The sequence below is a fragment of the Pangasianodon hypophthalmus genome, chromosome 22 (genome assembly GCF_027358585.1).
Source record: "Pangasianodon hypophthalmus isolate fPanHyp1 chromosome 22, fPanHyp1.pri, whole genome shotgun sequence".
NCBI lineage: Eukaryota > Metazoa > Chordata > Actinopteri > Siluriformes > Pangasiidae > Pangasianodon > Pangasianodon hypophthalmus.
This window is the reverse complement of record NC_069731.1, coordinates 11,113,167-11,257,345: the sequence shown is the minus strand read 5'-3', so window position 1 is coordinate 11,257,345 and position 144,179 is coordinate 11,113,167. Positions and strand designations below refer to the sequence as shown.

Genomic DNA, 144,179 nt, shown 5'->3' with positions numbered 1-144,179 from the left:
AACGCATAGTGGTTTAGATGCAAAATGGTTTCATATATAAAGTATGAAGTAGCAAGGATAACTGTTATTTATAAAGGTTATTTTGCCTTCATCTAGTTAGATTATACAATTTTATAAAACTACTGCAAGGTTACAGACTTTCTCACAAATAATACAATTTATATATTCAGTAAAAAAAAAAACAGATGAAATGGTTTAGGCTAATGAGAGCGAGAAGAAAGCATATTGATGACAGTAACTGCCACTGCTACAGAACTCATTGAATACACACTGAACACTGTAAGGACAGAGGGCAAGGTAATGAATAAATACATGTATATTTTCTACATAGTACAAGAATGACACCCATAAATGTCATTGCACTAAAATGACTGCCATACATTAAACATATGTAACATTACAAATGAGACATGATTACATTGCATTTGGTTGTTCATCTAAGAACATGCTCATCCTTATGGCTTGATATATTACTTGATTTTTTTAGCGATTCAAGCACTGAAGCACAGAAGGTGCTTATTGTTTTTATTAGAATTTTTAGGGAGCCTATCATTTTCTTTAGGATTTTTCTTATTTTTCTACTTGTTCTTTTTCTCTGCTAAAACATATCATGCAGACCAAAACGTAGGTCTTACAAACATAAAACTTGATCAGTACATCAAAATATGAAAGAAAATATGACAAAATGCACACAGGTCATTCTTCATTTGCGGTGGCAAGTGGTGTTCCTTTGCAATTTGCAACAGTGGAAATAAACTTTAAATACAAATAAATCATAAAATGTTTGCATATTTGGATTCTGTAGTGTGAAAACAATTTGTGCACCCTTACATTTTTGTTTTAAAATACATATTTAATTCAGTTTGAGAGATTTTATGTGTAACAAAATCTGTATCCTGGGATGTAATTGCAACCATATAACATTTTTAACACAAATAAAGTGGTTATATTGTGAATATTTAACATGTACAATTTAATTAAATAGTTTTTTTTTAATACGTATTTTGTTATATTTTAAGAAGAAGTTGTGTCCCCCAACGTCATGTCTGTGGTGTTACAACAATCGATGTCACCCCTTTAAGAAAAGGGGCAATTCTATTTGGACTACTTCCTGTTTGTAAAGGTCACTGCAGGTGATGCTTGATCTGAGGGGTGCGTGGTGAGTTCATTCTGTCTTAATAATTTTCATAAATTTTGCTAAATTTCTGACAATTTCATGCGTCACACTATTAGAGTCTGTGGTGTTATACTGATATGAGATATTTTAATCTAAATTTTGATAAATACAGTCTTATTTCCAAAATGTCCCCTGAAGTCATGAAATCTTGAAATCATCATGATGGCAGCCTCCCTTTTAGAAAAGTCTAGATTTGTGCTAATTTGTCTGTGTTGTTACTGTCTATGTTGCTACTGTCTTTCGTGGTAACACCACAGACTCTATAGTAACTCCACAGACAATATACAACGAGAAATGTTGTATTTTTAATAAAAGTATAAATTTTACCTTAGGACATTCATAATCATATAATTTTATCACTCTTGTCAGGTATGGCAAGATTAACTGCTGCTGAAAAACAGTGTCTTTATATTCAGCATAGAGATGCAGACCCAGTTCAAAGTGCAGAGTACCTGCAAAAGAAACAGCAGACCTATTTAAAAAACAATGAGTGCAAAAAAAGGCTGAGAATAGATCTCTCTGAGAGAGGAAAGAGAGCAGCAAGGAAGAAATAGCAAGCATGTAAGGTGGAATACAGGACAAGAAAGATCAAAACTGAGAGCCTTGACTTCACCAGAAACACCATCAAGTTCAGATAGTCCAAGGAGGATAAGTGTGTACTGTAGGATTGCCTATGTTATGCACTCCAAGAGGTATGTGTTAGTATAAAAAAAAGGATAATCTTGCAAGAACTGAGCAATCATCATCAGCTTGTTCACTTCATCCAGTGGTCATAGACAGTAAACACATTGGGCAGTGGTGTGTTCTTAATTATGATGAACAGCCATACCCTGGTATCATTCAGGAAGCAGAGTACCACAACATCAAAATCAAATGTATGCACAGGAACAGCATAAACAAGTTTTTTGGTTGAGCCCCAAAGATGAAATACAATGGTTATAGTGATGATCTGATCTAGTGATTCGTTTCACCCCAGAGCCACTACCTGTCAACAAAATATCTGTTCAGATCAAGCATGGCATTTGGGAATACCTTCAAAAACACTTTGAAATCTAAAACAAAGAAATGGTGATACTGCTAATAAAGAATGCACCTAGAGGCACATTGCAATAAATAGGCCCACATTGCAATAAATTCTCTCTTTATTGAAATAGATCATACTGATTACACCTTTTATATATATATATATATATATATATATATATATATATATATATATATATATATATATATATATAAGGTGTAATCAGTAATGAGTATGTATATATACACTGCGTTCCACATTATTATGCAAATTGTGTTTAAAGGTCATAAAGGTCATTTTTTTGTCTGTCAGTTTAAACACATGGATGGGAATGTGTGTCAGGGCTCTTCCAATCACTCCAATCAATCTCAGACACCTGTGCCAATTAGTTTGCAGGTGAGTCCAATTAAAGGGAAAACTACTTAAGAATGGATGTTCCACATTATTAAGCAGACCACCATTTTCCAGCAATATGGGGAAGAAGAAGGATCTCTCTGCTGCTGAAAAGCGAGAAATAGTTCAATGCCTAGGAGAAGGTATGACAACTTTAGATATTTCAAAACAACTTCCCCGTGATCAGCGTACAATAAAGAGATTTGTAGCCGATTCAGAACACACACGGGTTTGAGCAGATAAAGGCACAATGAGGAAGATTTCTGCCAGACAAATGCATCAGGTTAAGAGAGCAGCTGCTAAAATGCCACTGCAAAGCAGCAAACAGGTATTCGAAGCTGCTGGTGTCGCTGGAGTGCCAAGAACATCAAGGTGTAGGATCCTCAAGAGGGTTGCAGTTATGCATAAACCTGTCATTCAGCCACCCTTAACCAAAGCTCAGAAGCAGAAACGCCTGCAGTGGGCCTACACGTACATGAAGACGAATTTCCAAACAGTGTTGTTCACTGATGAGTGCCGTGCAACCCTGGATGGTCCAGATGGATGGAGTCGTGGATGGTTGGTGAACGGCCACCATGTCCAGACAAGGCTGCGACGTCAGCAAGGAGGTGGTGGCATCATGTTTTGGGCTGGAATCATGGGGAGAGAGCTGATCGGCCCCTTCAAGGTCCCTGAAGGTGTAAACATGACCTCTATGAAATATGTGGAGTTTCTGACTGACCACTTTCTTCCGTGGTACAAAAAAAAGAACCGTCCCTTTCGTAGCAAGATCATCTTTATGCATGACAGTGCACCATCCCATGCTGCAAGGAATACCTGTGCATCATTGACTGCTATGGGCATAAAACAAGAAAACCTCATGGTGTGGCCCCCATCCTCCCCTGATCTCAACCCTATTGAGAACCTTTGAAGCATCATGAAGCAAAAGATCTATGAGGGTGGGAGGCAATTCACATCAAAACAGCATCTCTGGGAGGCTATTCTGATATCCTGCAAAGAAATTCCAGCAGAAACCAGCCAAACACTGACAACTTCCATGGATGCAAGAATTGTGAAGCTCCTATCCAATAAGGGGTCCTATGTCAAAATGTAATTTGGCCTGTTAAGATATTTTTGATTGAAAGAGCTTTTGATTTCAGCAAATATAACCTGCAAATGCTTGCAATTTAACTAATGACCATCTTCAGTTGTTTACAACAATAAAATGTTTTGAAACTCTATTGTGTATAATAATGTGGAACAGTGCATTTTAAGATTTTGATTTTTTTTTAAAAAACCGTTATGATTTGGAGGTTCGTTCGAAAACAGTCGAGTTATACTCTAATGCTTGATGACTTGAAAATTATGAGAACTATCATTTTTATAGATTATTTAGGAAAAAGAGAGAAAAATTACATTTGCATAATATGGCCTGGCCACAGGTGTATAAAATCAAGCACTTAGGCATGCAGACTGTTTTTACAAACATTTTTTGTTTTTACAGACATATGTCAAAATAAAAAAGAAAACTATTCTACTTTGGTGGAAATAGGGGCCAAGATGAACAATTAAACACATTTCTTTGAAAAACTGAAACTGTAATAAAACAATTAAACTGAATTGTTGAAGTTATTTATTTTTCTTAATTATTCCCTAAAGTTGCAATTTTAGAAGAAACCAGAATTTTACTTCAAATGTATGTAACTTTTATTTAACCAGGATACAAAACTCATTGCGATGAAATCTCTTTTACAAGAAATATTGGTAACACCACAGACATAAGGGGTTGTCTGTCACCAGTATTTGATTAAAATTACTTAAAAATCATGTATAATAATGATATAATAATAAATGTCCCTAAGCTACCATTTTACAGGATATAGCATATTAAACAAATTTTAAATACAAAGCAATAAATTTTATTATTAAAAAAGACAAGTCTTATTTGTCACTCCAATTGAAGAATGACCTCTATATATATATATATATATATATATATATATATATATATATATATATATATATATATATATAGTCAGGTCTGGAAGTATTTGGACAATGACAGAGTTTTTGTGATTTTGCCTTTATACACCACCACAATGGATTTGAAATAAAACAATCAAGATGTGATCAAAGCATCTCCAGGGAGGAAACTCAAAATTGGTATACTTTGGATCATGAGCTGTTCCTTTCTTTCACCATACAATCTCTTCCCATCATTCTGGTACAAGTTAATCTTGGTTTCATCAGTCCAAAGAATCTTATTCCAGAACAAAATCTAAATCTGGCTTTCCTGTTCTTGAATGTTACCAGTGGTTTGCACCTTGTTGTAAACCCTCTGTATTTACATTCATGAAGGCATCTCTTGATTGTAGATTTTGACAATGATTCACCTAAATTCTTCAGAGTATTCTTGACTTGTTTTTTCAAAGAGGGGCAGTATACATCATCCATATCACATTATAATGTGATTGAAGAGATTCCAGTAGAGAGTGGGTCAGAGTGCAGTGACACTGACAGTGACAACAGTAATGGGGAATATGAGCCATCTGAGGAAGAGTGCAATTCTGAGAAAAAAAGTGAGGAATGGAGTGAGCAAAGTATAGACAGCATTGCCAAAGACAGCAGAATGTCAGAGTCTGACATATCCTCATGTCTGAGGATACAAAGGTAATGATTACCAAGCACAACAGAGACAAAGTAAGGAACTAAGCAAGCATCAGAGCATGGTCATCATTTTACATATCAAGTTTCAGTGCAATAGGCAGTAGTGTTGCCAAGATATTGCATAAAACACTCTGCGGCGCTTATGTCAACTTTGACTATGCATCATATAGATATTTGAGATATAAATTTTTTTTTTCCAGCATGCTCTGATGGTGATCTACACTATATTACCAAAAGTATTCGGTCACCCATCCAAATGATCAGAATCAGGTGTCCTAATCACTTGGCCTGGCCACAGGTGTATAAAATCAAGCACTTAGGCATGTAGACTGTTTTTACAAACATTTGTGAAAGAATGGGCCACTCTCAGGAGCTCAGTGAATTCCAGCGTGGAACTGTCATAGGATGCCACCTGTGCAACAAATCCAGTCGTGAAATTTCCTCGCTCCTAAATATTCTACAGTCAACTGTCAGCTTTATCATAACAAAATGGAAGAGTTTGGGAACAACAGCAACTCAGCCACGAAGTGGTAGGCCACGTAAACTGACGGAGAGGGGTCAGCGGATGCTGAAGCGCATAGTGCAAAGAGGTCGTCGACTTTCTTCACAGTCAATTGCTACAGAGCTCTAAACTTCATGTGACCTTCAGATTAGCCCAAGTACAGTACGCAGAGAGCTTCATGGAATGGGTTTCCATGGCCGAGCAGCTGCATCCAAGCCTTACATCACCAAGTGCAATGCAAAGCGTCGGATGCAGTGGTGTAAAGCACGCCGCCACTGGACTCTAGAGCAGTGGAGACGCGTTCTCTGGAGTGATGAATCACGCTTTTCCATCTGGCAGTCTGATGGACGAGTCTGGGTTTGGAGGTTGCCAGGAGAACGGTACATTTCGGACTGCATTGTGCCGAGTGTGAAATTTGGTGGAGGAGGAATTATGGTGTGGGGTTGTTTTTCAGGAGTTGGGCTTGGCCCCTTAGTTCCAGTGAAAGGAACTTTGAATGCTTCAGGATACCAAAACATTTTGGACAATTCCATGCTCCCAACCTTGTGGGAACAGTTTGGAGCGGGCCCCTTCCTCTTCCAACATGACTGTGCACCAGTGCACAAAGCAAGGTCCATAAAGACATGGATGACAGAGTCTGGTGTGGATGAACTTGAGTGGCCTGCACAGAGTCCTGACCTCAACCCGATAGAACACCTTTGGGATGAATTAGAGCGGAGACTGAGAGCCAGGCCTTCTCGACCAACATCAGTGTGTGACCTCACCAATGCGCTTTTGGAAGAATGGTCAAAAATTCCTATAAACACACTCCTCAACCTTGTGGACAGCCTTCCCAGAAGAGTTGAAGCTGGAATAGCTGCAAAAAGTGGACCGACATCATATTGAACCCTATGGGTTAGGAATGGGATGGCACTTAAGTTCATATGTGAGTCAAGGCAGGTGACCGAATACTTTTGGTAATATAGTGTATGTGAAATTTGGTGAAGATTGGATAAATGGTCTAGAAGGACTCTGAAAAAGTAGGTTTTTGACATGACTCAAAATGGCATACAGACAAAATGGCCTACTGTAGAAAAATGTATATATCACTGGTTTTTGTAGGACCTAAGGAAGTGAAAGAGGTGAGTTTCATGGCCATTGGATGAAATTCAGAAAGCTATAAGCATGTATGTTTACAATGACACATAAACTTTCATCACAATATATCAAAGAGTTGCACAGATGCAGCCTCAGATCCTTGTGTTTCTCTAAAAGACATTATATAAAACAAATAACACCCATGTATAATGTGACCACTTCCTGGTGACCGATTTTCTTTTTTTTTTTCTTCAAATTTTGCACAGACCTCTCAAGGCAAACATGTCAAAGTGTTTTGTTTTGATCAGTCTTTGGTAACCTTGTCTAAAAACTGTTGAAATGTGATTGGCAGATGGCGGTCATGTATTTAAGATACACAGTTGTCCTCATGGACAATGATGGACATACACACTGCATGCCAATTTTTAAGTCAGTTGGACTGACAGTTCAGTTTGGTCTATAAACACGAAATCCATAATTATTGCTGACATGGACTGAAGGTGATCTGAGTCGAATTTGGTGAAAATCGGACGAACAGTCAGAAAAGCATAAACATGCTGTTTTTATATCTCATGAGCACTAGGTGGCTCTGTTCTGAAACTGTGCAGGTACCCTCAAGTCATGATGGTTATGACATATACTACGTTTGGCCTGAATACGCTAAAGCATTATGGAGATATAGCCTCACTTCTATTTCGGCATGCTCATTATCGAATTCGTTCGCATGTTATTTGAGAACGGTTTCATCGTCAAAAAGCTTCTATTAACTTTTTGCCAGCATGATCTAACAATGATCTGAGTCCAATTTGGTGAAGATCTGATGAAACATCTAGGACGAGTTAAAAAAATAGGTTTTTCAGAAAATTCAAAATAGCAGAAAAGGAAGGAATCAGATGAAAAAAGAATTTTTTGTCTAGCCCTTATGGTTCAAAAGTTATTAGCATAAACATGAGTGCATCTTTGAGCTGTTGGTGGTGATATAGCGACCTCAAATTTGCTATGGTAACATTTCAGACTGCCCCCTATCTTTGTACTAAATTTCATAACTTTCCTATGTATGGTTCTATGGGGTGCCATAGATTTCAAGAGCGAAAGAAGAAGAAGCAAAATAATAATAATTAATTTTCGGGGGCCATGCACCCAGACTCAGTGAGCCACACATTCACAGACATGCTACAATTGTTGCCTAATCAATTACAGGAAAGCAGAGCTATAACTTTTGGCAAAGAGGTTCAAGAGTGATGTATAGTTTCACTCATGATGTGTATGTGGTGGAATTCTCTGTCTGTAGGAGGAAAGGTCTAGATGAACAAATGGGCAGCAGGGTGGCATTGCTGCAGCATTGTTTAGACAGGTGTCAAGATGATGTGGAGGATTTGGAGGAAATTTGGAGGATCCCTGTTTGGCGGCTTTGCCGTCATATTCCTTGGCCCATTACAGACAAAACATTTGGAATATTCAAAATCATTTTGATAACTTTTGTGAGGCTTACTCTGAAGATGATGTGTGCCAAATTTGGTAATGATTGGAGAACACAAAATGTCTTGGGTACATTCAGGGCATGGTCATCAAGTTTCATGATGATACATAGATGCAGGGTGTTGCTGAGATACACCCACACATCCTGTTTTTTGCATTTGCCAGGGCATTATACAACAGGTTTGAATATCAAAATTCCTTTGATAACTTTTGTTCAGACAGGACTCAATATGCAGTGAGCCAAATTTGGTGACAAAATTTGGAGGAGTAGCAAAAATGGCAGTTAGATGGAAGCATTATCAGCATGTTATTGTAACTTTTGACCAGTAAGTGGTGCTGTCACAAAATTTGTTGTATAGCCTCAGAGCATGGTCCTGAAGATGCCTACCAAGATTTGTGTCAGTGTGCAAGGTCGTTGCTGAGATACAGCCTCACTTCCTTTTTTGTGGCTTCGCTGTCAGATTTGTTGGCACATTACGGGAAAACTTTTTGGAATATCAACATTCTTTTGATAAATTGTGTCCAGGTTGGTCTGAATATGATGTATGCCAACTTTGGTGTTCATTGGGCATAATTTGTAGGAGAAGCAGCAAAAAAAAAAACAGTTTTTGACGAAATCCAAGATCAAGCTTCAAGCACAAGTGCTTGCTGAGCAGCAATGACAAGATGACCAAACAGAGGAAATGTGTCCATCGTTGGCAACATTTGCAACATCAGAGTGTTTTTGGCAGAAGCCATAGTGATCATAATGAGGGTGGTAAGCTACGGTCAGTGCGATGTTTGTAAATCTCTGGAGACAGCCAGGCCTTGCTGTGTATATATAACAGTTCAGCTTTTAAGTTGCTAGTCATTTCAGGGTGTCTCAAAGCATACTGTATGGAAGACCTGAGGGAGGGGTTATATTAGGCTGTTCACATTGTAATCCAGGTCACTAAAGGTTAAAATAATATCCTGTGAAAAGAGATGAGATAAGTCTAACAAGTAGCCATGCTGATGTCACTATAAATGTGATATTTAAAAAGCGATTAATAAAAATATAATTTATATTTTTGCGTTGGCTAAAATAAAGGTTTTATGTGAAACATGGTGAGTGAGGGAGGGAACTGGAGGTTAGTCCTGCCTCCAGGCTGCCGTTAGACAGCGTGAGAGAGAAGCGCCAGAAGTCAAACTAGAGCAATCACCTATTTTGGGCACCGATGCGAATAGAGCTCAAACTGACAAATTAAATGTAGAAACCTTTGACTGTAGACATTTCTGAGTGCAGGTGCCTTTATAAACCGTGGAATGGAGAAACGTGAGTGAAGAAACTTTGAACAGAATTTTGAACAGAGGAACAGAGTCTAAACATTCACTTTGTAAAAGCAATTTTCTTCATTGTGATATAAAAGATATCTTCCTTGGTGTGTGGCACTTTACCAAGTGTATATATATATATATATATATATATATATATATATATATAAGTCTATATATATATATATATATATATATACAGTGGATATAAAAAGTCTACACACCCTTGTTAAAATGCCAGGCTTCTGTGATGTAAAAAAAGGAGACCAAGATAAATCACTTCAGAACTTTTTCCACCTTTAATGTGACCTATAACCTGTACAACTCATTTGAAAAACAAACTGAAATCTTTTAGGTTGGGCGAGTACAAATAAAAAAACAAAATAATGTGGTTGCATAAGTGTGCACACCCTTAAACGAATACTTTGTTGAAGCACCTTTTGATTTTATTACAGCACTCAGTCTTTTTGGGTATGAGTCTATCAGCATGGCACATCTTGACTTGGCAATATTCGCCCACTCTTCATTGCAAAAACGCTCCAACTCTGTCAGATTGCGAGGGCATCACCTGTGCACGGCCCTCTTCAGATCACCCCACAGATTTTCAATCGGATTCAGGTCTGGGCTCTGGCTGGGCCATTCCAAAACTTTAATCTTCTTCTGGTGAAGCCATTCTTTTGTTGATTTGGATGTATGCTTTGGGTCGTTGTCTTGCTGAAAGATGAAATTCTTCTTCATCTTCAGCTTTCTAGCAGAAGCCTGAAGGTTTTGTGCCAATATTGACTGGTATTTGGAACTGCTCATAATTTCCTCCACCTTGACTAAGGCCCCAGTTCCAGCTGAAGAAAAACAGCCCCAAAACATGATGCTGCCAACACCATGCTTCACTGTGGGTATGGTGTTCTTCTGGTGATGTGCAGTGTTCTTTTTGCACCAAACATACTTTTTGGAATTATGGCCAAAAAGTTCAATCTTGGTTTCATCAGACCATAACACATTTTCCCACATGCTTTTGGGAGACTTCAAATGTGTTTTTGCAAAATTTAGCCAGGCTTGGATGTTTTTCTTTGTAAGAAAAGGCTTCCATCTTGCCACCCTACCCCATAGCCCAGTCATGTGAAGAATACGGGAGATTGTTGTCACAGGTACTACACAGCCAGTACTTGCCAGAAATTCCTTCAGCTCCTTTAATGTTGCTGTAGGCCTCTTGGCAGCCTCCCTGACCAGTTTTCTTCTTGTCTTTTCATCAATTTTGGAGGGACTTCCAGTTCTTGGTAATGTCGCTGTTGCGCCACATTTTCTTCACTTGATGATGATGGTCTTCACTGTGTTCCACGGTATATCTAATGCCTTGGAAATTCTTTTGTACCCTTCTCCTGACTGATATCTTTTAATAATCAGATCCTGTGATGCTGATGCTGTGGAAGCTTTCTGTGGACCATGGCTTTTGCTGTAAGATGCGACTAAGAAAATGTCAGGAAAAGCCTACTAGAACAGCTGAACTTTATTTGGGGTTAATCAGAGGCACTTTAAATGATGGCAGGTGTGTACTGACTCCTGTTTAACATGAGTTTGAATGTGATTGCTTAATTCTGAACACAGCCACATCCCCAGTTATAAGAGGGTGTGCACACTTATGCAACCACATTATTTTGTTTTTTTATTTTTACTCCCCCCTAAAAGATTTCAGTTTGTTTTTCAGATGAGTTGTACAGGTTATAGGTCACATTAAAGTTGGAAAAAGTTCTGAAATGATTTATCTTGGTCTCATTTACATCACCAGAAACCTGGCATTTTAACAGGGGTGTGTAGACTTTTTATATCCACTGTATATATATATATATATGTATATATATATATATATATATATATATATATATATATATATATATATATATATATATACACACTTAGAGAGTGAAATATATGTGTTGAAATATATGTATACTGACAGTATAACTGCTGTTCGTTAATAAACGATAAGGATTTGGTGCCATGTAAGAGAAAAGTGTGTTTTAATACTGTGTTTAACTCAAACAAAATGTGTTTAGTAACGGTATTATTGGACTAAATGTGCATACTAGCTAAAGTTTCTTCATTTTGTTGCAACTTATGCTGCCACATGTACCTAGTTTTGCTAATACCATAGGTGCATTGAGCGTATTGGCCGCACATGGGCTAGGTCACACGTGTTGCTCAGAAAATTTAGAAAACCCTAAAGTGATTAGACGAACAACGTGTTGAAGTTGAAAGTCAATTATTTTAATGGAAATTATTATATATACATATATTGGTAATACACCAGTGGAAATGTGATTTTTTTTTATGTCATATATGTTTATTCAAGAGTTATATGTTACATTGGTATTGTTGCATGTGTCAGTGAAATGTTTAATGAGTTGTAAGTTGAATGTTATGCAGTTGTGAGTTGATATTTGACTTTCCCTTCCTATCATTGCTTTCTCCTTTCATCTTCCTTCTTCCTCAATCGAGAGAGAGTTCCTTCGAGTATCTGGAGAACTGTCCTTGCCTTGCGGGTATCCTGGTACTGGTGCAATGCTTGGACTGGCAAGCCAATCAGCTGGATCCTTCCTGGTGAAATTGAAAGAAAGTGTCAAGTGTGTCAATCAATATCGGTAGGACAAACAATTTTCCTGATTGTTTATTGTGTTCTCCCTATTGGCCCAATTAAGCCATAAACTGGATCAAGACACTACTTTCTTGGTTTCCTTGGATTCTGTGAACTTTGACCACAATTCATCTGAGGAATGATGGGCTCTTAATAATTCTGTGGAACTGATCGAAACACTGATCTTAAATTTGGGACACTGTACATAAGATCTTGGACAACAGAAATATTAAACCAGTGTGAATGCCAAAGAAAAAAAAAAACAAATACTTACCTGGGAAACCAGAATCCTTTTTGACCTGAAACAAGAAAACACAGAACTTTTTAATTTATTTGACCCTTATCATCTTTTCACAAAGTTGCAATAATAATAATACACATTTTTTGTGTTTTCAACCTTACCTGGTTGTCAGAGTGATTCTTTCCCCTTCTTTTCCACTGTTGTTACCACTCTCACCAGAAGCGATTATAGTCTTCTGTGGTCTGGTCCTAAATCAAGTAGTTATAGCGCTCCACAGCCGTTACCCCACCGAGTTATGTAATTCAATTGACAGACATTATTTATCCAGTTAATCACAGGATTTGGTCATTCAATCAGGCCTTAAAACAGCAGAGATAAAACAAACACACACTGGAGACCAGTGGCAGACACACACGCTAGGGGATGCATGACTACAAATTTTTACTAGTTGACCAGTAATTTAAAAAAAGATGTCGACTACTTGACTTGTCCATATTCAAAGCAATATATCAGGGCATTGCTATTTTAACACTGATTTATTTGTACAGCAAAGAATGCTCTAAACTGCACTTCAGTTAACAGCTACACACAGACTTCAAATTATATTTCCAGCTTTAAATACTTTTTTAGGCTACACTGTTATCAATGAAAGTAAATAAACTGGTGCAATAAATATGCAAAATTTTAAATATTATATTAAATCTGTGCATTAGGTGTGTGCAATATAATGATTTTATTGCCCCCACACAATATTACACTGCCACCATATCTAGTGTCATTTACTTCCATTATATTATATTACCACTCATGCCAACCTTTATACATTTTGCGTAGAAGCTCTGCAGTTTAACATCAGCGTACACTTGTACAAGTACAAATCACTCAAAAATATGCAGCAGTCTTTTTCTCCCCAATAAACATTAATCTGGAGTGATCTGTGTGATATTTTCAACTCTTTGACATTAACTGACACTGCCTGGAAGCCCCGCCCCTTTCTCCCAATCCCACATGATTTTAACTCACAGGGTGCACTCGCTTTCTGTCATGGTACATGGAGACTATTTTGAGTTCATTAAATTGAAATAAAATTTTTCAACGTGTTTGACTTTGCTAACATTAAACACATATAAAGGTAACGTCAGTTAATTATTAGGGATGCCACCAAAATATTTTGGCATGAAAATGGTAAAAAAAAAAAAAAAAACGGCTCTTTCGTTTTTCAGCCAAAAAGAAAAAGGGAGATTTTGACCTAAAAAGATTATATACGCCTACAAAGAAGTGTAGAATCTAACAATTTACAAATATGGCGATGATCATTAGAAAGGGATTAAACTGTTTCGTTTTGTTTTTTTTTTTTTCTCTCCTAGCCAATACAACGTGTTGTGCCGGATTCTGACTCCCTGGCAGAACCAGATTCCACTTTCATTACAGAGGAAGCATAAAGATGCTGCATGTTTACTCAAGTTTCTGTTGTTTCTGTTATTCTCCTAGTAGTTTATAGTTCATTTGTAATTTGTAATTACTGTAATTTATAAAATTGTAATTTCCAGTGGTTTGGAGGAGTACTGTGTATACTGGAATACTGTGGTAATTCCAGGGCGTACATACATGATGTTGGTGGATTTGGGGTGTAATCAAACCTCAATTCACAAACACTTGGTTCAAGGTGAGGCACTGGATAGAGCACGCTGGGTGAAGATGAGGTGTATGCATGGGGATGAGAATGAATATATACTATTGCCTGTCATTCAACTCCGGGGACAAAAACATAGAATAGAGGCAGTAGATAGTCCTCGCCTCACCCATCCACTGATTTTGCAGACAAACTGGCCAGACTTTCCAACATTGTTAAGGGGAATTTGTGTGGATCAGTCCCGTAATAGAGTAGCACAATGTGGGACGTGAACAGAGTTGGCTTGGGGGAACAATTTTTCTGGCATCATTGGAATGTATGCTGTTGGTGGTATGGGTGTGTGGCATGTCACGAATGTCAGCTGATGAATCCACCAACCACCACAAAAGCACCACTGAACTCCTTCCATTAATCAAGGTCCCATGCTAAAGAATTGGGATAGACCTCATTGGGCCATTAGAATGGAGTGCATGAGGGCTTCACTTTGTATTAGTTATAGTAGAATATACATGGAAACCTTGCCTCTTTGCAAAATCTCAGCATGCATGTTGAGGTGGCAATCTTCAAAATAATCTCCAGATTTGGAATCCCAAAAGAGATTCTGATTGATCAAGGCACCACATTTATGTCACATGCACTTCAAGAACTGTATGAACTATTAGGAATTAAATTGATTCATACCAGCGTTTACAATCTGCAAACAAAAGACCTGGTCAAAAAATATGATCGAAAGATATGAGTTACACAATAATGATTAGAATTGGGATAAGTGGCTCGAGCCCTATTATTTGCAGTACTAGTGGTCCCGTAAGCCTCCACAGACTTCACTCCATTTGAATTGCTATATGGGCACAAGCCCTGCGGCATCTTAGAAGTCATCTTGAGAAAATGGGTGGAAGGACTTTCACAAAGTAAAAGTGAAATTCAGTATATCTTGACCTGAGAGCAAAACTCCACACATTAACCAACACACGAGAATTTGCTACAGGCACAATCAATCCCAGCTGTTTAAAAGGCGGGATCTTTCACCGGGAGATAAAGTGCAATTTTACTCGCAAAAGTGGCATGGGCCATTTGAGGTCAAATAATGAGTCAGGGATTTCGACTATGAAGTAAGGTAAATAGATTGAGGCAGGGCACTGCAAATATACCATCTCTGTCTCCTCAAACCATGGACAGAGGCTGTCCCTGTGGCTTTGGCAACAATGGTTCTCGAGAAGGAGGAGCTGGGACTGGAAGTGAATCTTAATCGTATAGCTCAATCCATTCTGGTCCCCTATGTAGACCAATTCTCTCCGTCCCAAATCACAGAGGTTGCCAAGCTGCAGGAGTAGATTTATGACATTTTTTCTGACAGTTTTCTGACAGTTTTGGCCACTAACTTTCTGCAATAATCTGACAAAACACCACACTGAGACGCCCACAGGGGTGGTGGTATGCAGACGATATTACTGTTTGCCAAAACACAAAAAACAGGTGTTGCAGGAGGAGCTCACGGCCATGCTCAAGATGGGTGTAATGAAGTCACCATAGTGATTGGTCCAGCCAGGTGGTCCAGGTGGTGCCAATGCAGTGTGGATAAGATAGGGGTGATGTGGTCATATCTTCTGGTTCTAGTAAGGACTCTTGCTGCTGCATTCTGGACTAACTGGAGCTTGTTTATGCATCTACTGGAACATCGAGACAGTAAGGCATTACAATAATCCAACCTAGAGGTAACAAAAGCATGAACTAATTTTTCTGCATCATGTAGTGACAATATATTTCTTATTTTAGCAACATTTCTGAGAGGAAAGAAAGCAACCCTAGTGATATTATCTACCTGAGCTTCAAAAGAAAGACTAGAGTCTGTAATCACACCAAGGTCTTTTACTGCTGCACACGATGAAACAGAAAGGCCATCCAGAGTTATTATGTAATCAGAAAGCTTACTTCTGTACAGGTACTTCTGTCTTGTCAGAATTACATAAGAGAAAGTTAATAAACATCCAGTTTCTAATGTCTTTTACACATTCCTCAACCTTATTAAGCTGGTGTCTGTCATCTCGCTTTGCTGAACCATACAACTGTGTGTCATCAGCATAACAGTGGAAGCTAAAAACCATGTTTACGGATAATTCTGCCCAGAAGTAGCATATATAAAGAAAAGAGCAGTGGGCCTAAAACAGAGCAGGACACCAAACTTTACTTTAGTATGAGAAGAGAAGTCACCATTTACATTTACAAACTGATAACGATCAGTCAAATAAGACCTGAGCCAGGAAAGGGCCGTTCCCTTAATGCCTACTACATTTTTCAGTCTATCAAGGAGAATAGCATGATCAATGGTATCAAAAGCTGCACTAAGGTCAAGCAGCACAAGCAAGGAGACACAACCCTGATCAGAGGCCAGTAGTAAGTCATTTACCACTTTAACCAGTGCTGTCTCTGTGCTATGATGAGAGCTAAATCCTGACTGATACATTTCATGAATGTTATTCCTATGTAAGTATGAGCACAGCTGCTGTGCTACACTAGGACCTTGGAGATAAAGGGGAGCCTCAGTTGAATTGTTATTAAAGATACTGTCAGTATGAAGGAAAAAAGTGAAAATGAACACTAAGGAGCATTCTAAGGAAATTAATGATAGGGTAATAGAATTTCATAACTTGGGGATAGGGCATAAAATTATATCTAAGAGGTTGGACATCCCAGTAAGCACTGTTGGATCAATAATGAGGAAGTGGAAGCTGCATCACACTGCCCAAGCACTACTTAGACGAGGCCACAGTGAGGCCAACAGTCACCCTGAAGCAGTTACAGAGTACAGTAACTGAGAGTGGAGTGAAGGCGCACCAGACAACCATTTCAAGAGCTCTCCATAATTGAGGACTGCATTGAGGAGGGTGGCTAGAAGGAAACCATTGCCCAAGAACAGCCACATGAAAGCACAATAGTGAGCCAGTGAAGATGTGTTTTTTTTAGGTGTCATGAGACCAAAATCAAGATACTGTATTTGGGGAAGTTCCAAAGTGCTATGTTTGGTGCAAACTTAATGCAGACCATAACTCAATTAACACCATCCCTACAGTGAAGTATGGTGGTGGCAGCATCATACTCTGTGGGCACACAGAACCTGGTCGTCTTGTGAAAACTGAATTACAGGAGAACCTGTTCAGTCTTCTTAACAAAAAAAAAAAAAAACTAAAGCTTGGAAGAAACTTCACCTTTCAGCAGAACAGTGGTCCCAAACACAAGGCCAAAGTAATGCAGGAGTGGTTATAAACAAAAAAGATGAATGTAATCTAGACAAACCTGATGACTTTTTTCGAATTGTTTTGCCGGGAGTTTCTAGCCTGCGTCAGCGTCTTAACTATACTGTTTCTTTTTTTTTTTCAATCAATAATTTTGCGCTATAGTTTTCATCTGTTGTATTTTTCACGTTCTCTTCTACCATATTTTCATTTTTCTTTCTCTCGAAGAGCGCTTTTGTATTTTGTCAAGACAGCGAGCGGAGGCCATCCACACCGGATCCACGCCATCTAAAATAACATCAACAAATCTTCGACTAAGGTGCGTTAAACAACATGTCTAACATTCAGCTTGTTCAGTGTGTTGAGTGCAGTGTGTAGCAATGTGTAGTCACTCTTCCTCCGTTGTTAGTAATAGCTTTATTTGTGATAAACGCATGTTAGTTAGCTCTCTGACAGAGCATTAGAGGTGCGCATCCAGTCTCTAGAGAGAGGGTTAGTGAGAGTGAGAGCAGCGTAGTTTCTGTAGGGGAAAGTCTGGATGCCTTAGGCGGAGTTAGTAATACCCCAACTCTGGCATTAGAGCCTTTACAGCGGGGCGAAAGGGTGACGACTTGGCGGCATAATCGCAAAGCCAAAGCTAACGCTAAGGCTTGCCCTCGGGAGTACCACTCCTCTCCGCTTCACGTTTCCAACAGGTTTGCTCTCCTCAGTGAAGCACACACTGAGAAACCTGAAAGAGCCCTCATTATAGGTAACTCTATCTTGCGGCACATGAACTTAGCTAGGCCTTTAGGGACACCAGCAGCTTTAGTTAGGTGTATACCGGGAGCCAGGGTGCCGGACATAGCAGGTAATCTTAGGGTCTTAGGCAAGCACAGGTTTTCAAAGATAGTTATTCATGTAGGAGCTAATGATATATGCCTTCGTCAGTCTGAGGTTACTAAGAGTGACATGGTAGAGGTGTGTAAATTAGTGAAGGCGATGTCCGATGCTGTAATATGCTCTGGCCCCATCCCAATACGGCGTAGCGATGTAGCTTACAGCAGGTTATGGTCGCTGAACTGCTGGATGTCCAGGTGGTGCTCCGAAAACAATGTGGGCTTTATAGATAATTGGACTATCTTTGAGGGCAAGGCTGACCTGTTAAGGCGGGACGGTGTCCATCACACTAGGGAAGGTGCTGCTCTCATTTCTTGCAGCATAGCACATAGCCTCAGAACAGGACTAGTTAATCGGTGACAATCCAGGGCCAAGGCCAGGGAGCAGACAGGCAGGCTAAACCGACCGTCTGCTAGGTGCACTGAGTCGTTACTTAGGTTCCACCGTATTGAGATTGTGTCTCTTCCCCGAGCTAAACAAAATTATAGACATACTCAGACTGTTTGTTTTAGTAACCTAATTAACATAAAATTAAATCAAACCGAATGCATAGCCAGCACCGTTGATCTGAAGCTAGGACTGTTGAATATTAGATCTCTTACGTCTAAAGCGCTTGTTGTTAATGAAAGCATTACTGATCAGGAGTTTGATGTGCTGTGTTTAACAGAAAAGTGGATTAAACCAAACGACTTTGTAGCATTAAATGAAGCTAGTCCTCCCGGGTACAGTTACATATATCAGCCCCGTCTAACTGGCAAAGGAGAAGGCGTCGCAGTCATCTATAATGATAATCTAGGCATCACACAAAAACCAAGTCATAAATTCAACGCATTTGAAGTTCTTTATACTAACATAACATACGTAGCCACTAAAAATAAGTCTACCCAGGTGATTCCAGTAATTATTATTTACAGACCCCCAGGGCCATATTCGGAATTCCTATGTGAATTTGCGGATTTCATCTCTAACCTGGTTGTTTCTTTAGAAAAAGCATTAATTGTTGGGACTTTAATATTCATTTTGATAATCCAGAAGACCCTCTGAGAACAGCAGATGTGTCCATTCTTGATTCAGTAGGGGTTAATCAGAATGTAATAGGACCAACTCATAGTGGTGCTCACACTCTTGATTTAATACTAACATTCGGATTAAATATAGAAAATATAGTCTCATTTCCACAGTCTGAAGCTATCTCAGATCATTACCTCATCTCATTTAAAATGTGTCTCAATCATAATATATGCACCTTGCCACGTCACCGTGTCAAACGTACTTGCACGTCAATAACTGCACAGAGTTTTACCATGATTGGATCACCATCTGATCCCAGAGAACTTGACCAGGCAACTGTATGCTTAGAATCAACGTTCTGCAACTCGCTAAATAAGGTAGCTCCACTCAAAAATAATTAGGGAGAAAAAGCTAGCACCCTGGTATAGCGATCACACACAAACTTTAAAACAGAAAACTTGAAAACTAGAACGTAAATGGCGTCAAACTAAATCGGTAGTATTTCAAATAGCATGGAAGGAGAGCCTTTTGAGCTATAAGAAAGCTCTTAGTGCTGCTAGATCAATGTATCTCTCCACCCTAATTGAAGATAACAAAAATAATCCTAGATTCTTATTTAATACTGTAGCAAAATTAACTAAGAATAAGACTACAACAGAAACATGCACACAATCATTATATAGCAATGATGACTTCATGAAATTTTTCAGTGGTAAAATTGAAAATATCTGGCAAAAAATTCAGACTATTAATATAAAACTGGACAGTTTTATAACTAACCCTGTAGATAATAATATAATAACATCAGATCAACAATTACAATGTTTTACTCCCCTTGAAGAGGCCGAACTAATTTCACTAATTTCATCATCAAAATCATCAGCCTGTATACTAGATCCTTTACCTACTTGTTTCTTCAAACAGATAATTCCTGAAACAATCAAACCTCTTTTAAAGATAATCAATTCTTCCCTTAGCATTGGCTATGTACCTAAATCTTTTAAACTAGCAGTTATCAAGCCCTTGATTAAAAAACCTGACCTTGACCCCTGTCAGCTGTCTAACTATAGACCAATATCAAACCTCCCCTTTATCTCCAAGATCCTAGAAAAGGTTGTAGCACAGCAGCTATGGTCATCCTCAGTCAGGGTTTAGGCCTCATCATAGCACAGAGACAGCACTGGTTAAAGTGGTAAATGACTTACTACTGGCCTCTGATCAGGGTTGCATCTCCTTGCTTGTGCTGCATGACTTTAGTGCAGCGTTTGATACCATTGATCATACTATTCTCCTTGATAGACTAGAAAATGTAGTAGGCATTAAGGGAACGGCCCTTTCCTGGCTCAGGTCTTATTTGACTGATCATTATCAGTTTGTAGATGTAAATGGTGACTTATCTTCACATACTAAGGTAAAGTTTGGTGGCCCGCAAGGCTCTGTTTTAGGCCCATGGCTCTTTTCTTTATACAAACCCGATTCCAAAAAAGTTGGGACACTGTACAAATTGTGAATAAAAAAGGAATGCAATAATTTACAAATCTCATAAACTTATATTTTATTCACAATAGAATATAGATAACATTTCTCTCTCTGACTCTCGCTGGAGGCGGTTGCATTTTTTCCTCTCTCTGCTGTGTCTGTGTGCCTCTCCCGTCTCGTCTCTATTTTTCCTTCTGCTGGTGAAGCTTCTCGAATCCTAAATTATGGAATTGATAAGCTGGTCCCTCAACGCAATTGATACGATCCTTTCACGAGGGAATGCTGGTTCGGGAGAGCCGACATGTCCGGACGGGACTTTTGCTGCTGGATACACGATGGACTCTTGGAACACATGGAACATCGTCTGTCTGGCACCTCTGCCCCTAGAAGACGTCGAAGATGTCTACATATTTGGATTTTTGATAGCAGGTGTCCTGATGATTGGCCTGGGGATGTTCCTGATCTATCGACAAATTGGAAAGCAGGCAGCCAATAAAGAATCCCCCAAGCTGTCAGCTGTCATCTCACACCATTATGGAGCCGTTGCTGACCAGGTGAGGGCATTACATCAGAAGGTGACATGGATTGAGGAACTGTACCATCTACAATCCATGGACATCCCCCGACGCTTGGATACCATCACGAATATGTTTTCGGAACTGTGTAAATCCAACGCGACCCAGTCCGCAATCATGGTCACACGCCAGGAGGAGATGACTAGGGGTCTCACGGCCCTGCAAGGGGACATAAAGTTGGGGGCCATGCAGAACCGGGTGCCCAACTAAATTGTACGATTTCCTGAGTTCTTAGATTTGCTTGATTATATTTGTGCATTTTCCTCCCCGGCTAATTTTTCTTTCTCCCAGAGGACCTTCATTGCAGAATATGCTTTGTTTTGACTCTGATCTGCACCGGACACTCCAAAGACACACAGCTGTGATAACAACAGCTCCCGAAAGCACACCATATCAAATTCGGCTAGTACACACTGTTTTCGTAAATACTCTGCCCTAGTCAAGGACTGCCTCAGTGTCACATTTTCTTCTTTTTTCTAATCTCTTGCCAATAGTGGAGCAATATCAGAAAGGAGTTTCTCAGAGAAAAATTGCAAGGAGTTTGAAGTTATCATCATCTACAGTGCATCTACAGTGAGAATCTGGAACAATCTCTGTGCGTAAGGGTCAAGGCTGGAAAACCATACTGGATACCCATGATCTTCGGGCCCTTAGACGGCACTGCATCACATACAGGAATGCTACTGTAATGGAAATCACAACATGGGCTCAGAAATACTTCCAGAAAACATTGTCGGGGAACACAATCCACCGTGCCATTCGCCGTTGCCGGCTAAAACTCTATAGGTCAAAAAAGAAGCCATATCTAAACATGATCCAGAAGCGCAGGCGTTTTCTCTGGGCCAAGGCTCATTTAAAATGGACTGTGGCAAAGTGGAAAACTGTTCTGTGGTCAGATGAATCAAAATTTGAAGTTCTTTTTGGAAAACTGGGACGCCATGTCATCCGGACTAAAGAGGACAAGGACAACCCAAGTTGTTATCAGAGCTCAGTTCAGAAGCCTGCATCTCTGATGGTATGGGGCTGCATGAGTGCATGTGGCATGGGCAGCTTACACATCTGGAAAGGCACCATCAATGCTGAAAGGTATATCCAAGTTCTAGAACAACATATGCTCCCATCCAGACATCGTCTCTTTCAGGGAAGACCTTGCATTTTCCAACATCATGGCTGCGTAGAAGAAGGATCCGGGTACTGAAATGGCCAGCCTGCAGTCCAGATCTTTCACCCATAGAAAACATTTGGCGCATCATAAAGAGGAAGATACGACAAAGAAGACCTGAGACAGTTGAGCAACTAGAAGCCTGTATTAGACAAGAATGGGACAACATTCCTATTCCTAAACGTGAGCAACTTGTCTCCACAGTCCCCAAACATTTGCAGACTGTTATAAAAAGAAGAGGGGATTCCACACAGTGGTAAACATGGCCTTGTCCCAACTTTTTTGAGATGTGTTGATGCCATGAAATTTAAAATCAACTTATTTTTCCCTTAAAATGATACATTTTCTCAGTTTAAACATTTGATATGTCATCTATGTTGTATTCTGAATAAAATATTGAAATTTGAAACTTCCACATCATTGCATTCTGTTTTAATTCACAATTTGTACATTGTCCCAACTTTTTTGGAATCGGGTTTGTATATGCTACCTCTGGGCAGAATTATTCGTAAACATGGTATTAGCTTACACTGTTATGCTGATGACACACAGTTGTATGTTTCAGCAAAGCCAGAGGACAGACACCAGCTTAATAAAGTTGAGGAATGTGTAAAAGACATTAGAAACTGGATGCTTATTAACTTTCTCTTACGTAATTCTGACAAGATAGAAGTACTTGTACTAGGACCACATGCAGTTAGAAGTAAGCTTTCTGATTACATAATAACTCTGGGTGGCCTTTCTCTTTCTTCATGTGTAGCAGTAAAAGACCTTGGTGTGATTATCGACTTTAGCCTCTCATTTGAAGCTCATGTAGATAATATCACTAGGATCGCTTTCTTTCCTCTCAGAAATATTGCTAAAATAAGAAATATATTGTCACTACATGATGCAGAAAAAATAGTTCATGCTTTTATTACCTCTAGGTTGGATTATAGTAATGCCTTACTGTCTGGATGTTCCAGTAGATGCATAAACAAGCTCCAGTTAGTCCAGAATGCAGCAGCAAGAGTCCTTACTAGAACAAGAAGATATAACCACATCACCCCTATCTTATCCACACTGCATTGGCTCCCAATCAAATTTCATATTGATTATGAAATACTACCATTGACCTATAAAACACTAAATGGTCTTGCGCCACAGTACCTGAGCGAACTTTTGGTTTTATGATCCACCACACCTACTTAGATCAAAAGGTGCAGGCTATTTGTTGGTACCTCAAATAGTGAGGGCTACAGCTGGGTGTAGAGCTTTCTCTTACAAAGCCCCACAGTTATGGAACAGCCTTCCACTTAGTGTTCGGGGATCAGACACAGTCTAAGTGTTTAGGTCTAAGCTGAAAACATATTTGTTTAGTCAAGCCTTTTGTGAACAGCTTTTTCAGGGGCAGGTCTGGAGGGTTCACAGGCATAGAGTGTTGTGGCGAATTGGGATGTTTGGATGCTGTCGCTCCCCCACTCTCACACTTTCACTCAGGTTTGTCGACAGTGGAGTGGCTGGCTGCCTTATGTCCCAGGGTGCCCTCATGTCTGTGTTAGCTTCTGGCTCTCCCTTTTAGTTATGCTGTCATAGCTAGTGTTGCCGGAGTCCCTGCTTGCACTCTGCACGCAAAGTACATTGTCCTTAACAATTAGAGGACAAAAGCTTACCTAACAATCTCTCCCTCTCTCTCCATCTCTCTCTCTCTCTCTCTCTCTCTCTGTCAAGCTACACATGCTACTTTTGAGATGCCAGTGATCCTGAACCTGCCTGACCCATCCTGTTGCCCTACTTCTCAATGGTTGAGTTCACTCGCTGCCACTGGGGGTGGCCCCATATGGACGGCCTGAAGAACTGTTTGGATTGCTGGGGATGGTGCCACCTGGGGGCTGTGGAGATGGCTTAGGGATCACATATTGGGAGCTGTACTATAACGGCTAGGGACTGAGATTGCCGTAGTGGCTTTGGGGCTGCAGTTGTCACGAGCACCTTCGTACTCAGGACTCCATCATTGGACAGTGGATAGATTTTAACCAACTGGACTTCTTTTATTAGTGGACTCTTTTATTAGTGGACTCATTTTATAGTTTGTTAAGAAAACAAAAAGTCAGAGTGTAGTTTGGCTTTTCTTTTTCCTGTTAGCATTTTAATTTTAATTATGGCCACAAAATGTTTTGACTTTATTTTTATGTTTGACAGTAATGTTGCATGCTTACATGGAAAATTTAAATGCAAATGGCATTATTTCATTTCATTTTTCATTTTCGCACCATCTTTGTGCACACAAATGGGAAAGGAAATGGCACATGGGGTTTGCATTTTAATTTTATTTTTGGCACAAAATACCTTACAAACATTTCATTTAACAATCTAACAATCACACTTTGTGTGCCCTGGGCAGAATCTGACTACCCGTTGCATGCATTTGCACTGCACAATGGGCCTCAATTATCAATCTTTTGGTAAAGTTGTGTGTAACTGTTGGCGAAAGCCAACATTTTCCATCATGTTTATCTTTTGGAAAAGCTGATTTTCTTCATACTCATGTGAATATGTTGGGTGATTTTATGGGTGATCAAATGTGTTGGGAAATGCATTCCCAACACAGCTCATTTACTTGTGGTCCACAAAATTCCATAAAAATTTAAGTGCACAGACAGCTGCCAGCACGAAATGAATGATCAGAGTAAAGGCTAAAAGGCATAAACTGAAGTTTGACTTGCTTCTATATGCCAATAAAAATATGTAATGATATATAATATTAAATCTTCTGTCAGCTGACAAATTTTTTATGGCTTATGGCTATGCACAAACAGACCAGCTCATCCTTTTTTTTTACACGGTGGCATTTCTTTTGTTATAAATAATACAATACAATAGTACAATAATATAAAATGACAGAGTTTCATGAAATTTACTCGATGGTACTCTTAGTCCCTGTCCGAGTGAACTAGCATTAGGATGTGTTTTTAATAGAGACTACAAAACATTTCTATAAGTTGTTCTAGATAAGGGCATCTGCTAAATGCTGTAAACGTAATAAAAATAAGCCATTTAAACTTGGCAGTATATTCCATATATAATAGTGTAGTAGTCGAATGAAATCATATGATTTGAAGTCAGTCAAGTCGATGTTTACATTAGTTAGTCTTTTTATGTGTAAAAACTCAGGAGCATGAGTAAGATATGAGCTTCACAGTGATAAATTCACAGTGATAAATTCAAATATTTACAATATATTTTTGTGAATCCATTTATTTCTGTAAAGCTGCTTTGTGACAATGTCCATTGTTAAAAGTACTATACAAATAAAATTGAATTGAACTTCTTCAGTGTTTATGGGATTTTCATGAATATCAAATTTCTTGTGTAAATGCATGATTTTTTTCAAATGGTCAATTGTGAGTAGTGAAAAATCAATATTGCAAATGATGTGTATCATCTATCATCAACTGTTACACTATGTAAGGATATAACAGTTCTTAAAACACACTCGTGTGGACATGCTGGCAGCTCAGCTGAAATCACTGAATAATTGAGAGTGCAGTGAGGATTCTTACAGCTCACTGATCAAATCCGAGCTTAATGATTGTTGGGGAATGTGATGTCTACAGCAGCATCTGGAAGATTTTTAAACTATATTCAACTCAGAAGCATCAAAAAATAATTCTGGAAATTTGATTTCATCTAGTCTGAAATATTTTCAAACTAACAACTAATGTACATTTAGCTGCTTTCTTTACCATCTGCTTTGCTGTTTTGTTGTTTTGTTCTGCTGCCTGACTAGTCGCCAGCACTCATAGCAGCGACTAGTGTATGCAACCCCTAACACATGCCAGTGTTCACTCAACTGTATTTTTAAAAGTAAGGCAAATTCTGCTTGCTATTAGGAGCCAGAGGAGCTTAAACATATCCCATACATTGAAAGAAAGAGATGGGCTTATGGTCTGTACCTGAAGACAGCAAAGATCTCACACAGCCAGGGGTTCATTCCAAAACGTGGTCACCAGCAAGGAGAGAGTCTCAAGTGGCCACCACTTTTGGAGAGACCACCACTTCTGCATCAGAAGTTCTCAAACTACCAGTAACCTCATCTACCCTTAACTGTTGTCTCAGTGTCAGTGTTGCTATGTGGGCTCTGGAACTGTAAAGAAAGCTGACTTCATCTCAGCTTTAGCCTCCCATTACTCTCTCAACTTTCTGGCACTAACTGAGAACTGGATCTCTCCACAGAACTCAGCTACACCGGCTGCTCTATCCTCTGCTTATGCTTTCTCTCACACTCCATGAGAAACTGACAGGGGTGGCAGTACAGGTTTGGTGTTTTCTTGGAGATGCTGCTTCACACCTCTTCCCTGTCTCATCTCAACATCTCGTCCTTCGAATTCCATGCAGTTACAGTTACCTCTCCGATCCTTCTCATCATTGTCATCTACCACTCTCCTGGTCCCCTATGAGATTTTCTTGAAGAAATGGATATGCTCCCCAGTCTTTTCCCTACTGACAGCACCCCCTCACTGTCCTCAGAGACTTCAAACTTCCCTCCGACAAGCTACAGTCTGATTGCCTTTTCCCTCTTCTGTAGTCCTTCTCCCTGACATTCAATAGCTTTCCTCCCACACACAAGGGAGGAAATGTCCTGGACCTGGTCTTCAGTCGCCCCTCTCCAGCTACAGACATCCCCACATCTCTGATCATCACTTGGTATCCTTCACCATCACCCTTCCTATCCTGCCTAAAATCAGCTATTAATACCTTTCTCCCGCTCCCCGAAACCTCCACTCTATCTCCTCTCCTCCATAGCTTCCTGTGCCCTATCATCCCTTCCAGACCCTTCCTTTTCCTCCCTACCATATGAGTTAGCTACAGACAATACCCTCTCCTCACTTTCCTTATCAGTGGACCTTCTCTGCCCTCTATCTTCTAAACTCAGGAAGATTTCTTGCCCTGTTCCTTGGCTATCAGAGGTGTTGCGCAGCGATCAGAGAGAGAAAGTGGAAGAAATCACAACACAACACAGATCTCGTCTCTTACTGCACTCTCCTGTCCAAATTCTCATCTGAAGTGACTTCTGCTAAGACTCTCTTCTACAAGGATTTTATATTCATTTTTTTTATTCTTCTTAATCCATTGGCTCCTCTTGCTCTGTCCTCCCTGTCTGCTGAAGACTTTGTCACCTTTTATGATGGGAAGATTGAAAAAATCTGCCAAACCTTCACGCCTACCCCAACTCCTACACTACAGGTTCAGGATTAGCCTTCTCTTTCACTGGTACATTTTTCTTATCTAGCAACAGAAGAGATCCTGCAAGCCATCTTGCCGATCCACATCTACTCCACATAGACTATCCACTGATGTCCCACAAGGCTCAGTACTAGGTCCTCTTCTTTTCTCCCTCTATACTCGATCTCTTGGTGAGGTCATATCCTCACATGGGTTTTCATACCACTGCTATGTTCAGGTTCCACTCCTGTCAGCTAAGAACAGGAATCTGAAGCTGTCATGGACACAGACTTTGGACAGTTTAAGACCGGAAAAAAAGAGGTGATTTTTTTCCTAATCTTCAACTGTCCAGTTTGGGTGAGTCTGTGCCCATGATAGCCTCAGATTCTTGTTCTTGGCTCACAGGAGTGGAGCCTGATGTGGTCTTCTGCTGTTGTAGCCCATCCATCACAATGATGTTTTGTGCATGCTGAGATGCTTTTCTGCCCACCATGGTTGTAAAGAGAGATTATATGAGTTACTATGTACTTTCTGATGACTCGAACCAATCTGGCCATTTTCCTCTGACCTCTCTTATCAACAAGGCATTTCCACCCACAGAACTGTCACTCACGCAATGTTTTTTGTTAACTCTAGAGACTGTTGTGTGTGAAAATCCCAGATCAGCAGTTTCTGAACTACTCAAACCAGCCCATTTGATACCAATATCCATGCAACAATCAAAGTCACAGAGATCACACTTATTCTTCGTTCTGATGTTTGATGTGAGAATATTACCAAAGCTCTTGACCTGTATCTGCATGACTTTTGCATTACACTGCAGCCACATGATTGGCTGATTAGACACCTCAGTGAATGAGCATGTGTACAGGTATTCCTAATAAAGTGGACAGTGAGTGTAATATCACTAATAATGGGCACTCTGATTCCTTGTTTTCTTACAGTTTAAAGGCAGTCTCTTTTTTTGATATTTTAGTATAATATTCTCAAGCTCATGTTAATTATTATTTGTTAATTCAAATAATAGATTATTGCTATTTTTGTTCAACTCTTTTGTTTGTGTGGGTTTCCTCTGTGTTCTCTGGTTTCCTCCCACCTTCCAAAAACATGCCAGTAGGTGGACTGGCTAAGATACTGTAACTTGTTCCAAGAGGTGCCAATCGTATTGTAGAATCTGGTGTTTCTGAGGAGGAAGACTCGAGAGGCAGGCGGAATTCTAGCAGTGCTTCAAGAGGAAATCCCCCAGGGGAATCTCTGGAGGAGCCCTCCCCACCCTCCGTATCCCCCGAGGCATTTCCACCCACAGAACTGTCACTCACGCATCCCCCGATGCAGAGCTGATGTCGATGGTCCTGGCACCTCCTCCCCAGCCAATGCTGCTCACATTCCACACACTGGCTTGCTACTGCAGGACCCATTCACAAACATTTCTTTTACTAATGCCTGAAATTCTGGCCAATTTGTCCCAAGTATTAGTGGATGGGTGAGGAGAGGACTAACCACTGCATCCACTTTATGCTTTTGCCCCCAGAATTTAATAATGACTGGCACCAGTGGATACTCCCCATGCACACACCTCACATTCACCAATTGTGCATTTCCCAATGCCCCACATTGAATCAGGCTTTGATGAATGGTGTATGTTACACGCAGTATGTTCCTGCTTGATCAGGTGATGCCTGCGGCACGTGAAGGATCCGGATCAGTCTTCCCGCTTCCATGAGGGAATGCTGATCCTGGAAATGCCCGGCTTCCCCGCCACGCTGGCAAACCTGCTGGGTGGAGGTTCCACCTGTGTGGAGAGAGAGGGGGCTGGGGGAGACATCAGAGAAGGAGGAAAAGAGGGGAGGAAAAGTGGCGACTAAACCAGGTTCGGGGGGGGGGGATCAGGGGGTTGCATTTTCTGGGCCTCCTGCACCTCGGTTCTGGGGAGCTTGGACTGGGGCAGAAGAGAGAGAGGGAGGGAAGAGAGAGGTGCCTGGACCAGGGACTGCCACCAAGTGATCCTCCACCATCTTAACGGCTTCTTCCAGGGACGCAGGCCAGTGGCACTGGACCCACTCCACTGGTCCTGTTGGGAGTCAAGTGATGAATTGCTCCAGTACCACCACCTCGATGATCTGTTTCACTTCCTGCTCCTCTGGCATCAACCACTAGCAACAGGAGTCTTTCAGCTGTTGTGCAGCTGTGTCTGTGACAGCATCTGCTGGACGGCAAGCTGGGCTTCCCCGGATAGCAAGAGGTTCGGAGTCAGAGGGACCATTCCTCCTTCGGCCATTTCCGCACAGCTGCTGCATGCTCGAAAAGCACCAAGAAGACCTCCGGATCATCAGTGGAGGCCATCTTGTGAGTGTCAGGGTGGAACAGTGGCAGGGGACACAGGAGATCTGGTGGTCTGCAGCAGCATCTGGAGTAGCAGTTTAAACAGCTAACATTACCTAGGTGAGGAGGCTGAAGTTGGCTTCTTATCTGAATTTTTCATTCCTTGAAAGGTCCATGTCTTATGATATGAATCAAATACAATGTCCTACACCATTATTTCCTCATTTTCAAAACATACCAAAAATCTGACAATTTCATATGAAAATAAGTGTAATATATTGTAGAAATTCTCAGTATGAAGAAATTTAACCATAGATCTTTTAAAAATAATATGCCTGTGAACATGGCATTCGAGAATATCATATAGAGACAAATTGCACTTTCAGCCTAATTCCTACACCATTATCTCATTATTATAATAATAATTTACTTTTATTTTTATATGAAATGGTCTCAAATGCCAAGTTCACAATCCAATATTTTAAAAATTCATGCAGAAATCAGATTTTTGAGATATTTTCCTAATGAAGAGATAATGGTATCGGAATTAGGCAGAAAGTGGAAATAAAAAATCAGAATAAGAAACTAGTGAATAAGAAGCCAGCTTCAGCCTTGTCACATAGTTATCTTTTTAAACTGCTACTTGAATGGAATAAAGACACTTATGATAAAGAAATATATGATAAAGTAATGTATGTGAGTGCATTTACAGACAATTCAGTAGCTACCCATATGTTCTCTCAGCTTTTTAATGCAACTACAATACAGTTTACCTACTGCTGAGCACTTGGATCCATTCGTTTCTCCATGTCAGAGGCTGGTCCACCTTTATGTGGGTATTACTTTCAGAGCCCATCCTACTAAAAAAATCAGTCAGTTGACCAACAGAGATTTAAGGTGAACGCCCACTGCCAGTAAAAAAAAAAAGTGCCAAAAGTCAGAAACGAATACAATTGCAGAAGGGAAAAAAAAGATTCCAGAAACAGGAGAGTGATTCCAGGAGAAAAAAAAACCTGCGTCAGCAAAATCCACAAACAGAAAAAAATGAAAACAAAATGAGAGTGTGAATCAGAATTAATCTTTTAAAAAGTATTATATATACATATATATATATATATATATATATATATATATATATATATATATATATATATATACACACACAGTCTTAGGCACATGCAGAGAAATGCTGTAGAGCAAAGATGCCTTCAAAATAATGAAATTAAATGTTTCACAAAAAAATACTATAACGAGCAGTAAACAGTAACAAATGAAACAAAGTGTGACAATCTTTCGCTTTAAAAAAAAATAGTAGTCTCGGGTACAATTTGTTCAGTTTTATAAGGAAATTAGCTGTAAGTTTTACTGAGCATCTTGCAGAACCAGCCACAGTTCTTCTGGAGACTTTGTTACACTTGCTTCTTATTTTTGCAGGAAAACCCAGCAGCCTTTGTTATGTTTTTTTTTTGTCTGAAAAGTGGTCTCATATGTAATACGCTGCTTTCTTTACTGACATACAAACATTTTTCTGTAACATTTAATTTTGTGCTGGAAAACTAATGTTTGGAAATCTAAAATGTTTTTGTACTGAATCAATAATGTAGAAGTCTTAAAATAAAAATCTATAACAAAGTTTGTACTAAAAAAATAGGGTGCCTAAGACTTTTGCACAGTAACATATTAATCACAATTTTATAATATATATAAAATTATCTCCGTACATTTACAGCAGTAGTACAGACAAAGACTCACCCACAGGCTATGATATGTTCCATGACTGGGATGTGGATCAGTGAATTGGCTCTGTGGTGCATGAAGTTGATGTGTCTATGCTGTTGGTAAGGCAGACAATGACCCGAGAACCAAATGTGGTGAAGCTGGGTCTATCAAAGGAAGGCAAAAAAAAAAAAAAACACCATGAAGGCATTTAACTGAGTATCATTTGAATGCAATATGCTATGGATCTTAACAAAATGATTTTGGGTCTGCAAGCAAGCCTGGGAGTCATGCAATGATTTCACACTGCAGAACAGGAAGTGGTGTTCTAATTAGATAGTCAAAATAAATGGAACCCCCAGGAGTCTAACTGTAGATACTGACAAACAGTGCCTGGTCATCAGGAATCAGGGTTTGGGAGTCAGCAATTCCATCAGCTTGAACTGATCTGGAAACAACAACTGCCTAAAAGTAACAGGGATTTTAGTTTCTAAGCAAATACATTTATTCAAAGAAATGCACAGTGACAATAAATAACTAAGACAATACATAACCTGCTATTTTGTGGACAATGATACAATTAAACCAAACAAGGACAAAACACACCAGCAAGTTAAATAAATGAGGATATGTGGCATTGGTGGATTTATTTTCTTCTTCCCCTGCATGAACGATATAAAGCCATGCCTTTCAATTCTACTGCAATAATTCCAGCCTAAGGTAATGCCACCAAGTTTATAACAGACAGATTTGTTCAGTGTGGATCGTCAATTCTGACTACAATGAATGACAATATTTGGTCATTAATCAAAAATTACTTCTTTAATTTAAAAAAAAGTAATAATTAAATTAAATAAGTACAATTTTTTTTTAATTTAGTTTTTAAAAATGCTGTGCTGGGGCAGATTTAAGCAAAGGTGAAATGTACATTCAGTCTCACAAAGTCAGCATTTCTTCATGAGCCTGAAGTCAGGGTAGAAAATGCTGAGTGGACCTGTTTAGATTAACGGTTTTATGCAAGTGCAAGACCCACTCTTATGAGTAATGAACCGTCTTCTTAAACTCATCAGTATTACAGCTCATGCTGTGTTCACCAATTCCCCTTGGGCTGAGAATCAATGAGACAATGAGTCTTTGTAACATATTCCAACTCTAAGTGAAATGAAAATGAGCGTGTGAGTAAGAGAGAGTGAGACATGCACACATTACTCAGATGTCTTTGACACTAAGGTGGAAGGTTTTTGCAGCTGCTACGTCTGTCATCTGGCAGCAAGAATTAAAACATACATTCGGCACTAAATGTGAATACATGGCATGTGCCAGCCAAAGTGCCAGCTAGGAAGGACAAATAAACTCCCAGCTACCTCTTTGTAAGTGTGTGTTTTATTCCTGACTCCAAATGTCACAGCTGCCTGAACCTTTGCAATGTGTCTGTCTGGGTAATCGTTTGGAACTCATCCTCCTACACGCCCTCAAATAATAGCACAGTCCACTTCAAAGAAAATACTGCAAAGTCCCCACAAGCCTGGAATGTGACTATTATGTGGCTAGAGCATGCAGCTGGTGAGGAGCACTTCTCCAAATCCCTACAAATCTTTCTGCCAGCCTTTTACATTCTCTGGGGAGGACATGAAGAATATACAAGCTGTAATCACTGTTTTGCTCTCAACCAAAACCCTGTTTGACTGGGCCAGTTTCTTCAATTTGTGTCTGCACCATAAAATAAAAAGCGTGTCTGACATTCTGGTCACGTCTTTATGCTATATGTTGTGTAAGGGAATACCTGAGGTCAGAGCTGTGTGTGTGTGTGTGTGTGTGTGTGTTTATTCTGCTTTGCCTCTCCTCCTCGTCTCCCATCTGGTCTCCATTAGAGCTGGGAGTATAAAACGCAGGAAGAAAACTGCCAAGCTGACAGTCTTCCATACTCATTCTTTCTCACAAACACACTCTCTTATAGCAATGAACACACTGTTGTGGGTTTTCCTGCTGTGTATGCAGGGCTACCTGCTAACATACGCTCTAGACTGTGCAGATGGGGGCATGGATTGTGACAGTGGCCAGGTCGAAAGGGTAAAGGTAAGGGCTTTTTTTTTGCATTTTGAGATTTCAATCTCATCTACACTCATCCAACTTTGGATGGTATAAAGTATTAGTAAAATGGTTTCATGTCATTCTGTATTCTATAATCTTTATTACTAGACTTCTGTAACTCCAAAATATGGTAAAAACTAGGTATACTCTCGTTCTTATACCTAAATCAATTGTAGGTAGCAGTAAGTAGAAAATAGAGTTTAAAAAAAAAAAAAAAAAAAGCCACCGAAAGCCACAGTGGGATTCTGTGACCAAAAAAAATGAAGGTTTAAAATTCTTAGACAGTTCATATAACCAGTGGGAAAACAGTAAAACCCTAATATTTTGGCTATAAAAAGTGGTATTTGTAAATATATACTTATAAAATTTTATCTAAAGAGAAATACCTTACAAATACAGTTGAACCATGCATACCATTTGGAATAGTCATATATGGTAAGCAGTTTTGCATGCAATAACAAATTAAATAAAAAATATTCTTAGGAATATCACAGCTTTGGCTGTAAGCTATGTAAAATATTCCCACATATTGAGGATACAGTATCATTAAAGAGACAGGAATTTCTTAGAATGCATATAAATTCATCAAAATGTTCTGTGTACTGTTTATTTCTATTAGGAGACATCAAAACCTATTATAGAGAATGTTTGAAATGCATTAGCAATATTGCTTTTTTGGTGTGTAAGCCAATAAAGTTCAACTAAATTGAACTGACCACAACTATTTCTTTCTGGCAAAAGTGCATCACAGTGGTCAAGGCGGAGCTTGTGGTCAGGACAGAGCAGACCATAAAAAGCTTGAGGTATCAGGAAAACATATAAAAATTAAAAGGAGTAGTGAAGACAAAGATAGAGTCGAGGTGGGGGGGGGTCTCTCATCTTGCCGTCCTGCAGTGTCTGAGGCTCTACCAGCCTAGGTGACCAGAAAAACCATGAATACAACAGAATGGTTCCAACTTTCCTTGGCATTTCCATCAGTAAGTGGTCTGTTAAAGTTTCCAGTCAGCATAATGTCATAGTCGACTCACCACTCCTGTTTTTTAGACAGGAGTAAGAGACAGTAGAACCCTTAAGTGAAAACCAAACTGATGTCTGAACATACTATGAAGTTGACTTTCTGTATGGGTAAATGGTGTATCTAATGTTTGATACCTGTTAGACGGCATGGCATATTTTATGAAGTTATGTATGATAATCACCAAAGTGCAGCATTTCTTAGTGCTTAATCTGATCAAGATAGATTTATTACATTTAATAGCTGCTTCTATCCAACATTATTCTAAGGATTAGGCGTTTCTATATATGGGGATGTAATAATGTGTGTGTGTGTGTGTGTGTGTGTCTTAATCTTTTTTCACTTCAGTTTAATGATGGTAATGAAGCATACACATTTTTGTTTGCTGTAAATTTCAGGAAAAAAATTATACAAAATTAACTTTTTTGTTTAATGGGGGATGGGGGATTGTGGGGGGAGGGTATTAGGAAAAAGACATGTACCATCCTTGAATGTTAAATTTAAAAATATTTAAGAGCCTATTTGATTTAGATAAGCTTTTTAAACAAAGATTTTATAACCATATTAGATTCAATACATTGAATAACTATATTGACTTTTAGCACATTTAGAGCTATACCTACTGGTTTATGGTACATTTATTAAAACTAACGCTACTGTTATTTGATTTGAGTGGATGACTACACTATATAATAACTACTTTGGCATAGTTACACCAAATCAACATAATCATGAGCAAAAATTTTGGACTATGAGTCATGTATATTGGTAAAATTGTGTGAGGATGATGAGATATGGCTCTACCTAGTTTATACAATATTTGCATGGTTTCAATGAACAAAAGCTAAAATGTAACCAAGAGATACAAGTAACCTGTATCTATTTCAGTCAAGGGTTTTGAGGCACACAAACCCAGACCATGAGAGGGGAGCTCACCAGAGCCAAGCAAACCTACCAGGAGCCTTTACAGCCAAGGGCAGCCCCAACACTCTAATTCAGGTGTGTATTTATGTTTGTGTATGCACTTGAAATAAAAAAGATGAATATCTATTATACTGTGTTTTACTGTTTCAGGCTGACAGATCACGGCGTCATCTGAACAGCAATAAGAAGAGACCATTGCCTCCTAGGTCACGAGTGGGCAGTTATTCACTGCTCAGTCACAACCCTATGAGTCCTCTGCCAGTACGTATCTATGACAATGGCCCCAGTTATGATCCTAATCTTTACCTTTTACCCTAACCATTAATTAATCAGTAGGTACCATATTCTCATCAAGAGATCTGTGACAAAAACCTAAATTCAAATTGGATCCAGTTGCAGTTTTTTTTTTTCAAATGTGCTTAGTCCAAACACTGAGAACTTTCATCAAAACATAAGCAGAAATCCAAAATACAGTGACAGGAAATACACGAGACACAAGAAAACGCTCACACTTTATGGGGTATGGCTTAACATGGCAATGATAACATGAGTGTGAGAGGGGTTTATATAACAAGATAATCACTACTGGAAATGGAAAATGTGTGCATGATCAGTAGTTAGTATTTAGCTATTTAGCTGAGGGTGCTCTCTTTTGGCTGGGATGATGTATCTCAGATGTGGATTTATCACTGTCCTACAGAGATTATAGAGCTGATATCTTATGTGGTAGCAGAAATGTGTTTGCTATGGTAAACAAATGAGGTTGTTCAGCATAATTTCATATTTTATTTCAGTTTAATGAGGTTAATTAAAAAAATACAAAGCATATCGCTTTCAGCATGGCAAATATAAATTTTGACTTGGCAAATGTATTTTTGGATATTTTTCTTACAGGTAGTGAGAGCTCGAAGGCATGCTGGAGATGCTGCTGCTGATCCGGCCATACCTTCTACAATGGTAGATGCAACACTGTATTCATTGCACACCCAAATACATCCTATATACATACATACATTCCACAATACTTAAGAGACCAATCAGGAACTTAAATGGTGGTGTAAAAGAATCTGTTTAATTCTACAGTTAGACATATAACCATAAACATAACCCTAGTTATAACAAAAGCATACATAAGATTCATCTGAAACCTAACTCTAACCAGAAAAGGGAGCAACAGCATGTGTTTGAATAAGTTCCTGCTTTAACTGCATCTCTTTACTGCACACACATACACACTTGCAGTAAAAATGTAGAAACAGAAATGACTACACAACTGAACCTGAATATTACTGTTTTAGACAGTGAAGCAGAGGCCCAGGAGAAGTGCAACCAGGAAGAAGAAGAACACAAAAGCTGCAGTCTGCTCATGAAGTGGGACATTTGTAGTGAAAAAGTCAAAAACAATCCAAAAGCAAATACAGCGATGCACATATTAAGGTCATCTATATTTAGTCCATCTGTTCACTTACATGCTGTCATTTAAGGTGTTTCTTGAAGGTTTTTTATGCTTCAAGGTAAAAATAGTTGTGATGTTATTTAAAAGTCAGTTTTTGATTATCATCACAGTAACTCCTATCACTGTCCGTAATCTGGCTTCTATAAGGTTTATTGTTGTCAAATTTTTAAGGTTTTGTCCTAGGCAAATGTCTAAATTGGACTACTTCACTGTCATCCTTAAGGTATTACTGTGTATATTGTTTGGAAAATATCAGCGATCCACTGATCAAATGGTAAAATACAAGAAAACACAAACATTCATACAGGGAAAAAAAAAGCTCAGCATTTATAGGACACTGGAAGAGATCAAGTACTCATTTACTATTTTATAGTGCGTAAGTTTTTTTTTTTGCAGAATTTGGGCCTGTTGATCTGCAAATGCAGAAGATATTTTTGTGTAGAACATATTAATAAGCGCAACTCAAACCTCCACAATGTCGGGCTGTAGCAATCAAATACCCAGCTTAAAGCAATTATAGTCCTGTATATTTAACTGAAAGTGTTTTTTTTTTTTATTCAATTTTATTAAACCTTTATAAAAAAGATTCTTTGTTCTTCTAATATACTAAATTATACAAGTCTATACAGAGTACTTTTCAAGAATATTTTCTGGTCTGGTGTCAGTTTCTGATTAAAGTTACTGCTGATTAAACATTCATTATATCAAACTTCAAACAGTGAGAGATGATGTATTAAAGTTGTCAGTCATTTGGTGTTCAGTCATGTGTTATTTGATCATTTAATTTAATAATATTTAGACTTAAGACAAAGCAATTTAGTGAGAGAGAGAGAGAGGGAGAGAGAGAGAGAGAGAGAGAGAGAGATTTGCCAAATCAGACATGATAAATAAGGAAAGAACTACTCAGAGTTTAAACGGTTCTCCAGCTACACACGGCATCACTTAAAATTTGGGCACACAAATGTACTGTCCCACGGACTCAATCTCTCTCACACACATACAGTTTTTACTTTTTTGTGGAGTATTTTCATTGATGCATATTATTCAGAGGAAATAATTCTACAATAACACATAATCCTAACCTGTGTTACCAAAAGGAAATGTTTGTCTCTTTTTGTTTTTAAATAAAATGTTCTTCTTTTTGTGAAAAAGAAAATTTGCTTTGAGACTAGCTAAATTCATTCATATTAAATAAAACATGCAGGTTTTGTGGCAATAAAATGTCCCCACAAAATCAAAAATGTCAGATACATTTATTCTTGTGGGGACATTTGTTGCTTACCAAATTAATACAAAAAAACACATACATAAAATACTGAAAATAATCATATCACAAATTTACTCATTAAAAAAACTGGCAAGCTAAGCCATCTTTAATTCTATTTTTATGCAATAATGCAAGTGGCATGTACTGTGTTGCTGTCTCTAAACAGTACTGCAACTATACCTTCATTAATTAATTTTTTACCTGTTCCTTAATTTTTTTTAAATAAAAGCTCCAATTCTTGCACATAAGCAGTTTTCCTCATGAGAACCTGTCACATAACCCCAAAGAAAAAAAATAATGCAGATTCCTACCACCATGAGGACTATATGTACCACATACAGTCAGGTCCGGAAGTATTTGGAGAATGACAGAATTTTTGTGATTTTGCCTTTATACACCACCACAATGGATTTGAAATAAAACAATCAAGATGTGATCAAAGTGTAGACTTTCAGCTTTATTTTAAGAGGTTCCACAAAAATATGGCATTTACCATTTAGGAATTACAACCATTTTAAGCAAGGTACTTCCATTTTCAGGGGCTCAAAGGTATTTGGACAAAGTGACTGACAAGAAGTTAATTGACCAGGTGTGGTCCATTCCCTTGTTACTTCAAGACAGATGAAGCAGATAAAAGGTCTGTAGTTGATATCAGGTACTGAGTTGGCATTTGGCAGCTGTTCGACTGGAGCTACCAATATGAAGTCCAAGGAGATCTCAATGCAAGGGAAGGAGGCCATCATTAGGCTGAAAAAACAACATAAATCTATAAGAGAGATAGTAAAAATAGTAATAGTAAAAACCTTATGTGTGGCCAAATCAACAGTTCTTAAAAAGAAAGAAAGCACTGGTGAGCTCAACAACATCGAAAGGCCTGGAAGACCATGGAAGACAACTAAAGTGGATGATCGCAGAAAAACCCCTTCACAACATCAACAGAAGTCAAGAATACTCTGGAGAAGGTAGACGGATCATTGTCAAAATCTACAATCAAGAGACGCCTTCATAAACGTAAATACAGAGGGCTTACAGCAAGGTGCAAACCACTGGTAACATTCAAGAACAGGAAAGCCAGATTAGACTTTGCCAGAAAACATCTAAAAAAAAAAAGCCTCCCTTGTTCTGGAATAAGATTCTTTGGACTGATGAAACCAAGATTAACTTGTACCAGAATGATGGGAAGAGAAAAGAATGGTGAAAAAAAGGAACAGTTCATGATCCAAAGTATACCACATCATGTGTCAAACATGGTGGAGTTAGTGTTATGGCATGGGCATGTATGGCTGCCAATGGAACGGGCTCACTGGTGTTTATTGACGATGTGACTGCTGACAGAAGTAGCAAGATGAATTCTGAGGTGTATAGGGCTATACTCTCTACTCACACTCAGCCAAATGCTACAAAACTGATAGGATGCCGCTTCACAGTGCAGGTGGATAATGACCCTAAACATACTGCAAAAGCATCTCAAGACTTTTTGAAGGCAAAGAAATGGAATATTCTTCAATGGCCAAGTCAGTTGCCTGATCTTAACCCAATAGAGCATGCTTTTGACTTACTGAAGACAAGACTGAAGGCAGAAAGACCCACAAACAAGCAGCAACTGAAGGTGGATGCAGTGAAGGCCTGGCAAAGCATCTCTAGGGAGGAAACTCAGAATTTGGTGATGTCCATGGGCTCCAGACTTCAGGCAGTCAACAATCACATCTTGATTGTTTTATTTCAAATCCATTGTGGTGGTGTATAAAGTACTTCCGGACCCGACTGTACTTTCATTTCATGAATTCTTTTTTTTCTCTTTTCAGATTTAACTTACATTTATTTCTTATTTATCTGGCAGTCAGGTTAATCTAAAGTGACCTACAGGTGTGGCAGGATACAGTCCAGGCAGAAGGGTTAAGATCTTACTTGAGGGTCTAACAGTGGCTTTTTTAGTGTTCCAGAGATTCAGCATGCAGTTATAGATTTGAAGAGAGCTTTATATTTAAAACAATTCAGCCAGAGACTCTTAAATGCACAAAGAACAGTTTTATGTGAGTAACCAGTAATCTAAAAATGACCTGTTAAATATTTATTTCTATAAGTACATCACATTTGCACAGTTGCAGAATCTGCAAGAATTTCCACCAGCTCTGCTACCACAGAATAATCTTTGAGGGATTACATACTATATATACACACACTGATCAGCCATATCATTGAAACCACCTGCCTAATATTGTGTAGGTCCTCCTTGCGCCACTGAAACAGCTCTGACCCGTTGAGGCATAAGCTCAACAAGACCTATGAAGGTGTGCTGTGGTATCTGGTACCAAGATTTTAGCAGCAGATCCTTTAAGTCCTGTAAGTTGCAAAGTGCGGCCTCCATGGATCGGACTTGTTTGTCCAGCACATCCCACAGATGCTCGATCGGATTGAGATCTGGGGAACTTGGAGGCCAAGTCAACACCTTGAACTCTTTGTCATGTTCCTTAAACCATTCCTGAACAATTTTTTTCACTGTGGCAGGGTGCATTATCCTGCTGAATGATGCCACTGCCATTGGGGAATACCATTGCTATGAAGGGGTGTACTTGGTCTGTAACAATGTTTAGGTAGGTGGTACATGTCAAAGTAGCATCCACATGAATGCCAGGACCCAAGGTTTCCCAGCAAAACATTTCTCAGAGCATCACACTGCCTCCGCCGACATGCCTTCTTCCCGTAGTGCATCCTGGTGCCATCTCTTCCCCAGGAAGAGACGCACATGCACCCAGCCATCCACATGATGTAAAAGAACACATGATTCATCAGACCAGGGCACCTTCTTCCATTGCTCCATGGTCCAGTTCTGATGCTCACTTTCAGCAGGGGACAGGGGTCAGCATGGGCACTCTGACCGGTCTGTTGCTACGCAGCCCCATTTGCAGCAAGCTGCTATGCACTGTGTGTTATGACACCTTTCTATTATAGCCAGCATTAACTTTTTCAGCAATTTGTGCTACAGTAGCTTTGTGGGATTGGAACAGACGGGCTAGCCTTGGTTCCCCATGAGCATCAACAAGCCTTAGGCACCCATGACCCTGTCGCCTGTTCACTGGTTGTCCTTCCTTGAACCACTTTTGGTAGGTACTAACCGATGCATACTGGGAACACCCCACAAGACCTGTCTTTTTGGAGATGCTCTGACCCAGTTGTCTAGCCCTTACAATTTGGTCCTTGCCAGATCCTTACGCTTGCCTATTTTTCCTGCTTCCAACACATCAACTTCAAGAACTGACTGTTCACTTGCTGCATAATATATCCCACCCCTTGACGGGTGCCATTGTACGAGATAATCCATGTTATTCACTTCACCTGTCAGTGGTTTTAATGTTATGGCTGATCGGTGTGTGTGTGTGTATACAGTATATATATACACATACACACACTGTGTACTCTGTACACTATAAGCTCACTTTAGGAACACATGTTCATTTATACAGTTGTTCAGTCATTCAGTGTCCAGTCATTCAATCACAGCCGCACAATGCATAAAATCATGCAGATACAGGTCAAGAGCTTCAGTTAATGTTCGCGTCAAACATCAGAATGAGGACAAAATGTGATCTCTGTGATTTTAACTCTGGCATGTTTGTTGGTACCAGATGGGCTGATTTGAGAATTTCAAAAACTGCTGATCTCCTGAGATTTTCACACACAACAGTTTCTAGAATTTACACAGAGTGGTGTGAAAAACAAAAAACATTGAGTAAGCAACAGCTCTGTGGGTGGAAATGCCTTGTTGATAAGAGCGGTAGGAGGAAAATGGCCAGATTGGTTCGAGCTGCCAGGAAGTAATAGTAACCCAAATAAGCACTCTTTACAATTGTGGTGAGTAGAAAAGCATCTCAGAACACACAATAGGTTATTTTAGACTTCTTGTCAGCTCAAACCAGTCTAAACCAGTCATTCTCCTCTGATCTCTCTCATGAACAAGGTGTTTTAGCCTGCAGACCCTTCCCTCACAGGATGTCTTTTGTTTTTTGCATCATTCTATGTAAACTCTAAAGAGTGCTGTGTGTGAAAGCAGTATCTGAAATACTCAAACCAGCCCATCTGGCACCAACATCCATGCCACAGTTAAAGTCACAGAGATCACATTTTTTCTCCATTCTGGTGTTTGATCTGAATGTTAACTGAAGCTCTTGACATGTATCTGCTTGAGTTTATGCACTGTGCTGCTATTACATGATTGGCTGATTAGATCACTGCATGAATATGCAGGTGTACAGTTGTTTCTAAATAAAGTGGATGGTGAATATACATACACACACACACACACAAATGGGTCCAAATGTCTGAGACCACGTTGAAAATATGAGATTTTTTTTTTTTTATTTAAAATTGAAAATAAAACTGAAGGTTCAAATATTGCAAACAAAGAAAGTAAATTATCAATATCTTAAATAATTAATATTCAAGAGTCTGCTATTTCCCTATTTAAATGTAAGCAAGTTGTGATATTGATCATGTTAACTTCTTTGTACAAAAGGTCAGATTTACCTCATGCCTAATCTCTTCTATTGAAGCATGTGTTCAGTCGACATGCCAATGGATTTGATCAAAAATGGATCATAAGGTTTTGCACAAACTTGTGAAGTCCATGCCAGTTCAAGTGCATACTGTTATTAAAGCAAAACGGGGACATATCAAATACTAAGAAACTCTGAAATTCTTGTAAATATTTCAAAAGATTCTACATTTCACTCAAGTTGTCTTCAATAATATAATTTGTAATGAAAATTGTATTAAATTAGAAAAGAATGCAAAATAGAAGCTTTTTCACTAGTGCTCTCAGATTTTTGGACCCCACATTATCATCATCACTATAATGCTCTTGACAATTATGAATAAATTACTTATATTAGTAAAGAATTAATAGGTTTATGCTGAGTAATATAATTTGCCTAAAGTGAATTAAGATTTCATAACTGATTAAATAAAGGTTTCAGTAGCGGTTAGTTTAGAGTTTAGCAGCTCTTCGTCGGAGCTGATCCTTGAGCTCCATTAGGGCGATGGAGGACAGATGAACCTCGTCAGGACCATCAGCTAAACGCAGAGTTCGTGCATATGTATACCTACACAAACACATAACCTTAGTGTATAATTTACACATGTGAACTATGCATCTGACACAACCACACCATTTATTTTCTTCCACACAATATAGAGAATGTACAAAAATAACTGCATAAAATAAACACACAATGGGCCTCTTTTAATAAGCTGAACAGGAACTGATTAATTTGTAATTCATTCTGTAGGATACTGTTGAAAATCCTCACTTCAGAAAAATGTCTGTATTCTACTCATGCTCCTGAGGGTGTGTAAATTTATGCATAAGAAGACTAACTAATGTAAACCTTGATTGATCGGCTTCATATCATATAATTTGCATGGATTACTGCACTTTTATAAGTGAAATATACTGTCGATTTTAAATTGCTTACTTTTAGTACATTTACAGCATCTTGCAAACACCCTTATCCAAAGCGACTTACAGAAGTGCTTTGGAGTTTCTATAAAAAACACATCATCATGCTAGTTTACTAGGTCAGGGACTAGGAATGCCATCAAGAAAATTTTGTGAAACCCAGTCCTTTTATATTACTGGCATTAATTAAAGAATATGAAAAAAATAAAGAAAAACAAAACCATGTCACACCATTTTCTTGTCACCTCACTTACTTCACACCTAATTCAAGTTTTCTGTAATTTGTCTCTTAATTTTGAATTTTTCAGGAACTTGCTTTGCACTTTACAGTTGATCAACATAAAAAGTATGAAGAAAAACAGCATTTCTAAAAAAATTTGTAAACGCGGTGGAAATTTTTTGTTCGGTTTGGCTTATGCAAACATTCGCATACAACTTTACTACAAGATTGATAAAAGAAGCCAAATTATTCAAATTTTACACTCAAACAATCTATGAAACTAGCTTTACCCTGACAAAATTCTCTCATAAGAACTTGATGCTATGCTACGGGGGGATTTTGCATTTGGATGTGATTTGGCTTCACTTTCCTCCACTTGGAAAGAGTCACTGCAAATGAATACAATGTTATTCTGATGGACGTTTTCCTACAGCATGATCCTATGATGAAACAGTTCTATTCTGATGAGAGTGGTCTCTTCCAGGATAACCATGAGGCATGGGGTTTTGGATACAAGTGCATGCTTGTCAGAGAGCAAATGAGGGACACAGTCGAAATTCACATGCAATTTCAGACTTTTACAGTTTTATATGTACAGTTATTAGCTCTATCTATTATCTTTTGAGAGTATCAAAAAAGTCATGTGGGAGTGTTTAAGTGTGGCAAAAATTTGGAAAATTTGTGATTTTTTTGATTAATTTGGAAAATTTGGAAACAGTACGAGGATGCATTTATTGAGGAAGTGACTAGCGTAAATAAATGCATTATTTTAACACAGTGTTATTTTGGAGGTATAATAGATGTATGGAATATTGTGCAGTTTGCTCTTCACTTACTTGCATGTAAAAACAAATGGGTGTGCACTTTTACAGTGCAACACTCTGACTTCATGTGTTCGTTGATTTAACATCTAATTCCAAAACCATGAGCATTAATATGGTGTCTGCCAAATGCCATAACTGTAAGGTGGGAAGCCACAAACGGATATTTATTAAATTAAAACAAGAAAAATGTAAGAATTTCCTTTTAAGATCATTATAAAAATCAGACTAAATATTTAGCTGCAGTCTTTGTCAGCTAAATCTACACTAAATATAACTAAATATTCACACCTACTTTGGGGGAAAAAAAATACTAAAACTAAAAACAAAATGCAAAACGAAAACTGGACAGCACTCCCACTAGTGTAGCCACTAGCTATCCTGTAATGCAACTAGCTTTAGGTAACTTAATTAAAATACCCTACCCTACATTGTCCCAACAGAGGACATCACAAGAGTGTCAATTTTTCAAGTGAGACTACAATTAATGTGTTAACAATTTTCTTTTTTCATATTTTGCTTTACACTGGTAAATTACAAATGGCATGGTATACCATTGGAGAAACATTAATACCACCAAAAACACCTGAGAGATATTTAGACCTTCCTACTCACATGTGTGCAAGGGGGACGTCATCAGATACTCCTGCACCTCCATGTACCTGAATGGCACAGTCCACCACCTTACAAGCCATCCTGCCAGCTGCTACCTTTATCATCGCAATCTACAGGAGACAATGTGAGGAACACACACACAAACACACACATACACACACAAAACTGATGACATTAATGTGGTCTTTGTTGGTACAGTCTTGTTGCAGTCATTTGGCTGCAAATATGTATGAAAAAGTTGTCAGAGGTACAATGTATATGATTTAAAAAAAAAAAAAAAAAAAAACATAAACAGTTCCCCTATAGCTACCAGTTTATCAAAGTGCAAACTCAATGTCAGAAACAGACAGTCACCTCAAACCATATTGAGTTATTCAGTATCTCAAACAGACCTGCCTATGTGGTGTCTGGCACTGTATGACACATCTATAGAAATGGACAACAGGGTCTTCCAAACGGCACAACAAAAAAAGTGTTACTCCTACTGATTGTGAGTTTGAATCTTGACAATGCCACAGCCATCCTTGGCCAGTAGTTCAAGACAGCAGAACTGACTGTGCTCTCTGTGTGGAAGGGGTGGTATTACTCTTTCTCCCCCGACAATCACAGTGACACCAATTGAGGGTGTCTGCGGTTAGCACTCCCTTCATTTCAGTACACCCTGGTTGATAACCTGGTTGCACACCCTTAAACTAATACTTTATTAAAGCAATTTTGCTTGTAATATAGCACTCAGTCTTCTTGGGTAAGAGTCTCTCAACTTAGCATATCTTGATTTGGCAATTTGATTTGGCAATTTAGCAAAAATGCTCCAGATACAGTCAGGTCCATAAGTATTTGGACAGTGACAATTTTTTGTAATTTTGCCTTTGTACACCACAATGGATTTGAAATGAAGCAATCAAGATCTGATTGAAGTGTGGACTTTCAGCTTTAATTCAAGAGGCTTAACAAAAATATTGCAATTAATATAGGAATTACTGCCATTTTTACATAGTACACTACAATTTTTACATAGTACACTACACTTCAATCACCAAATGCAAATTCAACACTTGGAATCAACTCCCGACCTTATATTTCCTTAATTTGTCGTGAAATAGCAAGGAAACAGGCCACACCTGGCCATAAAACTGCTTATCAGTCAATTGTCCAATTACTTTTGAGCCTGTGAAAATGGAGGGACTATGTAAAAATGGCACTAATTCCTATATTAATTGCAATATTTTTGTTAAGCCCCATGAATTAAAGCTGAAAGTCCACACTTCAATCAGATCTTGATTGCTTCATTTCAAATCCACTGTGGTGGTGTACAGAGGCAAAATTATGAAAATTGTGTCACTGTCCAAATACTTATGGACCTGACTGTATATCAAACTGTGACCGGATTTGTGTACAACTCTCTTCATGTCATGCCACAGGTTTTTGATAGGATTTAGATCTGTGCTCTGGACCAATCCAAAACTTTGATCTTCTGAAGCCATTCCTTTGTTGAATTGGATTTGTGCTTTGGGTTGTTGCCTGAAAGTGACAGTTTTCTTCATTTCAGCTGTCTAACAGAAGCCTGCAAGTTTTGTGCTAGATATTATAGGTATTTAGACCTATAAATGATTCCCTCCATCCTGAAAGGAGCCCCCCACCCAAGCTGAAGAGAAGCTGCCCCATAGCATGATGGCACCACCAGACTTCACCATGGGTGTGGTGTTCTTTGGGTGATAAGCTGACTTGTTTTTTCCATATTTTAGAATTATGTCCAAAAAGTTCTATCTTGGTATCATCAGATCATGACATTTTTTGCCACATGGATTTGGCACAATGTAGTTAGGGTTGGATGTTTTTATAAGAATGGTCTAGCCATCCTACCCCATAGCCCAGACATGTGAAGAATACAAGAGATTGTTGTCACATGCAGGGAGTGACAAGTACTTGTCAGATATTCCTGCAGCTCCGTTAATGTTGCAGTATGTCTCTTGCAGCCTCCCTGATGAGTTTTCATCTGGTACTTTCATCAATGTTTTGGAAATTCTTTTGTACTCCTCTCCTGAAATGAAATCTTTGTAAGCTCCTATCTAATTCAGAATCAATTTTAATATTCTTTTATTTGTATATAAATCATTACATGATCAAGCCCCCACTTACTTATCTGACTTGTTACACCCATATACTCCTTTCAGAAGTCTAGGATCTAGCGATCAGAATCTTCTTCCAGACTCAAATGCAGAGGTCTTTCAAGCTTTTTCAGTGGTTGGGCCGCGGTTGTGAAATAACCTGCCTTTAGACATTAGATTAGCCCCTTCTTTGACCACTTTTAAGTCTCTCCTAAAACGTATCTGTTTTCCTTGGCTTATAAATAATCTTCTATTATGGTATTTGCCTATTATTTTGTCTTCAAAATGTATATACTCTGCTCCCCTTGTCTTATATATTAGGAATACTAATATATTTTCTTTGTCATTGTATTATTGGGGCTAGACCCTGTCTTAATTGTGTTTAGTAGTGCTGATTTCTTCATTTTATTTTACTCTTTTTCTGAACCTCTGTACAGCACTTTGGTCAGTCATGTGGCTGTTTTTATATGTGCTATATAAATAAACTGAACTTGAACTTGAACTAAAACATTTGTTTTTCCACTTGAATTTTGTTGATTGCTATTTTACTTTAAAGGTGGAAAAAGATCTGACATGATTTATCTTGGTTTCATTTTTTTTTTTTTTACATCACAAAAACTTGCAATTTTACACACCAGGATGTGTACATTTTTTATTTCATCTGTATCTACTGCTAAGCTTATTGTGTATTATCACAGATAATAACAGGATACTGAGCCAAATTATCAGTTACTTTACAATTATATTAAACAGATTAGCACAACCACACGCTCTACAACTACAATTTATTCTATTTCTTTGTACAATGACAATAAAGATATTAAAGCAGGACAACATGGCCAAACATCATTTTTGCAGATAACATTTACTCACAGTCTCACTGGACCAAAAAATGATGGATTTTATTTTTAGTCTTAGATTTTTTCAAAATTAGGTGTTGGGACAATGTAGGGCAAGCTATTAAAGTTAGCTAAAGATAGCTGCGTTACAGGACAACTAGTGGCTACACTGGCAGCAGTGTGGTCTAGTATTCATTTTTGATTTTGTTTTTAATCTTAGTATTTTTTTTTTTAAATAGATATGAATTTTTAGTTATATTTAGTTTAGGTGTAGTTAACAAAGACGACAACTAAATATTTTAGTCTAAATTTCACAAATATTCATAACTGGATTCCCAAAGCTTATTCAACCTCACAGTTATGGCATTTGGCAGACACCCTTAACCAGAGCAACTTACAGAAGAGCTTTGACTGCGCTAGTGAGTTAATGGAACATAACTACAAGTGTGTGAGTGTTACCTTTTTCCTTGCAGCCTTGTTCCCTTGTGTGTCGAGTATATAAGCTGCATGGAGAGCCAATAGTCGCACCTGCTCAATAGCAATGCGACACTCTGCTATCCAATGAGCCACCACCTCCTACGTTCCAAATGTAAACACAAGCTACATTTACACATGAGGCAGGAGCAATACACAAAAAATATAACAAAAAAGGTCAAATACAGAAAAAGCTATTACACTCAGCTCAAGGTCAGTAGTTACGAACTAGTGAGAGGCAATTCCAACAATTAATTTTTAAAACAAGCCCTATGCATACATTGTCACATGAACATTTGTTAGCTCTGTGACCATATGTTAAAGTGTTAACATACAGTTTGGTCCTCAACAACAACAACAATTGTTCTTGATCTTGGTCAACAACTGTTAATTAATTTAAGCAGGAGAATGAAAATGATGTGTAGCACTAAAGGACTAAAGGTGAATTTAAGGTTTATTCATGCCAAACAAAACAGAAGCGCCATTCTTTTTCTTTAATGTTCCTTTTTTGGGTGAATTGTGATACATTGTATGCAATCCTGAGCTTGGGTTTCATGTTCTCCCTGTGTATTCATGGGTTTCCCCCGGGTGCACCAGTTTCCTCTCACCTCCCAAAAAAAATGCATGTAGGTTGACTAGCTATTCGAAATTGCTCCTAGGTGTTAACGAGCTTGTGTGTGGGTGTGTGTGTGAATGTTCCTCGGATAGGCTCTGGATCCATCACAACCCTTACGAGGATAACCCTGACCAGTTATTAACGATGAATATATGAATATGAACCACCTGGACATCCATAAAGAATAACTTTATGGCCAATAGTAAAAGCTAACACTGCTTCACTATTTAAATAAAAGAATTTATTATAATAGTGTGTGACCAGTTGTATTAATTCAGTAGCAGTCCCATTTCTGTATTAAAAACTTGAATGCCTATAGAAAGAAACATACATGTTGGTACAGTCTTTTGCCAAAGGTGCTTCTGCTACCAGATCTTTGACACAGCAGCTCCAGTGCCTGCTCTGCCAGTCCAACTGCCCTCATGCAGTGGTGCAGTCTACCTGGCCCCAGCCGACCCTGAGCTATCTCGAACCCCCGACCCTCACCTGCAAAGAGAAAAAAAATATATTGTAAATATGTGAATTTATCCCTGTGAATTTATCCCTAATGAGCAAGCCAGAGGTGACGGTGGCAAGGAAAAACTCCCTGAGATGATATGAGGAAGAAACCTTGAGAGGAACCAGGCTCAAAATGGAACCCATCCTTATCTGGGTGCAACGGATAGTGCAATTATAAATAAATCCCTTCTATTATTGTGTACTATATGGACAAATAGTGCAATTGTGCAACCAATAAATTCATCACAGTTATTGCAAGAAGTCCGGTTGGTTAAAATCTATCCACTGTCCACTGATGGAGTCCTGAGTATGAAGGTGCTGGTGCTCGTGGCAACCGCAGCCACAAAGCCACTACAGCAATCGCAGTCCCAAGCCATTTCAGTACAGCTCCCCATATGTGATTCCCAAGCTATCTCCACAGCCCCCAGGTGGCACTATCCACAGCAAACTAAAAGGTTCTTCAGGCCGTCCATATGGGACCACCCCCAGCAGCAGCGAGCAAACTCAACCGATGAGAACTCCAACCAGAAGTAGGGCATCATGATGGGTCAAGCAGCGAGGAGGAGCAGAAACTTTTGTCCTCTAATGGTTAAGGACAATGTACTTTGCGTGCAGAGTGCAAGCAGGGACTCCGGCAACACTAGCTACGACAGCATAACTAAAAGGGAGAGCCAGAAGCGAACACAGACAAGAGGGCACCCTGGGACATAAGGCAGCCAGCCACTGGGAGACTGGGAGCCAGCCACTGGGAGACTGGGAGCCAGCCACTCCACCGTTGACAAACCTGACCTGCCCTTGTACCTAAGAAAAAACTATTCACAAAAGGCTTGACTAAACAAATATGTTTTCAGCCTAGACTTAAACACTGAGACTGTGTCTGAGCCCCGAACACTAAGTGGAAGGCTGTTCCATAACTGTGGGGCTTTGTAAAAGAAAGCTCTACCCCCAGCTGTAGCATGCACTATTCGAGGTACCAACAAATAGCCTGCACCTTTTGATCTAAGTAGGCGTGGCAGATCATAAAAGACCAAAAGTTCGCTCAGGTACTGTGGCGCGAGACCATTTAGTGCTTTATAGGTCAATAGTAGTATTTTATAATCAATACTAAATTTGATTGGGAGCCAATGCAGTGTGGATAAGATAGGGGTGATGTGGTCATATCTTTGGTTCTAATAAGGACTCTTGCTGCTGCATTCTGGACTAACTGGATTAATCTACTGGAGCATCCAGACAGTAAGGCATTACAATAATCCAACCTAGAGGTAACAAAAGCATGAACTAATTTTTCTGCATCGTGTAGTGACAATATATTTCTTATTTTAGCAATATTTCTGAGATAGCAATCCTAGTGATATTATCTACATGAGCTTCAAAAGAAAGACTAGAGTTGATAATCACACCAAGGTCTTTTACTGCTGCACATGATGAAACAGAAAGGCCATCCAGAGTTATTATGTAATCAGAAAGCTTACTTCTAACTGCATGTGGTCCTAGTACAAGTACTTCTGTCTTGTCAGAATTAAGTAAGAGAAAGTTAATAAACATCCAGTTTCTAATGTCTTTTACACATTCCTCAACTTTATTAAGCTGGTGTCTGTCCTCTGGCTTTGCTGAAACATACAAGTGTGTGTCATCAGCGTAACAGTGGAAGCTAATACCATGTTTACGGATAATATATATATTTATGTATTATATATAATATATAAAGAAAAGAGCAATAGGCCTAAAACAGAACTTTGTGGAACACCAAACTTTACCTTAGTATGAGAAGAGAAGTAACCATTTACATTTACAAACTGATAACGATCAGTCAAATAAGACCTGAGCCAGGAAAGGGCCGTTACCTTAATGCCTACTACATTTTCTAGTCTATCGAGGAGAATAGCATGATCAATGGTATCAAAAGCTGCACTAAGGTCAAGCAGCACCAGCAAGGAGACACAACCCTGATCAGAGGCCAGTAGTAAGTCATTTACCACTTTTACCAGTGCTGTCTCTGTGCTATGATGAGGCCTAAATCCTGACTGATACATTTCATGAATGTTATTCCTATGTAAGTATGAGCATAGCTGCTGTGCTAAACCTTTTCTAGGACCTTGGAGATAAAGGGGAGGTTTGATATTGGTCTATAGTTAGAAAGCTGACAGGGGTCAAGGTCAGGTTTTTTAATCAAGGGCTTGATAACTGCTAATTTAAAAGATTTAGGTACATAGCCAATGCTAAGGGAAGAATTGATTATCTTTAAAAGAGGTTTGATTGTTTCAGGAATTATCTGTTTGAGGAAACAAGTAGGTAAAGGATCTAGTATACAGGTTGATGATTTTGATGATGAAATTAGTGAAATTAGTTCAGTCTCTTCAAGGGGAGTAAAACATTGTAATTGTTGATCTGATATTATTATATTATCATCTACAGGGTTAGTTATAAAACTGTCCGGTTTTAAATTAATAGTCTGAATTTCTTGCCTGATATTTTCAATTTTACCATTGAAAAAATTCATGAAGTCATCGCTGCTATATAATGATTGTGTGCGTGTTTCTACTGTGGTCTTATTCCTAGTTAATTTTGCTACAGTATTAAATAAGAATCTAGGATTATTTCTGTTACCTTCAATTAGGGTGGAGAGATACATTGATCTAGCAGCACTAAGAGCTTTCTTATAGCTCAAAAGGCTCTCCTTCCATGCTATTTGAAATACTACCAAGTTAGTTTGACGCCATTTACGTTCTAGTTTTCGAGTGGTCTGTTTTAAAGTTTGTGTGTGATCGCTATACCAGGGTGCTAGCTTTTTCTCCCTAATTATTTTTCTTTTAAGTGGAGCTACCTTATTTAGTGAGTTGCAGAATGTTGATTCTAAGCATACAGTTGCCTGGTCAAGTTCTTTGGGATCAGATGGTGATCCAATCATGGTTGATAAATCTGGGAGATTACTGATAAAACTCTGTGCAGTTATTGACGTGCAAGTACGTTTGACACGGTGACGTGGCAAGGTGCATATATTATGATTGAGACACATTTTAAATGAGATGAGGTAATGATCTGAGATAGCTTCAGACTGTGGAAATGAGACTATATTTTCTATATTTAATCCGAATGTTAGTATTAAATCAAGAGTGTGAGCACCACTATGAGTTGGTCCTATTACATTCTGATTAACCCCTACTGAATCAAGAATGGACACAACTGCTGTTCTCAGAGGGTCTTCTGGATTATCAAAATGAATATTAAAGTCCCAACAATTAATGCTTTTTCTAAAGAAACAACCAGGTTAGAGATGAAATCCGCAAATTCACATAGGAATTCCGAATATGGCCCTGGGGGTCTGTAAATAATAATTACTGGAATCACCTGGGTAGACTTATTTTTAGTGGCTACGTATGTTATGTTAGTATAAAGAACTTCAAATGCGTTGAATTTATGACTAGGTTTTTGTGTGATGCCTAGATTATCATTATAGATGACTGCGACGCCTTCTCCTTTGCCAGTTAGACGGGGCTGTTATATGTAACTGTACCTGGGAGGACTAGCTTCATTTAATGCTACAAACTCGTTTGGTTTAATCCACGTTTCTGTTAAACACAGCACATCAAACTCCTGATCAGTAATGCTTTCATTAACAATAAGCGCTTTAGACGTAAGAGATCTAATATTCAACAGTCCTAGCTTCAGATCAACGGTGCTGGCTATGCATTCGGTTTGATTTAATTTTATGTTAATTAGGTTACTAAAACAAACAGTCTGAGTATGTCTATAATTTTGTTTAGCTCAGGGAAGAGACACAGTCTCAATACAGTGGAACCTAAGTAACGACTCAGTGCACCTAGCAGACGGTCGGTTTAGCCTGCCTGTCTGCTCCCTGGCCTTGGCCCTGGATTGTCACCGATTAACTAGGCCTGTTCTGAGGCTATGCTGTGCTATGTGCTATGCTGCTAGAAATGAGAGCAGCACCTTCCCGAGTGGGATGGACACCGTCCCGCCCTAACAGGTCAGCCTTGCCCTCAAAGATAGTCCAATTATCTATAAAGCCCACATTGTTTTCGGAGCACCACCTGGACATCCAGCAGTTCAGCGACCATAACCTGCTGTAAGCTACATCGCTACGCCGTATTGGGATGGGGCCAGAGCATATTACAGCATCGGACATCGCCTTCACTAATTTACACACCTCTACCATGTTACTCTTAGTAACCTCAGACTGACAAAGGCATATATCATTAGCTCCTACATGAATAACTATCTTTGAGAACCTGTGCTTGCCTAAGACCCTAAGATTACCTGCTATGTCCGACGCCCTGGCTCCCGGTATACACCTAACTAAAGCTGCTGGTGCCCCTAAAGGCCTAGTTAATTTCATGTGCCGCAAGATAGAGTCACCGATAACCAGGGCTCTTTCAGGTTTCTCAGTGTGTGCTTCACTAAGGAGAGCAAACCTGTTGGAAACGTGAAGCGGAGAGGAGTGGTTCTCCCGAGGGCGAGCCTTAGTGTTAGCTTTGGCTTTGCGATTATGCCGCCAAGACGTCACCCTTTCGACCCGCTGTAAAGGCTCTAATGCCAGAGTTGGGGTATTACTAACTCTGCCTAAGGCATCCAGACTTTCCCCTACAGAAACTACGCTGCTCTCACTCTCACTAACCCTCTCAAGAGCCTGGATGCGCACTTCTAATGCTGCAATCTTCTCTGTCAGAGAGTTAACTAACATGCGTTTATCACAAATAAAGCTATTACTAACGACGGAGGAAGAGTGACTAAACATCCTGCACTCAACACACTGAACAAGCTGAATGTTAGACATGTTGTTTAACGCACCTTAGTCGAAGATTTGTTGATGTTATTTTAGATGGCGTGGATCCGGTGTGGATGACCTCCACTCACTGTCTTGACAAAATACAAAAGCGCTCTTCCAGAGAAAAAAAAATGAAAATACGGTAGAAGAGAACGTGAAAAATACAACAGATGAAAAAAACGATAGCACAAAATTATTGATTTAAAAAAAGAAAGAAACAGTATAGTTAAGATGCCGATGCAGGCAAGAAACTCCCGGCAAAACAATTCGAAAAAACAATTCGAAAAAAGTCTTCAGGTTTGTCTAGATTACATTCATCTTTTTTGCTTATAACCACTCCTGCATTGCTTTGGCCTTGCGTTTGGGACCATTGTTCTGCTGAAAGGTGAAGTTTCTTCCAAGCTTTAGGGTTTTTTTTTTTTATTAAGAAGACTGAACAGGTTCTCCTGTAATTCAATTTTCACAAGATGACCAGGTTCTGTGTGCCCACAGAGTATGATGCTGCCACCACCATACTTCACTGTAGGGATGGTGTTAATTGAGTTATGGCCTGCATTAAGTTTGCACCAAACATAGCACTAACCCTAACTTTGGAACTTCCCCAAATACAGTATCTTGATTTTGGTCTCATCACACCTAAAAAAAAAAAAAAAAAAAAAAAAAACATCTTCACTGGCTCACTATTGTGCTTTCATGTGGCTGTTCTTGGGCAATGGTTTCCTTCTAGCCACCCTCCTCAATGCAGTCCTCAATTATGGAGAGCTCTTGAAATGGTTGTCTGGTGCGCATTCAGTCCACTCTCAGTTACTGTACTCTGTAACTGCTTCAGGGTGACTGTTGGCCTCACTGTGGCCTCGTCTAAGTAGTGCTTGGTGTGATGCAGCTGTGATCCACTTCCTCATTATTGATCCAACAGTGCTTACTGGGATGTCCAACCTCTTAGATATAATTTTACGCCCTATTCCCAAGTTATGAAATTCTATTACCCTATCATTAATTTCCTTAGAATACTCCTTAGTGTTCATTTTCACTTTTTTCCAGTATCTTTAATAACAATTCAACTGAGGCTCCCCTTTATCTCCAAGGTCCTAGAAAATGTTTAGCACAGCAGCTATGCTCATACTTACATAGGAATAACATTCATGAAATGTATCAGTCAGGATTTAGGCCTCATCATAGCACAGAGACAGCATTGGTTAAAGTGGTAAATGACTTACTACTGGCTTCTGATCAGGGTTGTTTCTCCTTGCTTGTGCTGCTTGACCTTAGTGCAGCTTTTGATACCATTGATCATGCTATTCTCCTTGATAGACTAGAAAATGTAGTAGGCATTAAGAGAACGGCCCTTTCCTGGCTCAGGTCTTATTTGACTGATCGATATCAGTTTGTAAATGTAAATGGTGACTTCTCATACTAAGGTAAAGTTTGGTGTCCTGCAAGGCTTTTAGGCCCACTGCTCTTTGCTTTATATATGCTACCTCTGGGCGAAATTATCCGTAAACATGGTATTAGCTTCCACTGTTACGCTGATGACACACACTTGTATGTTTCAGCAAAGCCAGAGGACAGACACCAGCTTAATAAAGTTGAGGAATGTGTAAAAGACATTAGAAACTGGATGTTTATTAACTTTCTCTTACTTAATTCTGACAAGACAGAAGTACTTGTACTAGGACCACATGCAGTTAGAAGTAAGCTTTCTGATTACATAATAACTCTGGATGGCCTTTCTGTTTCATTATGTGCAGCAGTAAAAGACCTTGGTGTGATTACTGACTCTAGTCTTTCTTTTGAAGCTCAAGTAGATAATATAACTAGGGTTGCCTTCTTTCCTCTCAGAAATGTTGCTAAAATAAGAAATATATTGTCACTACACGATGCAGAAAAATTAGTTCATGCTTTTCTTACCTCTAGATTGGATTATTGTAATGCCTTACTGTCTGGATGTTCCAGTAGATGCATAAACAAGCTCCAGTTAGTCCAGAATGCAGCAGCAAGAGTCCTTATTAGAACCAAAGATATGACCACATCACCCCTCTCTCTGCATTGGCTCCCAATCAAATTTCGTATTGATTATAAAATACTACTATTGACCTATAAAGCACTAAATGGTCTCGCGCCACAGTACCTGAGCGAACTTTTGATCTTTTATGATCCGCCACGACTACTTAGATCAAAAGGTGCAGGCTATTTGTTGGTACCTCGAATAGTGCATGCTACAGCTGGGGGTAGAGCTTTCTTTGATCCTGACCCCTTCTGCTCCTCCTCGCTGTCTGACCCGTCCTGATGCCCCTTCTGCTCCTCCTCGCTGCTTGACCCATCATGATGCCCTACTTCTGGTTGGAGTTCTCATCGGTTGAGTTGGCTCGCTGCTGCTGGGGGTGGTCCCATATGGACGGCCTGAAGAACCTTTTAGTTTGCTGGGGATAGTGCCACCTGGGGGCTGTGGAGATGGCTTGGGAATCACATATGGGGAGCTGTACTGAAATAGCTTGGGACTGCGATTGCTGTAGTGGCTTTGGGCCTGCGGTTGCCACGAGCACCTTTGTACTCAGGACTCCATCAGTGGACAGTGGATAGATTTTAACCAACCGGACTTCTTGCAAAAACTGTTATGAATTTATTGGTTGCACAATTGCACTATTTGTCCATATAGTACACAATAATAGAAGGAATTTATTTATAATTGCACTATCCGTTGCACCCATACGAGGATGGGTTCCCTTCTGAGCCTGGTTCCTCTCAAGGTTTCTTCCTCTTATTGTCTCAGGGAGTTTTCCCTGCCACCGTCACCTCTGGCTTGCTCATTAGGGATAAATTCACATATTTACAATATATTTTTTTTGTGAATCCATTTATTTCTGTAAAGCTGCTTTGTGACAATGTCCATTGTTAAAAGCGCTATACAAATAAAATTGAATTGAATTTTGTTCAGAAAATTGGAGCTGCTTTAATATTTCACAGATGTATGCCAATTATAAGTCAACTATGTCCGCATTAAGACAATCTCTTTCATCAGGAGCTTCCGGAATCTGGGGGAGGTGAATACATATATCAGGCAGTGTTTTTAAGGTTGAATACTTTTGCAAGCCACTGTAGATAGACTCCTGGTCTAAATATACTATCTCACCTAGAAGAATGTTGGATGCTGGAACATGTACATTGTCAAAGTGTATCTCAAAATGGCCACCATGACATGCATCTGTAGAGATCAAAGAGGTGGAAGATAAATATCACCAACACTGACACAAAATCAGCATTGCAAGTGCATACTACTTTTTATATGTACACAGCAAGGAGGTCCATGGATAAGACATGCCAAAAGAATTCTCACAGGGAGTGAGTTCATGCCAAAGTTAATCTTTTTATCCTACAGGAAGTGTGTATTATATAAGACAGGGGTGTCCAATCTTATCCAGAAAGGGCCAGTATGGGTGCAGGTTTTCATTCCAATCAAGCAGGAGCCACACCTGATTCCACCTATTTAATCAGTTGACCTTGGCTTTCAATAGACTCAGGTATGGCTCCTGCTTGGTTGGAATGAAAACCTGCACCACACCGGCCCTTTCTGGATAAGATTGGACACCCCTGATATAAGGTGTATGTTATATAAAGTGCAATTGCAAAATTGATCTTTATAGCAGCAATTGAGCAATATAAAATATTTAATAGTTATTATTATTTACAATATTAATATTTAACAGACACAAAACCCCTTTTTAATTGAAACATAACCTCTTTAATGTAAAGGTGAGTTTTGTGTTAAAGAGGTACATCTATTTTGACAACGAAAAAAAAAACATTTAAGTATAATAAAACTGTACAAAAAACAGAATGGTTGAAAAGACAGTAAAATTGCAGAGAGACGCATAAACGGATAAACACTGGAGCTTACCATCTTGTCCAAACACAGTAAGAGGTCGGACCTTCCTCACACCAGGTGTGTCCATAGGAACCAAAATCATACTGTGCTGATCATGTCTAATACACACACACACACACAAACATTAATGCTTACATAATTAGACCTAATTACTGCTATGCTTAGAATTAAATCTAACCCTAACTTTAACCCCAGTAAACCCCAGGTTTTTCTTTTAATAGAATTAATTAAGTAATTTTTTTTTTTTTTGGCATTTGTCCTTTTGGGGACCAGCCAAATGTCCCCAGAAGGTCAAAAGTCTCAGATATACTTATCTTTGTGGGGACATTTGGTTCCCAACAAAATCTAAAAATGTAAACATCCATAATCCATTTTGACAATATTGCATATGATTATTAAAACTATTATATGAATATTATACTTTACTAGTGATACTCTTTAAGTAGAAGTCCAATTTCCATCTGTTCTAGTAAATAAAATGTGAAATTACACTGGTTGTTTAAGTACAGCTGGTGCAGTTCTGTTAAGGCCATCAGGCACATGCTCTGTGAGGAATCAACACATATTCCCTGTTCCATCTCCCTGACGTTTCTTTTTCACTCTCGTCTACTGGGTGGAGATGTTATTCTTCCTAATTTTGACAGCACTCTCTTCCATTCTCACACCCTTATCCACACCCATAAACAGTCACACACAAACAAATCAAACATAGTGCACATCTTTTCTACATGCTCCCATGTTTTGAGGTATAGCCTGGTCCAAGGAAAGAGAACAAGAGAAATTGAGAACTGTTTTTTTGGCCAGGACAGAGATAAGTCATTCACATCTGGCAAATATGTATTGGCACACTGGCCCACTCTATGACTTAACCCCTAAACTCCCATCTTATTATTCAGTAATTCACCTTATAGCATATTATTTAGTAACTTATGAGTCACTCCATAAGTAGTGAAAATTTCTATTTCAGAGAGTAGGAATGTAATTTTGTAGTACTGATATAGTACTGTCCAATCTCTAGAGATTGTTGTGTGTATAAATCCCAGGAGATCAGCAGTTTCTGCAATACTCAAACCCGATCATCTGTCACCAACAACTATGCCACAGTTAAAGTCATAGATATCACACTTTTCCTTCATTCTGATGTTTGATGTGAACATTACCTGAAGCTCTTGACCTGTATCTTCATGATTTTATGCACTGCGCTGCTGCCACATGATTGACTGATTGGCTAACTGCATAAATGAGCAGGTGTACAGGTGTTCTTATTAAAGTGGACAGTGAGTGTATTTTAGACATACTGTAAACCTGATACTCAAACTGGTGCATCTCTATTTCATGCTTCCTAACCACCAGGGGCACTGTGTAATACCTCAATACGTCCTTAAGTCACATAGCACCAAATGATGCAGTAAGTACAGAATATACTGCCATCATACAGAAATCATTACCTTTCTCCTTCTCATCTCTACACACAAAGCTACATGAACAGGGTATAGAGCTATCTACTTAGCATATTGGGACAGAGATACAGGTATCCTGTCCTTCAAAGCTGGAGGTAGCTTCCTCTCATTCCATTCTACCTCATTCAGTATACTTTCTTCTATATTACAAATATTTTAGAAGAACACTACAGGGCTTTGTATTGCATAAACAGTGTGTAGTATTTTGAGAGAAAACCACTCAACCAAGACAGCAAAGCATTAGCTACAAGTGCCACTAATTATCTAGTTGGCAGGTAATGTGAATTATTCATAGGAGAAAATGCCGAAGGAAGAACTTACTCGGCCAGAAAAGAGCACAGTACAGTGAATAGAAAATGACTCTGCACAGGTCAGTAGAGATGAATGTCCTAAAACAAAGAGTTAATTTCTAGATGAATCAACAACTATATCTCAAAACATGGGAGCAGACATGGCTCAAGTGTAATCAATGACCTACAAGCTAAGACCAGTCAACATGGAGGCTCTGTATAGCTCAATGGCTAGTCATCGTCCTCAACCTTAATCAAAGAAGCACAAGGAAACTATGAGTACAGTCATATCTGTGATGTCCTTCCAGAGTCAAAATAGAGTTAGTGACAGCTGACTGGTTAAGGCACTGGGTTACTGATGTAAGGGAAATGGTTCCGTTTATACAGGAAGCACTGGAAATACAAGGTACATACCAGCAATGTATCAATCAATCTCAAAATGTTTAGGCTCATTAAATCAGTCTTATTAATCAGTCTCTTAGAACATACCATTTAAGTTTAGACTTTTAATTAGAAATTAAATTGACTGACCTTTAAACAAGTCAAAATTATTAACACCTCAGTTTTAGTTGAGAACAAAAATCACTTGGTTTCTAAAAGCTTTAAAGTCTTATGGGATAGCGCAGTGTCCACTGGTTCCATACTGCAGAATCTCAGCAGAAGCAGAAGGTCATCTGGGGATTTCTCGCCTACTGTTTTATGAAAACTGAGAATTCGGACATACTACTCCCTTGGAGTACTGTTTTCGCCTACTGCATAGTAGGGTAGTAGGGATATTCAGACACAGCAAAGCCAAAGCTAACACTAAGGCTTGCCCACAGGAGCACCACTCCTCTCCGCTTCACGTGTCCAACAGGTTTGCTCTCCTTAGTGAAGCACCCGCTGAGAAACCTGAAAGAGCTCTGGTTATAGGTGACTCTATCTTGCGGCACGTGAAATTAGCTAGGCCTTTAGGGGCACCAGCAGCTTTAGTTAGGTGTATACCGGGAGCCAGGGCACCGGACATAGCAGGTAATCTTAGAGTCTTAGGCAAGCACAGGTTCTCAAAGATAATTATTCATGTAGGAGATAATGATATACGCCTTCGTCAGTCTGAGGTTACTAAGAGTAACTTGGTAGAGGTGTGTAATTTAGCGAAGGCGATATCCGATGCTGTAGTATGCTCTGGCCCCATCCCAATGCGGCGTAGTGATGTAGCTTACAGCAGGTTATGGTCGCTGAACTGCTGGATGTCCAGGTGGTGCTCCGAAAACAATGTGGGCTTTATAGATAATTGGACTATCTTTGAGGGCAAGGCTGGCCTGTTAGGGCGGGACGGTGTCCATCCCACTTGGGAAGGTGCTGCTCTCATTTCTTGCAGCATAGCACATAGTCTCAGAACAGGCCTAGTTAATCGGTGACAATCCAGGGCCAAGGCCAGGGAGCAGACAGGCAGGCTAAACCGACCGTCTGCTACCTGCACTGAGTCGTCACTTAGGTTCCACCGTATTGAGACTGTGTCTGTTCCCCGAGCTAAACAAAATTATAGACATACTCAGACAGTTTGTTTTAGTAACCTAATTAACATAAAATTAAACCAAAACGAATGCATAGCCAGCACCGTTGATCTGAAGCTAGGACTGTTGAATATTAGATCTCTTATGTCTAAAGCGCTTATTGTTAATGAAACCATTACTGATCAGAAGTTTGATGTACTGTGTTTAACAGAAACGTGGATTAAACCAAACGAGTTTGTAGCATTAAATGAAGCTAGTCCTCCCAGGTACAGTTACATACATCAGCCCCGTCTAACTGGCAGAGGAGGAGGCGTCGCAGTCATCTATAATGATAATCTAGCCGTCACACAAAAACCTAGTTATATATTCAATGCATTTGAAGTTCTTTATTCTAACATGACATACGTAGCCACTAAAAATAAGTCTACCCAGGTGATTCCAGTAATTATTATTTACAGACCCCCAGGGCCATATTCGGAATTCCTATGTGAATTTGCGGATTTCATCTCTAACCTGGTTGTTTCTTTAGACAAGGCATTAATTGTTGGAGACTTTAATATTCATTTTGATAATCCAGAAGACCCTCTGAGAACAGCAGTTGTGTCCATTCTAGATTCTGTAGGGGTTAATCAGAATGTAATAGGACCCACCCATAGTGGTGGTCACACTCTTGATTTAATACTAATATTCGGATTAAATATAGAAAATATAGTCTCATGTCCACAGTCTGAAGCTATCTCAGATCATTACCTCATCTCATTTAAAATGTGTATTAATCATAGTATATGCACCTTGCCACATCACCATGTCAAACGTACGTTCACATCAACAACTGCACAGAGTTTTATCAGTAATCTCCCAGATTTATCAACCATGATTGGATCACCGTCTGATCCCGAAGAACTTGACCAGGCAACTGAATGTTTAGAATCAACGTTCTGCAACTCGCTAGATAAAGTAGCTCCACTAAAAAGAAAAATAATTAGGGAGAAAAAGCTAGCACCCTGGTATAGCGATCACACACGAACTTTAAAACAGACCACTCGAAAACTAGAACGTAAATGGCGTCAAACTAACTTGGTAGTATTTCAAATAGCATGGAAGGAGAGCCTTTTGAGCTATAAGAAAGCTCTTAGTGCTGCTAGATCAATGTATCTCTCCACCCTAATTGAAGATAATAGAAATAATCCTAGATTCTTATTTAATACTGTAGCAAAATTAACTAGGAATAAGACCACAATAGAAACACGCACACAATCATTATATAGCAGCGATGACTTCATGAATTTTTTCAATGGTAAAATTGAAAATATCAGGCTAGAAATTCAGACTATTAATTTAAAACCAGACAGTTCTATAACTAACCCTGTAGATGATAATATGATAATATTAGATAAACAACTACAATGCTTTACTCCCCTTGAAGAGACTGAACTAATTTCACTAATTTCATCATCAAAATCATCAACCTGTATGCTAGATCCTTTACCTACTTGTTTCCTCAAACAGATAATTCCTGAAACAATCAAACCTCTTTTAAAGATAATCAATTCTTCCCTTAGCATTGGCTATGTACCTAAATCTTTTAAATTAGCAGTTATCAAGCCCTTGATTAAAAAACCTGACCTTGACCCCTGTCAGCTGTCTAACTATAGACCAATATCAAACCTCCCCTTTATTTCCAAGGTCCTAGAAAAGGTTTAGCACAGCAGCTATGCTCATACTTACATAGGAATAACATTCATGAAATGTATCAGTCAGGATTTAGGCCTCATCATAGCACAGTGACAGCACTGATAAAAGTTGTAAATGACTTACTACTGGCCTCTGATCAGGGTTGTGTCTCCTTGCTGGTGCTGCTTGACCTTAGTGCAGCTTTTGATACCATTGATCATGCTATTCTCCTCGATAGACTAGAAAATGTAGTAGGCATTAAGGGAACAGCCCTTTCCTGGCTCAGGTCTTATTTGACTGATCGCTATCAGTTTGTAAACGTAAATGGTGACTTCTCTTCTCATGCTAAGGTAAAGTTTGGTGTTCCGCAAGGCTCTGTTTTAGGCCCATTGCTCTTTTCTCTATATATGCTACCTCTGGGCGAAATTATTTGTAAACATGGTATTAGCTTCCACTGTCACACTGATGACACACAGTTGTATGTTTCAGCAAAGCCAGATGACAGACACCAGCTTAATAAAGTTGAGGAATGTGTAAAAGACTTTAGAAACTGGATGCTTATTAACTTTCTCTTACTTAATTCTGACAAGACAGAAGTACTTGTACTAGGACCACATGCAGCTAGATGTAAGCTTTCTGATTACATAATAACTCTGGATGACCTTTCTGTTTCATCATGTGCAGCAGTAAAAGACCTTGGTGTGATTATCGACTTCTTTTGAAGCTCATGTAGATAATATAACTAGGATTGCTTTCTTTCATCTCAGAAATATTGCTAAAATAAGAAATATATTGTCACTACACGATGCAGAAAAATTAGTTCATGCTTTTCTTACCTCTAGATTGGATTATTGTAATGCCTTACTGTCTGGATGTTCCAGTAGATGAATAACCAAGCTCCAGTTAGTCCAGAATGCAGCAGCGAGAGTCCTTACTAGAACCAGAAGATATGACCACATCACCCCTATCTTATCCACACTGCATTGGCTCCCAATCAAATTTTGTATTGATTATAAAATACTACTATTGACCTATAAAGCACTAAATGGTCTCGCGCCACAGTACCTGAGCGAACTTTTGGTCTTTTATGATCCATCACGCATACTCAGATCAAAAGGTGCAGGCTATTTGTTGGTACCTCTTATAATGCGGGCTACAGCTGGGGTTCCACTTAGTGTTCGGGGCTCAGACACAGTCTCAGTGTTTAAGTCAAGGCTGAAAACATATTTGTTTAGTCAAGCCTTTCTTAGGTACAGGGGCAGGTCTGGAGGGTTTCACAGGCATAGAGTTTTGTGGTGAACTGGGATGTTTGGATGCTGTCGCCCCCCCACTCTCACACGTTCACTCAGGTTTGTCGACGGTGGAGTGGCTGGCTGCCTTATGTCCCAGGGTGCCTTCATGTCTGTGTTAGCTTCTGGCTCTCCCTTTTAGTTATGCTGTCATAGCTAGTCTTGCCGGAGTCCCTGCTTGCACTCTGCATGCAAAGTACATTGTGCTTAACCATTAGAGGACAAAAGCTCACCTAACAATCTTTTCCTTTCTCTCCATCTCTCTCTCTCCCTCACTCTCTGTCGAGCTACACATGCTACTTCTGAGATGCCAGTGATGCCAGTGATCCTGACCCCTTCTGCTCCTCCTCGCTGCCTGACCCATCCTGATGCCCTACTTCTGGTTGGAGTTCTCATCGGTTGAGTTGCTCGCTGCTGCTGGGGCCCCATATGGACTGCCTGAAGAACTGTTTGGATTGCTGGGGATGGTGCCACCTGGGGGCTGTGGAGATGGCTTGGGGATCACATATGGGGAGCTGTACTGTAATGGCTTGGAACTGCGATTGCTGTAGTGGCTTTGGGGCTGCAGTTGCCACGAGCAGCTTCGTACTCAGGACTCCATCAGTGGACAGTGGATAGATTTTAACCAGCCGGACTTCTTGCAAAAACTGTTATGAATTTATTGGTTGCACAATTGCACTATTTGTCCATATAGTACACAATAGAAGGGATTTATTTATAATCGCACTATCCATTGCACCCAGATGAGGATGGGTTCCCTTTTGAGCCTGGTTCCTCTCAAGGTTTCTTCCTCATATCATCTCGGGGAGTTTTTCCTTGCCACCGTGGCTTGCTCATTAGGGATAAATTCACAGTGATAAATTCAAATATTTACAATATATTTTTGTGAATCCATTTATTTCTGTAAAGCTGCTTTGTGACAATGTCCATTGTTAAAAGCGCTATACAAATAAAATTGAATTGAATTGAAAACAATAGGGAATAAAAATATGGTGGGAACTTATTTAAAAAAAAAAAAAAAAAAAAAAAAAACTTGGTGGATGACCAGCGATAGAAACTATAAAAGTATCTCCAATGACAAAATAAGTTCCAAAGCGCAGAATCATTAATGGTAATAACGAGAATATGTTTAGATATTATTTTTCAGTGACTGAGTGACCGTCTTAGTAAACACAGAGTGAGATCACATGCAAAGATTAAAGAGAGGAAAAAAGGAGATTTGCAGCAATACGCACGATTCCCTTTGTTTAAAAGAATTCTGATTTTAACAAACTGTTTTCAGTTTCAAATTACTCGACACTGTAAAACTTAGAAAGAAACAATAGTAAACACTATCTTTTCCTGCCCAGATGTACAGTCTTACTTGGAGTTTGTTGTGAGCAGGAGAGGAATGCGGCTGTTTTAGTTTGTCTTCACATGTATTTTGCACATTGATCCGTTCATAGATTCACTTCCTGACGAAGTTCAGTTAGCTTCATAACTCGTGGAGGTCATGCCGTCCAACAAAGCTGAAAGCAGCTGTTTCACTTTTCATTAAAAGTGAAAGTAAACTTGCACGGAAAAAAAGGAACACAAAAACATGTACAATGCTACCGTGTAACATTGGTTGATTTTATTTGGAGCGGCGAGCATTTCTCTCAATACGATTTCAGATGACAGTAAAGTCATCTGAAGAGCTTCTCTCTTTTATGGTGAATCCCCAGTTGCCCTTTTATTTGTTCAAGAGGTGACATATACTTGTCTTACATACTTCCGGTTGCTGTAAAAATTATAAATAAAGTTATAATGAAGACACGCCCCCTATCTGTGGATATATGGTACCTACACCTACGGGAAGTTCAAATCCCAATACCACCAAGCTGCCACTGTTGAGCTCTTGAGCAAGGCCCTTAATGCTCTGTTGTATCCTCTCTCAGTTGTAAGTTGCTTTGGATAAATCCATCAGCCAAATGAGGAAATATAAATGTATATATATATAAATGCTGAGACACCATTTTCAACTCTGGGCTCACCATCTTCTGGGGAGAGTTCTGCTTCAGCCTCTGCCAGCTCACAGGCTTTACACTAGCTGTGACAGAAACTTTAAAGATGGCTGGGCCTGAGTTGGATGCTGCAATGCATCTCACAGCATTGACTGCACTCTTTTGCACAGCAGCTGTTACAACAGAGTTCACAATGCCACAGTGGGGATTTGCCCATTCAACCACAAGAGCATTAGTGAGGTTGGACACTGATGTCAGGTGAGGTGGGCTGGGCTGGGGTGCAGTCAGAAATCCAGTTCATTCCAAATGTGTTGAGATCAGGGCTCTGTTCTGGCCACTTGAGTTATTTGAGCTCTTCCACTCCAACCTTAGCAAACCATGTCTTTATATACCTTGCTTTGTGTGCAGGGGTGTCATGCTGGAATATGTTTGGGCTAAGCCCCTTAATTTCAGTGAAGGAAGCATACAAAGACATCCTTTACAGACAGCATACAGACATCGTATGCAAAGGCCTCAATAAGCCCACTTGCCTAAATGACTATCGTCCTGTAGTCCTCACATCACTTGTCATGAAGGTTTTTGAGAGGCTTATCAAAAACTCCATCTGCTCCTCCATCCCTGACACCATCAACCCACTCTAGTTCACCTACCGCCCCAACAGGCCTACTGAGGATGCAATCTCTCACATCCTACACACCACCATTACCCACACTGACAGCAACAAAAGGAACAATGTGAGGCTGCTGTTTATAGACTATAGCTCAGCCTTCAATACCACAGTCCCATACAGGTTGGCCTCCAAGCTCGGGGACCTCGGACTTAATGCCCCCTTCTGTGACTGGGTCCTGGACTTCCTCACAGGCAGACCCCAGGTATTGAGAGTTGGCCACTTTACTTCCAACACCATCACCCTGAGAACTAGATCCCCACAAGGTTGTGTCCTGAGCCCCCTGCTCTACGCTCTATACACACATGACTATGTGTGTGCTCCAGTTCTATCGTCAATTTTGCTGAAGACACAGTGGTTTAGGCCTCGTCAACAATGAGGCCGCCTAACTTGACGAGGTAGAGAACCTGGTAGCTTGGTGCCAGGCTAACTGTCTCTCTCTGACCATCAGCAAAACCAAGGAGCTAGTTGTGGACAGGAAGAGGCAACAGTGGGACTATACCCTGCTCGAGATCAGCAGTACCCCTGTGAAGAGTGTGAGCAGCTTCAGGTACCTTGGACTACACAACTCTGAGGACCTGGCCTGGACTCATCACATCCAAGCCTACGTGAACAAAGCAAGACAACAGCTGTACCATCTGAGACTGCTGAAGAAATTCAGGGTCTCCCGAGCAATCTTGAAAACGTTCTATACTGGGGCTATAGAAAGTTCACTGACTCATCTCAGCGGTTTATGGAAACTGCTCAGCCCAGGACTGCAAAGCCCTGCAGAGAGTAGTGCGCTTAGCTGAGCACTTCTCCGTGTCTGCTCTCCCCTCTCTGCATGACATCTACACCAGGCGATGCAGTACCAGAGCTGCTAAAATCATCAAGGACTCCATCCACCCCAGTAACTGTCTGTTCAGCCTGCTGCAACATCATTGTCTGATGGCTAAAACTGAGAGGTTCAAGAGGAGCTTCTTCCCTCAGGCCATCAGCTCAATTCAATTCAATTTTATTTATATAGCGCTTTTAACAATGAACATTGTCACAAAGCAGCTTTACAGAAATTAATACCTCCTCAACATGAGGAGTCATAAATACCTCCTCAACACAGATATGTCCACCGCACTCTGCACTCCACTAAGGGACTCTCCGCATACTTCACTTTGTATTGTTACTACACATAACATACTTGCATATTTTGTACATTCCTATTTTTTGCACATTCCTGTGCAAACATTTTCTATTTCTTATTTCTTATTATTTCTAATTTTTAATTTAGTTTTTTTAAATGCACAGTCTATGGATGAGTAGGCGAGGTTTCCATTTCACTGCATGTTATATACTGTATATAACTGTGTATGTGACAAATAAAATCTTGAATCCTACACAGCTCCACAAATTATTTTTGGATATAGCATTCTGTTGATTTTACAAGTTGAGTTGACCCTGATATTTACCTCAATATGTTTCCTTATGATAAATGCATTTTATAGGAGTTATTTGACAGTAAATAAAGGGGCATGGTTAACATGGTGATTGATAGTTTTGTGCATGGCAGGCAAGCCTCATGAAAGCGCATGAACGTACCAAAATGTGCCTGAAGCTCCTGACAGTTCTGTTACAAAGCCTTGTTACAAATGTCTTGTTTTGCTGTAAACTGTTATAACAGACCCCAGCTAGCTTGTTGTTCTGATGATAACTACCAAACCAACATGAACAAACTGAGTGATGGCACAAACCAAGGCAGCTAACACTAGCTAAATTTCATAATAATCTATGATTTACTATATGGCCTTAGTGAACACTCGAAATATCTTGGTAAGGTTAGCCTGTCACTCCCTTTTAAACAAACCAGCCACTACCATCCACTGAGTATGCTCTGGCTCCAGGGTCTCTACTGCGCAGATACTGGCTCTAATTTTCGCAAAATGACAACTTCCATTTTGACCCAAAAAGTCTTCTAAAATGCACAAATGGCATCATGCTGTCCACTCATATATACAGTCACTGGGTTATATTAGGATCAATTCAGTAGCTAACATAAGTGACTAGGCAGCAAGTCAAGTTCTATATAAAGATAAATACTGATTATATACAGGACATTCTATTTCTGATTATGTAATTAGAAAAACTATGTATAGTTGAGGTCAAAATTTTACATACACCTTGGCTAAAGATATTCAATCTCAGTTTTTCACAACTCCACACATTTCATGTGACCATAAATTATTATGTATTAAGAGACAGTGCCTTTTTTGCCCATGATACCATGGGAAAATCCAAACTCAACTGTAAAAAGCAAACAACTGTATGCAAATAAACAAATCTTGGAACCACACAGTGTAACAAATCCAGGGAGGTGGATGCAAGTGCAGACAAGCTTTATTAAATAAAGCAACTAACAAACAAACGAAAGGCAGGAAAAGAACCAAGAACTAGCAAAACAAATCAAAATCAAGACAAGACTATGACAAGAAAAACATAACAGGGATACAGACCTCTCAGGGAAACAAATGGCAAGCAACTAAGGAGAGAAAACACAGAACTTAAGTAGGGAAACTAATCAGGGAAATACAACTCAGGTGAGCACAAACAAATGAAATCAGCCAGACAACAAAAAGAAGAGGATCAAAAATATGAGAATGGTGCCCTCTGTTGGTCTGGGGGGAGATAGTCCATTGTGGATGTAACATGCAGACACTGCATCATTCAGGAAAGAAGCACAAGTTAACTCCCAGGGATGAATAAACTTTGGTCTGAAATGTTCGCTGAACCCTGGGGGAAGACTGTCCATGGTGGACATGACGTAGCACTCCCCCACCTTAAGGCTTGGCTCCTGAAGTGGCCAAAACTTGGACCCCTGTCAGAGCAATGTCCATACCAGGGCCAGAGAGGTGAACAACAACCTCTGTGAGGCCAGAGAGGGGAGCGACATCTAAAGCAAGGCCAGAGAGGGGAGTGATGACTACAGTGAGGCCAGAGAAGGGAGGAATGACCATGACAAGGCCAGATGCAGGATCAAAGGCCATAGTGAGGCAAGAGGAGGGAATAACTTTGTTCGCAAAGCAAGGAGGCAGAGCAATATCCTCAGATGAGCAGGGAGGAAGAGTGACATGGAAATCAGCCAGACAACAAAAGAAGACGTTCAAAAACATGAGTGAGGGTGGCCTCTGGCGGTCTGGGGGGAGATTGTCCATGGTAGATGTGACACAGGAAAGAGGCACAAGTTAACTGCCAGGGATGAATGATCTTTGTCTGAAAGGTTCAACTGAACCCAAAGACAACCACAAAGGAACTGGTGATGGAGTTGGTGGCATCAGTTATCAAACATGTACATCCACTATTAAGATAGTCACACATTTGCCACGGCCTAAAAGGCTGTCATGCAAGGAAGAAGCCCCAACTCCAAGACCAGAATAAAAAAGTCAGACTGAAATTTGCAGGTGATCACCAGCTTTGTGGAGGAGTGTTCTCTGGTCAGATGAAACAAAAATTTAACTGTTTGGCCATAATGGTCAGTGCTATTTATGGAGGGAAAAGGGTGAGGCTTTTAAACCAAAGAACACCATCTCAAATGTGAAGCATGGAGGTGGCAGCATCATGTTGTAGTGTTTTTTTTTCGAAAAGGGATTGGTACACTTCAGAAAATAGATGGCATCATGAGGAAAGAGGATTAGCCAGAGTTAAAACTTGGTCACAACTGGGTCTTCCAGCAGGACAATAATCTTAAGAATACCCCCAAAAGTTATAACAAAATGGCTTAAAGGCAACAAAATGAAAGTATCGGTGTGCGTGAATCCCATAGAAAAGCTGTGGACTGAATTGAAAAGCATGTCTGCGCAAGTCTGCACAACTGTACACCTGTACCAACATGATAGATCAGGGTTCTTCAAATCTGGCCCTCAAGGTCCACTGTCCTGCAGAGTTTAGCTCCAACCCAAATCAAATATACCTGAACAAGCTAATCACGGACTTCAGGATTACTAGAAAATTACAGGCAGGTGAGTTTGAGGGTTGGCACTAAACTCTGCAGATTTGAAAAACCCTGCGATAGATAATGCTTCACTGTTGTCAATATCAGACGCAGTAACATTTTAGACCTCACTGACAAGCATAAGCTACTGTACATCAATCATAAACATAGGTACTGTAATATACTGTTAATTTTTTATTATTATTTGTTATGCTTATATGACATCTGTTCTTTTCTCAAAACGCATGAATAAAGTAGGTTTTTTCCCAGATTTCTACTAGCCCTAGCTCTGTAATCAGTGGAATCTCAAACTCAAAATTTAGCAGAATGCTACTATAGAGAACTTATTTCAGTGAAAATTCCAGGTTCCTATCTGGTCCCTCACCAGAGATATTCAACCCGAAATTGAGGGGGATTTTTTTTTTTTAAATTGCACTTTCTTCTCCCCATAAAAAAAGAGTAGTCTCCAACCTGAAATGTTCTGCATGCACAATATATTTACCTCATTATCCTCTAAAAAAAGCCTGAGACTTGAACCCTTCCCATTATAAATTGTCCCTAATAGTGGAACTTGAGCATGACTGTGGCAAGGAGGAGGGAGGGGCCAGGCTGTAAGGATGCATGCCTGGCACTGAGTTGTCTAATCAGTGGGAGAGAGTGATAAAGGTGTGATTGAAGATGTGATTGAAGTGTAGACTTTCAGCTTTATTGTAAGAGGTTCCACAAAAATATGGCATTTACCATTTAGGAATTACAGCCATTTTCAACAAAGTACCTCCATTTTCAGGGGCTCAAAGGTATTTGGACAAAGTGACATAATTGTAAATATACCCATAATTTTAATACTTGGATGAAAATCCTTTGCAGTCAATGACTGTCTGAAGTCTGGAGCCCATGGACATCACCAAATTCTGAGTTTCCTCCCTGGAGATGCTTTGCCAGGCCTTCCTTGCAGCCACCTTACACTGACCTTGTTCTTGTTTTGGGTCTTTCTGCCTTCAGTCTTATCTTCAGTAAGTGAAAAGCATGCTCTATTGGGTTGGGATCAGGTGACTGACTTGGCCATTGAAGAATATTCCATTTCTTTGCCTTCAAAAAGTCTTGAGCTGCTTTCGCAGTATGTTTAGGGTCATTATCCACCTGTACTGTGAAGCGGCATCCTATCAGTTTTGTAGCATTTGTGAGCAGAGAGTATAGCCCTATACGCCTCAGAATTCATCTTTCTACTTCTGTCAGCAGTCACGTCATCAATAAACACCAGTGAGCCCATTCCATTGGCAGCCATACATGCCCATGCCATAACACTGTCTCCATCATGTTTGACACATGATGTGGTATACTTTGGATCATGAGCTGTTCCTTTCTTTCGCCATACTATTCTCTTCCCATCATTCTGGTACATGTTAATCTTGGTTTCATCAGTCCAAAGAATCTTATTCCAGAACAAAGTCTAAATCTGGCTTTCCTGTTCTTGAATGTTACCAGTGGTTTGCACCTTGTTGTAAACCCTCTGTATTTACATTCATGAAGGCGTCTCTTGATTGTAGATTTTGACAATGATATGCCTACCTTCTTCAAAGTATTCTTGACTTCTGTTGATGTTGTGAAGGGGTTTTTCTTCACCAAGGAAAGGATTCACGATCATCCACTTTAGTTGTCTTCTGTGGTCTTGTAGGCCTTTCGATGTTGTTGAGCTCACCAGTGCTTTCTTTCTCTTTTAATAATGTTGATTTGGCTACACCTAAGGTTTTTGCTAGCTCTCTCATAGATTTATGTTGTTTTTTCAGCCTAATGATGGCCTCCTTCACTTGCATTGAGATCTCCTTGGACTTCATATTGGTAGCTCCAGTCGAACAGCTGCCAAATGCCAACTCAACACCTGATATGAACTACAGACCTTTTATCTGCTTCATTTGTCTTGAAGTAATGAGGGAATGGACCGCACCTGGTCAATTAACTTCTTGTCAGTCAATTGTCCAAATACCTTTGAGCCCCTGAAAATGGACGTACCTTGCTTAAAATGGCTGTAATTCCTAAATGTTAAATGCCATATTTTTGTGGAACCTCTTAAAATAAAGCTGAAAGTCTACACTTCGATCACATCTTGATTGTTTTATTTCAAATATATATATATATATATATATATATATATATATATATATCCTTCTTGGGATCATATGACACTAAGTGCACACAGGTCAACACCATTCAACTAATTATTTGACTTCTGTTGGCAACTGGGATTTCACAGAAATGGGAATGAATCCTTAATCACAACATTTACATTTCTATTTGTAAATAAAACTATATTGTTTCCCCCCCAACCCACCTTAATATTATGGGGTACTTTGTGTAGACTAATTTCATATAAACCCAATTATATCCATTTCAGTTCCAGGTTGTAACATTACCAAATGTGGAAAAGTGCATTGAATACTTATGCAAGGCACTGTGTATCAGCATAGCCCTAATGGAAACACAACAATTTCCATTAACTACTCTTTGGAATGTTGCTTACAACTCAGGATCTTTTGTGTGTGTGTGTGTGTGTTCAGTAATTCACAGTGGGCCATACAGAAGAATGTGTGGAATAAAGCCAGCAGGCGTTGTTGAGCTTTACTTCTGGGTCTATTTTTAATTTTACTTAATCCAAGTGCAGACACATACACAGACATGCATATTTTGGGGACACCAATTTTCTCAAATAATTTTATAAAATGTGACTTTGTTTTTCTCAAAATAAACTTGGTTGTTTAACTTATCATTGAGAACTGACAGTGCTCATTATTTTTTAAAATTTGAGAAAACTGGTGTCCCTGAAATTTCACAGGAAGTGTACATAAATATCAGTGAATATTAGAGATTAAACAGCAGTGAATGTGAGAAGTTAAATTTCATCTCTGTCACTGTGAGAATGTGGCCTAAATTGTACCTTTTCCTCCATGCCCATGCATATTCGGTGTACTCCAATTTTTCACGTTACTGTACTTAATGTGGAAAAAAAACATTTAGTAAAATTCAGGGTCTCTACAACCTTGTGCAATTCCATATGAACCACTTTGCACAAGAGTACAATAGTGCAGATTATTTTCACTTGTTTGCATACAATTTTTCAATCTGTGACATACAAAATGTAATTATCCTTGGGGGAAAAACTTAATATTACAAAAGGCATTTGCACCTAGCTGAGGTAAAAATGTTATTTGAATAAATAATCTTAAAATATGACAAAAACAGCAACAAATATTAGTTTAAAAAGACTTAGTGGGTTTTGCGGGCTCTATGATTATGAGACACTGACGAAAACTAGGCATGTGATGATAATCATATGGTTATAATCACACTTCTTAGCACAGAAAACAGTGATCAGAGACACTTTAAATACCACCACTACTTCAATATTCCATCTGCAAGGTAGTATATGGACAATTGTCTTTCATAGAAGCCTTTCCTTTCTCATATACTTCTTGTCACTTATTGCTGTTCACAAGTTCCTTTAAAGTTTGAAAAACACTGTGCACAGACCTGTCTGAATTTAGTAATCTATCATTTTCAAATGTAATATTACACAGATATATTAAAATATGCAACAATTTCTATTGATTTTGTTGACTTCCTGGAAATTAATATCACCCTGACAACTTCTTTCGAAGGTCTACTACTTCAAGGTTTTGCTTCCAATATTCTTTCACTTTTTTGCCTCAATGCTTCCCTTCATTTCCTTTTCTTGTATCTCTGTTACTCTGTAAAAGGTAAGAGAGGAATAGGGAACTGTGTTTACCGATGGATCAGCGATGGAAATGCAGACAGCCAAACCTCTATTGTGATCACAGTTCAGCCCTGACCTTTCTGTTTGTGTGTGTGTGTGTGTGTGTGTGTGTGTGTATGCAATGATTCATTCTGTGTCATAAAGAGGTGATTACGTGTGGAATAAAGCCAGTAGACCTTGTTGATCTGTCTTTCCAGATCAAGTTGGCTGGCTTTAGAGTATTTCTTAATACAAGAGCAGACACAGTCAGATACAGGTGCAAACACACAAATATCAAATTCCTGCCTATCAGCACTGTCCAAATCATCATGTACACCATCATCCCTACCCCCTACACCCTATCTATCTATTAGATGTAACACAGTTTGATACCTGCTGATACTGTCAGATGCCTTGTTCTTGCACATCACTATGGCGATCTTGCACTTTGGGTTGCCTGCACCTAGAGATACAAAAAAAAGAGGAAATATTCAAAAATACAGTTTTTTGGGTGGGGAAATTGCCACCATATATAGTAACTGTATATGATGGTATTATCTTATCTATTATCTATTATAGAATGGGAACTGATATGCTCACAGACCCTCACACTCTATTATATACTCCTCTTTATGAACACCTGGCCCCCAGGACAGTCTTATTCCCTCAGGGCAGGGCTTTTCTTGCATTTCCTGTACATATTCTATGTTATCATCAGCATCCTTGCAAATCAAATCAGCAAGACAGATTAAACCCACACCAAACCAGTTTTGTATGTATGTTTGCCTACTTATAAATACCCATGAAAAGCTTGCTACAGATCACACACTAAATTTTCATAGCCCTGCAACATGCCTTTGTCAACACAGTTTCAAATGTTAAAAATTCTTTGTGATACTAAAGGTCACATTAGATTCAGGTAATATATTTGTCATATTTATTTAAAGAATGTGTCATCATTAACAAATAAATGTTATCATCTATTCTCCATTTCGTGTAGATAGAAAAGTGGTGTATTTGAAAAACACATCAGAAATAGTTTTCATACAAAGGAACAACTACAAACAGCATAACACCCTCATAACATGCCACATAACACAACAAATAAACAGCAAAAGTGCACATGCAGAGTCTGTCGGCATACTGCAGAGTAGCATACACGAGCGCATGCACACACACACACACACACACACACACACACACACACACACACACAAAGCTTCAGAAATATTTCCAACCTCAGTAAAGATGGCTTAGAAAATATAGAAACACTCTTAGAAAATATAGAAACACTAAAAGTTCTTTGGTTGTCCCTCTTGGTGAACCCATAATGGAACCCTTAAAGGTTCTTAATGGTAAGCAGAAGATACTGCTGTATGATTCCATTAGCGTAACATAAGAGATGACAAACTAGATCTGACATACTGACACATTCATTTCCAGACATATTTATATGCCTATACATGTGTGCGTCCTTCAATTGTACTTACTAAAAACATTCTGCTGTAAAATATGAACATTTAAAGAGAATTTAGAATAGTCCTTTTTTTGGCTGTATTACTGTAGGACAGAAAAACGGATAATAGTCAAATTTTGACATGGGAATTTAAATTATTATTTGCAATTATTTCATCTGAATATCAGCTGGTCTACACTGCTCAGAAGCACTTTGTTTGCACAGACAGACTGTTTCTCAATAAAACAAAAATAAAAAAAACACTGTGCCCCTCCAGAACTCTTTAGTTCCCTAATAATCATGTGTGTTTGTGGGTGTCAAATGGATTTTTTTTTTACATCTGGATGCTTTCGTGAAGAACCTTATACCTAAGACAAACATACACCTATACAATGTTTATGACCGAACAGAGAGGTTAAACAAGTTTCGGCATTAAACATACACACACACACACACGTGTGGTGTATATTATATATACCAATTCTGGAAAAACTTGTGGCTTTCGTGAGCCTGTCTAAATGAGCGCTTGTTTCTGTAACTGGCTCTTAAATAACTCATTCCAAAGAAAACACACATTTGTGGTGTAATTCAGTGGACCTGATGGTACAGGCATGCCAAAGCAGATGGATATTCCAACAGGACAACTGCACATTCCAGACTGTTACTTCCAATAAAAAATCATACAAAGACTAGTAAGAGCTGCTCCAGATTACTGTAAATAAACTGCTCTGAGGAATTACCCAGAACATGCCATTAGTCACAGTGTTTGACTTGAACAACTAATTATGCTCTGTTTGAGCCTGTGTTTAATATATACTGTTTTAGCAGGTGTTTTTAACCAAAGCAACTTGCAAATGAAGCTAGAGGCTAGAGACATGAGGCCTAGAGCTGAGCTTTTGTGGATTTGGCGCCCGGCAGTTGTGGGAATTTATGTCACATTCCAACCTTCCAATCACTAGTGCATAAGCAATGCAAAGCTCTCTCTGTCACACGCACACACGCAACCACACACAGCAGCCACATCCTTACATGGAAAAGTGGTGTGATACTTTTGATTGAAAAACATTTCAAGTGATGTGGATTTGCTTTTCTTTAGTTTTTTAGTTCATTGATTTTTCCTGTAAAATACTTTTGTACAGCTGATTGATAGGATGTAAAGTATGACTCCCTTCTTCATTCTCCTTCATTCTCAATTGACATTTTAGAGCAGTAGTTCTACAATCTGTCTAATGGGTAGCAAGCAGACTGAGTGGATTGTGTCGTGATAATTTTCAAAAAGTCAGAAGAACATTCAGTGAGGCTTTTGGCATTTTCCAATGTGAGACCTCTCATCAGTTTCCAAACAGTTAATTAGTATAATAAAAACATGTGCACATATACACCCACAGGCCATTTTTTAAAGAAAATCTGTACACACATTCTGCACATTTTTGCAATTATTCAATCAGCCAATCGTGGCATCAGCACATTCTACAGAGGGCACAGGCTCACCAAAACTGGACAGTTAAAGACTGGAAAAACATCATCTTGTCTTTTTCCAGTGTAGATAATGCTGATTAACTTTAAAAATGGATACTTGAATGCTTTGAAGATGGATAAGCCAATGGACTGCAGCACGGAACTTGAGGATGAGGGTCCACGGCCCTACCTCAGTGAAATATTTAAATATGCTGGAGTAAAGATTTGTATAAAATGAGGCATCAAGTCCACCCAATTTTAAAAAGCATGTTGAGGTAAATGCTAATTTCCTAACATTAATTGGCTGTATTTAACCAAGTTAGTGTGTTAGTGTGTTAGAAAGGTTCTAGCTAATGGTAAATATTAGTTATTTACAGGATATTTTATTCTATGGCCAAAGGTTTGTGGACACCTGACTATCACACCCATATGTACTTCTTGAACATCTCATTCCAGATGTAGTCCCCCTTTGCAGTTATGATAACCTCCACTCTTCTGGGAAGGCTTTCCACAAGATTGTGGAGCATGGCTGTTAGGATTTACTCATTCAGCCATTAGAGCATCAGTGACTTTATGAACTGATGTCAGGCAAAGAGGCCTGGGGCACAGTTGGCAGGCCACTCGAGTTCTTCCACACCAACCTTGGAAAACTATGTCTTCATGGATGTTGCTTGCTGGAACCTGTTTGGGTTAGGCCCCATAGTTCCAGAAAAGGGAAACTGTAATGTTTTTGTAGCATTAGTCATGCATTTGAGCAGCAAACTTAGAGACTGAATCATGTTTTCTGGCAAAACTGGATAGGTGTGTAGCTGCATCACTGCCTGGATTGGGAATTGCACCGTCTCGGACCGCAAGACCCTTCAGCGGATAGTGAGGACAGCTGAGAAGATCATCGGGGTCTCTCCTCCCTCCATCACAGACATTTACACCCGGAAAGCCACCAGCATTGTGGATGACCCCACACACCCCTCTCACACACTCTTTACCATCCTGCAGTCTGGTAAATGGTACCGAAGCATTCAAGCCCTCACGACCAGACTATGCAACAGTTTCTTCCCCCCATGCCATCAGACTCCTCAATACTCAGAAACTGGACTGAAGGAACACACATACACAAATACATATATTCACACACAACAGAGCATCCTCCATCCTCTCTGCAATTCTTTTGCAAGTTTTTGCACATGTTTATGCTGCTACAATACTTATTATATGGTACATAGGCTGCTACTCTTATGCTTACACTATTTCAGCTACTTGTATTGTACTCTTGTACCCTTTGCACTATTGTCACTAGGTTCACTTTTAAACAGAACTGTGTACTGGTCGGCGCTGCACTGTCCCAGTAGTCATTGTACTGTCTTGTACTGTCTTGTGCTGTCTTGTGCTGTCTGCACATGTTTGCACCTGTGCACTTTATGTATAAATTGTTCTGTGTTGTCTTATGTAGCACCTTGGTCCTGGAGAAACATTGTTTCGTTTCACTATGTACTTGTATATAGTGACAAAACTTGTGACAATAAAGTCACTTGAACTTGAATAAATAACTTGAACTTGAACTTGAGGTGCTAACAATTTTAGGTAAGCAATGGGTCCCTGATGTGTAAGGATTTTGAAATGGCAAATTTTAAAATACAAACATTGCACATATGGACATGCTGATATGCACATTTGGTAATTGTTTAAACATTTGGAATTTGTTATACAAATTTATTTATAGAAAAACATACAATTATGTGAATTTAGCATTATTCATCAAGAAAAATCATGTTTAGAACCTTGATTTTGCCCCCAAATTATATATTTCCTTAATATGCTTAAAATGATAATGAAATGATTTGACAAAGTATTACATGCCCAGTAATCAGTAGAAAAACATGCATGCATTAAGTATGAATTTATGTAAATTATGAACGTATAACTACCCCTATAACTGCACTGCCTCCCTGTTTATACACTTTACAGACTTGTTTTTATTTTTAAACCCATAACACTAACAGAAAATGGACAAGACTAATATCCATTTGAACATCCTATATCAGTGATTAATATTTCAGCCACAGAACTTAGATGCTTTATTTCATATTTTAATATACTTATTGCCGTTGTTATACCAAATAATGGGTGTTCTAATGATGAGAACACCACACATGATTAAACAAAATCAATACACAATAAACAAGGTCTAAAATCTAAAATGATAAAACATTAAACTTTTTTTTAAGTGTAATGCATGTTAAAACGCTTTCTACTTTACATGGGTGGAGATGTAAAGTCTAACATAATTTTAGCCATTTATTTCTCTCCCTTTAAAGAATAATGTACAATGTTGTGACATAAAGTAGACTGCCTTCTTAAATACATAATATATTATAGATTAGAAAATAAGGATCAAGTGCCCAATAGGAAAACCTAATACACTATATGGCCAAAAGTGTGTGGACACCTGACCATCACACACACATATGGGTCTTCCCCCACTTTGTTGCCACAAAGTTGGAGGCACACAATTGTCTAGAATGTCTTTGTACACTGTAGCATTCCAATTTCTCTTCACTGGAAGTGAAGTGGCCCAAACATATTCCAGCATGACAATGCCCTAGTGCAGAAAGAGAGGTGTGTAAAGACATGGTTTGCCAAGGGTGATGTGGAAGAAGTTGGAGTCCTGACCTAAACCGCACTGAACACATTTGGAATGAATTGGAACACCAACTGCGTCCCAGGCCTTCTTGCCTGATATAAGTACCTGACCTCACTAATGCTCTTGTGGCTGAATGGGCAATTCCCCACAGCCCCATTCTGAAAGCCAGATTAGACTTTGCCAGAAAACATCTAAAAAAGCCTCCCTTGTTCTGGAATAAGATTGGACTGATGAAACCAAGATCAACTTGTACCAGAATGATGGGAAGAGAATAGTATGGCGAACGAAAGGAACAGCTCATGATCCAAAGTATACCACATCATGTGTCAAACATGGTGGAGAGAGTGTTATGGCATGGGCATGTATGGCTGCCAATGGAACGGGCTCACTGGTGTTTATTGATGATGTGACTGCTGACAGAAGTAGCAAGATGAATTCTGAGGTGTATAGGGCTATACTCTCTGCTCACGTTCAGTCAAATGCTAGGTCAAAGCATTTCCAAAACAGCAGATCTTGTAAGGTGTTCCTGGTATGCAGTGGTTAGTACCTACCAAAAGTGGTCCAAGGAATGACAACAGGGTAATGGGCACCCAAGGCTCAACAATGCGTGTGGGGAGCAAAGGCTAGCCCATCTGGTCCGATCCCACAGAAGAGCTGCTGTTGCACCAATTGCTGAAAAAGTTAATGATGTCGATGATAGGAAGGTGTCAGAACAAACAATGCATTGCAGCTTGCTGCATATGGGGCTCTGTAGATGTAGACCATTCAGAGTGCCCATGCTGACCCCTGTCCACAGCCGAAAGCACCTACAATGGGTACGTGGGCATCAGAACTAGACCATGGAGCAATGGAAGAAGGTGGCCTGGCCTGATGAATCACATTTTCTTTTACATCATGTGGATGGCCGGATGTCTGTGCGTCGCTTACCTGGGGAAGAAATGGCACCAGGATGCTCCGGGCAATGTTCTGCTGGGAAACCTTGGGTCCTGGCATTCATGTGGATGTTACTTTGACACATACCATCTACATAACATTGCTGCAGACCAAGTACTGTAGACCAAGGAGAGGAGTATAAAAGAGATTCCAAAACATTAGATGTACCATGGAACACCGTGAAGGCCATCATCAACAAGTGGAAAAAATGAAGCACCACGGTGACATTACCAAGAACAGGACGTCCCTCCAAAATTTACAAAAGGACAATATACACATACAGTCATGGGACAAAGAAAGTTCACCCACCTTCAATTCTATGTTTTCATTTATTAGGGCCTAAATGACAATTGTGTGGTCCTCACCAACTTCTAAAAACAAACAAATAACCTCAGTTAACAACTAAAGAAAACACACCAGATTTCAATTTGTAGTCATTTTTTCCCATCATTTTTGTATGTCTAGCAAGAAGTGGTTGGGAATTTGTTGTATTTTCAGGCTGTTAGCATATGTTACTATGTTGCTGCCTTCAAAGCTATAAAACCATTTCTGTTCAGCTTCATAGATATTAAAGTCACTGACTTATGAGACAGCATAGAAAGCAAATCATCCTGAAGAAGAAGAAAATAATGACAAAGAAGAATGTGTGTCATTTTAAGTGTGTCTCAGTCCAGAGCTTCTGGATTTTTCTATTTACTCATTTATTTAAGTTATAGTATTTACTTTCTGTGAGCTGAATTAAATGAAATGGATGGGTGTGGTACATTACAGGGTTGCAAAGGAGGTATACTGGATATCAGCTCTGTGAGTCTGCCTATTCTAGAGAAAGGCAGAGAGAGAAACAGAGAGATAGATGGAGAGAGACTGAGCAGCTCCCAAATTATGAATTTAAAAAATCTGCAATTATTCTGTGTATATGCAGCTCATTATAATGCACAGTCGTTTGTGGTGCATATAAACAGAATAAACGTGGTTACTGCAGAGGATTACTTACCTACATTACAGGCTGTCACTCTTTTACATAAACTGTAAAAGTATTTGTGGATAACAGCTCAATTTCCAATAAACCAGATGAAAAAAAGCAAACAGGTGAAAGAGAAAACAAGAAGGAGGGGAGAAGACTTTGGCTCCAAAATCTATGGCGTGAGAGGTGGAGAATCCTGCTCCCTCATTCTCTCAGTCTGTGCACGCATACACACACACACACACACACACACACACCACTACAAAACTGCTATTATCCATTTAGCTTTCCATTCCATCGCTGGTCTCTCTCTGGCTCCCAGATTGAAAGTGTACCAGTGACAGACGCAAACACACTGAAGGTAAGACCCAGTCTCGAGACTAACTCCTTATACCGTACTTTGTCTAAAAACACCTTTGTTTGGATGACTTTTTGTTGGCCAAAACAGAGGGCCAAAATTGATATTTGTTTGTAAAATGTATCTACATATTACCATTTCTGCACTATGTTACTTTTAATTACTCTGTTATACTGACTTTTTAAAGTGTATTCAAAGTCCCAAACACTGTCACTGAAAGTGTTTTATGACACCTGAAGCTAAAGTTCAAAATATTTAACTACATGTGAAAGTTCTCAGCATTACAAGCAGGTTGAATTAGACAGGTTGAATTCAACTTTTTTGTTCTAATAAAACTACTGTATTTGCAACTAATTTACGAATAATCTTTTTTACAATCAACAAATAAGCAAGATTATATTACATAATATCCGTAAAAAAGAAGAGTGATGTCTGTTTTGTTTGTACAGTGTTTTTGTTTTGTCTGTTGAATTAGAAGGTGAAACGAGAAACGCAGAGCTCAATAATGGGCTGCCCTGAAGTGAAACACAAGAAGTGTTATTCTCTGACTAGTGCTAAATAACACAACCTTTTATAGTTGAGGGCATGTTTATATAGAGGATTTTGTTAAATAGGTCATGTTCACTTGATATTTAAACAATACCAATTAAATACCAATTTGTACTTTTTGTAATTTTCTGAAAGCTGGTTAATGCTGATTCATGTGTTTTACAAAAAACCTGGGATCACTCATTTTTTATTACACTATTATTATATTTTTTTTAATATGTATGTTGTAGCTGTAAATGATTTACAATTATTTTTGTAAAACCATCCATTTAGCCTGCATATTAATCCTTTGGCTGGCAGTTTTCAGAATTTAGGCTTAATCACCTGTGTATCTACATTTACATAACATGTGATATGCATCAAATCTATGACATCTTTAATAAAGCAAATATCATGAAAATAACAATGTTTAAGTAACATGAACATACTGTATAGTGAATGAAAGCCAATTTTATCAGGACCGACTTGTATTTCTCCATAGAACTGGTTTATGAGCGAATCTCACCAGTCCTACTGCAGTGGAAGCATGTATATATATATATATATATATATATATATATATATATATATATATATATATATATATATATATATATATATATATATATACATACATTTTTTTTAATTATTATTATCCCATGCTTACAAACGTGGCAACAGATGAAGTATGCTAAGTCATAATTTGCTACATTTTCCTATAAGCAGTATCAAATGTTTATGGTCCAGGGTGAACAGTCACTGCACTGCACAGTTGAGTGTTTTCATGCTCTAATGCACTTGATTCTAGGCATCCGTTCATCAAGTTTGAGTGAGTGTGATAAACCATGTGGAATGCAAGTACAGTGGTGTGGCCCTCCTCAAATCTAGTCTGCATACCACACTACTGGCACTGGTGTAGGCTGAAATAAGCTAGTGTTTTGGCACAGCCAAGGAAAGTTTATATCTTCCCTTTCTTTAAAAAAATTCATAGCCTGTGCTAAATGTGCCATACCATTAGAAACCATTTTATTATGCAGATGTTCACCTTGGATCATGTATGTTTTCTATCATAATTTATCAAAACACTACGAGAGTAGAACAGGTTGGATAACCCTAGGTGGAAAGCCTCGTCACCCATTACAGCAGAAGCTGGTCATACTTTCACTTTCCTGCATGCAGATATGCTTTCTGAGGCCATGACATACATTTAGATACCAAATCCCATAATTCTACCTAAGGGTTTTGCTAAGGGTTATTAAATGTTTCAGGCATAAAGTAAAGCCAAGTCACGCTTTAAAACCAGAAACATGTGAAAACATCTTTTATGTTACCAAAAGTGAAGACAAATTTCAAAGTTAAGGCAGAGTTTTCAGAGTTTTCAGTTTTCTTTTACAGTACATGGCACTGAAGCAAGGCAATGACTATTTCACTCAGATTTCACTATTTCACTTAAGACTACTGCTTAGAGAACAGTGTTTATCTGGAACTGAAATCTGAAGTAACACTTCGAGTAGGAACATTTTACCCCATGCCCTTCCTAGTACTTCAAAAGCAGAAATATTTTAAAGGAATAAAACCTGTTGAGTGTGAAGTTACCTGTGTGAAGTCCAGGGTGTTCAAACAAACTGAATGTAACTCTTCTTTCTTTCAGAACATTATGAGCTTCTATTCAGACTACAACTTTCATGAGAATTACCATGACCATGACCATTACAATGATAGCTCAAACCACAGCTACTATGATGAGGACTTTGAAGACTACTACACTGTGTGTGACAAATCGGATGTCCGCTCTTTTGCTGGTCTCTTCCTCCCAGTGGTCTATAGCCTAGCACTTGTGGTAGGCCTGGCTGGAAACTCCATGGTTGTATTTGTCTATCTATCCCAGAAGTGCCTACGGACATTAACAGATGTCCTCATCCTTAACCTGGCCTTTGCGGACCTCCTCCTCCTCTTCACACTCCCGTTCTGGGTGGCAGATGCTGTAAACGGCTGGGAGATTGGTGTGGTGGCCTGCAAGATAACCTCAGCCCTCTACACCACCAACTTCAGTTGTAGTATGCTTCTGCTAGCCTTAATTAGCATGGATCGATACCGAGCTCTTGCCCAGAGCTCCAGCAATTATGCCAGACCACCTGGAAACAAACCAAGGAGACAGATGCTGCTACTGTCCCTCCTGGTCTGGATTGCAGCCTTCGTGTTCGGCTTGCCAGATTTTTTCCTCACCACCGTCAAGCAGCACTCCTCTGGACACAAATCCTGCAGGGCAGTGTACCCACATAGTATGGCAAAAGCAGCAAAAGCCAGCTTGGAAGTTCTAGAGGTGTCACTGAGCTTCCTGCTACCCTTCCTTGTGATGATGTTCTGCTATTACCGCGTGGGAAAAACCCTGAGTCAGGCAGCAACAACTGGAATGAGAGAAGTACGGAAGTGGAAGGCCTTCCGGGTCCTGATAGCTGTTGTGGGGGTGTTTCTGTTGACACAGTTGCCATATAACATTGTCAGGATTATACGAACCCTAGACATCATCTACGCTTTGGTGACAAACTGTGAGGTCAGTAAAGGACTGGATCGGGCCACTCAAGTCACAGAGAGCTTGGCACTCACACACTGTTGTCTAAACCCTGTTCTATACGTCTTCATTGGCTCATCCTTCAAGGTGCACATGCTAAAGCTTGCTAAGCGATGTGGACAGACTGGGAGGCACCGTGATCAGCAAAACAGGCAACCTGCAATGGAAATTGCACTAAAATCACGGACCCGCACAAACAGCAATGCATACTCAGAATCAGACGAGGAACATACAAGTACTTTTTCTATCTAGCGCACAGACCTGATGACCAGGGACCAAAGACTGCATTATATATAATGCAAATATGCTACATTAAAAGCATTTAAATAATGGAAAGACCAGTTCTCCTATTTAAAATTTGTTATAGATACTAAACTGAGAGCACTGCTGACCCAGATTTACATTGTGCTTTTCAGATTCTAATTAATACAAGAGTAAAGGTAAGTTTTTTCTCTAAACTTTGATAGACATCAATATTCATAATTATAAACCCATTCTGAATATAATATATTATATGGCTTTGGGGAAAAATCAGTACATTATTCAGACTTGAGCAGATGGGTCAGATCAGAAGTGGAGCACAACTTCCTCTTTTTTGTTGATCTTTATATAATTACAATATAATATTATAATGAGTTGAGTTCCTGCATTGTGACCATGAACACATGTGGCTCTGTAGACGTATGTTACTTGACAATTTTAGGAATTAAATGGGTCAGGGTCTGATACAATTTCCATAGTACTGGCTGGTTAAGCTGGTTTTCATGATTGCAGCTTCTAGTAAGCAGTTCGCAGTGGCACAGCTGCTAATTTTATTATGCCCTCCTGTACTTTGTTCTCCTCTGCTGTTATATATTAATTTCTGCTTATTTTCATGAAAGGTGTCAATAAGTCACCGAAGGGCACTGTTTACAAAATCTCCAACCAACAAACCCAGCCTGCAACAAAAATCTGTTTGACTTGCGATATCCATCTGTTAAGTTTGAAATAGCCATCTTGTGAGTTATAGTTTCCTTAGTGTTTAGTGGAAATAAAGCTGGTTCTAGTTTCTCATTGTTAAACAGAAATAGTGACAAATGCATACATGTGGTGCGAGTGAGTCAGACTCGGAAAGAAAATTAGCAAAGAAAAAAGCAGCTAATTTTTTTAATGTAGTGGCATCTGTGTTTACTGTGTGAACTCATACGTGTGATCATACATGCTTCATTTAATTCTTTACACTAAAAGAAGGATATTTACTATGAGTCAACAAATACACTCTTATAGCCAATGCCTACATTTTCTGAAATAGGAATGTAAAACATCTTAGTAGAAAAGTGATATAGCAGGGAAAGTTGTTTTTTTTTGCATATGATCAAAATATTAAAAATCAGAATTATTTGCATTTTGGTTAGTGGAGTTCAAAAAGTCATTCTGCTGTGGACAGCAGTAAAACAATAGGGACATTGCCAGAAATAGTCTAAAGAGAATATTTAGAAGAGAACATAATAGAGTATGAAGGCTTGCTCCCGGTAAGAGGGTGATACATATGTCTTGGCCTCACACATTACAGGGTGAGGACTAACAGATATCAAAACATTAACTAGAAAATCCAGACTTGTGTGTGTGTGTGTGTGTGTGTGTGTGTGTGTGTGTGTGTGTGAGAGAGAGAGAGAGAGAAATATAAAAAAAAATGGCTAATTAATTTTGCACTAGTACACATAACCTGTCCAAAATAGTTCAGTGAAATTTCATAGTATGAATGACTCTTCTTCAGTTTTATTATTTCTATTAAAAAATGTCATGCTTTAACTGTGTTCTTGTGTGTGTGTTAGGGGGGGGTTATGGGGAAGCTGTAAAGAGGACTGGACTAAGTCTATTTTTAGTATCTTACATATTGTCTTTTTACTAGTCATTGTTGTCTGTCATTATATTGTGTTTCTGTATATTTGCATCAAAGAAAAAGTAATTTCCGACTTGGCCTTCCTACAAAATAACAATAATTTATTATTAACTTTATACACCAAAGTAAGAAAGCTAAACCTAACTTTCAATGTTAGTTAACTACCACTCTAAATGGTGCTTTGGTCCCTCTGCAGAACCCTTGCTGGTTCTCTGTAGAATCCTAAAAAGAGCACTTCCTTTTCTAAAAGGGTTCATTTAGAAAGCTAGAACCAACAAAAGAAGGACTGAAGAACACTATATTAAAAACCTGTATAGCTTTACACCTTTAAGTGTGTATCACTTTAGTTATCATTCTATACTGTTAAAAACAAGAAACTCTTGAGTCGTCTCCTGTTAAAAGCGCTATATTTTTGGACTCCTGCTTTTACACATTGATTCTTACTGCGTGCAACAACCTCTCTATAATCTTCATTTCATCCCATCACGCACATGCTTTCTCTTTGAACCACTTAAGACTGCACTGTTATATCTGAAACCCAATTACATCTTGTTTCCAGGCTTAAGGATCAGTGGACATGTGAAACCACACTAAAGACTTCATTATAGGGCCACTTGGATGGCGTGATAAAGAACACTGGAAGGGTTTGGAAGTGACTGCATACAAAAAGGAGGTAAGGGAGGATACTGTTGGACCCTGAAGAGTTTAAAGGCAAGAACGTGGGAAAAGGATGACAAAACAGCTCAAAAGTTTTTAGGTGAGCAAAATTATTGGTACACATAGCCTTAAAGTAAATAACACTTAGTATTTGGTTGCATATCCCTTGCTTGCAATAACTGCATCAAGCCGGCGACCAACTGACATCACCATATTGTTGTATTCTGCTTTTCCAGGTTTGTACTGCAGCATCCTTCAGTTGTTGTTTGTTTTGGGGGATTTCTCCCTTTAGTTTGCTCTTCCAGTTTTTGAAGTCCTTTGTTGTGTTGGCAGTGAGTTTTGGGTCATTGTCTTGCTGCATGATGAAGTCCCTCCCACTGGATGCATTTCTCTGTAAATTGGCAGACAGAATATTTCTGTAGACTTCTGAATTCATTCTGCTGCTACCATCATGAGTTACATCATCAATAATGATTAGTGAGCCTGTTCTAAAAGCAGCCATGCAAGCCCAAGCCATGAAACTACGTCCACCATTCTTGACCGATGAGCTGGTATGTTTTGGATCATGAGCAGATCCTTTCTTTCTCCACACTTTGGCCTTTCCATCACTTTGGTAGAGGTTGGTTCCAGAAATTTTTGTGGCTCATCTCTGTATTTCTTTGTGAATTCCAATCTGGCCTTCCAATTCTTACTGCTGATGAGTGGTTTGCATCTTGCGGTATGGCCTCTATATTTCTGATCTCGAAGTCTTCTTCGAAAAGTGAATCGATACCTTCACCCCTAGCCCTGTGGAGGTTGTTGGTGACTGACTGTTGTTTTGGGGTTTTTCTTCACAGCTCTCTCCGGTCATTATGTTGGTTTATCCTTTTTAACAACAAATTCAGTCTTCAAGTTGTTTAACACATCTAGATGTAAATATCAGGAAATGAAAGCTGAAATTCTGATCTATTGTCTCATATTCATCTTTTGATCTCAAACCCAAATGTCTTCAATGTATAGCAAAAAAATATATTTCAATATTTTCTGAGGTGCTCCCACAACTCCCATCTTCAGTTGCTGCATGTTTGAGGGTCTTTCTGCCTTTAATTTTGTCTTCAGTAAGTGAAAAACATGCTCAAATGGGTTGAGGTCAGGTGACCGACTCAGCCATTTAAGAACTTTCCAGTTCTGTGCCTTAAGAACCTCTTGGGTTGCTTTTGCTGCATGTTTTGGGTCATTATCCATCTGTACTGTGAAGTGCCGTCCTATCAGTTTTGCAGCATTTGACTGAATCTGAGCAGAAAATATAGCACTATACACTTTAGAATTTATCCTACTACTTCTATCAGTGATCCAGTTCCAGTACACTTCCTCTGTAATGTTTGACAGATGATTTGGTATGTTTTGGATCATGGGCCCTTCCTTTCTTTCTTCATACTCTTCTCATCCCATCATTCTGGTGTAAGTTAATCTTGGTTTCATCTGTCCAAAAAATCTTGTTCCAGAACTGGGCAGGCATTTTTAGAGTTCTTTAGAAAACTTTTTTAGTTTTCTAGCAAGTCTTATCAGGTCCTTTCTGTTCAGGAGTGTTACCAGTGGTTTGTATCTTGAGGTACTTGAGCTGTATTTACATTCAATGAGGTGTTCTTGACTGTAGACTTAGACAATGATACGCCTGCCTCCTCGAAAGTGTTCTTGACTTGGCTAGATGTTGTGAAGGTTTTTTTTTTTTTTTCTTCACTAAGGAAAGAATTCTGCAGTCATTCACTTTAGTTGTCTTCCATGGTCTTTCAGGCCTTTTGGTGTTGCTGAGCTTGCCAGTGCAGTACTTTTTTTAAGAATGTACCAAATTGTTGATTTGGCCACTCTTAAAGTTTCCGCTAACTCTCTAATAGGTCTGGTTTGTTTTCTCAGCCTAATGATGGCCTCCTTCACTTGCATCGACACCTCTTTGGACTGCATATTGAGAGTTTCCATGAACAGCTAACAAATGCAAATTCATCACCTGGAATCAACTCCAGACCTTTTGTCTCCTTAATTTGTCATAAAATAACGAGGAAACAAGCCACATCTGGCCATGAAACTACTTATCAGTCAATTGTCCAATTACTTTTGAGCCTGTGGAAATAGAGGGACTATGTAAAAAGTAGCTGTAATTCCTAAACAGTTAATACAATGTTTTTGTTAAACCCCTTGAATTAAAGCTGAAAGTCTACACACAATCACATCTTGATTGCTTCCTTTCATATCCATTGTGGAGGTGTACAGAAGCAAAATTATGAAAATTGTATCAGTGTCCAAATACGTATTGGCCTGATTGTAGTTCTTCTCCTGTCAAATGACTTCTTTACATGTATCCATCTATTAATAAGCTTTACTGATAAACAGCTCCCTCCAAACTCACACACAAACACAAACACACACACACACACACACACACACACAAACACACAAATACAGAAACATTTTATTATTATTTATTTTAAAGCAGAAATCCAGGAATCCTGGAATTTCATACCTCGTAAAGAGTATGGTAAATGCTAAGAACCTCCTTTCCACAAAAACAGACACTGGCAGTTATTTCCAGCTGATTAGCAAAGAATTCAAGGAAAATACCATTTCAACAAACAACTCCTTCACATTTACAGGAATGCTAGGTAATGGTTTTATCCTAAGTTAAGAGCCCTTTTATATTTGTTCAAAAGGAAGGTGTTTAGTGCCATGACTAATAGCCTACAGTTAAGGTCATATGGCTTAAGAATATAAACCCTGCATCAACACACACACACACACACACACACACAGGAACAAAAGCTATTCTTAAAAAAGGCAGCAATACGCTACAGTAGTGGACACATTATACATTTAGTATGTGGTGCTCTCTCCTCGCGTCAAGCAAAAAAAAAATCATTTGTGAGATGATTGTGCGCATTGTGCTAACTATGATGACTTGATCACTTTATTTTGCTTGAATTCATCAGTATTTTCACATATCCGTGTGTTCCTAATTCAGAAACAATAGTCATCTGTTCACACTAATTAAACCACAGAGTAGTTGCGGTCAGCCAGGTCGACAGCAAGCCCGGCCAACATCCGTAGTACAGCAGGCAGTGGGATACAGTAGCTTATGCTACAGTTACAGTATGCTACACATAAATTACAATCTTAATTTTTGATTAATTTTACAATACATTAAAAATGGCATAAATAGAGCCAGCCAGAAAAAGTGTGCATATACAATACACCATAATTCATATCAGAAAACTCTACTGGAATCTATATACAAGCATCAGACAACCATCGGCAAACGACATACTCTACAGTGTCTGTTAGGTGGGATTTGTTTTCTTACTGCATATCCATGCAGAACAGAAACAGGATTTATGAGAGATGACATATGCAGACTTTATGTGCTTTATGACTCAGATGGTTTAATTCTCTCACACTGTTCTCTGTGAACATCAAGAAGGAAAATAGAGCATCTCAACAAAAGAAGATGAAGAAGAGAGATACAAGTTAACAAGGAAAGCCTTGATGCGGTGGATACATGGTTTGTCTATAACTGTTTTCACAATTAAGCCTAGGACATTAACAGCATGATTTTACGGATACTGTTGGGGCTTTGTGTTATTCACGCTTGCAGCCTCCAAACAGTATTTTACTGGAATCTATATGTTAACATTTGCCAAGAAAGTCTGATCATGCAACAGATGCAATTTCAAAGACTTCTCATCTACTAATCTTTTATCAATGGCAAAAATGACTTTGAATTGTTTTTGCATTTGCTCCAGCAACCAAAAGACATCTGGAATGAACGCATCCATCAAGAGGAAATGAAAGCACAGCAGTGGTGGTCTGAATGTACATAAAGAGTTAACATTGTTTTGTGTCAAAAATTCAGAACAAGAGGCCCTCAGTAATCCTTGAACACTTCAAAAAAAATTCTCAGAAAACCTCAAACCACAGAAGAAGGGAAGCAGGAACTCAGAAACATACGGAAATGTGACTAACAATTCTAGGGAAAAAAATTCTAAAATATCCACAAACATTATTGTAATAATAAGCTGAGGCAGGGAGAAATAAACAATATATACACCATGAGACAATTTACTGTAATTAATGTAATGAATGAAAAGGAACAATTTTTTTATCTAAACACTAAAAAATGTTCCACAAATTAAGATAATTTGGATGGCTTTTAAAGAAATCTGCAGTCCTTGAAGAAACTGTGATTTGATGCACTTTTTGTGATGTCAACATGAAAAAAACATGAAAAAAAATTAAAATGGACACATAAAACCATAAATGTAGTATAAGGTATGAGAAAGGGCTCTTTAAACATATACATCTTTGAAATCACTTCAAGCCATTGGTTTGCAGCTCTCCTGCTAAAATATGCAAAAAAATCTCTTCAGAAAAGGAAACCCCTGTGTTGTAGGGTTCTACATAGAACCTTTAATAGACTCCAGAGGGACAAACATAAGACTAAACTGGGTCTGTTTTTGTTTTGCTACTCATCACTTTGCCTTGTATCTTCTGTAGAGAAGAATCTGTGTTTTTAATTTACAGATTGTCCAGGGCTGATTTATGTATGTAATATTTTAAGATCTTTGTTTAAATGCTACTTGTTTATTACCAAACACAGACGTTTTATGGGATGAATAATTCTGTATAACATTTCTTTAGTGTTCAGAAAAACAAATCTGAATCTTAGATATGACTTACACCCTTAGCTTGTGTATATGCATATGCAGGGATTTTCTCTCTATCCATGCATCTCGACTACATTTCTAAAATCATAATAAAACATATTTAACCAACATACTTTTACTCATCTTTGACATATCTGAAGTACATCTGGTTGACAGGAGTGCAGAAAGACAAGTACACATGTGTGTGCATCCCAGTCCTACAGAAACAAACTTTGCATGCAAATTATCTGTAGCACCTTCTAGCAATGGGTAGCTTTATAAAAGCATCTCTACATGACTATGCCTTCAGACACACACACCAACATATTTGCAGCACCTTCTATACATTAAACATCAACGTTCTGGCACAAGCATACGATACACAGAAATGTATCATATTATCCAAGCTAGCCTCTACCACGCTAGCTATATGAATAAGATTGATATGTGATAAATAATTTTAACGCTATTTTTTAATATTGAGCCCTGCCCACTTTATGTGTAACTTTTGTGCTTTTCATTCCAAAATGAAGAGTTCAAAAAGTAACCAGACAGGTAAAGTGCGTCACGACAAACTTTGACTTGACAAAGCGAGTCTGAAAGTTTGAAACTGTTTCATAAGCTTGAAGATAGTTTGAAGTTGAAAGACAGAAATAAAAGACAAACAGACAGTTACTGGTAGAAAGACAGATAACAAATAGAGTGATACAAGTAAAAAGTCAGATGGAGTGAGAAAGTGACACAAGTAGATAGATGGAGAGAGTGTTATTAGTAGAAAGACAGAAGGAATGAGAGTGATACAGGCAGATTGATGGTAAGAAATATGGTGATAGTGAGAGTATGTGTGTGCTACTGGTAGATTGATTGAGAGATGGACGGAGAAAATGTGTGGCATTGATAGACAGATAGACGAAGTGAGAGTTTCTTTTACAGGTACACTGACAGAGAGAGAGGGAGAGAAGAGGAGCTTCAGGGCGTGGGTGTGTGTGTGAGTTTTGACAGCTGGAGTTTGAAATCTTGAACATTCCGAGCCAGGCTCTGAACATTCCATCGATGCAAGTGTATGGGAGATTCTTCATCATTCGCTACAGGAAAACTGTAAGTCCAATCAGTTAAAAAAAAAATGCAACTTGATAAGGCAGAACAGCCTGAACAGCTGTGCTAAGTTGGATAAAAGCAGCTTGAAAGGTTTAGGAGTTATAACAGTCCACAATTTCCAATGGAAGCCAATGGGAATTTTGGCCAATTTGAGCTTCCATAATGGAAAAACCATAACTCCCATCAGTTAGAAAAGTCAGAGTAAACTAAGTCAGAACAGACTGAAGGTCTATGGTGAGTTTGGTGCAAGTAGCTTGAAACTCTATAAGCAGTAGAGTTTTGAAATTGTGGGTCTCATAATAATAATAATAATAATAATAATAAGCTTAAACAGCAGAACAGAATGCTGGCTTTGTCAAGCCAACATAATGACTTATGGAAATTTGTCTGGAACTTTTTCTGCAGCACTTGCTATCATGGGCACAGAGTGTTTTTACAGTAAAATTAGAGCCCTTCTAAAAGTCTCTATATCTCATAATTTAATGCAGTTACAAGCCTGAAATTTTGGTCAGGGAGGAACTTTTTTTTTTTTTTTTTTTTTTAAATCTGCTGATTTGAGGTGGATTTACCCAGTTAGTTACCTCTTATGATCATTTGCATTTCCAAAACCTAAAGCTTATTGTCCAGTTATTACACAGACAACAATGGAAAATGATACTGGATTGTTAAATAATATTAGAAGCCTGAGAAGTGGAACTTACAGCACGTCCAAACTTACAGCACGTCCTTTATGTGTAAAAATATAAAGGAATGTATCACAAAAAGTTTACAAAAGCAAGTTACAAATTTTTTAAATTTTAAGATCTATTACGTTTCTTATATTGTTTTAGTAGTCTTGCACTGAACAGGATGATCTTACCAACCGAAACAAGAGCAGTTTGTATAGCAATAATACGGTATGAAAGTGAAAGAACACTCACCACTGCTCCACCATTTCTTGCCATTGATGACGTAGTGGTCTTTATCCTTGCGCAGGGTACACTCCATGTTAGTTGCATCACTTGAGGCAATATCTGGCTCTGAAAGAGAAACAGAAAGACACAGACAGTAAGTGAAGATGACAGAAGAGAGTAAGACAGTGAGAACACAGCTAGTGAACTCATCACTTTAAAGATTTATACACTCACCGTCCACTTTATTAGGAACACCTTTACAACTGCACATTCATGCAGTCATCTAATCAGCCAATCACGTGCAGCAGTGCAATGCAAAAAAAACTTGCAGTTACAGCTCAAGAGCTTCAGGTAATGTTCACATCAAACATCAGAATGAAGAAAAAGTGTCTCTGTGACATTAACAGTGGCATGGATGTGGGTAGCAGATGGGCTGGTTTGAGTATTTCAGATACTGTTGATCTTCTGGGATTTTCACATTTTCAGCAGTTTCTAGAGTTTACACAGAATTGTGTGAAAAACAAAAAACACTGAGTGAGCGACAGTTCTGTGGGTGGAAATGCCTTGTTGATAAGAGAGGTCAGGGGAAAACTGCCTGATTGCTTTGAGCTGCCAGGAAGGATATAGTAACTCAAATAAGCACTCTTTACCACCCTGGTGAGCAGAAAAGCATCTCTGCATGCACAAAACATTGAACACTGAGAGATGAATATGCTACAACAGCAGAAGACCACATTGGGTTCCACTCCTGTGAGCCAAGAACAAGAATCTGAGGCTATCATGGGCACAGAGTCACCCAAACTGGACAGCTAAAGATTTTTAAAAAAATCACCTGGTCTTTTTCCAGTCTTCAACTGTCTAGTTTCAGTCTATGAACACGACAGCCTCAGATTCTTGTTCTTGGCTCACAGGAGTGGAATTTGATGTGGTTCTGCTGTTGTGGCCGATCCACCTCAAGGTTTGAAGTGTTGTGCATTCTGAGATGCTCTCCTGCTCACCACGCTTGTAAAGAGTGCTTACTTGAGTTAGCACAGGCTTCCTGTCAGCTCAGACCAGTCTGATCATTCTCCTCTGATCTCTCCAATCAATAACGTGTTTCAGCCTGCAGACCCTCCGCACACAGACTTTTTTTTTTTCCCCGCAACATCCTATGTAAACTCTAGAGACTGTTGTGTGTGAAACTCACAGGAAATCAGCAGTTTCTGAAATACTCAAACTAGCCCACCTGGCACCAACAATCATGCCATGGTTAAAGTCAGTGAGATCACATTTTATCCCCATTCTAATGTTTAATGTGAACATTAACTGAAGCTCTTGACCTGTATCTGCATAATTTTATGCATTGTGCTGCTGTCCCATGTTTAGCTGATTAGATAACTGCATGAATGTGCAGGTGTACAGGTGTTCCTAATATAGTGGATGATGAGTGTACACCATACGGACACAGTGTTACAATACTTTGCAGGGTTGGAATAAGAGACTTTTTTGTATATACTGTATTTGTCCAGAGGGTAAGAAAAGCATAAATCAATGCATTAAAATGTCTAGGGTATTAATACAGGTGCCAACAAGAAAATCCCAGCCTAGTTGTTAGTTTGTTGTTTTTTCCCTAAACAGGAAAAAAAAAAAAAAAAAGTAGCAAGGCAAATGTCCAGTGTAACCCTACATAATAACTACCAGCACATCCATTTTTACCGACCCAAGGGACCACAGTCCGGCCTTCTAGTTTTCTACTGGCCAAGGCTAAAATCCAAGGTTCACAAATTCACAGGTCAAAGTCCACTTAGACGAAGGCAGCACAAACATAACTGCATTGTTCACATCCCACCCATAGCAAGGATTCACAATTGTAAATGCTACGGCTAACCGTAGATGTTAGCACCACTGTTTACACAAATATTCAATGTTATGTACACACATGCATATGCATGCCTGTAGTTATCTCAGATCACTGTCTCTTCTGTTTTAAATTGTGTCTTAGTCATAATATATGCACACTGTATGTGCGTGAAACTTACATTCACATCAGCTAGTGCACAGAGTTTTATCAATAATCTCCCAAAGTTATCAACTATGATTGGATCACCGTCTGAACCCACAGAACTTCATCAGGCAACTGAATGCTTAGAGTCAACATTCCACTACACTCTAAATAAAGTGTAGCTCCACTTAAAAAAAATAATTAGTACCCTGGTATAATGATAGTTAGCACATAGTCTCAGAACAGGCCTAGTTAATCGGTGACAACCCAGGGCCAAGGCAGGAAGCAGACAAGCAGGCTAAACCGACCGTTAAATGAAGCTAGTCCTCCCGGGTAACTGGCAAAGGAGGAGGCGTTGTAGTCATCTATAATGATAATCTAAACATCACACAAAAACCTAGTCATAAATTCAACGCATTTGAAGTTCTTTATACTAACATAACATACATAGACACTACAAATAAGTCTACCCTGATTCCACTAATTATTATTTACAGACCCCCAGGGCCATATTTGGAATTCCTATGTGAATTTGCGGATTTCATCTCTAACCTGGTTGTTTCTTTAGACAAAGCATTAATTGTTAGTCAGAGTAAACTAAGAGAAACTATGAGACTTTAATATTCATTTTGATAATCCAGAAGATCCTCTGAGAACAGCATTTGTGTCCATTCTTGATTCAGTAGGGGTTAATCAGAATGTAATAGGACCAACTCATAGTGGTGCTCACACTCTTGATTTAATACTAACATTCAGATTAAATATAGAAAATATAGTCTTATTTCCACAGTCTGAAGCTATCTCAGATCAGTATCTCATCTCATTTAAAATGTGTCTTAATCATAATATATGCACCTTGCCACATCAACGTGTCAAACGTACTTTCACGTCAACAACTGCACAGAGTTTTATCAGTTATCTCCCAGATTTATCAACTACGATTAGATCACCGTCTGATCCCAAAGAACTTGACCAGCTTCAGGCAGACCAGATTCAGGCAACTGAATGCTTAGAATCAACATTCTGCAACTCGCTAAATAAGGTAGCTCCACTTAAAAGAAAAATAATTAGGGAGAAAAAGCTAGCACCCTGGTATAGCGATCACATACGAACTTTAAAACAGACCACTCGAAAACTAGAACGTAAATGGCATCAAACTAACTTGGTAGTATTTCAAATAGCATGGAAGGAGAGCCTTTTGAGCTATAGGAAAGCTCTTAGTACTGCTAGATCAATGTATCTCTCCACCCTAATTGAAGATAACAGAAATAATCCTAGATTAGATATTTAATACTGTAGTAAAATTAACTAGGAATAGTTAATTTTCAAATAGTTAACTAGGAATAAGACCACAATAGAAACACGCACACAATCATTATATAGCAGCAATGACTTCATGAACTTTTTCAATGGTAAAATTGAAAATATCAGGCAAAAAAAATTCAGACTATTAATTTAAAACTGGGCAGTTTTATAATTAACCCTCCAGATGATAATATAATAACATCAGATCAACAACTACAGTGTTTTACTCCCCTTGAAGAGACTGAACTAATTTCACTAATTTTATCATCAAAATCATCAACCTGTATACTAGATCCTTTACCTACTTGTTTCTTCAAACAGATAATTCCTGAAACAATCAAACCTCTTAAAGATAAATCAATTCTTCCCTTAGCATTGGCTATGTACCTAAATCTTTTAAACTAGCAGTTATCAAGCCCTTGATTAAAAAACCTGACCTTGACCCCTGTCAGCTTTCTAACTATAGACCAATATCAAACCTCCCCTTTATCTCCAAGGTCCTAGAAAAGGTTGTAGCACAGCAGCTATGCTCATACTTACATAGGAATAACATTCATGAAATGTATCAGTCAGGATTTAGGCCTCATCATAGCACAGAGACAGCACTGGTTAAAGTGGTAAATGACTTACTACTGGCCTCTGATCAGGGTTCTCTCTCCTTGCTTGTGCTGCTTGACCTTAGTGCAGCTTTTGATACCATTGATCATGCTATTCTCCTCGATAGACTGGAAAATGTAGTAGGCATTAAGGTAACGGCCCTTTCCTGGCTCAGGTCTTATTTGACTGATCGTTATCAGTTTGTAAACGTAAATGGTGACTTCCCTTCTCATACTAAGGTAAAGTTTGGTGTCCCGCAAGGCTCTGTTTTAGGCTCACTGCTCTTTGCTTTATATATGCTACCTCTGGGCAAAATTATTTGTAAACATGGTATTAGCTTCCACTGTCACACTGATGACACACAGTTGTATGTTTCAGCAAAGCCAGATGACAGACACCAGCTTAATAAAGTTGAGGAATGTGTAAAAGATATTAGAAACTGGATGTTTATTAACTTTCTCTTACTTAATTCTGACAACACAGAAGTACTTCTACTAGGACCACATGCAGTTAGAAGTAAGCTTTCTGATTACATAATAACTCTGGATGGCCTTTCTGTTTCATCATGTGTAGCAGTAAAATTTCGTATTGATTAAAAAATACTACTATTGACCTATAAAGCACTAAATGGTCTTGCGCCACAGTACCTGAGCGAACAAAAGGTGCAGGCTATTTGTTGTTCCCTCGAATAGTGAAGGCTACAGAAGAGGGCAGAGCTTTCTCTTACAAAGCCCCACAGTTACGGAACAGCCTTTCAATTAGTGTTTGGGACTTAGACAGAGTCTCAGCGTTTACGTCTAGTTTGAATACATATTTGTTCAGTTAAGCCTTTTGTGAATAGTTTTTTCTTAGGTAGAGCAGCAGTTCTGGAGTGTTCATGGGCATAGAGTGTTGTGGTGAATTGGGATGTTTCAATGCTGTTGCCCCCCCACTCTCACGCTTTCGCTCAGGTTTGTCGACGGTGGAGTGGCTGGCTGCCTTATGTCCCAGTGCACCCTCATGTCTGTGTTACCTTCTGGCTCTCCCGTTTAGTTATGCTGTCATAGCTAATGTTGCCGGAGTCCCACAATGTACATTGCACTCTGCACACAATGTACATTGTCCATTAACCATTACATCACAATAAGCATATATATGAGATTACTGTGGATGGTACCACTTAGAAACAATGAAGATGGCTCTGGACTGCAATTGATACAAACAGTTTTGCTACAATGGCTTAGGACTACAATTGCTCCGATAGCTTTTCGACTGCAATTTGCCACGAACAGTTTTGCACTCAAGTCTCCATCAGTGAACAGTTGATAACTTAAAGTATAAGCGAAAAGTATAATGAAATGTCCTAGTAACACAAATGCACATTTTAGATCATGTATAGAAGGGAATTATTTATAGTTGCACTATCCGGTGTCACCCAGATGAGGATGGATTCTCTTTTAAGTCTGGTTGCTCTCAAGGTTTCTTCCTCATATTGTCTGAGGGACTTTTTCTTTGCCAGCGTCACCTCTGGCTTGCTCATTAGGGATAAATTTAAAACTTATATCCTGAATTTAAATATTTCTGTAAAGCTGCTTTTGACAATGACCATTGTTAAAAGCGCAATACAAATAAAATTGAATTGAATAAAGATATTATTTAAAAAAGAGGGTAAAAGAACCCTTACTTTAAAATAATAACAATAACAAGTCTTTTCAAGCAAGTCAGATTTTCCAGTTGTTATGACAAATAACAAAATGGCCAGAAAGTGTGTGTTAAGGTTTTAATAATGAAATAATGATATCTGCTGTTTAGTTTTTTTTTTTTTGGTGTTTATGTTCCTGAGTGACGGTTTTCACTGTTGGTAATCATAACTTGACTCAACTTGCTACAAAAGCCCAACGATTACGGTGACTCACAGCTTGGTGGAAACTTCATAAAGTCACAAACTTTCCACTTTTACTAAACGAACACACTCCCTTATGGCACAATCTTGATTTATTAACCACTGCAAAAACACTACAGTTCTCCACAATAATCCATGTAACTCACTACACAGGGCAAAAGATGTTTAAAATGGGTTTATGGAAACCAAAATCCATACACAATGCACACTAAATACTCCAGACAATTATACACACACCATTTGGGACTGCACACCCATTAATCACATCTGGCAACAAATCACTAAGTAATTATCCTGTTTCCTGATCCACGCTATCCCACTCTCCACATCACTCTGCTTACTCAAATACATATCAAAATCACGAAGATGGTTAGGTGTGTAATTCTTGTAACTCCATGTTCAGCATCAAATGCTATATTCATGGCAGGAGCAAGGCTATAATAATAAATGAATAAAAATGAATAAATGAATACATGGGTACATATACATACTGTAGGAACAGGCACACAAAATAAACAGGCAAACAAATAACACAACTGAATAGAAGGTATTTTAAAAAGTAAAACAAATTAAAAAGGCTAAAAAAAAATTGCCTAGAGCAAGGTAGGCATCTATATGGATCATTTCCAATTAATTTGGGACAAAAATTCTATAACTCTTTTTGGTGTTACCTTGTCAAAAAAGACCTCTCCTTAAAAGACCTTACTGAGTAATAACTTTGATGAATTTAAAAGCAGAACAGTTCAATAAAATATACTTTAGAGGAGTTCTACGTGTCTGACATGATGGTTCCTCTTCACCCGTTAATAAAAACGTGTGTTAAACTTGAGTGACCTGTGCAACATCGTGTGTACACAGTCTGATCCCAGCGAGTTTTAAAGGAAGGAGTCAGTCTTCTGCCAATGACAAGATTGATTTCGTGCAGTTTGTTATCCTCATTTTCATCCCATTTCACTTGCCATTTTCTTACAATTTAAGATCAGTCTGAGGTTTGATGGTGGGATAAGGCACTCGCTGGTTCTCATTCCAAGAGCGTTTTTAGCAGCCATGTCTGCCTGCTCATTACCAGAGAGCCCACAATGGCCTGGTACCCAGCAGAAAACAATGTTGTAGTTCAGTTTCTGTAAAAGGTACCCTTTGGATAAGATGCAGACTATTATGGGGTGATCTGTTTTCATGGATTCAAGCGCTTGTAGGCAGGATTTAGAATCTGTACAAATTAAAAATTATGTTGTTGTGCATTTTCAATGTATTCCAGGACTAAAAGCAAAGTGCAGGCCTCAGCTGTAAAGATAGAACTTAGGGTTAGTGTTAGAATGCAGATGCCATGGTGCTGCTGTCCAACTTTTAGTGCAGCAGATACATGACTGTCCACCTTGGATCCAGCTGTGTATAGAGGTACAGTCCCCTCCAAAAGTTTTGGAACAGCAATCTCAGCTTTCAGTTTCTGATATTTACATCTAGATGGTTTAAACAACTTAAAACATGGCACCTTGGTGGCAGACCACCCAATTAGGTGAGCAGAGGTATTGGACCAGATAGTCTTAAAGTAAATAACACTTAATTTTTGGTTGCATATCCCTTGCTTGCAACAACTGCATCAAGCCAGCAACCCACGTCGGCAAAGATGGATTGTTATACCTTCCTTCACAGCTCCCACGAAGTTTCTATCATCAACTGCTGTTGTTTTCCTAGGCCGACCTGTTCAGTCTGGTTGTTAGTATACCAGTGGTTTCTTTCTTTTTCAGAACACACCAAATTGTTGTATTGGCTATGGCCAATGCTTGTACAATGGCTATGATCAATTATTCCTTTTTCCTTAGCTTCAGGATGGCTTGCTTTTCTCCCATGGACATCTCTCTGGTCTTCATGTTTGTTTATTATTTTTAACAACAAATGCAGTCTTCACAGGTGAAACCTAAGTCTCAAACCAAGAGTAGACATTCAGAGCTATTAATTGTTTAAACAATCAATCTAAAAGGGCACACCAGAAGGCAACAAGAAACACCTGTCAGTCACATGTTCCAGTATTTTTGATCAGTTAAAAAATGGGTGAGTTCAGACAAAAGGTGCCATGTTCTTGTTCATGTTTAACACATCTAGATGTAAATATGAGTAAATTAAAGCTGAAATTCTGTATATCGTGTCATTAAATTTTGGATCTCAAACACAAATGTCTTCAGTGTATAGCAAAAACAAAAGAATTGGCCTTGCTGTTCCAATACTTTTGGAGGGAACTGTATATAATGAGGAAATCTGCTTATTATGTTGAGAAACCACTGCTAGTACGTAACTGGCTGAGTTACTGCAATGTGTTGGGGTTAAGATATCGAGGTTAACATCCAGGTTTTCTAAATGGGGTCTTATATGTAGCCCAAAGGGACGAATGCACTTTGGTCTGGCCTCATTTAAATGTAGTCGTTGGGGATGAAAAACTAGAGAATAGGCTGGATTTTGTTGATTTGTCTTAAGCTTGGTTGTATACTGAATAGCCAGTTTCAAGAGTCTGTTACTAAGTGAGGGTTCATTGGCTTAAACATATAGGAAGTCCTAAATGCTCCCAAGACAAGTCGCACTCCTTGATGGTGAACGGTGCCCAGCATTTGTATGTATGATTGTCTGGCAGAGCCATAGATTATACTCCCGTAATCCAATTGAGATCGGATTAGTGTCCTGTATAGGCGGAGTAGTAATGTACAGTCTGCACCCCATTTTGTTTTTGTAAAGAAGGCATCTGTTCTTTAGGAGTTTCATATGTGGGATAAAAGACAGTTTTCTAAAAGAAGTCCTAAGAACCTTGTCTCCTTTACTACCTTAATGTGGTCTCCATGTATGTACAGCACTGGTTCATGGTGTAGAGACTGTAGTAGGCAGAAGTATGTACAGACAGTTTTTGTTTTAGAAAATCTGAACCCATTATTGACTGACAACACATTTTATTTATGCATAGTTGTAGTTGTCGTTCAATGGTATTCATATTTTTCCCCTTGTAGCAAATACAGAAATCTTCAACATAAAGACTGCACAATATACTAGACCCTATCATCTTCACAATACTGTAAATAATTAATACTAAAAAGGGTAACAGAAAGAATGCTTCCCTGAGGCACTCCCAGTTCTTGTGTGTGTAAGCTTGATAGGGTAGAGCCTACCCTGACTTTAAAATGTCTGTTGGATAAAAAAAATTGGAGATTAAAATGGGCAGATGCCCCCTTAAACCCATTTGGTACAAGCCTTTTAAAATGTTATACTTCCATGTTGTGTCATATGCTTTGTCTAGATCAACAAAGACAACCAAGGCATGTTCTTTTTTAACAAAGACATCAGACACATAAGATTCCAGTCTAATAAGGTGATCTAGTGTGCTCCTACCCCATTTTAAAGCCACACTGAAGTCTACTTATTTGATCGTCAGTTTCTAGCTTCCAGACAAGACAATTATTAACTTAAATTATCTTCTCCGTGGTTTCACAAAGACAGCTAGTCAGGGCTATAAGGTTGGTAATTGTTGGGGTCATTATAGTCCTTGCTTGGTTTAGGTTTGGGTAATGATTGCTCCTTCTAGCCAGGAATGTGGCATGTTTCCTGATGTCCAGATTATATTTAAGCTTTTAAGAAGGGACCTTTTTTATGGAGTTCAGGAGTTCTTCCACTGAGAAGGGCTGGTTTTATGATTTGTATTGTCTGAGTAGAACTCAAGCTGTTTCTTTTCTTGCTGTACATGTATTGCCTGATATTCGGGAAGGCAGTTTTGTTTTGAGGAGTTCTTTTCGAATGTCTCCGTCAGCTTGTTTGCTATTCCATGTTTTGTGGTAAGTAGAGTGCCTTGATGTTTGATATGCTGTATTTGTGGTCCGATTCCTTTGCCCTTCATCTTACGCATCATACCTCAAACCTTCTTTGCTGGTGTACTTAGTGTTAGGCTTGATACAAATTGCCTCCAACTTTGTTTGTAAATTGTCTATGGCAATGTATGGCCGGTGTGAGTACACTGTGCTTGTGGCTGCAGCTTCACAACGGCGTTACCTGCCTTGGTTTGTTTCGTTCTATGTCTACTGTAATAAGTTCTATGATGGCTTTTCCTCTTTTGTCAACTTTATTTTGGTTAACTTACTGTGAGATTTTTGGGACTTATTTGAGTCTGCAGTAAGACTGCTGCCACATTCACTGGATAGGCCCATTGGAAGGAAGCCGCACTATGCTTCAGGGAAGCCACGCTATGCCGCAAGGTGGCTGCGCTGCACTGCAGGGAAGTCGGCCAGCACTGTGCTGCAAGGAGACCGCACTGCGCAGCAGGGAAGGTGGGAAGTCGTGTCGCACTGCAAGAAAGTTATGCCACGCTGCAAGGGAGCCACGCTGCCCCACAGGGGAGCTGCACTGCAGGGAAGCTGCACTGCGCCACAGGGAGGCCACACTGCACCGCAAGGGAGCATCTCTGTCTGGCTTTACTATATGACAAGCACTACCGTTCTTGAGACTTTTTGATTGTTCTTACTTTTCGTATACTTGCCAGCAATAGTTTCATCATGTACGAGTACTGTTGGTCGCTTGGAATTGTTCGCCGCTCCCCATATATTCATTGCTCCCCAAAACGGTTTCTGTTTGTGCATCTCGACTCCAACTGTAATTCCCTAAATCTGGACAAATAGAGTGGATTTTAACAAACATGCTGTATGTACAAGAAACTTTGGTTCACTGAGATATTTAGCTAAAGACAACCTGTATTGTGATAGTGTCACAGCATCTGATCGCCATAGCAGCAAGCTGGCTCTATTAAATTGCTGCTCTATTAAATTGCTGTTGTTTATGTCAACAAAATCAAAATAGTTAGTGTTGACTACCATGATATAACATCATTTGAGTATTTGGCATTTAAGGTGGTTGGTTCAACACCGCTCCTTAAAATACTAATTTATCGACCTCCAAAATGGAATCCAGACTTTTTCTCAGAACTTTGTGAACTACTTACTCTTGCTTGCACAATATCTTAACCTGTAATACTACTTGGTGACTTCAACATCCAGGTGGACATTTTTCTGCTAAAACCAAGGAATTATGTCCATACTGGAATGTTTTAACCTTGAACAACACATGAACTTTACCAGCGAACCTCATGGTCACACACTTGATCTAATCTGTTCATCTGGGCTAAACAATATTTTAATTACTGGCTCATAGCCTGGTATCTCTGGCCATATGCTCATTGACTTCAGTTTCACTATTCCCCTAAAAAAATGCTCTCATATTATCGTAATCTGAAAGGGATTGACCCAATAATATATATAGCAATTTATGTTACTTGTATTCTTGACTCTGTTGAGCTTTCTTGCCTCGCTGAGATGTTGACCATCTATAACTTCGCCATTTCTAAAGTTTTGGAAGAACATGCCCTCATCAAGTCAAGGCTGGTTCCCTCCTCTTACACCTCTCCCTGGTTCACTCAACAGGTTCGGAACATGAAAAAATTGGGCGGCGCCTTGAGGACCTATATAGGAAAACTGGCCTAGCCATAGATTCTCTAGCTTACTGAGCAGGTGCTTAGACACAGGACTGCTCTAAATAGCACCTGGTCTGCTTATTTTGCCACTATCATCAGTAACGCTGGCTGCAACACTTTTTGCTAATGTGTACAAACTCACCCAGCCACTGTCACTTAATATCTCTGGTAGTTATGCTCTCTGTCATTCTTTTCCTCGTTTCTTCCATGATAAAGTTATGTTTCTCTACTCACAACTTTCCACCTACACCTCTGGAACTATCATCAATGAACCTTCTCTCATTACCCCTTCCCACAGTCTCTCCAGTTTCACTCCCACTTGCCCATCCTCTGTTGTAGAACTTATCCTGAAATCGAATCCGTCATCCTGCCAGTTTGATCCAGCTCCTACCGCTCTTCTCAGAACATATCTATCTTTTATCTCTGTTCCCTTTTTCCACCTGAAAAATAGGTCCCTTGCTTCTGCCTTTATTCTGCAGGAATTAAAATCTGCAGCAGCCACATCAATTCTTAAAAAAACCTGGATTAGACCCAGTTGAACTGTCTAACTACAGACCTATATCTAACCTTCCTCTCATAGCCAAACTATTGGAAAGAGTTGTTGCCAGTCAGTTGCAGTCACACCTTTCTTCCAATAATCTCTATGACCCCTTTCAATCAGGCTTCCATCTTTTACACAGCACTGAAACTGCTCTACTCAGAGTTGTAAATGATCTTCTTCTCTCTGCCGACTATGGGGCCCTTTCTATTCTCATTCTTCTGGATATTAGGTCTGCTTTCGACGCCATTTCTCAGTTGTCACGTCCCCTCTTGACTATTGCAATGCCCTTTTCAGAGTTCTCACCCACTCCTCTGGGGCCACTCACATTATACCCGTATTACCTAGTGTGCACTGGCTACCTGTAGTTTCTAGGATTCAGTGCAAAATCCTTCTTCTGACCTTTAAGGCCCTCCATAACCTTGCTCCTCCTTATCTTTCTGAGCTCCTTCATCCCTACAACTGAGGTCAGACTCTCTGGTCCTCTGATTATGGCCTACTCATTGAACCACATATTCACTTTTCCACCATCATGGCTCCAAAACTTCACTCCCTCAAAACCTCTTTTTTGACTTTCAAATCTTAAAATTTAAAACACATTTATTTCTTCAGTACTTTGGCTCTATTCCTAACAGCTGACATATTTGTTTCATTGCTCTTTGTTTGTTCTTCTCCTATGTCTATTAGTTCTTGGAATGTAAAGTGTCCTCGAGCTGTGGACAGGCGCTATATAAATAAAACATATTATTATTATTACTAATGACTCTTCGGGCCTGTGCTCTACATATTTTGAACTTGGTTAGATTGTCTCTTTTTGGGTGTCAGTTACAACCTTTTTTCCTTTTTTTACGGGCCTCAATTAGCGTTTTTATAGTATATCAAACCATGGATTACATCTTCTATTTGGTTTTCCTAATGTCTTTGGGATAACTTTGTCTGCGACTGGTATTAGAGCATCTGTGATTATTGGGTCCTGGAAATATTGAGGCTCTGTCTTAAATTTCTCCTGGAATAGGGTCTGAAAAGAGGGCCATTTAGTTTTTTTTAAGTTGCCATCTTTGTGCTCTTTGTTGCATGTCTTCCAGATCTTGTAATATCTCAGAGCCATCAGGTGGTACATAGATAGAGAACAGTCTGATGGGTTTGTGGAATGTTAAGTGTACTGCTGTTGCCTGTAGGATGATGTCCTTTGCAATAGGACTATGGATGATATCATGCTTTATTAAGATGGTTGCATCACCAGAGGGACCTTGTGTGCTCGGGCCATAAGCACTGAACATTGTAAAATTTTTCAAGGCAATGGAGCTATTTGGTACCAGGCTGGTCTCCTGAAGACAAAAGGCAAGAGGGTTAAAAACAGCAGCTAAGCACTGCAATTCTGGGAAGCTGGCTCTAAGACCAAGACAGCTCCACTGAATAAGAACTCCGCATCAGGTAGGCAGTACATGTACTAGTACCATATTCCTGCCCTTGGGTGAGAGTCTTTGGCTGCAAGAGGCCAATATCTTTCAGGTGTTCAGTTGCATTCAGGCTGTTTTCTTGGCTTCCATTTGGTTGTCGTAGGGTTGATTTCTTTTTGCTCTTACTATTAGATAGATTAGATTGTTCTCTTAATGAGTTTTCATTCTGGATGGTTGGGTTGAGTATGCTTGAGTTCTGAGTGCTTATTATCTTGTTTATTGTGATGGGGGGACACATTACTATTTGGTTGAGGTTTGTCTTTGTTCATCCAGGTCAAGTCTGTCTGGCTTTCAACTGTTTGTGTGGACTTCACTATGGATGCGAATGATCTGTCTAGTTTAAAGAAAGGAAGGCCCTCAACCAATTTGCAGTGGATTTGAAATGAAGCAGTCAAGATGTGACTGAAGCGTAGACTTTCAGCTTTAATTCAAGGGGTTTAACAAAAATATTGCATTAACCGTTTAGGAATTACAGCCATTTTTTACAAAGTTCCTCCATTTTCACAGGCTCAAAAGTAATGGGACAAACTAATATAATTATAAATATTAGGATTATTTTTATTACTTGGAGGTAAATCCTTTGCAGTCAATGACTACCTGAAGTCTGGACCCCATGGACATCACCAAATGCTGAATTTCCTCCCTTGAGATGATTTGCCAGGTCTTTACTGCAGCCATCTTCAGTTGCTGCTTGTTTGTGGGTCATTCTACCTTCAGATTTGTCTTCAGTAAGTGAAAAGCAGCTCAGTTGGGTTGAGGTCAGGTGACAGACTCGTCCATTTAAGAACATTTAATTTCCAAGCTCTTGGGCTGCTTTCACAGTATGTTTTGGGTTGTTATCCATCTGTACTGTGAAGCGCTGTCCTATCAGTTTTGCAGCATTTGACTGAATGTGAGCAGAAAGTATAGCTCTGTGCACTTCAGAATTCATCCTGCTACTTCTATCAACAGTCACATTATCAATAAACCCCAGTGACCCAGTTCCGTTGGCAGCAAAACATGCCCATGCCATAACACTGCCTCCACATGTTTGACGGATGATATGGTATGCTTTGGATCATGAGCCCTTCCTTTCCTTCTCCATACTTTTCTCTTCCCATCATTCTGGTACAAGTTAATCTTGCATCAGAACTGGTCAGGCTTTTTTTAGAGGTTTTTTAGCAAAGACTAATCTGGCCTTTGTGTTCTTGAGTGTGACCAGCGGTTTGCATCTTGAGGTAAACCGTCTGTATTTACATTCATGAAGGTGGCTCTTGATTGTAGACTTTGACAATGATAGGCCTACCTCCTCCAGAGTGTTCCTGACTTGGCTAGATGTTGTGAAGGGGTTGTTCTTCAATAAGAAAAGAATTCTGCAATCATCCACTTTAGTTGTTTTCTGTGGTCTCCCAGGCCTTTTGGTGTTGCTGAGCTCGCCAGTGCATTCCTTCTTTTTAAGAATGTACCAAATTGTTGATTTGGACCTCCTAAAGTTTCTGCTATCTCTCTGATAGGTCTGTTTTGGTTTTTCTGCCTAATGATGGCCTCCTTCACTTGCATCAACACCTCTTTGGACGGCATATTGAGAGTTCCCATGAACAGCTACCAAATGCAAATTCAACACTTGGAATCACCTCCAGACCTTTTATCTCCTTAATGTATCATGATATAAGGAGGAAACAGGCCACAGCTGGCCATGAAACTGCTTATCAGTCAATTGTCCCATTACTTTTGAGCCTGTGAAAATGGAGGAACTTTGTAAAAAATGGCTGTAATTCCTAAACGGTTAATGCAATATTTTTGTTAAACCCCTTGAATTAAAGCTGAAAGTCTACGCTTCAGTCACATCTTGACTGCTTCATTTCAAATCCACTGTGGTGGTGTACAGAGGCAAAATTACCAAAACTGTGTCACTGTCCCAATATTTATGGACCTGACTGTATATATATCAACAGGTACTCTTTGGAAGCCTATTAGAATGTTTTCCTGTGTTTTCCATAGGCACTGGTTTTAATAATTGGATCTTGTTTTTGATTGTTGACGTATGTCACACCCTGTATCAGTTCTGAGGCCTCATCTATTTCCTCTAGCTCTCTAGTGCAAATAACTCCTTTACTGCTGCTCAGAGATGGATGAGGGAAGGCCTATATACAAGTACCAGCCAATTCAGTGGCACATGAGATTCTCTGATTGCGCCTTCTTCGATCACTCTACCAAAATCTGGCCAGACATCAACTTTTTTTTGCATCTTTGACTGTCCCTGCTATTCCTGAGGTGCCTTTTTTATGAGATAGCTTCGTAAAGGGCATGTCTGGTGATAGAGATTCTAGGATTACAAACATCTGCAGTTATCAAATGACAAATAAGGATCTCAAGTTACAGGATCTGAAGGTCTAAATCCTGATCCAGCATCTTTTTTTTTTTTTTTTTTTTTGGTGGTGGTGGGGGGGGTTGTTTAGTAGCCATGTTTATAGGTTACTGATTCTAATCTAAAGGAAATCTGTATACTCAGGGCACTAATTGCTTATATTTTTAAATTATTTAATTTGAATTATTTTAAATGCATGCTCTATACTTGGAAAGCACATGCAATTTAACCTGTCCTTGGCAAGAGGTCACAATTGCAAACTGCCAAACAAAGTGTTTAAAAATGCAACAAATTCATAAATATAAATTTCAAATGAAAGGCGGAGATCTGTAAGATATCAAACAATACATAAAGTAACTCTTAAATTACATTTTCCATTAAAAAAAAACTGCATACAAAAATTGTGTCCTCATTTTGCTTAAACTCCATCACATTTTTTATAATCCTGAATAAATCAGGCATTGTCATGGTCAGCTATAACTCTTTCCCACTTCCTGCTCATCATGGATGCAACAGTAGGACATACAGTATGGTAAGCTTGATATTTTTTTATATTTTAAACAAACAATGTTTAAGTGTCTGTGGTCACAGCTTTAACATGTCAATATAGTCTTCCCATTTTGAGAATTTCTGTCAATAATTGTGGATAAATTTTGGCATTTTAGTTACATTTATTGAGGCAGCTGCAACTGCGGCAAAAAACAAAATGGCTCCACTGTACAACACATGGTTAAGATGGAAAGATATTCAATTTTGTCAACTCTGTCAGACGTCAACTCCATCAGGTTTTATGTCTGACGGAGTTGACGTGCAAGCTGGTGGAGTTGACAGGTGCTCACAAAAACTCTTTATATAGTGATACAATATCATTTTGAATTATTCTAATGTTTTATAATTTTAATTACATGTATATTTGGCCTGATTTGCATATCTTGTATACATAACAACTTTACATCTACTGCACACATGCATGCACACAGACTGGGCTGTATAGTTTCAAAGTGAGCTTTTCTAGATTTTTAATAAGATTTCTGATATTTATTGATTTGATCTGTACAACAGGCAAGCATGGGTACAAACAAACTGTCAGAAGCAAAGAAGGAGAAACAAGGAGTATCAAAGAAAGAGAAGAGAGAAATTAAACAGAGACCCAGAAAACAGAAGGGAGATTCTAGTGAAGGAAAGACAAAAGTGGAAGAAGAGGGTTCAATTGGAAAGATGCTCAGAAAAGGTCCAGACAGCGCAGGGCAGTGCAGCAGCAAGTAGACACCCCCCAGATAGTCTACTAGACCAGAGTATTGAACAGCCAACTATGGGAAGGCAGGAGCTTGCAAATGAGAGGGAGAGGAGAAAAACTATAGGAAAAGGCATTCGAGGGAAGTAAAAGCTTTGAAAGAGAAAATCAGGACGTAAACAAAAGAACGAAATCAACTGAGAAAGCAAAAATAGTGAAGAAAGAAGGCTCAGAAAATCAAATCAAATGGCAAACAAAAGAGAAGAAACAAAATGCCAGTAGACTCCCCACAGACAGAAACTGAAAAGATGGTATCAGGAAGCCAATCTAGGAATCCTTATATAAAGAGAGTCCTGCTCTTCTGCCGAGTTCTCCTGTGTCACAGAGACAGTCAACTGACAAGTCAACTTGTCGAACCACTGACATTATCAGGCAAGATCCTGAAGAAGTATCGCCTTCTTCATACGATTAGCCAGTTTGGTTTGACTTAAAAGTTAGTGAGAGAAAAGAAACACACAGCACATAAAAGCCAACATTTCTCCAGGGTATCAGCCAGACCGTTCAGGAGTTCTTTGTGAATTCTTCTCGCATGACAACAGACAAACTGACACTATCACAAGAAACAAGATTAAGCATCAACGAATGATCCTGAATGACTCCATGATTAACCTCCAAAATGATTTCATCAAGAGGAACCCAACTGTGAAGCTCAGTTACTCTTCCTTCTGTGGTCTGCGGCCCTTCTATGTTACAGCACCAAAGATATCTGGTCTAGGAAGACATGTCTGTGTCACTCTCATGAAAATGCATGCTTAATGCTTCAGGTTCTTAGATCATTGGGTCTTGCCACATTCACTAAACTAGAGGATAGTTTTCAACTAATTTGTTGCTCTCCAGAAAGTGAGGCCTGCCTTCTTCGCACATGATTACGGTGCTTAAACAAACACACTGTTCTGACCCCAGAACAAGTTGGAATCCATGCTGAATGGAGGCAGTGGGAGAGAGTACACAAAGAAATGGCTAATGGGATCAACTTCAACATGAAACTTAACTTGCACAGCGGGAGTCTTTCAGAGCTGCTCCATCTATATGATGGGAGAAACTGAGAAGTGACACCACAACACGTGCTTGGCTCATAGTCAATCAAAAGCACACAGGAAGTTGATTGAGATTGCAGCAAGAACACAGTCATCATACACGTTGACGTTTCAGAATTCTGGAAGTGTAGGTACGCCTCTGAAATTCAAGCTTGCCATTTCGGTCAAAATTTGCCACAACTGAATCTTCGTACCAGAATGTATTACACCAAGGGAGACAAGACAGCTTTTTGGACAGTGTCTGAGTCAAAGAGACAAGATGCTGCAGCAATTTGGAAACACATGGACCCAGTCCTAAAAGATATTTGGGCAAAATTTCCATTGGTTAGCACTGTGCACTTTGGTCAGATGGTCCCAGTAGGCAGTATAAAAATAAGAACTTCTTTCTCCTTTCTGATGTACAACCAAAAATAGGCTTCAACAGAGCAACATGGAACTATCTCCCAACATCCCACGGCAAGGATGCCCCAGATGGCATTGGGGGAACAGTAAAACAAACAGTGGACCAATTGGTTCTGTGAGGGAATGATGTAGCAGATGGAAAACAGTTTTATGAGAAGATCTCAAAAAGTCTAAAGGTGTTCAGCTGTATTACATTGAGGAAGAAGACATGAAAAAAATATGATGCACTTCTCACACAACCACTCAAACAGGCTCCATCAACGAGAAAAATACACCAGGTCATCCCAAATCAAAACAGTGTCCGCTACAGACAACTATCATGTTTTTGCAGCGAGCCATTGAATTGCCAAAGTTTTACCCCGGCTGATTTCTATTTACTTGGCTGCACAGGGGTACAGCAGATTGATGCAAGGGCCAGAAAGAGAGACCCTTTGGCATTTGACCAACTTTGGGGCAGTCGTGAGTCACCATACTTGGCCACACGTCACTTCACTTTCACTTTCATACTGATGGAGGAGATGGAGAAGGAAATAGAGGAAATGGAAGAGGCAGAAGAGTTGATGGAGGAGGAGACGGAAGAACAGCTGCTGAAAGGTCCTGAAGGTATTATTACACAAATTGCTCTTGACAGCATTGATGAAGGAGACTGGCTTGCAGTTGTGTACGATGACCACTGGTGGCCAGCAAAGGACATCGATGTGGACATTGAGCACCAAGATATAAAAGTGGAGTTTCTGCACCCTCATGGTCAAACAGCAAATGCTCACCCAAAACATGGTAGGAAGGATGTCTGTTTCTGTCCAATCAACGACATTCTACTGAAGCTAACAGGGAAGGCATCTCCACTCCAATAAAGTCGTACAAGGCAGCTCTACAGCATAACCTCTGGTGTAACGGACTTCATAGAGAGCGAACATGTCAGACATCTGTTGCCCAATGCTTAAGTTATGCAGGTCAGACACAAATAAAATCTAAGTAATTTATATAGTTTATATAGTTTAAAACAGGCTACAGATCCCTTGTATTCCCATATAATTGACAAGATTTCTGTTACTACTACAAGGTGTCACATAATAATGCTTACCATTACACTGAACCTAACATAAGTTTCTTGTATTTTTACAGTGAGTCACCGAAGACCCATAAAGAGACATGCTGCTACAAATAGAAAAGCCAACCACTGGAAGGATTCTAGAACCCAAATATAATAAAATTACAAAATTGAATTGTTGGATTGAATGAAATGTCAAAAATTAGTTAGTTCTTTTAATATGTTGTCTTGTCAGTCAGCTGTTTGAAAAAAATATTTCTTAGTACTTAATCTGTTGTAACCTCAGTTGGTTCTTTGTCAACACTGTGAGTTATTTGTCAACACCGCCAGTAATTATCAGCACTGTCAGATGAAGGTTTTTGTTTATGTGTGAAAGATACAGGATTTGAAAGGAACAAGCAATCCTTCAAACACAGGAGAGACTTAGAGATGGCCTAGCAACCAGAGACCATGGTCACTTTCGGTACAGGGTCAAAATCACTAAGAAAAACACCACAGTTCTTGTTGCTGTGCCAGCCATAGCCAAGAAAACTATACTAGTAAACTGCAACTTAAAGAACAACATTAATCACTGGAAAACCTGTTCGCCTCAATCAAAAAAAACAAAAAAAAAACTACCAATTCAACTCTATTTGGATACCACTCATCACCTACTTACACAGTTGAATTAATTCACAATAACTAACAGCAGGTCTCCTACAGCCACGCCACATTACCAAAGCCATATCACACAGCTCTACACTCAGCACATTATGTACACTATAATTAATCCATTTTTGATTACTATTTTATTTATTAAAAACCAGTTTTCCTTTTATTTTCAATATTTTCATCTCTATAATTAGTTCTTCCTCTAGCTGGGGCCAAAAAAAACCTGAATGCTGAAACCAATCGGTTTGAGCCTTTCAGCCTTGTTTGAACTCTTCATGTTCTGACTGCTTTAAGTCATTAGACAACTTAATGAGGCATGTCACTGGGGACAGAAACTATTGAACTTACTAATACAGATTACTGTTGACTTGCACTGCCATAATATATGAACGAATAATAGTTTAATATTATTCATATACATCTGTCAGCCATAACATTGAAACCATTGACAGGTGACGTGAATAACAATGATTATCTCTTACAATGGCATCTGTCAAGGGATAGGATAATTTAGGAAGCAAGTGAACAGTCAGTTCTTGAAGTTGATGCCTTGGAAGCAGGAAAAATGGGCAAGCGTAAGGATCTGAGCACCTTTGACAAGGGTCAAATTGTGCTGGCTAGACAACTGGGTCAGAGCATCTCCAAAATGGCGGCACATCTGGTCCTATCCCACAGAAGAGATACTGTAGCACAAATTGCTGAAAAAGTTAATGCTGGCTATTACAGAAAGGTATCAGAACACACAGTGCATCGCAGCTTGCTGCATATGGGGCTGCATTGCGTAGAGTGCCCATACTGACCCCTGTCCACTGCTGAAAGTGCCTACAGCGGGCATGTGAGCATCAGAACAGGACCATGGAGCAATGGAAGAAGGTGCCCTGGTCTGATGGATTATGTGTTCTTTTACATCATGTGCATGGCCAGGTGCATGTGTATCACTTACCTGGGGAAGAGATGGCACCAGGATGCACTGTGGGAAGAAGGCAAGCTGGCAGAGGCAGTATGATGCGCTGGGCAATGTTCTGCTGGGAAAAAATGGGTCCTGGTATTCATGTGCATGTTACTTTGACATGTACCACTTACCTAAACATTGTTGCAGACCAAGTAACCCCCTTAACGGCAAAGATATTCCCTAATGGCAGATGCCTTTTTCAGTAGGATAATGCTCCCTGCCACACTGCAAAAATTGTTCAGGAATGGTTTGAGGAACATGACAAAGAGTTCCAGGTGTTGACTCCAAATTCCCCAGATCTCAATCTGATCAAGCATCTGTGGCATGTGCTGGACAAAAAAGTGAGATCCATGGAGGCCCCACCTCACAATTTACAGGACTTAAAGGGTCTGCTGCTAAAGTCTTGGTGCCAGATACCACAGCACACCTTCACAGGTCTTGTGGAGTCCATCCCTCGACGGGTCAGAGTTGTTTTGGCAGCACAAGTGGTCAGAGTTGTTTTGGCAACACAATATTAGGCAGGTGGTTTTAATGTTATGGCTGAACGATGTATATTATTTATTATTATCATACTATTATATGATACATAATAATATATATTTGCCTGGCAAAAGAGCCAATTCACTTGAATGGGCAAGGACACGGGACAAAATTAGACTTTCAGTTCCATTAGGAGCCAATAGAAAAAAGGCTGCCCAATTGGAAAACGCCATTAAAATGAATCAAAATTAAATTCTATTTTGTATATAAAAAAAAAAAGCGGAGGAGAGAAAAAATGACTCATTCTCTTTCCCTGTGTCTTTGGCTACTTCTCTCCCTGGCCATTAGTTCAGTATGACTCACTGCTTCTAAATACTCAGTCTGTCCTAAACACAAAGCCGTCTACTTTAGGAAAGTGTGAATGTGCTAAAGTACACCTTGTACAATCTTTCAACAATCATAGCACTAAACAAATCAATGTACTGAAGTGTTAAATATTTATTTTGCTAATGTACTTTGAGTAATATCAGTTCATCCATAGCTGCTCTTTTGCCGATGATACTGAAATTCCAGTGGTTCACTTCATTGGTATACTAACACCGAAATCCTGAAGATCTTCACCATGTAGACTTTCAGCCTTAACCTAAAACACCTGGCTCCATTATTCAGCTCCTGTAAACATTGATTAGTTGGAACAGATGTGTTGAATGAGGGCTAGATCTATCAACAGGACACAGACAGTACTGAAGAGAATATACTATTAAACAGCTCGTGATCTCCTCTGAATGTTAATGAGGTTCATATTAAAGTCTCATATTAATGATACCAAGCAAGATATGGCAAGAGAAAGAAACGAAATGTATGAGAAATTAATGCATGAGATTTTCGTACACAGCTGTCTGTATGTTTACATTTATTTAAAAAAAACAACATATTAATTCATGCATATTACTGAAGAATGCACGTCCAATAAATCTTTAACCATTTGAAAAAAACACCAAATGGTTCATTTTTTCAGTTTAATAGTACACTCTGTGTGTTATACATATGTGTGGTGACCTGGGAATAGATTCAATTTGTAAATAGTCAAACTGTTGCTGACACTGTATAGATGGTTTGTTATTTGTTATTTGAACAAAAATAACATGTAATGTTCAAATGCCAAAAAGAAAATGAGAAACAATCAGATAATCAGAAGAACAAAACTCACTGAATTTATCAGTGACTATATCAGCAGAGAGTAGTCAGAGATCAGTCACATGGTGAAATTTTTAAAATTTACTACTATATCAGGTTTTAAAAAATACAGCCAAAATTCCCTCGCAGTGTGTCTGATATTAGCTATCAATTTAGTAAGGTTGATTGTGCTTGGGGCACCACTGTGAAAAGGTGGAAACTCATAACCATACAGACTAAAAGAGAACATTCAAGTTAAGAGCAGTTTGTCCACCATGCAAAAGCTGGTGTAAATTAGCCCTTTCTTGCCACCTTGAACATTTCTCCATTGGTATGCTTGTGTCATGCAGATTTGGTCTTACCACATAGCCTACATCACAAGCATTTATATTTCATATCTAACAAATAAATGCAACAGTGTAAACAGGACCTTTTAGACACTGAGTTGCAAATTATTTTTACTAGTGCCACAGACCCCAAACAGATTAGACATCTGTTTTGAACTTGTTGTTTTGAAGCAGAGAATAAACATACACTTCTCTGTCCAATTATGTTTAAACCTTCTGTTTTGGTCATCTACAGAAGATGCAATGGTTGATGTCTATAAAAAAAAAACAAACTAGATTCGCTACACTACTGACAGATTTTTTTTTTTTATATACTGGGTTCTGCTGCTGTATTTTTTGAGCGCTTGATTCAATCCACTGAAATACTTTGCTGAGTCCACATTTGAACCACAGTCTTCCAGTTGACAACTTTTAGAGGTTCCCTCAGAGAGACAACTAAAGGACTTTTAACAGTTCTAAATTTAGTGTAGAGAGTGAATAATTATCAGCTGAGTTGATAACTGATTGGCCCTGGTAACAACACAAGTGGATATATGGTTCCTGAATCTATTAATCTATTGCTGGCCAAGCAACAATTAGCTCTGCAGTTAGCAAGAAATACAAAATTCCCTATGAATTATGATTTAAATAAGGGTAATATCTGGTTACAGTATTGAATGTATTCATGTATTGTGGTCATCACAGTTCAGCAAGGTAAATCATTTTTAAGACTGTGCAGTAAAATGTGGAAGCATGTGTGTGTGCGTGTGTGTGTGTGTGTATCTACAAGCTTGAGCTGTTACCAGTCATGCAAAAGCAGGATCGTATGTCTCCTCGCAGTAAAGGCTCTAGCCAGAGCTTTTTCTGCTCCTCAGAACCAAACAGATGCAGCACCTCAATGTTCCCCGAATCTGTCTCACAGTTTAAAAAAAAAAAAAAACAGTGGCTGTATAATTGACTGCAGTGATCTCACACACACACACACACACACACACACACACACACACACACACACACACACACAAAATACAGAAGAACCCAAGATCAAAGCACTATTGTTCTGATTTACAATATTAGATCTACTTTCATCTGCATTAACAGAGATACACACACAGACCTGGGGCCTGGCAGTTGAAGACCTCAGGGGCGCAGAAGCATCGGCCAGTTTCCTCAGCAATGTAGGAGTAATCCAGCTGAGATAGTCCACTCACTGCAGGAAGGAACAGATTCCATAGTCCAGCAGCACGAGCTTTTGCCTAAACACACACCGTTTCTTACCATAGGACAGACATACTCACAAACAGATTACTAAATGAACAGAGCACTTAATGACATTAAATACATAGGATTTGCTTATAAACATTATGGCACACATTTGTACTGTGTTTACAAGTTTTTACCTTTAGTTCCTCCAGCACAGGAGGTGTTTGCCATCTCTCAGGGCCATCACAGTGTTTGACATAGTACTCAGTAACTTCCTATAACAAAGACAGTCTGCAGTTAAAGACTTGTCCTGGCTGGTGGATTGTGTAACTCTGGCACCAACAGTTTACCCAGGGAACATTCTATAGACTCTGAAGATCGAACCCTTTCATTGTAAAGAATTATGTGACACGAGCTGTGCCAAGTGTACAAATGAAGAATGAAGCAACCATCTATCCAGCATGGCTCCCGAATCTATTAATTTATCTGTGCACAAGAAAAATGAAAGGGGAAAATGAAATATTGTATAATATCATGTTGCTAAGCTGCTGTGGGTCGCCCTGATAATTCTGTATTAGTAATTCTGTATTAGTAATAGTATTAATTGGAAGTAGTGTCACTTGGTGAAACATTTTTTGTGTGGAAAAAAAATCTGACTCCACTTTGACAGATGAGAGTTGGCAGCCAATCAGATATTATAGTAAACAGATGGAAACTGATGTAAAAACAGGTATTTGTAAGTGCAGATTTTGTTTATTGTAAGTGAGCAACCACGAAACACAAAGACTGAGAGAAAAAACAAGAATAGTGAAGCAAGGCAACAATATGAACAATACATGAATCAGGTGCAATGAAACTGACAACAGGAGACAAAGGCTATACACTGAGTGCTGCACAAGATGTGACTTAAATACTAGTGCTAATTAACATGAACATGAATCAGGTGCAGGGCAGTCATGTGACTTGAGTGTTGTGATCATGTGGTGTACAGTGGCTCATGGGAGACGTAGTCCTGTGCCGTGTTCGGTGCAACCATGACAGAACCCCAACTTTAACACGTGGCTCCCGAAGCACAGTATGTCTTCAATGAGGGGTCCTGGGCAACCAAGCCCAAAGTCTCTCTGTTTCTGAAGGTCCTTGGGACGCTGAAGAGTGGTACCCTTAGCATAGTTGGCTGGAGACACGATATCCTCCACTGGGCAATGAGGTGAAGCAATGACCTCAACATTGCAAAGGGGCGGCACAACATCCAAAGCAAGGCATAAGAGAGGAGCGATGGCCACCATGAAGCCAGAGGGCATGCGATATCCTCTGCAGAGCCAGAGCGGGGAGCAACATCCTCCACAAGGCCAGAGGGGGAGGGACGTCCTCCGTGAAGCAAGGGGGGAGCAACTGAAGCAAGGGAAGGAGTGATGTCCTCAACTGAGCAAGGAGGCAGAGTGACGTCCAAAGCGAAGCAAGGAGGCAGAGCAACATCCTCAGCATAGCAGGAAGGCAGAGCGACGTCCAAAGCGAGGGAGATGGAGTGATGCGCATGGAGAGACAGTAATGCCCAGACAGTTCAAGCCTGGTCAGGCAACCCTCCTCAAAACACTTCAAAAGAGGGCGCATGGCTTCAAGCCATTCCCAATTTTCCTGTCCCTGTTGCTTCCACATCAGTTGGTTTTGCTCCAGGAGTTCCTGGTGGCCCTTGAAAAAATCTGCTTCATCCATGGTACTCAAAGACACAGCACAATAAATATAACTGACATTTGAGACTCAAACATGCACAAAAGTGTGTGCATTCAACTCCCTGTTTATCATATTTAAATAATGAATGTTTAACATGGACACTTTCATAACAAATGCAGTTTTCTCAAAGTGTCGAGTCGCTATGGAATTGACCCCTGAGCTTACCTTCTGAGCAGGCAGTATGTGTTTTTTCATGAACTCTTTAACCTGCTGGAGGACAGCGTAACCTTTAGCAGACTGGAGAAATAACCTATCAGGAACTTGCACAGCCAATGAGGAGCTGCACACAAAACACACAAACAAAACGAATACTTACTGGCACCCTTCTTAAAAATGTGCAAAATTAAACTGAATAACAAATCAACATGTGATATTTTGAGCTAAAATCTACACGTTGTACTTTTATTTAAACTTTTTAACAGGAGTTTTCTTAAGAAGTAAAAGTATGTTTGTCTGGTTTATAGATCTATGGATAAGTCTGAACCTCTTGGCAGAAGCAACCAGGTTTTGGGCTGGAATATCCTGGTACTTAGCAGAATTCCAACAATTTTCACAGGGGCCCCCTGAACCACCACCTACAAAACAGCCTCAAAGCATCATTGATCCACCACCATATTTTACAGTGGGTATCTGATGCTTTTCTGTGTATGAAATCCACTTTTGTAAACAAACATGCTTATGTTATGCAATGACCAGAAAGTTTGAAATGAAGCAGACTGTAGTTCTAATGGCAATTTGTGAGATTCATGTGCTGTATTTTGTTATATACGATATTATTTTTGTGATAAAACGGTTATCAAAAATAATTTTTGGTAGTGTCTATCTTGATAGACTAATATAATATTAGTTAGGTAGGTCTAGCATACCTGAAGATTCCCTGACAAAGTCACTGAAATTAATCTACCATTATCAAGAGTCTGCAAAGTTAAGAATGTGCTCACTAGAGTAATTAATTATTAAAAGCAGCCACATCCCTATAACCAAACTGCTGCAAATAATGAGAAATATTTGTAAAGCATGAATCTGGTGTTACATGTAAGAAGAAATGAAAACATTGGAAATTAATCCATTTGAGTTTTGGAAACTTAAAAAAGCATACTGCACCAGGGAAAGATGAGACACAAAAAGTTTACCTTTTTTTGATTACAAAACTGTTAACCTGATTGTTTTTGTCAAATAAATTTCAACTTTAACAGTAATCAAATGATTAAAAATGACTAAACATATTTTTTCAAAAAGAAAAAATTAAGACTAAAATCCACATTAGATGTCAAAGTATAATTTCATATATCATGACTATGTGCAATTTCATATATCATGACTATGTGCAGTATTTTTCAAGGCAAGACGATTCTGAAGGGTATGTCCATAAAATACAATGCATTGCAGCACTGGATGATCTGTATTTTGAGGTCACATTTTAATTCATCATTTTATGTTTAAATCCATGTGGATGGGAAAAAGAGGCCTACTTCAGGCAATCATACTTTATTTTTAGATATTATATCATGTGCAGCCCATATACTGTTATTATAAATATTTTAATATAGAAATACATGCAAAAGGCATAAGTCTGTAAAACATGTCAAAGGTACACTAACCTAGAACCAAGAGGCCCTTGAGCAAGGCTTGACTGCTTAGTTAAAAAAATAATAATTTTAATAAAAAAAAATAAATAATAGGTACATGTAAAATATAATGTCCTTTCACTTCTGTAAGTCACTCTAGAATCAGAGCATCTGCCAAATGCCATAAATGTAAATGTAAATTATCAAACTGATGTATGTTTTGGTTCAATGATACCAAATAGCAAATAAAAAAAAGTTTGCTTCAATATCTTACATTTGCAAGCACAGCCAATTTTACAAGTATGATATTATCATGGTGAACCCTTTACAAATTTGTTGCGGACAGCTATGCTTTAATAGTTATATTTAGCTAGCTAGCACAGCGGTACCTCAATAGCAGCATATGTAACTATGACTAGTGCTAGTCATAAAGCTATATTAGCCTTTTTGCACTATTATCTGAATGTGATCTTAAGTCTATTTAAAATGCCAAGCTGTGCTTTTATCTAAGCTCAGAAGCCAACCAACTATTATGAGTTAATAAATTCACAGCTAGAATTGATGCCATATGCTGAATTTTAAGACTGAGATGTAGCATTTTTTAAAAGACTACTGTGAAAAAATCATTATCTGTGATAAAATGTTAAGTAAATATTAGGATATAAAAATGTAATAGACCTAAATGAAATGATATCCAATATAATTACTTTACAATCATAAGCTGTTTTAGTGAGTATGGAAATGACCTGTGGGCAATCTTCAGAGCCAGCTGAACTAAAGGTTCCACGCTCTCGCCAAACTGAGCCGCATTAGGAGCACTGGCATTCCCCAGCAAAGACCTTGCATAAATACCCTACCCACGTGCACACACACACACACACACACACACACACACACACACAGCAGAGAGATTCAGGAGAGATAGACTTCAGTAATACACCAAAAATAAGTCAGCCTGTATTCTGAGATGTTCAGTATAAGAAATTTGTTAAAAGATAAACATCACTGAGTTCTCTGTAAGACAATCTACAATCACTTCTAGCATATGGGTGGATTTCACACATGCTGAGGTCTGGTTCATGTCACTCAATACACCGGCAGGTCAACAGAAACTAAAACCTAAGCAGGCAATTAGTGATATCAAGTGGGCAAACCCACAGGATGCTGCACACCTGTGCAATGCAGGCCATTTTAAACATGGCCAAGGCAATAAAGAAATTCTGATGTGAGAGTGAAAGAGGGATTCCACAGCACTGGCAGTAAATGGAGATCAGGTCTTCTGCAGGAGGGATGCCTGAAAGAAAAACAATAATAACCATTATGAAAATGAAAGAAAATTAATTGTCAAGAACCATGTAAATGTGTAGAACTGTGTATAAATGCCTTCTGTTTAACCCCGTTGTCCCTGATCCTCAAAGACACTAGATACTAATCTAATTCAGACTTGACCTCATTATTTGATCCATTACAGATACAAACTACTATACCAGAGGTATTCAGCTGCAAGTTGTTAAGGTCCAATAAATATCCTTGCCTACAAAGGTCAAGATAAGCAACTAGCAAGATAGAATGGTGACTATCAAGATAGAATCAGTTACCGTTTAATGCTTAATGTTTAATGATTAGGTAATGACTATAAATAAGACATAAATAAAACTTCATCAATTTGATTTCATCAAAGTGATTATCCTTTGCTTTGCATTACCACTTTCGACCAGCACAATGGTCTCACAACAGATGTAGTTGTTAACAGAAGTAGACGGTTATGAACTTGAAGTGTGGGAAAAAAAAAATGCATACTTCTCTGTCTAGTCATACTTAAACTTTCTTTTATATATATATATATATATATATATATATATATCAGTCAGGTCCATAAATATTGGGACAGTGACACAGTTTTGGTAATTTTGCCTCTGTACACCACCACAGTGGATTTGAAATGAATGAAATGAAGCAGTCAAGATGTGACTGAAGCGTAGACTTTCAGCTTTAATTCAAGGGGTTTAACAAAAATATTGCATTAACCGTTTAGGAATTACAGCCATTTTTTACAGAGTTCCTCCATTTTCACAGGCTCAAAAGTAATGGGACAAACTAATATAATTATAAATATTAGGATTATTTTTATTACTTGGAGGTAAATCCTTTGCAGTCAATGACTACCTGAAGTCTGGACCCCATGGACATCACCAAATGCTGAGTTTCCTCCCTTGAGATGATTTGCCAGGTCTTTACTGCAGCCATCTTCAGTTGCTGCTTGTTTGTGGGTCATTCTGCCTTCAGATTTGTCTTCAGTAAGTGAAAAGCAGCTCAGTTGGGTTGAGGTCAGGTGACTGACTTGGCCATTTAAGAACATTTAATTTCCAAGCTCTTGGGCTGCTTTCACCATATGTTTTGGGTTGTTATCCATCTGTACTGTGAAGCGCTGTCCTATCAGTTTTGCAGCATTTGACTGAATGTGAGCAGAAAGTATAGCTCTGTGCACTTCAGAATTCATCCTGCTACTTCTATCAACAGTCACATTATCAATAAACCCCAGTGACCCAGTTCCATTGGCAGCCAAACATGCCCATGCCATAACACTGCCTCCACATATTTGACGGATGATGTGGTATGCTTTGGATCATGAGCCCTTCCTTTCCTTCTCCATACTTTTCTCTTCCCATCATTCTGGTACAAGTTAATCTTGCATCAGAACTGGTCAGGCTTTTTTTTTAGAGGTTTTTTAGCAAAGTCTAATCTGGCCTTTGTGTTCTTGACATTGTAGACTTGACAATGATAGGCCTACCTCCTCCAGAGTGTTCCTGACTTGGCTAGATGTTGTGAAGGGGTTGTTCTTCAATAAGAAAAGAATTCTGCAATCATCCACTTTAGTTGTTTTCTCTGGTGTCCCATGCCTTTTGGTGTTGCTGAGCTCGCCAGTGCATTCCTTCTTTTTAAGAATGTACCAAATTGTTGATTTGGACCTCCTAAAGTTTCTGCTATCTCTCTGATAGGTCTGTTTTGGTTTTTCAGCCTAATGATGGCCTCCTTCACTTGCATCAACACCTCTTTGGACGGCATATTGAGAGTTCCCATGAACAGCTACAAAATGCAAATTCAACACTTGGAATCAGCTCCAGACCTTTTATCTCCTTAATTTATCATGATATAAGGAGGAAACAGGCCACAGCTGGCCATGAAACTGCTTATCAGTCAATTGTCCCATTACTTTTGAGCCTGTGAAAATGGCTGTAATTCCTAAATGGTTAATGCAATATTTTTGTTAAACCCCTTGAATTAAAGCTGAAAGTCTACGCTTCAGTCACATCTTGACTGTTTCATTTCAAATCCACTGTGGTGGTGTACAGAGGCAAAATTACCAAAACTGTGTCACTGTCCCAATATTTATGGACCTGACTGATATATATATATATATATATATATAAATAACCAAACACTTTATTAGGAATGCAATACTAATGCTAGATTGGGCCTCCTTTTGACAAAACCTGACAAAACAGCCTCAATTCTTCATGGCATGGATTTCCAACATGAAATTCTGGTCGATGTTGACAGGATTGCATCCTCAATTCCTGCAGATTTGTCAGATGCACTTTCATGCTGTGAATCTCTCGTTCTATCACATCCGAAAGGTGTCCTATTGGATACAGATCTGGTGACTGGGAAGGCCACCGAAGAACACTGAACTCATTGTCATGGTCATGAAACCAGTTTGAGACAACTTTTGCTTTGTGACATGGTGCATTGACATGCTGGAAGTAGCCATAAGAAGATGGGTAAATTGTGAGCATTAAGGGATGCACATGGTCAGCAACAATAATCAAATAGGCTGTGGCATTTAAGCAATGATTGATTGGTATTAACAGGCCTAAAGTGTGCCAAGAAAACATTCCTCACACCATTACACCAGGTTGGGTCCATGGATTCATGTATTCATTTGGCACCAAATTTTGGTCCTACCATCTGTGTGCCTCAGCAGAAATTGAGATTCATCAAAGTAGGCTATATTTTTCCAGTCTTCAACTGTCCAGGTTTGGTGAGCCTGTAGCCACTGCAGCCTCAGTTTTCTGTTCCTGGTTGACAGGAGTAGAACCCCACATGGTCTTCTGCTGTTGTAGTCCATCCGCCTCAAGGTTCGAGGTGTCATGAATTCTCAGATGCTTTTCTGCTCACCACAATTGTACAGAGTTGTTATCTGAGTTACTGTAGCCTTTCTGTCAGTTTGAACCAGTCTGGCCATTCTCCGTTGACCTCCCTCATCAACAAGCCGTTTCCATCCACAGAACTGCTGCTCACTGGATGTTTTTCTTTATTGCACCATTCTGAGTAAACTCTAGCGACTGTTGTGTATGAAAAATCCCAGGAGATCAGCAGTTATAGAAATACTCAAACCAACCCGTCTGGCACCAGCATTTGTGCCACGGTCAAAATAACTGAGATCACATTTTTTCCCCATTCTGATGGTTGATGTGAACATTACCCGAAGCTGCTGGCCTGTATCTGCATGATTTTATGCGTTGCACTGCTGCCACATGATTGGCTGATTTTAAAAAAAATAAGGGAAAAAAATTATTAATAATTAACAAATTAAAGCTTAGTTCAGTTGCTTGTCCTCAAACCTAATCTTCCCAATTCATTCTTCTGTTCCAGTCATATGACAACACTGATTTCTTCAGGACAAAATTCAGAAACACCACAAGAAAATGGGTAGATCTTAACTCTGAAGTGACTTAAGCATTTCGAATAACTACGTCCATTATTTATAGTGGCAGTAGACATCTGGGACTTTAAGCACCAATATCAAGATCCACATAAAGTTGAAAAAACAGGGTGATCAGGAGCTACAGAATCAGGGGTCACATTTATCAAAGCATGCATTAAACAAGTACTAAATTTGTGTGTAGGACCCACCCATGCACACAAGAAAATTTATATATCACATGTGCGTACACACAGCTGTATGCAGTGGCCATTGATAAATCCCACACATTCTAAATTTATATGCTTGTGCATGGCCACACTCATTTGCATAAAGAAATGCCCTCAAACTGCCATATAGTATAAACAGACCCCTTTAAAAAGCACTGTAGCCTGTTTGTGGTGCTGCTTGTTTCAGACAACATGGAGCATGCCAAAAGGTCTAAGAAGAAATATACATATTATGTATGTTTATGAGTATGAGTATGTGTGTATTGTATTTCCCTAATTACATTTAGAAACTCTGCAGTGGCATGAAAATTCATCATTTTTGCTCTTTTCCGCTGCTGGTTTTGGAAATATAATGTATTGCGGTGTGAGCGATATGAACGAAGATATGACGTGTCATTATTCAACCCGTAGATGGTTGGGAAATGCCATTACCATCTCCACTTTCTCTTTGAAATGTGTCCGTAGCTAAAAGTTCTAGAACAGAGACCAATGAAAACTGCACTGGGCAAATAAAATCAACTGATAATTCGCTCCTCACTCTCAGCATAGAGTTTCCAGTGGTGCAAAAACACATTCCCTCAACAAAGCTGCATAAGCCAAATCTTCAAACAAGGCATAATTCCAGTCAATCTTTAAATATTCTTTTTTTTACGATTTTACTTTACATTCTGTCTGTACCAAAATCAGTAATTACACTCTCAATTATAGTGATATTATAGACAATAAGTGATATAGAAGCTTTGCATAGTCAGTTTACCTGCTATTACACCTTTCTACCACTACAGGTTCTGGCATACGCATGGTCAGGAGTGTGTGTAAATATACACACATCCTCACACATAAGAAATACTTAATAAATCCCATTCAGTGCATAGAATTGTGCAAACGCATGGTTTATATACAAAACTATGTGTATGCACAGTTGATAAATGAGGCCCCAGGTGAGTATTTTCTGTTTAATCAATGCAATGAAGCAGTGAATTATCAAAATAGATAACTGCTTCGATAAAGCATGTCAGCTGACCTCAGCTATTTAGCCTAACAGCTAGCATTATGATTAATAATGCTTGACACAATTGCTTGTATATTCACATGGCAGAAACCACCCAAACATGGATGTTAATTTCAATGCCATTTGCCTTACTTTATACCTATTAACTTTAACTAGAAAATCTTTTTTTTTTTTTTATCTTTTTTTAAGAACGTAACCAAGAGTAGTGGAGTGAGTCCTCTCTGTATCTGTTTTTGTTGTTGTTGACTGTTATTTTACAGTTAAGTAAAAGCTGTTTAAAGCAAAATATCTTTGTTACTGTATAGTCTGTAGATCACACATAGATTTTATTTTGTGCAATAAATTAACCACACAATAAAATGAAAATGTTGCAGTTCATTTTTGTCATTTTGACAAAGTAGCTTCAGTGTAGTTAGCTACTTATTCTTAGCAGCCTGTAGTGCAGCTACTGTAACTCATGGGTAGCTTGTAGCTTGACAAGTTACAGCTGCAAAGTAGCTTTCTCAACACTGTTAATTATTAAGTAACAGCATGTATCATGTCAGTTATACAAGAGGTCTGATAATAATACTTTGATCTGTGAAATTTCAAAGCAAAATGAGGCATTTTTGATTCCTTGTTATACCCTCCTCCCCTCGTGTTGCAAGTGGCCACTTGATATGCACTTCCAAGTTATGAGTGGAAGTCAATAAGGAAAGGTTAAAATATTGGAAAACAGTAGACAGAAGAGAAGAGAGGGCCCACCCTCTATCCCTGTAACTCCACCAAGAATAGTGCTGATATTTAGATGGGAAGGGCAGTAGTGGGGCATGAGGAAATAAGTCAGGTCTGCAAGTGGTTGCCCAGTTGTGGATAACTCCCAATCCAATACAGCTAGCACTCGAGCCTATAAACAGAAAAAAAGGACATAAACACATGATACTGAAAACAGCCTATAAATAACTATCAATAACAAACATTTTCAGAAACTCTGTACAGCGATGTCTTTTTTCAATTTTTTAAAATGTATGTATGGCAAGTCCATGCAATGGTCATGAGAGCTATTTATATTATTTTCATTACATGATATTTTTATTAATTAACTAATTAAAATTTAATTAATTTTATTCATTTTTATTCATTACATTAAAGATTTTTATGAATACTTATGGCAGTGTTATGACACCATAATAACAGAGCTATTACTGTGACTCTAAGTTGTCAGTTGGGCTGTGATGTCACATCAACCAGTCTACACTATGGCCAAAGGTTTGTGGACACCTGACCATCATACCCATATGCTTTTTGAACGTTACTTTCCAGATTTACGCAGCCGTTTGCGGTTATAGTAACCTCCAATCTTCTGGGAAGGCTTTGCTCTAGACTTTGAAACGTGGCTGTGGGGATTTGCCCACAAGCGCATTAGTCAGATCAGGCACTGATATCGAGCGAGAAGCCCTGGGGCATGTCTGCATTCCAATTCACCCCAAAGGTGATCAGTGGGATAGAGGGCATGGGTCTTGTTTTGTGCATTGGGGCACTGTTATGCTAGAACAGGTTTGGGCTTGACCCCTTAGTTCCAAAAGTACACTAAACTATTCAATTCAATTTTATTTGTATAGCGCTTTTAAAAATTGACGTACAAAACTACAAAATCAGTTGACATTAAATTCGACAGTCAGCCTGAAAAGTGTCAAAACATAACCTTATGTCAACAAGTATGTGTCAGTTGACTCAGATGTTGTCACCTTGACAACAGAATTGACAAAAGGAGTCTTTGTTCAGTTAATGACCATAAGGTTATGCATTCCTACCCATTCTGTTTATTTAGGTTTATGTCACTTATCATGAAAGGCTTATGAACACTGCAAGTGTTACAAAAATAGAATAGTGTGTCAGATTTGAAAGCCATACAGCTCCGGTGCCAGTGCTTTTATAACTCTGATGGTATTCAGTGTAACAGGAAGTAACTGATCTATTTTTAAAATCTATTTTTGCTTCAACTGCCTCATTATCCTTTTCTAATTCAACTGCTTCATTTTCCTTTTTCTAATTCAGTACTTTAATTTGTAAATATTGGATGGCTCAACTAATTTGTGAGCACCTTGGTATCAAAACCTGAGCAAAACTAAATAAAGTAATATGCAATATGATATATTTGCCATATTGCCCACCCACATACACTCGCCATATTGGGAACACCTGTACACCCGGAAGGAGTGGAATCTGATTAGGTCTTCTGTTGTTGCAGCCCATCTGCCTCAAGTTTCATCATGTTGTGCATTCTTAGATGCTTTTATGCTCACCACGGTTGTAGAGAGTGGTTATTTGAGTGGTTACATAGTATATAAAAGCACTGAAGTTCCTCAGCCATCAACATTTAGAGAACTGCTGCATCACTAGATATTTTTTGTTTTTGCACCATTCTGTGTAAACTCTAGAGACTGTAGTGTGTGTAAATCCCAGATGATCAGCAGTTTCTGAAATATGCAAACCAGCCCATTTGGTACCAACAACCATGCCATGGTCAAAGTCACTGAAGTTCCTTCCTCATGCTGATGTTTGATGTCAGTATTAGCTGAAGCTCTTGCATGGGGTTAGAACTGTTTCATATTTCCAAATAAATATATTATGATCCACAAATAAATGTAGAGAGATTCACAAAATTAAACAAATTCACAAATAAATAGAATGAGGTCCACAAATATATGGTAGGAGTTTCACAAAACTTGGTTAAATTCACAAATAAATAAAATGAAATTTGCATATTAAAAAAAAAAATTAAAAATACACTTTTATGTCACAAACACAACTCTGCCCTGACATTCATCTGTCGATCACTTCCTGTGCATTTGGGGATTGGTGCACACATTTGTGGATTGCTTCCTGTGCATTTGTGGATTGCTGCACACATTTGTGGATCTCTTCCTGTGCATTTGCAGATTGCTGCACGCAATTGAAAACATTTTGTGGATTTTAAACATTTTTAGCATCAAGACGTGCGCACAAAAATACTCAAGCCAACTGGATAACGGCCACATTGCACTGACCAATCGTAGCATGTTCTCACTCCAACCAATCACAATTTTGTTTTACAATCAGGGTGGGAACAGAGTCATAGTGCACCAAGCTCACATAGTATAAAGGCTCTCAAACATGGCCGATCAGGAGGAATGGTGCTAACCATCTAACATTATCATTGTAACAACATCTAAAAGAAAACAAGCAACGTTATGGGTCATAAATTCTTTATTTTAAAGAATTCACGAGGAATGTCAGACAGAGTTGTATTTGTGACTGTGGAAGCGGAGGCGTAGTCGAGCGCCGGTTTGTGAACGGAGGGTTCTGTGCTGCAGTGAGCTGTGACAAGGATAAAGAGGGGAGAGACGAGCGCCTTGCAGAGAGCCAAGCTGCACAGAGCCGTGTATGTGCGTGCATGTGCGGTTGAATTAAACCTGCTGAAAAGCAAAAGCTAAAGTTAGAGATTAAAGCAACTTTTGAGTTAGTTCAAGCCTGCCTCCCGTCTCCTCATTCCCTACCCAGACTGAGAAGTGTTACAGTGACATAAGAACATATTTGTAAATATTTTTTTAATTTGCAAATCTCATTCTATCTATTTGTGAATTTAATTTTTGTGACTCTCTCTACATTTATTTGTGGATCATAATCTATTTATTTGGAAATATGAAACAATTCTAACCCCATACTCTTGACCTGTATCTGCATGATATTATTTATTGTTCTACTGCTGTGTGATTGACTGATTGGATAATTGCATGAATGTTTAAGGGTATAGGTGTTCCTATGAAATTAGCTGATGAGTGTAGACAACCATGTCTGATTATTTAGTAGTACCTCTGATGGATGGAATATCAGGTTGTCAATTCGAAAATCACCATGTACGAGAGTCACTTGGTCATCATTGGACGGCAAATTGTTGCTCAGCCAATCAGAAAGCACATCTACAGCTGGAATGCTTCTGATGGCTGAGGCTCTGTACTGCTTTGTCCACGTGGACACCTAAAAAACACATGTTTATCAAGGATCTGCCAAATAATCTACATTTATCCTTACTCTATCAAAGTATTGTTTTCAGAATGCATACACTCAAATGTTTGTTCCATACAGTTATATTATTATATCTCACTTCATAGCTCTCAGTCTTGAAACCTATGTCCCTGTCTCTCTTTATCACAAACAATCAGCAAACTTCTGGTTTTAGTGTAGGTTTGAGTTCCACTTTACAACAGATGTGCCAACAGGCTCTTACCTGTCTCTTGGCATAACCAACCCCTTTCCCATACCCTACTAGGCCAAGGGTGGTGAGATTAACAGAGTGAAGTCTGGCTAACACCTCAACTGCAGCTACATACAGAGCACTGCGTTCTGTTGCACTGATGCCTGGTAGCCTTGGGTCCCGGAATATACGGCCCTATCTCACAGTCAGACACACACACACACAGAGATACACAAAAATATGCATCAATGAGATCTTAACTAAGAGTTACAATGTTGAAATGTTTCTAAATCAGACATACAGGAAATTCTCAACCCCAGTCCTGAGAATCATAGTTGTGTTTTCTCAGTTCTAACACACTTGACTTAAATAAACAGAAACTCTCAAAGTATCAGCCATGTCTGTTAGATAAAAACAATAAAAAATGTTCACTGAATGGTGTCTCCAGACTAGAATTGGAAATTTATTTGACAGAACAAATTTATCATGAGATTCAACCAAATATCAGAACATGCCTATAGAAGTTACCCAGCGTGTATCAGGCTACCTATTTTACTTGGTTATTATTTCTTTTTAATACATAATATTGTTATTTCTGTTTACACGTTGTTAGTAACACAGACTGATAGAGGGCTGAGGACAGACCTGAATGTGGTCCATGATGTAAAACTCTGTGCCAATAACATCTGTGTCTGAGCAGTAAAGCAGAGGCTGAGGAACAGGAAAGCCAATGGAGTGCAGGGCTTTCTGTACAACATATTCCCTATCCACCTGCTCACACACATGCACACACACAAAACAGAATTATAAAAAAACGTTATTAGTATTTATCCATTCAACTGCACCTGAGATGAAAACATTTATGTAAAATGCACTGTATCACTACACTTAAATATTATGTTAGGGGATTGGACTTTACCTAAATTAAAATTAATACCTATATTATTCAATTACATTTCCATGAAAAGAAACACTTTTTACTCATTACATTCTCATCACAGAAAATAATGATTCAAACACAGTACCTGCTTTTACCTCGCTACCAATTATAATTACACTGCAGTTCTTTTTTGTTAACTGATTTGCATAACTGGGTTGTACATTCAAAATGTACACTCAAAATGTCAGTCAATTTCACAGTATCATGTAAAAGTAAGAAAAAAGACAGGGAGAAATTAATTTTCTTCCTCCCACGATCTTCGGGAAATTCGGACAATGCAAATTCCTGCTGACTTGTGGAATATTCCAAATATTTCATAGAGGTGAATGTGTTCAGGGTTGAGGATATGTACATATTGAATATACATTAATGAAATGTACATATTTCCTAACCTATGGATGAATGGCTGACTCATGGAAAAGGATGTTTGAAGCATGTGATGTTAAATGGATCCACAGATTTATGCAAAAATAATACGACTTTTGAAGTATTTCTTTTATTATATTTCAATGTAAAGTGGTGTTATAATGGTGTATAAGTGCTGTAGGTTTTAAGTTATACATCTAAATTATGCACATATGTCATATGTCATATGCACACTATATGACCAAAAGTATGTGGAGACTTGATCATCACACCCATATGTGCCCATTCCAAAACCATGGGCACTAACACAGAGTTGGGCCTGGCTTTACTGTTATAATAACCTCCACTCTTCTTGGAAGGCTTTCCACTAGATTGAGCAAGGCTGTGGAGATTTGCCCATTCAGCCACAACACTGGTGAGGTCTGGCACTGATGTCGGCCGAGGAGGCCTGGTGTGCAGTCGGTGATTCAATTCATCTCAAAGGTGTTCAGTGGGGTTGAGGTCAGGGCTCTCTGCAGACTCTCTCAAGTTCTTCCGCACCAACTTTGGCTAATCATGTCTTCCTTGGATCACACTTTGTGCACAGGGGCATTGTCATGCTGGAACATGTTTGTGCCCTTTAGATCCAGTGAAGTGAAATCTTAATGCTACAGCATACAAACACATTCTAGACAATTGTGTGCTTCCAACTTTGTAGTAACAGTTTGGAGAAGGCAACATACGGGTGTGAAGGTCAGGTGTCCACAAACTTTTGGCCGTATAGTGTAGCTTGTTGTGAAGGACACTTTACCATTGTTTAAAATATTTTTTTACCTTTACATATATATTTTCATTTATTCACTCATTCATCTTTAGTAAGCGCTTTATCCTGATCAGGGTCACAATGGATCTGGAGCCTATCCCTGGAATACAAGGTGGGAAAATTCGCAGGGCACCGGTCCATTGCACACACTCATTCACATCTAGCTGAAATTTAGCATAGCCAATCCACCTACCTGAATGCCTTTGGAAAGAAATAAGAACCTCGAGAGAGCCAACATGAACATAGAGCAAACATGCACAGAAACTCCACACAGTCAGTAACCCAATCACAAATATAGCACCCCAATCATGGAATCACCCATAGCCTGATGTCTGGCATTGATAAAGCAGCATGACTGGTACTTGAAATCCTGTTTGACAACGACAATAATGACAAAACCAACATGTGCTCAGAGATGTTGAAGGTTGAAATTGTATTAGATGGTGTCGCCCTCTAGCGGTGCTTCACTAGTGCACTTTTGGTGTAAATCCTAATGTCTCTCTACCGTATATGGGCATAGAGTGTAGAAGTTATTACTTCAAATTTTATTTATTGCTCTTAGAGGGTATAGGAAGAGAGATACAGGGAGTGAGGGAGCCATTTGGGATCCAGCCCTACAGCTGTTTGACAGTTATGCAACTGTAAGTCAAAGTCCACTAGTCCAAATTCTTTCTGAAACCACATGAATAGACTGAATACTGAATACTGTTAATTAGCAAATACAACAAAAGAGACACACTAACCTTATGAGCACCAGGAAGCAAAGATCCATGAGGTTTCTTTCTGAGTACAAAGCTCTTATGTGGAGATTGAATGAGAAATGTTGGGTTGGACTGACCAGAACTGTAACAAGCGAGGTAAAGTGCATAGATTTAAAAGGCAGCTCCTCATTCAGGAAGTGACATAAACACTGTACATTTGTGAAAGATCACACCTGTATTGCCTCACAGAAAATGTAGTGTTTTCTAAAACGCCGTGAAGTCTCCCCATCAAATATCGATGCAGTTTCTTTACGTTAAAAACATGTTGCTGGCGAACAGGGGTCGTCTGATCATCCATAGTTCCTGCGCTGTGAAGCTAGAAACAAAACAGGGTGCGTTTCGTATCGACCGTAAAACACAGACCTAGCAAACAGTAGGTGCACTAGCCGCGTTTGATAGTGGCCATATTGGGAGGGTCGAGATTCGGTTGCAAGGCAGTGTAAGTCTATGGAGAGATGCGAGCCCATCCAGATAAAATCGGGCGTAACTCGCCTTATGTTCAACCGATGTTTATAAAACTTGCTTTGTTACAGACGTTATAAATAGTAAGTGTAAATATACCTGCACAATCTTATTGATCTTAACCGATGGAAGCCACAAGCAAGTCTTCTAGGATTTCAGGAAGGCATGATAGTGATTAAAAGACTGACTGAGTATGAAATACTGTTTTAGTCTAAATTTAATAAATAAATATGCCTATGATTTAAATAATAAAATGAGTAAATGCAGCAATAAATACAATATATAAATGGGTAATGTATTGTGAAATATTTCAATAAATAAATAATACTAAATTATAAAATATTATTTCATCATAATCATTTTCACAATAACATACACTGTATGGCCAAACGTTTTTGGACACCTGACCATCACACCCATACACCCAACACCCAACAATAACCTCTACTCTTCTGGGAAGGCTTTCCACTAGATTTTGGAACACACAGTCAGGTCCGGAAGTATTTGGTCAATGACGGAGTTTATGTGACTTTGCCTTTTTCCACCACCACAATGGATTTGAAATAAAACAATCAATATGTGATCGAAGTGTAGACTTTCAGCTTTATTTTAAGAGGTTCCACAAAAGTATGGCATTTACCATTTAGGAATTACAGCCATTTTCATCAAAGTACCTCCATTTTCAGGGGTATTTGGACAAAGTGACATAATTGTAAATATAGCCATAATTTTAATACTTGGATGAAAATCCTTTGCAGTCAATTACTGCCTGAAGTCTGGAGCCCATGTTCTCAAAACTCTGAGATTCTGAATTTCCTCCCTGGAGATGCTTTGCCAGGCCTTCATTGCAGCCACCTTCAGTTGCTGCTTGTTTGTAGTCTGTTTTGGTCTTTCTGCCTTCAGTCTGGTCTTCAGTAAGTGAAAAGCATGCTCTGTTGTCTAACTTCTTGTCAGTCAATTGTCCAAATACCTTTGAGCCCCTGAAAATGGAAGTACTTTGCTTAAAATGGCTGTAATTCCTAAATGTTAAATGCCATATTTTTGTGGAACCTCTTAAAATAAAGCTGAAAGTCTACACTTTGATCACGTTGTGATTGTTTTATTTCAAATACATTGTGGTGGTGTATAAAGGCAAAATCACAAAAACTCTGTCATTGTCCAAATACTTCTGGACCTGACTGTAGCTGTGGGGATTTGTGCTCATTCAGCCACAAGAGCATTAGTGAGATCAGACACTGATATCGAGCAAGGACGCCTGGCATTCCAGTTGAGGTCAGGGCTATGTGCAGGCCACTTGACTTCTTCCACACCAAACCATGTCTTCATGGACCTCACTTTTTCCACAGGGGCATTGTCATGCTGGAACAGGTTTTGGCCCTTTAGTTCCAATGAAGGAAAATGTTGGCATGTTGTAAATATTATAACCAATTTACAACATGACAGACAACCTATAGCCATTTTTCTAATATTGTCTTCCTTTTGTGCTGTTTAACTGAAATAATTTTGCCCTTATTTGTTGCAAACTGGAGTGTGTCATTTGATTAAAAGTGGCAACAAAATTATATGGTTCATATTATAACCTTACAAGGTCTCATATTTTCATAAACTAATTCACTATGTACAAAAAACTAGGGATTGATATGAGACTACACAGAGTTTCAAAAGGCCTTGTTTTCAAAATAAAAGTCCCAAATAACTTTATTTTGCAGACACTATACCTCCTAGTTACAGGTCTCTTGACAATTATGCATAGATTATTTTTTGTTTTATTTTATCTTATCTTATTGCCAGATTTAGAAGGGAAGCATTTTGTATTTGCACTGATTTGTCAGCATATGTAGACCAAATAGGTTTTGGATTACTTAGATTACATGTATGCTATATTAGTCTAAAATCAAGTAGAATAATTCAATTCATTTCAGTTAAATTTTATTTAAGTAGTGCTTTTAACAATGGAAATTGAATTAAATTTTAAACTCAAAAAGGAACCCATCCTCATCTGGGTGACACCAGATAGTGTGATTATAAGTCACTCCACGTCTATAACTGTATAGTCAAGCAATGCTAAGTGTGTTAAAAGGAACTTGAGTATGAGCATCATAAGATCTTTAAGTTTCTGGTATCATGCTGAAGTTATCAACTGTTTACTGATGGAGAAGTGAGTGTAAACTTTTTTTATGTGTGTTTTTCTCTCTTGTCACAAATGAGTTTTACAAACTATCAACAAAGTCACCTAATTTGATCTAAATCAAATATCCTTCAGATAATAGGTAAATTATTACTCTTTCTTATCTGGGTGATGCAACCATCATCAAGTCGTATCTCACACTGAGATTTATTTATTTTTTTGTCCATTGGACTGGTGCCCACTTTAATAGAATGATTTTAGAATTAATAATAAGTTCTAATATTTAATCTAATAGTAATAATTTACCATACCAAAGCCAGTGGTATGGAGTTAATTTTGTGCCAAAACTTTAAAATAAAATAATAAAGTCCACAAGCAAAATATTAATCAAAATGTAAAAAATATTTTGCAAATGAAAGTAATGAGAATCAAATCAAAATAAATTTTTCAAAAAAGATTTCTTCTGATTAACACTTGCATATTATTTTAATTTTTTCAGTTTGCGGATTTTGCTGATGCCGTTTTTTGTTTCTGGAATCACTCTACTGCTTCTGGAATCTTTCTTTTGCTTCTGCAATCTTTTTTTGCTTCTGACTTTTGGCACATTTTTTTTTTACGGGGTTGGGTCTTAGAAGAAGGCATTCACCTTTAATCTCTATTGGTCAACTAATTTTGCAGTGGGAGGTGCTCTGAAAGTTAACCTCGCCCACCCCGTTGAAGGTCCTCTGACATGGCGGTAGAGACAGAGCTGAGTGCTCAGTGTAACGCCTCGTCCGAGGCGGGTTGTGTAGGATCCATCAGCAGAGATGAAAGCAGAATAATCCGAAACGGCAGGCAAAAACACAATCAGGAAACGAGAGCAAAAGTCCGAAAAAACCAGGAAGTCAATCAGCGAGAAAATATAATACAAAATCGCAAGGCAAAGGCAAAAATCCGAAAAACAAACCAGGGTCATACACATGAAGAAAACCGTAAACAATGTAAAAGAAAACGCTCAGTAATGTCCCGAAAACAATACTTCGCGTCCTCGTGTGGTGAACGCGCTGCTTAAATGTCCCTGAAAACCCCGGAAGTGTTTCTCAAGGGTGGAGTCAAAACTCAGGCGAGGGCTCCCTCTGGCGGGCAGGTGCCGGTGGTGACGTTACACTCAGCAGCAGGGAAGCTGTGTTGAAGTTGCATTAAAAAGCTGACAAAAGCATATGGGTATCTACTGAATTGTTTGTAGATGCATTCCTTATCATAAAAGTGATATTTCTTTATCATAAAAGTGTCTTCATTCCATCCAGTTAAATAGCAAAAAAATAACTAGGTGATGAGACTGAAGCTGGCTTCTTATTCACCAGCTACTGATTTTTTATTTCCACTTTCTGCTTGATTCCCATACTATTATCTCTTAATTTTAGTATAGGAAATTGTATGTAATATCATAAGACCTGGACTTTTTAAGGTGGAACAGAAAATACAGATAAGCCAACTTCAGCCTCATCACCTAGCTAAGGTTAGCTGTTTAAACTGCTACTCATCTGGATAGAATGAAGTCATTTCTGTGATAAAGAAATATTCAGTAGTGATTTGGAGTAAGCCCATCACGTTGCTCTTATTCAACCTCTTAATCCACTCATTTGAAAACTAGGACCAATTAATTGGAGCTAATGCTCCTTATAAATCCATAACCATTATTTAAAGGCCTGTTCCTAACTCCCACGTGGCTTGGAAACCTTCCTTTTCAAATTTCCCAGTATGTGGTTGACTCTTCCTTTTTCCATTGACACATGGGCATCAGAACGCTCCCTTTATTCTCAAGCCAAACTTGAGCAGGCCCTTTGTCTTTCTTGGTCACAAACCAACGCAATGTGTCTGCTAATATTCCAGTACGCACTGTGACAACACGGGACCATGTTGGCCACACACACATACAGGCAGAAAGTGCAGGGGAACATGCTCTTTATTGACTTCTTTGTGGAGGGAGAAGTGAAGGAGAAAGAGAAGAGTGCGGGGAGTGAGGCTTGGTGCAAGTGGTGATAAGAGTGAGGCAGCAGGTGGTACGGTGGGGGTATTCCTTCATAATAAAAATTTTATTCATAATGCGCCTTTCTTACACTCAAGGCGCTACAACAGTATAAAACAACAATAAAAGAAACAACACAACTCCATAATAACAATCACAATGACAACACAGTAACAATAATGACAATAACAACTGTAAGATTATAACTTAAAAGCTTCACTAAAGAGATATGTATTGAGTAATTTCTTAAAACAATCAAAAGATGGAGCATTCCTAATAGGAAGAGGCAGAGAATTCCACAACCTGGGCCAATACAAGAAAATGACCTCCCACCCATAGTTTTGAGTTTACAGTGAGGCTGGTACAGAGTAAGAGAACCAGCAGAGCGGAGAGACCGAGATGGTGTGGAGACTGAGACCAAATTACAAATATACTCTGCGGCCAGCCCATGTACTGCTTCAGTTTTTGAACAGTTTAACTGTAGGAAGTTCTGTTTCATCCAGGTCTGTATTCCCAGTAAACAAGCAGATAAAGTTGAAAGTGCTAATGTAACATCAGGCTGAGTACTAATGTAAATCTGGGTATCATCTGCATAGCAGTGATAACCCAGACCATGCTTTTGAATAATCTGCCCAAGAGGCAACATATAAATGCTAAAAAGAGTAGGACCCAATACCGACCCCCAGTCTGAGATCTGTTTGCGCCAGAATTGACAAATTGAGTGCGTTCTGAAAGATATGATTCATAAAATTTTAAAGCTCCACCAGAAAGACCAATCCACTTATGTAATCTGTCCAGTAGTATAGTGTGACAAATGGTATTGAATGCAACACTGAGATCTAACAAAACCAAAATGCCACAAGCCCCAGAATCTGCTGCAACAAGGAGATCATTCATTACCCTCAAAAGGGCAGTCTCCGTACTATGTTCAGACCTAAACCCTGATTGAAAAGGTTCTAGTAGTCTGCTTGCAGAGAAATGATTTTGTAGCTGACCAACTACCACACGCTCAAGAACCTTAGCAACGAATGGCAATTTTGAAATAGGCCTATAATTAGACATGTCAGCAGTATCGCTCCCAAATTTTTTAAGAACTGGTTTAACTGCTGCTACTTTAAGTGCTGGGGGAACAATCCCTAAAACAAGTGAAGTGTTGACAATCGCTTTAATATGAGGAATAATAACTGGCAAACACTTCTTCAAGACACTAGTAGGAAGTGGATCAAGTATAGAAGATGAAGAATTCATTGCTGAGACCAATTTTGAAATAGGACTAACAGCAGTAAAACTTGAAAACAGAGAAAGAGGGGGATTAAATGGATGAAGGCCTAATAATTCAGATGAAGCAGAGACAGATGCAATAGTATTATAAATATTATCGATTTTACAAGAAATATTTAAGAAAATCATTGCACTGCTCTGTGGTGAGGCAATTAACCTTAGTGATCGGTTGGGTTAGATTATTAATTGTATTATTTTGCACTTTTCAAAGAATTATGGTACTCAATCTGATGCTGTTCATACATAAGTTTGTGAACTGTTAGGCCAGATTTCCTATATTGTCACTCCAACTGCCTAACAGCTGCCTTAAGCTCATGAAGCTCAGGCGTATACCATGGAAAAGACCTCTTAAAAGAAACAACACGTTTCTTTACGGGGGCAAACTCATCCAAAATAGATGTAAAGGCAGCATTATATTGGTCAATGGAGGTCACCACTGGTAGTTCACCAATAGTATATATAAAAGTGTCTAGGTCAATATCTCTGATTTTTCTAAAGCAAATTACATGCTCCTTGGTTGTCTGCAGAGAAGGTGGAAGCACACTAAAAGTAATAAGTTTATGATCACTTATACATGATACATCAGTACAATCGAGCTGGTCAATAGTCATTCCTGCAGTACAAACCAAGCCTAATGTATGACCATACTTATGTGTTGGGAAATTGACATATTGAGTGAGATTAAAACACTCCAATGTTTCCATAAAACAAACAGTATTGTTGCAATTTTGATTGTCCACATGGATGTTAAAATCACCAGTTAACACAATAGCTGAACAAATTGTACTGACAAGCGTCAAAAGTTCAGTAAATTCAGAGAAAAACGCAGGGTTAAGTTTTGGAGGAAGGTAGATATTTAAGACAAGAATTGGTGAATAACTATTCAATTTAAACACCAAACATTCAAATGAAGAAAAGCAAGGTAGTGTAACTTCAGTGACAGAGACATCAGATCTATAGATAACAGCAAAACCGCCACCTTTACCCATGTACGTGTAGCCTGGTAAGACATATATATTAAGATTCAAATAGTCATTTGGCTGATGCCACATTTCACAGAGACAAAGAAAGTCCAGATTCTTGTCCACAATATTGTCACAAATTGAACCCGCTTTATTGTTTATAGAGCAAGTGTTCAGATGCTCAAACCTAATTTCTTCAAGACGGACACCTCCAATAAACGCAGTAGATCTATGAGGGTAGATCTATAGGTGAGATTAGTGGAACAAACACTGCGCGCCGTTTTGTGACGACGATCCAAGCGACCAAACTGCGTTTACCCCGGCACTACCTGTATGAAGACTCCGTCGGGATCCCGATGAACATATTTGGGTCGCGGAGAAGATGCAGTGATCGCAGCATTTACAAAACACAGGTAGGAGGAGGTAGACAGTGCTGTAAGTTTAACAGTTCAGATGGAAAGTATTTTACCGTGGTGAAATCCAAGTGTTCGAGGTATTTCTTGCCGTAAGCTCCAGTTAAAATCACAATAAGAAGTATAACTGAAAAGCAACGAAACAACATGTTGCCAACAGATTAAATCCAGGTCACTTAGGAATCCAAACACAGCTGATCATGCAATCGTGTGAAGTTCAGTAGATCATAACCACCATATATTGCAGTCCAAGCCAACAAAACAGCTAATCGTGCAATCGCAGTATTCAAACAAAATGAACAGTGCAGTTTGATAAAAAAAACAGTTCCTCTTTCTATTTCTGTTTCTATTTCTATTTCTGGTGGAGAAGCGGCAGCCACACTGCGCCAGCGTCCTCTCACACCAGAAGTTGTGTAAATGTGGCCTCTATCTTCTTCTCCTGCGGCATGAGGAGTCCATGACCAATCCTATACCCCAGGTACTGTGCCTCTGTGAGCCCCAGGTGACACTTTTTCGGGTTGGCGGTGAGCCCCGACTTCCGGAGTTCTCCGAGGACCTCCCTAAGGTGACGCAGGTGGTCTGCCCAGGTGGTGAAGTGGATTATGACATCATCAATGTACGCCGTGGCATACTGAGGGTGGGGCCGCAGGACAATGTCCATGAGGCGCTGGAAAGTGGCTGGCGCCCCGTGCAGCCCGAAGGGGAGAATCTGATACTGCCAATGGCCTCAAGCAGTGGAAAATGCTGTCTTAGGCTTGGCCTCAGGACTTAGGGCTACCTGCCAATAGCCCTTCGTCAGGTCCAGGCTGTAAATGAACTGGGCCCTTCCGAGTCGCTCCACCCTAGGGAGGGGGTAACTGTTGAATTCGGAGACCTGGTTTAATTTCGGGAAGTCGTTACACAGCCAGATGCTCCCGATGGGCTTGGGGACCACAACAATGGGGCTGGACCAAGGGCTGGTAGACTCCTCAATAATTCCATCTCGGAGCATCCAGGTGAC

At 39.0% G+C, this 144,179-nt stretch overlaps 3 protein-coding genes and 1 long non-coding RNA gene across 5 annotated transcripts; 2 read left to right on the top strand and 2 right to left on the bottom strand.

Annotated features, from left to right (window-relative positions):
- Window positions 1-11,541: 11,541 nt before the first annotated feature.
- LOC113541116 (uncharacterized) lies at window positions 11,542-20,432 on the bottom strand. The gene is made up of 3 exons (XR_003404149.3): window positions 12,623-20,432; window positions 12,495-12,519; window positions 11,542-12,183 (listed from the first exon to the last, which is right to left on the bottom strand). It is a non-coding gene; the product is annotated as an uncharacterized LOC113541116 (long non-coding RNA).
- Window positions 20,433-31,699: 11,267 nt separating this feature from the next.
- On the bottom strand, window positions 31,700-139,582 carry acad11 (acyl-CoA dehydrogenase family, member 11). Of its 2 annotated transcripts, none has more exons than XM_026938041.3 (21): window positions 139,162-139,582; window positions 136,099-136,241; window positions 135,908-136,007; window positions 133,702-133,827; window positions 133,090-133,251; window positions 132,675-132,839; window positions 129,585-129,726; window positions 124,066-124,187; window positions 123,640-123,746; window positions 121,491-121,605; window positions 119,792-119,869; window positions 119,509-119,647; window positions 119,195-119,302; window positions 95,443-95,541; window positions 75,699-75,768; window positions 58,754-58,839; window positions 57,989-58,060; window positions 49,909-50,063; window positions 48,947-49,063; window positions 45,541-45,650; window positions 31,700-31,843 (listed from the first exon to the last, which is right to left on the bottom strand). In XM_026938041.3, the coding sequence occupies exons 2-21, from the start codon at window positions 136,221-136,223 to the stop codon at window positions 31,750-31,752; spliced, it is 2,292 nt and encodes a 763-aa protein (XP_026793842.1). In that variant the 5' UTR covers window positions 136,224-136,241; window positions 139,162-139,582; the 3' UTR covers window positions 31,700-31,749. The 2 variants fall into 2 exon arrangements, with proteins under 2 accessions (XP_026793842.1, XP_026793841.1); XM_026938040.3 differs by lacking the exon at window positions 31,700-31,843 and adding an exon at window positions 40,443-43,528 and having other exon boundaries at window positions 139,162-139,581.
- On the top strand, window positions 33,554-37,922 carry si:dkey-12l12.1 (uncharacterized). Its single transcript, XM_034298149.2, has 5 exons — window positions 33,554-33,752; window positions 35,671-35,781; window positions 35,857-35,967; window positions 36,601-36,663; window positions 37,005-37,922. Exons 1-5 carry the CDS (start codon window positions 33,636-33,638, stop codon window positions 37,074-37,076), a joined length of 474 nt encoding a protein of 157 aa, XP_034154040.1. The 5' UTR covers window positions 33,554-33,635; the 3' UTR covers window positions 37,077-37,922.
- ackr4b (atypical chemokine receptor 4b) lies at window positions 82,989-91,383 on the top strand. The gene is made up of 2 exons (XM_026938042.3): window positions 82,989-83,118; window positions 85,295-91,383. Exon 2 carries the CDS (start codon window positions 85,301-85,303, stop codon window positions 86,465-86,467), a length of 1,167 nt encoding a protein of 388 aa, XP_026793843.1. The 5' UTR covers window positions 82,989-83,118; window positions 85,295-85,300; the 3' UTR covers window positions 86,468-91,383.
- Window positions 139,583-144,179: the final 4,597 nt, after the last annotated feature.

Excerpts from the sequence above, each read along its gene's own strand:
- si:dkey-12l12.1 (XM_034298149.2), top strand. The coding sequence starts at position 33,636 with ATGAACACACTGTTGTGGGTTTTCCTGCTGTGTATGCAGGGCTACCTG. Across the intron at positions 33,753-35,670 it reads GCCAGGTCGAAAGGGTAAAG|TCAAGGGTTTTGAGGCACAC; the intron begins GTAAGGGCTTTT and ends TATCTATTTCAG. Across the intron at positions 36,664-37,004 it reads CGGCCATACCTTCTACAATG|ACAGTGAAGCAGAGGCCCAG; the intron begins GTAGATGCAACA and ends TTACTGTTTTAG.
- ackr4b (XM_026938042.3), top strand. The coding sequence starts at position 85,301 with ATGAGCTTCTATTCAGACTACAACTTTCATGAGAATTACCATGACCAT.
- acad11 (XM_026938040.3), bottom strand. The coding sequence starts at position 136,223 with ATGGATGATCAGACGACCCCTGTTCGCCAGCAACATGTTTTTAACGTA. Across the intron at positions 136,008-136,098 it reads TTTTCTGTGAGGCAATACAG|TTCTGGTCAGTCCAACCCAA; the intron begins GTGTGATCTTTC and ends CGCTTGTTACAG. Across the intron at positions 50,064-57,988 it reads AGCATCCAACATTCTTCTAG|GTGAGGGTCGGGGGTTCGAG; the intron begins GTGAGATAGTAT and ends TTCTCTTTGCAG.